The sequence below is a fragment of the Mirounga angustirostris genome, unplaced genomic scaffold (genome assembly GCF_029215605.1).
Source record: "Mirounga angustirostris isolate CCGP_5_RB_7025 unplaced genomic scaffold, mMirAng1.0.hap1 SCAF_22, whole genome shotgun sequence".
Classification (NCBI taxonomy): Eukaryota; Metazoa; Chordata; class Mammalia; order Carnivora; family Phocidae; genus Mirounga; species Mirounga angustirostris.
Window position 1 is genome coordinate 349,691 of NW_026991730.1, and position 144,179 is coordinate 493,869.

The 144,179-nt window shown below is 40.0% G+C and overlaps 3 protein-coding genes, 1 long non-coding RNA gene and 1 pseudogene across 4 annotated transcripts; all 5 read right to left on the minus strand.

Annotated features, from left to right (window-relative positions):
• Positions 1 to 11,493: 11,493 nt before the first annotated feature.
• LOC135363112 (rho GTPase-activating protein 20-like) lies at positions 11,494 to 25,957 on the minus strand. Its single transcript, XM_064583799.1, has 5 exons — positions 25,736 to 25,957; positions 16,860 to 16,971; positions 15,417 to 15,592; positions 13,871 to 14,032; positions 11,494 to 12,371 (listed from the first exon to the last, which is right to left on the minus strand). The coding sequence occupies exons 1-5, from the start codon at positions 25,829 to 25,831 to the stop codon at positions 12,258 to 12,260; spliced, it is 660 nt and encodes a 219-aa protein (XP_064439869.1). The 5' UTR covers positions 25,832 to 25,957; the 3' UTR covers positions 11,494 to 12,257.
• A 1,744-nt stretch (positions 25,958 to 27,701) lies between these two features.
• LOC135363114 (rho GTPase-activating protein 20-like) lies at positions 27,702 to 32,958 on the minus strand. Its single transcript, XM_064583800.1, has 4 exons — positions 32,806 to 32,958; positions 31,047 to 31,158; positions 29,632 to 29,807; positions 27,702 to 28,243 (listed from the first exon to the last, which is right to left on the minus strand). The coding sequence occupies exons 1-4, from the start codon at positions 32,899 to 32,901 to the stop codon at positions 28,046 to 28,048; spliced, it is 582 nt and encodes a 193-aa protein (XP_064439870.1). The 5' UTR covers positions 32,902 to 32,958; the 3' UTR covers positions 27,702 to 28,045.
• Positions 32,959 to 40,591: 7,633 nt separating this feature from the next.
• Positions 40,592 to 45,564, minus strand: LOC135363115 (uncharacterized). The gene is made up of 3 exons (XR_010408812.1): positions 45,408 to 45,564; positions 43,992 to 44,167; positions 40,592 to 40,729 (listed from the first exon to the last, which is right to left on the minus strand). It is a non-coding gene; the product is annotated as an uncharacterized LOC135363115 (long non-coding RNA).
• A 2,250-nt stretch (positions 45,565 to 47,814) lies between these two features.
• On the minus strand, positions 47,815 to 91,142 carry LOC135363127 (rho GTPase-activating protein 20-like). Its single transcript, XM_064583816.1, has 11 exons — positions 90,964 to 91,142; positions 72,964 to 73,131; positions 67,164 to 67,313; positions 64,653 to 64,694; positions 63,931 to 64,015; positions 59,752 to 59,829; positions 57,454 to 57,520; positions 54,739 to 54,927; positions 51,281 to 51,456; positions 49,735 to 49,896; positions 47,815 to 47,994 (listed from the first exon to the last, which is right to left on the minus strand). Exons 1-11 carry the CDS (start codon positions 91,140 to 91,142, stop codon positions 47,881 to 47,883), a joined length of 1,410 nt encoding a protein of 469 aa, XP_064439886.1. The 3' UTR covers positions 47,815 to 47,880.
• LOC135363113 (mitotic spindle assembly checkpoint protein MAD2A-like) lies at positions 87,256 to 102,157 on the minus strand (annotated as a pseudogene).
• Between the last annotated feature and the right edge of the window lie 42,022 nt (positions 102,158 to 144,179).

Below are 144,179 nucleotides of genomic sequence, written 5' to 3' on the forward strand. Positions count from 1 at the left end.
CAGATCCACCTTTACTTACCCACACTTCATCAGTCTTGACATATGTACCAAGGTACTCCTTTAAAGACTTCATGAAAATTTACTTCTAGAAATAATGACACAAGTGATACACCATCCATAAGGTCAATTCAGGGACAAATCTGTGTTAACATTTTGAGCTCAACCTGCCTCACATCATCCACTTCTTTCACTCATTGTCTCTTCCACCAAACCTACCATGCAGGAAAACCTCTGACACACAAAGCTCCTGGAGATTTGGTCTTTGTGGCTGTGTCATCTAGACAGCTCTCTGAAATCTTGATTAGTTCGGGGATTTCAGGTCTTTAGCAAATTGGAGACCCTTACAAGGCTGAAATCATGTTGCATTTTATTTGGTGGATTAAGGTGAAACTAAGTAGAGCTGAGTGAAGAAAAGATGTCAGAAAACAGAGCCTAATAGGTAATGAGACACTGTGATGGTTAATTTTTTATGTTAACTTGGCTATGCTATGGTGCCCAATAGTTTGGCCAAACACTAGTCTAGATGTTGCTGTGAATGTATTTTTTAGGTGTGATTAACATTTAAATTAGTAGGCTTTGAGTAAAGCAGATTACATTCCTTAGTGTGTGGGGGCCCCATCGAATCAGTTGAAGGCTTTAAGAGCAAAGACCAGTTTTCCATAGGAGAAGAAATACAGCCTCAAGACTGCAAAATAGAAACCTTGCCTAAATTTCTCATTTATCTGACCAGCCTGGAATTTGGGCTCAAGATTGTAACATCAACTCTTACCTGAATTTCAAGCCTGCCAGCGTGCCCTACAGATTTCAGACTTGCCAGCCTCCACAATTGTGTGAGCCCATTACTTTTTTAAGATTTTAATTAATTAATTAATTAATTAATTAATAGAACATGCAAGCAGGGGGAAGGGAGAGAATCTCAAGCAGACTCAACACTGAGCATGGAGCCTGATGTGGGGCTCAATCTCATGACCTGCACCGAAATCAAGAGTTGGATGCTAAACTGACTGAGCCATCCAGGCACCCCAAGTGAGCCAGTTTCTTACAATAAAGTGTATGCTTGTTTTCTCTCTCACCCCCCCCAAATAAAAGGGGGAAAGTAGATAATGTAAATTCATTCCCTGTGTAGTCTTTTCAAACTTCACCTACTTCTAGTTTTCCAACATTTGCTTCTTGCATCCAAACTAAGTATATAACTTGAAATTCTGCAGGAACAGAATTCTATGTTCGAGATAACAAGTTCCTAAATAAAAGTTGTGTTTTTTTCCTTCCAAATTCTAATATTATCTTAAGGGTAATACTTTCTGATCTTAAATTATAGCCATTTACAGATTTCCTTAAAACCCATGCATGTGTTTTGGAAAGAAATCTAAAACTTGCTGTGTATAAATACTAGAGCAATAATTCATGTTCATTCTGGGAGGCCTAAGACACCACTTTTTTAAGAAAATTAAGACACAGAAAGAAACTAACATTTAGGAGATTGGCACACAGTTGTTTGAAAAGATTAAGAGGAATGCTCACTGTGGATGTAGTCTGATGTTTGCACACAAACCAATCAAGAACAAGCTGACCCAATTATCTAGCTATAACTGCGCTAGTCCCTTTGGGTGCAGAAGCCTGTGTTCTAATGAGAGAGACAAATCTAAAACATACTACATATTTATACCAATATTTTCAGGTTCACAAAACCTTTTGCCTCAGACCCATAAATAAAATAATAAAGCCAAAAAGTACAAAAAAAAAAAAGAAAGAAAGAAAGAGGTGAGCTGCTTGTTCAAGGTTGTAAGAGTGACCAGAGCAGGGCTCCACTGGTTTACTTAACTTTCCCACTGCGTTAGCCCTGCTCTTGGTGGCTCTGGAAGGTGCCATGGAGGACCACCTGAGAACAATTGCGAAGTCAAGTTTCCTACTTCCTCATTTTCTAGAACCCATGGATTATGCATGTGTTATCCATTTAAAAGCATTTGAGGGCGGACAGAGAATTGCTGAAAAAAAAAAAACCAAAACATATATACACAGACAGGGGGGGTACTTCAGTTTCAGAAAATGTAAAATTAAAAAGAAAAAAAATGTGCCTTAAAGACTACCTGTCACAAACATTACATGAAAATGATTACAAGGCTATAGAAATTCACAAGAGAAAATGCCAACATGACTGAACAAATCAAGACAGACTTTGTTGGGAAGCTGACACTCTATAGGTTGGATTTGGACAGGAAGAGAACAGGAGGAACCATCTAGGGGCAGCAACAGCATGAGCACCTGTGTTAGAGTAGAAATGACAAACTGATTTTGGAAAACTTGAGAATTTTCCACATCTTCAAGTCCTGATTTCCTTTTGCTTAATACCTGCCTCAACTCATTTCTCTCTTCTTGCATTTTACTATGAGCAATCAGGAAGAAACAAACTCCTTTAAAACTTCCCTGAGAAATCTCCTCAGGTAAATACCCAATCTTATAGCTTGCAAGTTCGACCTTCCAGAAAACACTAGAACACTAGGTAAGCCAAGTTCTTTGCTATTTCATAACAAGGATCTCCTTTCTTACAGTTTCCAACAGCATGTTCTTCATTTCCATCTGAGATCTCACCAGAAAGATGTTCAACATCCATATTTCTAACATTCTGTTTCTGATTAGTTACATACTCTCTAAGAAGATAGAGTCTATCCCTGAAGCTCTCGCTTTTATTTCTGAACACTTACCAGAATCACCTTCAACATCTATTATTTCTACCAACACTCCCTTCACAGCAATGTGGACTTTTCCCAGCATGCCCCTCAAAACTCCTCCAACCTCTACCCCTTCCCCAATTCTAAAGCTGCTTTGACATTTTTAGGTATTTGTCACAGCAGCATCCTCCTTCTTGGTACCAAAATCAGAGAGGAAAACGAATGAAATGATGTTTATTTTTTTTAAAAGATTATTTATTTATTTATTTGAGAGAGAGAGCCCACGAGTGAGAGAGAGCAGGGAGGAGCAGAGGGAGAGAGAGAGAATCTCAAGCAGACTACCTGCTGAGCGGGGAGCCTCAGTCGGGGATACATCTCAGGATCCTGAGATCATGACCTGAGCCAAAATCAAGAATCGTATCCTCAGCCCGGTGAGCCACCCAGGCGCCCCTGAAATGATCTTTATTGAAAAAATATAAAATTACATGAATAGGAAAAAGATCTGATTAGTAATCCCAGAAAACATATAGGCGTGAAAAAAAGACATGAAACTAAAAGAATTAACTCTAGAATGTCCAAAGTTAAAGAATTAATAAACTGGAAGAAAGAACTGAGAAGTTTACTCAGGATGCAGTATAAAGAGAAAAATTAAAAGAGTTGTTTATATGGAGTGTCCTTTGAGAATCACCGTTTCATAAAATTTTAGTGGATTCTAGTAAAAGATAATAGAGGGATATTGCAGCAAATTAGTCAAAGATATAATAGCTGAGAAATTTTAATATATATAAATAAAAATTGATAGAGAAAATACTAAACTTTAATTATCAATCCAACAAAAATTAGCCTGCATGAATAAACTAGGCAAGCCTCTAGAAAGTTTGATCAAGGTAGATGTGTACACACATAAAAATTAGGAAAGGAAGAAAAAAGAAACCAGGAGAAATCTCTGATGAAAGAAAAATACAAAATAAGGTGGTCAGTGTAACTCAAAGTACATTGTAACGACAATAAATGTAAATAGATTAAATCACTCTATTAAAAATCAGAAATTATCAGCATGGATATAAAAAAATCAGTTATATGCTGCTTATAAGGCACACTGCTATACACACATGCACACAAACACACTCTGAAACAGAAAATATAAAAAGGAAAAAAAAGAAATATACTAAGCATATATGAACCAAAAAAGAGCTGGTGCAACAATATCTGTCAAAATAGAATATGAAGTCAACACATTAATGTGAATAAAGCAAATAAGCTATACTTCATGAAAAGGCTATAGAAGTTATAAATTTGTATTTGCCTAACAATATAGAGTTAAACTATAAAACACCAAAAGCCAACAACTACAAAAATTCAGAATTACAAAATAAAATTGAAAAGCTCATGTAAGCATAATGGCAAAATTTAACACCTCTTTCAGAAACCACATATTTGGAGAATATACAGAGAATCTGAGGAACGCATAGGACATAATTGTGAATTTACATATGCCTGCACCCAAAAGACAACACAACAGAGGATACACATTCTCCTAAAGCATGCATGCAACACATTAGATATGTATAAAATTAACTGTATACTCTCAGTCACAAAAAGTCATAGTTATTCAAACCATATTATCTAATTACTATGTAATTTATTTAGAAATTAACTACTACCACTAGTAATTAAAATCCTATAGGTTAGAAAATCTGAAAAAAACAAAAGCTTAAACAATGAGTAAGTGAAAAAATACTTCACAAAGAGAATCATAAACTGTAATGGTTTTATCAACAAACTAAAATATGAAAAATTTGTGAGATATAGATAAAGCAGTACTTAGAAGTTATGAATAGTCTTATTAAATATATTTACTAAGTTTAAATGAGCTAGCATTTAATCCAAGAAGCTAGATGAAGAAGTGAAAACAGTAAGAAAGTTGAAGCAACAGAATGGTAAAAGCAAAACACAAATTAATAACCTAGGAAAAAACATTAATGGAGATGATTTTTAAAATCTATTTCTTTGAAAGCTAATAAACTAGGCAAGCCTCTAGAAAGTTTGATCAAGGTAGATGTGTACACACATAAATGCATTATCATATAATGGAATACTAGACGGAGTGAACCAGGTCATCCATACAGAGGAATCACAAAACCTATGGTAAAAAGATAAAATTGCTGAATGATAAGAATTTCTGTAGTTTACTTATTCATTTAACAATGTTTTGTATGTTTATATATACAAATTGTGTGTGTGTGTGTGTATGCATGGGTATGTTGTGGATATTTATGTAATAAAGTCACCTCTAACATTTTCTTAAGAAGTGTGAAGCACGTGGTGAAATGTTAGCATTTTTAAATCTTTCAAGAAATTAAATTAATATATGTGTGCTTGGAGTTTCTTTTTTCCCCCTTTACTCAATCCCATTCTTTCCTTCCACAGAGGTAATCACTATCCTGAAGACGGTGTTGTTTTGTTTTTTCTTTCCCAACTAGTTTTATATTTTTACATTTTGGAAAAACTCCCATTCTTACAAAGCAGTTTCTCTTTTTCCATTTTAGGAAATTATAACTTTCCTTTGACAGTTTGGTTTTCTAGTTGTTTCTTTTATTTGACAAAGGAATGATACCATTTTTTAAAGATTAAGCCAACTAAATTAATACTGACATTTAGGCCCAGGACCATAAGGAAGCCAATTTTTTCTTAGCACCAATTATGTTGTGGGTAAGTAAAACAAAACAAAACTGGAAAATAGAGTCACCATCCACTATAAATCTTCAGAGTATTACTGGCCCATTCGGCTTAAGCATAGAAAGAATTACAGAAAAATATAAAAGGCATCGTTCAGTGCTCTCTGAAAAGAAGTGGCTTCTTGTACTAATATATATTCCATTCACCAAATTCTTACATGTTGCTTTTGTGGAATAAACATTGAGTGATTATATATATATCCCACTTAATTTATCATGGTAATTAATCCCAACCATCCATGATATTAATTTGTTGATATTGGTAGCCTGTGAGTCGCTTTCTTTCTGGAATAAAATAGGAGAGTCATTCTAAGTACCTTTATTTTACTTCTGGAGATGTTTAACCTTAACTACATCACTAAGTGCAAATTGACTGATGACTACACACATCTTACTCCCAGGTACGGTAAAGGCCAATATCAGAATGTCTAATTGCCTTTTATTCATTCTAGATTAGGCAATTAAGTTCTTTTACAGTTTATCAGAGTTCCTAGGATCTTTTCCTCAAATTTAAGAAATAAATTGTTATTCTCAAGGAGACATTATGCTTGAGTCTCCTGAAGGAAATACTAACATTTATTAACCATTTTCCTAGGTCAGGAATCTCTTGAGTTGCCATTGACAAATAAGTTCAATTTCAGCTTTTCTTTACCTTCTGGTATTTCTAGCTCCTCTTCTTTTCAATTTTTTTTTTTTTTAATATCTTCCTTGGCTTAAAAACTCACAGATGCATTGCCCAGCCATGTTTTTTTGCCCCTTTTATTCTGGATTGTTGATATTTAGAAGAAATTTAATACAAAAATGCAATTATTCCCAAATGCATCACACCGATATCAGATTTTTTACATAATGAATAAAAATAATATATCCCAGAACTTGTGAATAAGGCTGTGAAGTCATATCTAAAAAAATTGGTCAAACTGATGATGTCTTATTGCCACCCATTGAAATTCCATATGTGCTGTATTCTACCTCTTCAGTTTTAAAACTTGCAGTTGCTACCAATGTGTATAAAATCTCTACACCCTTCGAAAATTGAACATATTCATTCATATTTTTTTGAGTAGAAATTTAGCCAGGCATTAAAAGTAATATAAAACTAACACAAGATACAGTTGTTTACCACAGGAATTTGGATTTGCTGAATAATGTATGAACACACTGGCATAATTCCTGACGGTGCAAAGCAGCATACGAGCCAATGTCTAGTAGGGGCAAGCGCTCATGTAAAGAACAATTAATTTGAGATCAGGAAGGCTTTGTGAAATTCTGGGAGTGGAGAACCCAGATGGCTACCTAGTTAGTGGGTGGAAACGTAGAGACCAAGGAGAGGTGAGGATTATAGTTAGAAAAGTGAGTGTGACTTATTCAGGGACCAGTAACGTTTCTGACCTAGCTAAAGCAAAGGATCTACAATGGGAAAGAGTGAAGACAAAATTGATTACTAGAGCAGGTTGCATTGTGGAGGATCTAAAAAAGGACATTTTTTTCTGAAAAAAAAAAAAATTCAAAGATCTATTGATGGCTTCTTAGCAGGTGAGTGAAATGGTAAAATCTGTGAGTTAAGAAGAAATAAATTCAGAGCGATGTTTATTAATGTATGTTCCCAGGATCATTAATTAATGGGGTTACTTCAAAAGGGCCAAGCAATGTCAAATAAGTGTGGAAAAAACTGGAGCATTTGACTTCAAAAGGAAAATACAGAATTTCCCTAACCTATTTGACCAGGGAACCCTTTCTAGGAAAACTGTGCTTGGATCATATATTCTATATATATTGATACCAACCTCAATGTATACATTGACATATGTAATAAATGTCCAATTCTGTGTTTTTAAATAGCTCGCTTGGTGTCTAGTTTGATTCTCTGTTCCCAGATTGGTAGAAATTCAGGATCTCTTAATTTCCCCCAGGAGTGTGTCTATGTTCTGGAGTCTTCTAGTGCCAGGGAGTTAGAAGGCTATGAAATGGCGAGGTGGCACTTATCTGCTGCTTTGGGTCATTGATGTATACTAGCATCTGCTGAGATGTCCTAACTGTTCTCTGGTCCTGGGGAATTGGTCAGTACTACTGTTGTTGAGACATGTCTTTCAAACCTGGTGGCTCTCTGTAGTTCTTCCATACTATTCTGGAATTGATGGGAATACTTTTCTTACTGATCTGTTCCATGCTGAGGTATAAGAAACTCTATGTGGACCCACAGGGGCCCCGTCTTTCTTAGACAAGTCAATTAGCTATTCTGTGAGGCCTTCCTGCTTTCTTTTGGCTTCTATCCAGGAAAAGGGGCAGATGTCCCATGTACCTAATGATTTTGGGCTTTTCCCATGAGATTTCCACCTAAATCTTCTACTCTATGCCATGAGTAAGTTTTGTTTCCTAGAAAGCTAAATTTTTAAAACTCATAAGCAACAAAGGGCTCCCTTTTCCTCATATTCTCCTATAGCTTCTATTCCCTGAGGAAGTGATTTAGTTGTCCGTAAGACAGCTTAAGACCGGGACAAGGATAGAGGCAAAGAAGACCTGAGGTAAAAAATCAGTTATTATTTCAAAGATACTTCCTACCACACTTTGAATGCCTTTTAGGAATTGCTGATTATAATCCACTGAGGATTAAAAGCCGATGAATAAAAGGATGTGTGTAGTAGTGGTGCTGCCTTGAGCTTTGATTATCATGTGTGGTCTTAATAAATAATGAATGCCTCCTTGTCTTGTAAATCACTGTCTTTGGCCTGGTGCTTTGCACAGTCCTCTCCCACATTAACTCTTGAAAAGCCTTTCTTGCTTCTGGCAACTCTTCCTCCACCATATGCAGGACAGTCTAGCTCGTTGAAGACATGGGGACCAGCTGAGAGCCAACACCAATAAACAGACTCCTAGGTTAGCTCGAGATGAGCTGCCAGCTGACTGCAGGTGCTCAAGTGACCTCAGCTGAGACCAGAACTGCTCAGATGAGCCTCCACTGAAGTGTTGATATGAATCATAAACAAGTAAAATGGATGTCTAACCCACTGAGTGATGGAATTACTTTTATTGCATCAGTATAAAAATATGCAATACACTACAATGCAACAAAGTACATGATATGAGATGGTAGGTATTGAAGACAGAGGAGATACTTTGTGGGAAGATTTCCTCAATATGGATAATATGAGATGAGGCAAAAGAAAAATTCTAATGGGATGAGCAAGTTCCTTGGAAGGGGCTCATTTTTCATTCATTGGAAAAACAGTTCATTTTATTTTCTATTTTATAGGAACTAAAGAAAACGGAAGAGTCAAGTGTCATTATGTAGATGGTAGTCTTCAGTGACTTAGAAAACTGTAGACAGGTAGCTGGGTGGAACCATGCCAGATGGGGTCTTCGTATCATTCTGCAGTTGTGCCTTTTTGTAAATCACTCTCACTCTCACTGGCTTGGATTCAAGAGGTTGATTTCCTGACACTACTGAAATGAAGAATAAACAGTTGTCTTATATAAGCATATTCTCAGACACTACACTAGATTTATCTTAATTCCTGATGACATGTATTTTCCTAAAGATTTCCTCAAAGCAATGACAAAAACGTCATAAAACCAAGAAATGTCAAAAATATAGAGGGATTGATGAGATGTGTCTCCAAGTTCTGAATCGAAAGTCTATTATAAGGTGGACTGCTACGAGTTAGCTGTGATTAGCTAGGCTCAAATATACTAGCTCTAGTCTGAGGGGCACTTCTCCTAGTCCTATTAATGGCTTTTTTTTGAAATTTATTTTACATCCATCACCTTATTTAATCTTTACAACAATTCTAAGATTTAGACAATATTTTTATCCACAATTTTAGAGAGAAAGAACTGATGCCAGTTCTTTTCAACCCAGTTCAAAGGGCACTGGAATCCTGTGGTACCTCAAGAGCCCCTGAGCCAAAAGAGGAGGGAGGGGAAGAAAGGCCACTTGCTCTGGCTTCAACCAGAGCACATCTAATATACATAAGTATATACATTGTGTTTAAAAATTAGATATTCTAAATTTCTAATTATATATTATATATAACTAAACATATATGTATGATATGACATATATATATGGCACCCATTCAAATTTTGTTAGAGAAATTCCCAAACACTGTAGCATACCATGATGAGTCCTAATGCCCTTATGATCTACACTAGAAACTTCTTGAAGTCAGAGACCTCATCTTATCCTTTCTTTGGTCTCACAACAGTGTGGAACCTCCCTTGACCTGTGCGCCAGCCTTCGGAAGAAGGAGCCCATGGAAATCCTTGCCCTGGCGATGCTCTGGGTTCCAGAACAGCTCTGTCTAAGCATCTCCCATGACCCCTGGCAACCTTGCTGTCTGCTTCTCACTAAAGCCAATTAAATTACTCCCGATACCTGCAGCCTTCTCGCTGTTACCACGACTCATTGAGTTCTCACCCAAGAGGGAAGTGATGTCTTCTCCAAATATCCTGAGGCAATTTTCAATGAGAAATTGTACAAGAGAAATCTGTAACACAAAAGACAAGAATGGGGTGCTCTTTTCCATAGGGCATAGTTATAAATCACATTTTGTATACAGACCTTGGATCTAAGAAAAAATGGGAAGGACTTCCCAGTAAAATTCAGACTTGATAAAAATACGTAGAAACCAGGGGCACCTGGGTGGCTCAGTCGGTAAAGCGTCTGCCTTCAGCTCAGGTCATGAAAGCAGGGTGCTGGGATCAGCCCTACATCACACTCCCTGCTCAGCGGGAACCCTGCTTCTCCCTCTCCCACTCCCCCTGCTTGTGTTCCCTCTCTCGCTGTGTCTCTCTCAGTCAAGTAAATAAATAAAAGCTTAAGAAAAAACCTAAAAACAAAAACACATAGAAACCAGAGTTCTCTCAGAAATAACTTAGAAAGAGTGATACTTTCCCGTGTACTTTGGGTACACATTTTAAAATACTGCTCATCCGTGGGCTAAAGTTATAATGCGTGGCCTAGGTTAAGAGCTAACATTTTGGGATCAGTGGTTACGTCTTTAAGCCTAGGATAAATTTGGGGGCCCCTCAGTTGAGCGTCTGACTCTTGATTTCGGCTCAGATCACAATCTCATGGTGGTGAGATCCAGCTCCACATGGAGCCAACTTTGGGCTCCGTGCTCAGCAGGGAATCGGCTTGGGCTTCTCCCTCTCCCTCTCCCTCTTCTTCTGCCCCTGCCCCTCTCACACTCTCTCTTTCCCTCTCTCAAATAAATACATATCAAAAAAATAAATAAAACTAGGATAATTTTCAAAGTACCCTACCTTATTAAAGTTTACTTATTTTTTTGCTTTTAAATTTTGTTTCCAGTTTTACTGAGCTGTAACTGATGTATACCATCTTATGAAACTTTATAAAGTATGAACGACAACTTAAGAAAACCATTTCTTAAATGAAGAAGTATCATAAAGTTGGGAAGCAGGGATTTTGGTGGGGTTGTGAGGGAAAACCGACACAGCAGGAGAGAAAACGTATCTGTCTGTCTAACTTCAGTCGCTTCTCACGCATTGCTTTGCCTCATGCTGGCTCTCTCTGGGTGAGCTTGGGGAAGACCTGTCATCTTATTAGGATATTCTGGAATCTCTTGCTAGTTTCCATATGACGTAGCAGAGGTGAAATAGTAGCTGAGTACTTTTCTAGATGAGCCACAATTGGCAGAGGAAGGCCAATGTGTTTGGAGGCATGGGGGCTCATATTGCCCAAGCTACCCAGGATGTGCCAGTGATGACCGGAGGAGCTGGCTGTTGTCGCCATTGTGTAGTGAGGAAACCATGGCTTTGCCCAAGGTTACGAGTCCCTCAGGGATTAGGCTGAGAGTTGAACCTTGACTGGTGAAGCTCCAAAGCCCAGGTTCTTTCCTATCGTATCACACGACTCTTCTCTCTCTCGTTAATCAGTCTAGTGTTTAGTCTCCTGGAGGGGGAAGAAGTGACTCGACTGCTCCGAGTTTCCCGTTTAACGACACCCCTTCCCAGACCCCGCCAGAGTAGGATAAAGAACTCTGCCACTCCACAGGGGCCTAATGAAAATGTGCACTTCACAAAGTTCCATCCGTCAGAGTTACTACTGCACTTGTCTGGTTCAAAGTAGGGATTCTACCCCCTGGGGGACAAGAATGAGACCTCTCATTACCTTTCTTATCAAGTTGTCTTCCAATTCCAAGCTGCCGGAATCAGGTGGGTAAAGAACACTTGGGGCTATACAAACGGATAAATTATAAGCTGTCATCTGATTGGATGAGGAATGTTGCTCAATGTTGTATAGCACTCCAAAAAGGTATCGCAAGAGAACAACATTTGCTCTTGGCAGCTGGGCTAAAAGCCTAAAGTCAGAAAAACACACTTTTAAATTAGGCAAGTGATCCCACTTAAGAGGTTGGAAAAACAGAGACAGGGAACAGGATACATCCTTGTATATCTAGCACACAACCCGCTCTAGCAGAGTTCCAGGCATGAAGGTATACAAAATTGTTGCACTGAATTCAGTTCCTGAGCCAGATAACAACTTCTCTGCTTAGTTAAATGTTTCACAGACTTTTAAGGTCATAGCCCTGGAAGTCAATGCTCTAGCATCTGTCTTGGACCAGGGAATTTCGTCTACCACTTTCATGGATCCAGAAGGGGTAAAATGGCCAAGGAGTCCACATTAATAAGATCAGGAGAAGAACAATAATAGCCCTAAAGCATGCCTCTATTCTGAAGCTGGACCCCATGGGTGTGAAGAATTGAAACTCTTTGGCGTTGGTCATGATTTTAGTAGGCAAAGCTGCAAAACGTAAGCCAATGTTTTCCTGATAGTATGTTGGGTGTATTTTGGAGATGTGACCAGAGTAGAGTAATTATGGCATCATTACCTCTGGGCTGCAGTTATCTTCTCCTCTTTGTTGCCTTGATCAATAACACTGAGCCATTTGTCATAGAGATCGGATAAAAATATACTTCCTTCGATATTTCTAAGAAAGTCCTTATGGAGATAAAAAAATATGTATATATATTGTAGAAAATATTTATTGGAAATATTCCAGAGAAAATATGTAGTTAAAAAATTCAGTTCAGCCCCCACTTCCTTCACAGATACCCAAACTGGGACCCACACGGAGCTCGGCTCTGAGTCTCCATTGACTTGCACACGCAGGAGCAGGTGCTTGGATTTTCTCCCGCTAAAACTTAGAGGCATAAAAGCAGAGCTTAGGCTGTGGTGGAAATGAAGATAAAGCTCCCTTCTATCCTCTGGAACTTATTTTTTGTGGGTGCTTTTTTTGCAAAGTACCACAAACTGACAGGGTCTGGCTATAGACCATCCTAAATCCTATTAGCTTCCTGGACAGAAATACACATACCCATGTTGCTTGTTTTAGACAAAGTGCTAGCTCTTAATTCTAGCAAGAAAAGGCCTGAAACAATCAAAACACAAACAGGTGGGCTCTTGCACACATATTAGGAAAGAACTAGGTCTTCTCGCTCGGGGTATGTGTGCTCCCTGGAAGAAAGCTACTCTCACAATTGCTTCATTCTTCCTTTTCTTAACTGTCTAAAAGTCGAGAGTCTAATGGCAGACTCACTGTGGTCCTGAGGATAGATTCATTTCTAGTTTAGGACAATTGTCCGGTTAGTTTGCCATGATATTATCAAGGCCAAGGTTGCAGAGTCTGATTCTCCACCAAGATCCGTCAACTTCAGGAAGAGAAAACTTTAGAAATGTCTAAGCACCATACCCACAAGTGCACACCCTCTTCCTAGTCGGTGCTGATAACACAGAATCAGGAAGGAACCTCCTAACTCTTGCTAAAAAATCGATTCCATGTGTGCACCTTACAGAGGGCAACGCTCATCTTGCTACCTAGTGTATCATCATTCTTCTCCTGTCTCCCAATGCCTACATGTATACTACTGGATATCACTATGGTCCCAGAGTAGGAGTGGTTACCTAAGTCATTTGCTATTTATCACATCTTCGAACATTAACGGGGGACAAGGGAAGACCAAATGTGACTGAGATTCAAAGACTGTACTCATTACTACATTAACATAGGGTTGTTCAGAGCTGTTAATTAGTGCCAAGGTGGATGGATTAAATTTTTTCCCTGCTCTATTTCTTTTGGAAACTTTGCCATCATTAGCAGGGTGGTGAGGATGTCTGCTTCGGTAAACAGTGTGTTTGTGTCAGTGCGTATTTTGAAATTTATTATCATGACTAGTAGTCATTTCAGTATTAGTATTTTGCATGGAGTCTTCAGGAGTGGAGGTGGGGAGGGCGGCGTGTAGTGAAAACAGAAAGTATTTCTAACACATGGGGCTTTTAACTCCTAAAGTAGCTTCCTTAAATTTTGATTTTCTCAAGCATTTTCAGCTTGTCAGGTTCTTAATCTATTATGCCCATTACAGTTCTTGAGCAGTCATGATGAAGGACACCAATCATAGCTTCAGTTACTCACGTGTGGATAATGCTAGAACCTTCCCTACCTTTAAGACGGATGCGACCACATGAACAGATTCGCTGTACGGGTTCACTTTGACCCCAGAATTTAGTTTTTTCTTTAGGACTCTGCAGGATTTTATATTGGCTGATTTGCGGAAGACGCCTTCTGTGAGTGGCCCTTTTTGATTAATAAAGGAAAGCATATCCTGTAGGAAGAAAAGAAAAGTATATGGCATCTCATATCCAAAAACGCAGAGCACAAGCTTGCCTCCGTTTTGAAAGAGGAGGGGAATGTAATGGTACACTGTTTTTGAGCTGGAAGGACTAAAGTCAATTTAGATTGTTTTTTTTTTTCAGTGTCTCTCTATATACTTTCTACCCAAATATCCATTTTACAGTCATACACTGAAACATTTTAAACACTTCTTTTAATCAGATTTTCCTATCCACTGAGTTTCCACTTTTAAATCAAACTTCTCTGCTTCAAAGCCTTTGGGGAATCACCATCTGTTTCCTAATTTAGCATTTTTTTCTAATTATTCCCTACATAGATGCTCTTCCCCAAGTATGGAAGTCTATTTAGGAAATACTCATTTCCCATTTGTTTATTTCTCTTTAAGTGACTCTATACTCCTTTCCTACTTGTTCTATTTCCTTCCCTCTTGTAAAGTCAGGCTCAGAAACTCTCTTGTCCTTCTCTGATTACCCTCCCTTCTCATGAGTCTTAAATTGTCTTTTGCTCTATCTTCATGTCCACTCCCTGCTGTGTAGAAACATAATAAGGGCTGGACTCAGGGAATCCAACGGATCTGAAGTCTATTATGCTACTTATCTATTGTGTGAGCTGGGGCACATACATCCTGTACTGAGGCTTTTCTGATTCGTTTAGGCAGTGCGGAGGATGATAATCCTAGGTAGCCCCTAAATTTGCCGTGATGCATGGACCTGGGGTAGTAGCTAGCAGGTAACATGCTAGCTAAGGTGATATATTTCTTCATAGCTAGCAGAACGTTCCCTACATCCCGTACAGTGCTTGCAGAGATACCGAATACTCAGTGAATGTACACACTGACAATTCACTACAGCAGTTTGAGATAACACGGGCCAAACTCTGTGGCTTTCATTTGCCATACTCTGTTAGGATTAACAGATTCCTATTTGCCAGAGGATGAGTCTATGCTTGTGTCAGATGTTTGCAGTTGTTAGACTGAGTAGACTCTGCTGAAGGAGACTTGAGACTCATGTGAGCAGGAAGGCAATGAAGGGAGAGTGTGAAGATGAGGTAGACTCTCAGAGACTCACATACACAGAGTCCATTTTGACTGATCTGAACAGGCCTCCATGGGTCTTTGTGGAAAGAAGACAGAAGTGGAATGGACAAGAATGTCTTTTCCTTTTGTATTTGCCTCATGAGTCTGCTGGACCTAAATCAGATTCTGTTCTTTGAAATAACAGTAACAGAGCTTCTCTGCCAAAGCCAGGGACTATGTAATGACTTCTCCATTTGGGGATAGATTTGGATGAGGACGCTTGGCCTTTCAGTTTCCGCTCCTCAGGAGGGCTATAGAAGACCAAAAGGAGATGACCTACCAGAATTGGAAAGGGCAGGTTGTCTTTATCACAGATATCCATGAGGGAAACTCCAAAGAGCTGTCCTGGCTTTGCGGAAGGTGGGGCTGTGCACTGGGTGAGCTGGCAAGTGCGGGAGCCCCACCAAAAGGCCCTGTCTCTGAAAAAAGGGCTTTTCACAGTCTTCCGGCCGGAGTCTAAGAAGAAGAGAGAGTACTAGTAGTAGTAGTTGTTGTTTAATATGCTGAACCTTCTTTTTCCTTTTTTTTTTTTTTTTTTACAGATTTTATTCATATTTTGACAGAGGGAGAGAGACAACGAGAGAGGGAACACAAGCAGGGGGAGGGGGAGAGGGAGAAGCAGGCTTCCCTCAGAGCAGGGAGCCCAACGCGGGGGTCGATTCCAGGACCCCCGGATCATGAACTGAGCTGAAGGCAGACACTTAACAACTGAGCCACCCATGTGCTCCAGGCTCATCTTAATTCCTGATGACTTGTATTTTCCTAAAGATTTCCTCAAAGCAATGTGGTAAGCATCATAAAACCAAGAAATGTCAGAAATATGGAGGGATTGATGATACGTGTCTCCAGGTTCTGAATCGAAAGTCTACCTTCTAAGGTGGACTGCTGCCAGGTAGCTGTGATTAGCTAGGCTCAAATCGTACTAGCTGTACTCTCAGGGGCACTTCTCCTAGTCCTATTAATGGCTTTTTGTGGATTCCATCCATCATCTTATTTAGTGTTTACCACAATTCTAAGATTTAGACATTATTTTTATCTACATTTTAGAGATGAATAAACTGATGCTGAGCTGGAATAACTGGCCAAATATAATATAGCTGGTAAATGGGGGCATAGGAATTTACACTCTGGAGAGGTTGTTTGACATCAAGTCAAGTCCTTTTTTCTCAATGATGCCAGTTCTTTTCAACCCGTTTCAAAGGGCACTGGATTCCTGTGGTGCCTCAAGAGCCCCTGAGCCAAAAGAGGAGGGAGGGGAAGAAAGGCCCCTTGCTCTGGCTTCAACCAGAGCACATCTAATATACATAAATATATATATTATGATTATATATTTATATAGAATAAGTATCTAATTATATATTATATATATATAACTACATATATATGATGTTATATATATATGTGTATATATATAGAGAGAGAGAGAGAGAACCCATTTAGAATTTTGTTAGAAAAAATTCCCAAACACTGTAGCATACCATGAAGTGTCCTAATGCCCTTATGATCTACACTAGAAACTTCTTTAAGTCAGACATCTCATCTTGTCCTTTCTTTGGTCTCACAACAGTGTGGAACCTCCCCCGATCAGTGAGCCAGCCTTCGGAAGAAGGAGCACATGGAAATCCTTGCCCTGGCGATGCTCTGGGCTCCAGAACTTCTCCCATGACCCCTGGCAACATTGCTGTCTGCTTCTCACTAAAGCCAATTAAATTACTCCCGGTACCTGCAGCCTTCTCGCTGTTACCACGACTCATTGAGTTCTCGCCCAAGAGGGAAGTGATGTCTTCTCCAAATATCCTGAGGCAATTTTCAATGAGAAATTGTACAAGACAAATCTGTAACACAAAAAGACAAGAATGGGGTGCTCTTTTCCATAGGGCATAGTTATAAATCACATTTTGTATACAGACCTTGGATCTAAGAAAAAATGGGAAGGACTTCTCAGAAAAATTCAGAGTTGATAAAAATACGTAGAAACCAGGGGCGCCTGGGTGGCTCAGTCGGTTAAGCGTCTGCGTTCGGCTCAGGTCATAATCCCAGGGTGCTGGGATCAGCCCTACATCGGGCTCCCTGCTCAGCGGGAAGCCTGCTTCTCCCTCTCCCACTCCCCCTGCTTGTGTTCCCTCTCTCGCTGTGACTCTCTCAGTCAAGTAAATAAATAAAAGTTTAAAAAAAACACAAAGAAACAGAAACACATAGAAACCAGAGTTCTCTCAGAAATAACTTAGAAAGAGTGATACTTTCCTGTGTACTTTGGGTACACATTTTAAAATACTGCCCATCCGTGGGCTAAAGTTATAATGCGTGGCCTAGTTTAAGAGCTAACATTTTGGGATCAGTGGTTATGTCTTTAAGCCTAGGATAAATTTCGGGGCCCCTCAGTTGGGCGTCTGACTCTTGATTGTGGCGCAGATCACGATCTCACGGTGGTGCGATGCAGCCCCACATGGAGCCAACTTTGGGCTCCGTGCTCAGCGGGGAATGGGCTTGGGCTTCTCCCTCTCCCTCTCCCTCTTCTTCTGCCCCTGCCCCGCTCACGCTCTCTCTTTCCCTCTCTCAAATAAATACATATCAAAAAATAAATAAAACAAGGATAATTTTCAAAGTAGCCTACCTTATTAAAGTTTACTTATTTTTTGCTTTTAAATTTTGTTTTCAGTTTTACTGAGCTGTAACTGATGTATACTGTCTTATGAAACTTTATAAAGTATGAATGACAACTTAAGAAAACCATTTCTTAAATGAAGAAGTATCATAAAGTTGGGAAGCAGGGATTTTGGTGGGGTTGTGAGGGAAAACCCACACAGCTGGAGAGAAAACGTATCTGTCTGTCTAACTTCAGTCCCTTCTCACGCATTGCTTTGCCTCATGCTCGCTCTCTCTGGGTGAGCTTGGGGAAGACCTGTCATCTTATTAGGATATTCTGGAATCTCTTGCTAGTTTCCATATGACGTAGCAGAGGTGAAATAGTAGCCGAGTACTTTTCTAGATGAGCCACAATTGGCAGAGGAAGGCCAATGTGTTTGGAGGCATGGGGGCTCATATTGCCCAAGCCACCCAGGATGTGCCAGTGATGACCAGAGGAGCTGGCTGTTGTCGCCATTGTGTAGTGAGGAAACCATGGCTTTGCCCAAGGTTACGAGTCCCTCAGGGATTAGGCTGAGAGTTGAACCTTGACTGGTGAAGCTCCAAAGCCCAGGTTCTTTTCTATCGTATCACATGACTCTTCTCTCTCTCCTTTAGTCAGTCTAGTGTTTAGTCTCCTGGAGGGGGAAGAAGTGACTCGACTGCTCCGAGTTTCCCGTTTAACGACACCCCTTCCCAGACCCCGCCAGAGTAGCATAAAGAACTCTGCCACTCCACAGGGGCCTAATGAAAATGTGCACTTCACAAAGTTCCATCCGTCAGAGTTACTACTGCACATGTCCGGTTCAAAGTAGGGATTCTACCCCCGGGGGACAAAAATGAGAGCTTTCATTACCTTTTTTATCAAGTTGTCTTCCAATTCCAAGGTGCCGAAATCAGGTGGGTAAAGAACGCTTGGGGCTATACAAACGGATAAATTATAAGCTGTCATCTGATTGGATGACGAATGTTGCTCAATGTTGTATAGCACTCCAAAAAGGTATCGCAAGAGAACAACATTTGCTCTTGGCAGCTGGGCTAAAAGCCTAAGGTCAGAAAAACACACTTTTAAATTAGGCAAGTGATTCCACTTAGGAGGTTGGAAAAACAGAGACAGGGAACAGAATACATCCTTGTATTTCTAGCACACAACCCGCTCTAGCAGAGTTCCAGGCATGAATGTAGACAAAATTGTTGCACTGAATTCAGTCCCTGAGCCAGATAAACACTTCTCTGGTTAGTTAAATGTTTGACAGACTTTTAAGGTCATAGCCCTGGCAGTTGATGCTCTTGCATGTGTCTTGACCCAGGGAATTTTGTCTACCAGTTTCAAGGATCCAGAAGGTGTCAAATGGCCAAGGAGTCCAGATTAATAAGATCAGGAGAAGAACAATAATAGCCCTAAAGCGTGCCTCTATTCTGAAGTTGGGCCCCATGGGTGTGAAGAATTGAAACTCTTTGGCGTTGGTCATGATTATAGTGGGCAAAGCTGCAAAACGTAAGCCAATGTTTTCGTAATAGTATGTTGGCTGTATTTTGGAGATGTGACCAGAGTAGAGTAATTATGGCATCATTACCTCTGGGCTGCAGTTATCTTCTCCTCTTTGTTGCCTTGATCAATAACACCGAGCCATTTGTCATAGAGGTCAGATAAAAATATACTTCCGTGGATATTTCTAAGAAAATCCTTAGGGAGATTAAAAAAAAAAAATATATATATATATATATATATATATACATAAATATAAACTATAGAAACTATGTATTGGAAATATTCCAGAGAAAATATGTAGTTAAAAAATTCAGGTCAGCCCCCACTTCCTTCCCAGATACCCAAACTGGGACCCACACGGAGCTCGGCTCTGACTCTCCTTTGACTTGCACACGCAGGAGCAGGTGCTTGGATTTTCTCCCGCTAAAACTTAGAGGCATAAAAGCAGAGCTTAGCCTGTGGTGGAAATGAAGATAAAGCTCCCTTCTATCATCTGGAACTTATTTTGTGTGAGTGCTTTTTTTTTTGTAAAGTACCACAAACTGACAGGGTCTGGCTATAGACCATCCTAAATCCTATTAGCTTCCTGGACAGAAATACACATACCCATGTTGGTTGTTTTAGACAAGGTGCTAGCTCTTAACTCTGGAAAGAAAAGGCCTGAAACAATCAAAACACAAACAGGTGGGCTCTTGCACACATATTAGGAAAGAACTAGGTCTTCTCACTCGGGGTATGTGTGCTCCCTGGAAGAAAGCTACTCGCACAATTGCTTCATTCTTCCTTTTCTTAACTGTCTAAAAGTCGAGAGTCTAATGGCAGACTCACTGTGGTCCTGAGGATAGATTCATTTCTAGTTTAGGCCAATTGCCCAGTTAGTTTGCCATGATATTATCAAGGCCAAGGTTGCAGAGTCTGATTCTCCACCAAGATCCATCAACTTCAGGAAGAGAAAACTTTAGAAATGTCTAAGCACTCTCCCCACAAGTGCTCACCCTCTCCCTAGTCAGTGCTTATAACACGGAATCAGGAAAGAACCTCCTAACTCTTGCTAGAAAATGGATTCCATGTGTGCACCTTACAGAGGGCAACACTCATCTTGCTACCTAGTGTAGCATGATTCTTCTCCTGTCTCCTGATGCCTGTATGTATATTACTACTGGATATCACTATGGCCCCAGTGTAGGAGTGGTTACCTAAGTCATTTCTGGACCTTGCTATTGATCACATCTTCGAACATTAACGGGGGACAAGGGAAGACCATATGCGACTGACATTCTATGACTGTAGTAATTACTATGTTAACATAGGGTTGTTCAGAGCTGTTCATAAGTGCCAAGGTGGATGGATTAAATTCTTTCCCTGTTGTATTTCTTTTGGAAAGTTTGCCTTCATTAGGAAGGGGGATGAGGATGTTTTCATGGGTAAACTGTGTATGTATCGGTGCGTATTTTGAAATTTATTATCATGACTAATAGTCATTTCAGTATAAGTATTTTGCATGGAGTCTTTAGGAGTGAAGGTGGGGAGGGCGGTGTGTAGTGAAAAGAGAAAGTATTTCTAACACATGGGGCTTTTAACTCCTAAAGTCGCTTCCTTAAATTTTGATTTTGTTAAGCGTTTTTCAGCTTGTCAGGTTCTTAATCTATTATGCCCATTATTGTTCTTGAGCAGTCTTGATGAAGGACACCAGTCATAGCTTCAGTTACTCGTGTGTAGATACTGCTAGAACCTTCCCTACCTTTAAGACGGATGCGACCACATGAACAGATTCGCTGTATGGGTTCACTTTGACCCCAGAATTCAGTTTTTCCTTTAGGACATGGCAGGATTTTATATTGGCTGAGTTTCTGAATATGCCTTCTGTGAGGGGCCCTTTTTCATTAATAAAGGAAAGCATACCCTGTAGGAAGAAAAGAAAAGTATATGGCATCTCATATCCACAAACGCAGAGCACAAGCTTGCCTCCGTTTTGAAAGAGGAGGGGAATGTACTGGTACACTGTTTTAGAGCAGGAAGGACCAAAGTCGATTTAGATTGTTTTTTTTTCAGTGTCTCTCTATATACTTTCTACCCAAATATCCATTTGACAGTCATACACTGAAACAATTTAAACAGTTCTTTTAATCAGATTTTCCTTTCCATTGAGTTTCCACTCTTAAATCAAACTTCTATGCTTCAAGGCCTTTGCGGAATCACCATCTGTTTCCTACTTTACCATTCTTTTCTCATTATTCCCTTATGTAGAGGCTCTTCCCCAAATATGGAAGTCTATTTAGCGAATACTCATTTCCCATTTGTTTATTTTTCTTTAAGTGACTCTATACTCCTTTCCTACTTGTTCTATTTCCTTCCCTCTTTTAAAGTCAGGCCCAGAAACTCTCTTCTCTTTCTCTGATTACCCTCCCTTCTCATGAGTCTTAAATTCTCTTTTGCTCTATCTTCATGTCCTCTCTCTGCTGTGTAGAATCTTAATAAGGGCTGGACTCAGGGAATAAAATGGATCTGAAGTCTATTATGCTACTTATCTATTGTGTGAGCTGGGGCACATACATCCTGTACTGAGGCTTTTCTGAATCGGTTAGGAAGTATGGAGGATGATAATCCTAGCTAGCTCCTAAATTTGCTGTGATGCATGGACCTGGGGTAGTAGCTAGCAGGTAACAAAGTAGCTAATATGATACATTTCTTCATAGCTAGGAGAACGTTCCCTACATCCCGTACAGTGCTTGCAGAGACACCGAATACTCAGTGAAGGTCCACACTGACAATTCACTAGAGCAGTTTGAGATAACACAGGCCAAACTCTGTGGCTTTCATTTGACATATTCTGTTAGGATTAACAGATTCCTATTTGCCAGAGGATGAGTCCATGCTCATGTCAGATGTTTGCAGTTGTTAGACTGAGTAGACTCCACTGAAGGAGACTTGAGACTCATGTGAGTGCAGGAAGGCAATGAAGGGAGAGTGTGAAGATGAGGTGGACTCTCAGAGACTCACATACACAGAGTCCTTTTTGACTTATCTGAACAGGCTTCGGTGGGTCTTTGTGGAAACAAGACCCATGTGGAATGGATAATAAAGTCTTTTCCTGTTGTATTAGCCTCACGACTCTGCTGGACCTAAGTCAGATTCTGTTCCTTGAAATAACGGTAACAGAGCTTCTCAGCCAAAGCCAAGGGCTGTCTAATGACTTCTCCATTTGGGGATAGATTTGGATGAGGACACGTGGCCTCTCAGAGTTTCCCCTCCTCAGGAGGGCTGTAGAAGACCAAAAGGAGATACCTACCAGAATTGGGAAGGGCAAGTTGTCTTTATCACACACATCCATGAGGGAAACTCCAAAGAGCTGTCCTGGCTTTGCGGAAGGTGGGGCTGTGCACTGGGTGTGCTGGGAAGTGCCGGAGCCCCACCAAAAGGCCCTGTCTCTGAAAAAATGGCTTTTCACAGTCTTCCGACCGGAGTCTAAGGAAGAAGAGAGAGTACTAGTAGTAGTAGTTGTTGTTTAATACGCTGAACCTTCTTTTTCCTTTTTTTTTTTTTTTACACATTTTATTTATATTTTGACAGAGGGAGAGAGACAGCGAGAGAGGGAACACAAACAGGGGGAGGGGCAGAGGGAGAAGCAGGCTTCCCTCGGAGCAGGGAGCCCGATGCGGGGCTCGATCCCAGGACCCCGGGATCATGACCTGAGCTGAAGGCAGATGCTTAATGACTGAGCCACCCAGGCGCCCCAGACTCATCTTAATTCCTGATGACTTGTATTTTCCTAAAGATTTCCTCAAAGCAATGTGGTAAGCATCATAAAACCAAGAAATGTCAGAAATATGGAGGGATTGATGATACGTGTCTCCAGGTTCTGAATCGAAAGTCTACCTTCTAAGGTGGACTGCTGCCAGGTAGCTGTGATTAGCTAGGCTCAAATCGTACTAGCTCTAGTCTCAGGGGCACTTCTCCTAGTCCTATTAATGGCTTTTTGTGGATTCCATCCATCATCTTATTTAGTCTTTACCACAATTCTAAGATTTAGACATTATTTTATCTACATTTTAGAGATCAATAAACTGATGCTGAGCTAGAAAAACTGATCAAAGGTAATATAGCTGGTAAATGGGGGCACAGGAATTTACACTCTGGAGAGGTTTTTTGACATCAAGTCAAGTCCTTTTTTCTCAATGATGCCAGTTCTTTTCAACCTGTTTCAAAGGGCACTGGAATCCTGTGGTGCCTCAAGAGCCCCTGAGCCAAAAGAGGAGGGAGGGGAAGAAAGGCCCCTTGCTCTGGCTTCAACCAGAGCACATCTAATATACATAAATATATATATTATTGTTATATTTATATAGTATAAGTATCTAATTATATATTATATATATATATATAACTACATATATATGTATGGTGTTGTATATATATATATAGATATATAGCACCCATTTAAAATTTTGTTAGAAAAAATTCCCAAACACTGTAGCATACCATGATGAGTCCTAATGCCCTTATGATCTACACTAGAAACTTCTTGAAGTCAGACACCTCATCTTATCCTTTCTTTGGTCTCACAACAGTGTGGAACCTCCCTTGACCTGTGAGCCAGCCTTAGGAAGAAGGAGCCCATGGAAATCCTTCCCCTGGCGATGCTCTGGGCTCCAGAACAGTTCTGTCTAAGCATCTCCCATGACCCCTGGTAACCTTGCTGTCTGCTTCTCACTAAACCCAATTAAATTACTCCCGGTACCTGCAGCCTTCTCGCTGTTACCACGACTCATTGAGTTCTTGCCCAAGAGGGAAGTGATGTCTTTTCCAAATATCTTGAGGCAATTTTCAATGAGAAATTGTACAAGACATATCTGTAACACAAAAAGACAAGAATGGGGTGCTCTTTTCCATAGGGCATAGTTATAAATCACATTTTCGATACAGACCTTGGATCTAAGAAAAAATGGGAAGGACTTCTCAGAAAAATTCAGAGTTGATAAAAATATGTAGAAACCAGGGGCGCCTGGGTGGCTCAGTTGGTTAAGCGTCTGCATTCGGCTCAGGTCATAATCCCAGGGTGCTGGGATCAGCCCTACATCAGGCTCCCTGCTCAGCGTGAAGCCTGCTTCTCCGTCTCCCACTCCCCCTGCTTGTGTTCCGTCTCTCGCTGTGTCTCTCTCAGTCAAGTAAATAAATAAAAGTTTAAGGAAAAAACAAAAAAACCCAAAAACACATAGAAACCAGAGTTCTCTCTGAAATAACTTAGAAAGAGTGATACTTTCCCGTGTACTTTGGATACACATTTTAAAATACTGCTCATCAGTGGGCTAAAGTTATAATGCGTGGCCTAGTTTAAGAGCTAACATTTTGGGATCAGTGGTTACATCTTTAAGCCTAGGATAAATTTCTGGGCCCCTCAGTTGGGCGTCTGAGTCTTGATTTCGGCGCAGATCACGATGTCATGGTGGTGAGATCCAGCCGCACATGGAGCTAACTTTGGGCTCCGTGTTCAGCGGGGAATCGGCTTAGGCTTCTCCCTCTCCCTCTTCCTCTGCCCCTGCCCCACTCATCCTCTCTCTTTCCATCTCTTAAATAAATACATATCAAAAAATAAATAAAACTAGGATAATTTTCAAAGTAGCCTACCTTATTAAAGTTTACTTATTTTTTGCTTTAAATTTTGTTTCCAGTTTTATTGAGCTGTAACTGATGTATAACATCTTATGAAACTTAATGAAGTATGAACAAAAACTTAAAACCATTTCTTAAATGAAGAAGTATCTTAAAGTTGGGAAGCAGGGATTTTGGTGCGGTTGTGAGGGAAAACCCACACAGCTGGAGAGAAAATGTATCTGTCTGTCTAACTTCAGTCCATTCTCACGCATTGCTTTGCCTCATGCTGGCTCTCTTGGTGAGCTTGGGGAAGACCTGTCATCTTATTAGGATATTCTGGAATCTCTTCCTAGTTTCCATATGATGTAGCAGAGGTGAAATAGTAGCCGAGTACTTTTCTAGATGAGCCACAATTGGCAGAGGAAGGCCAATGTGTTTGGAGGCATGGGGGCTCATATTGCCCAAGCCACCCAGGATGTGCCAGTGATGACCAGAGGAGCTGGCTGTTGTCGCCATTGTGCAGTGAGGAAACCATGGCTTTGCCCAAGGTTACGAGTCCCTCAGGGATTAGGCTGAGAGTTGAACCTTGACTGGTGAAGCTCCAAAGCCCAGGTTTTTTCTATCGTATCACACGACTCTTCTATCTCTTTTTTAGTCAGTCTAGGTTTAGTCTCCTGGAGAGAGAAGAAGTGACTCGACCACTCTGAGTTTCCCGTTTAACGACACCCCTTTCCAGACCCCGCCAGAGTAGCATAAAGAACTCTGCCATTCCACAGGGGCCTAATGAAAATGTGCAGTTCACAAAGTTCCATCCGTCAGAGTTACTACTGCACATGTCCGGTTCAAAGAAGGGATTCTACCCCCTGGGGGACAAGAATGAGACCTCTCATTACCTTTTTTATCATGTTGTCTTCCAATTCCAAGCTTTCGGAATCAGGTGGGTAAAGAACGCATGGGGCTATACAAACGGATAAATTATAAGCTTTCATCTGATTGGATGACGAATGTTGCTCAATGTTGTATAGCACTCCAAAAAGGTATCGCAAGAGAACAACATTTGCTCTTGGCAGCTGGGCTAAAAGCCTAAGGTCAGAAAAACACACTTTTAAATTAGGCAAGTGATTCCACTTAGGAGGTTGGAAAAACAGAGACAGGGAACAGGATACATCCTTGTATATCTAGCACACAACCCGCTCTAGCAGCGTTCCAGGCATGGATGTATACAAAATTGTTGCACTGAATTCAGTTCCTGAGCCAGATACACACTTGCCTGGTTGGTTAAATATCTGACAGACTTTTAAGGTCATAGCCCTGGCAGTTGTTGCTCTTGATCTGTTCTGGACCAGGGAATTTTGTCTACCAGTTTCATGGATCCAGAAGGTGTAAAACGGCCAAGGAGTCCACATTAATAAGATCAGGAGAAGAACAATAATAGCCCTAAAGTGTGCCTCTATTCTGAGCTGGCCCCCATGGGCGTGAAGAATTGAAACTCTTTGGCGTTGGTCATGATTATAGTGGGCAAAGCTGCAAAATGTAAGCCAATGTTTTCCTCATATTATGTTGGGTATTATTTGGAGATGTGACCAGAGTAGAGTAATTATGCATCGTTACCTCCGGGCTCCCATTATCATCTCCTCTTTGTTGCCTTGATCAATAACACCGAGCCATTTGTCATAGAGATCAGATAAAAATATACTTCCTTGGATATTTCTCAGAAAGTCCTTAGGGAGATAAAAAAAAATATGTGTATATATTATAGAAAAATATGCATTGGAAATATTCTAGAGAAAATATGTAGTTAAAAAATTCAGTTCAGCCCCCACTTCCTTCACAGATACCCAAACTGGGACCCACACGGAGCTCGGCTCTGACTCTCCATTGACTTGCACACGCAGGAGCAGGTCCTTGGATTTTCTCCCGCTAAAACTTAGAGGCATAAAAGCAGAGCTTAGCCTGTGGTGGAAATGAAGATAAAGCTCCCTTGTATCATCTGGAACTTATTTTGTATGTGTGCTTTTTTTGCAAAGTACCACAAACTGACAGCGTCTGGCTATAGACCATCCTAAATCCTATTAGCTTCTTGGACAGAAATACACATACCCATGTTGCTTGTTTTAGGCACACTGCTAGCTCTTAATTCTAGCAAGAAAAGGCCTGAAACAATCAAAACACAAACAGGTGGGCTCTGGCACACATATTAGGAAAGAAGTAGGTCTTCTCACTCGGGGTATGCGTGCTCCCTGGAAGAAAGCTACTCTCACAATTGCTTCATTCTTCCTTTTCTTAACTGTCTAAAAGTCGAGAGTCCAATGGCAGACTCACTGTGGTCCTGAGGATAGATTCATTTCTAGTTTAGGACAATATCCAGTTAGTTTGCCATGATAGTATCAAGGCCAAGGTTGCAGAGTCTCATTCTCCACCAAGATCCGTCAACTTCAAGAAGAGAAAAGTTTAGAAATGTCTAAGCACTCTCCCCACAAGTGCTCACCCTCTTCCTAGTCGGTGCTTATAACACGGAATCAGGAAAGAACCTCCTAACTCTTGCTAGAAAATGGATTCCATGTGTACACCTTACAGAGGGCAACACTCATCTTGCTACCTAGTGTATCATCATTCCTCTCCTGTCTCCTGATGCCTATATGTATATTACTACTGGATATCACTATGACCGCAGTGTAGGAGTGGTTACCTAAGTCATTTCTGGACTTTGCTATTGATCACATCTTCGAACATTAACGGGGGACAAGGGAAGACGAAATGTGACTGAGATTCTACGACTGTAGTCATTACTACGTTAACATAGGGTTGTTCAGAGCTGTACATAAGTGCCAAGGTGGATGGATTAAATTCTTTCCCTGTTCTATTTCTTTTGGAAAGTTTGCCTTCATTAGGAGGGTGGTGAGGATGTTTGCATGGGTAAACAGTGTGTATGTATCGGTGCGTATTTTGAAATTTATTATCATGACTAGTAGTCATTTCAGTATTAGTATTTTGCATGGAGTCTTTAGGAGTGAAAGTGGGGAGGGCGGTGTGTAGTGTAAACAAAGTATTTCTAATACATGGGGCTTTTAAATCCTAAAGTAGCTTCCTTAAATTTTGATTTTCTCAAGGGTTTTTTAGCTTGTCAGGTTCTTAATCTATTATGCCCTTTATGGTTCTTGAGGAGTCTTGTTGAAGGACTAAAGTGTGCCTCATAGCTTCAGTTACTCGTGTGTGGATAATGGTAGAACCTTCCCTACCTTTAAGACGGATGCGACCACATGAACAGATTCGCTGTACGGGTTCACTTTGACCCCAGAATTTAGTTTCTCCTTTAGGACCATGCAGGATTTTATATTGGCTGATTTGCTGAATATGCCTTCTGTGAGGGGCCCTTTTTGATTAATAAAGGAAAGCATATCCTGTAGGAAGAAAAGAAAAGTATATGGCATCTCATATCCACAAACGCAGAGCACAAGCTTGCCTGCATTTTGAAAGAGCACGGGAATATAATGGTACACTGTTTTAGAGTGGGAAGGAGTAAAGTCAATTTAGATTGGTTTCTTTTTTTCAGTGTCTTTCTATATAGTTTTGACCCAAATATCCATTTTACAATCATACAGTGAAACAGTTTAAAAACTTCTTTTAATCAGATTTTCCTGTCCACTGAGTTTCCACTTTTAAATCAAACTTCTCCGCTTCAAGGCCTTTGGGGAATCACCGTCTGTTTCCTAATTTAGCATTTCTTTCTCATTATTCCCTACATAGATGCTCTTCCCCAAGTATGGAAGTCTATTTAGGGAATACTCATTTCCCATTTGTTTATTTCTCTTTAAGTGACTGTATACTCCATTCCTACTTGTTCTATTTCCTTCCCTGTTTTAAAGTCAGGCTCAGAAACTCTCTTCTCCTTCTCTGATTACCCTCCCTTCTCATGAGTCTTTCATTGTCTTTTGCTGTAACTTCATATCCTTTCCCTGCTGTGTAGAAACTTAATAAGGGCTGGACTCAGGGAATCCAATGGATCTGAAGTCTATTATGCTAATTATATATTGTGTGAGCTGGGGCACATGCATCCTGTACTGAGGCTTTTCTGATTCCTTTAGGCAGTGCGGAGGATGATAATCCTAGCAAGCCCCTAAATTTCCTGTGATGCAAGGACCTGGGGTAGTAGCTAGCAGGTAACATGCTAGCTAAAATGATACATTTCTTCATAGCTAGCAGAACGTTCCCTACATCTCGCACAGTGCTTGCAGAGACACCGAATACTCAGTGAATGTCCACACTGACAATTCACTACAGCAGTTTGAGATAACACAGGCCAAACTCTGTGGCTTCCATTTGACATACTCTGTTAGGATTAACAGATTCCTATTTGCCAGAGGATGAGTCTATGCTTGTGTCAGATGTTTGCAGTTGTTAGACTGAGTAGACTCCGCTGAAGGAGACTTGAGACTCATGTGAGTGCAGGAAGGCAATGAAGGGAGAGTGTGAAGATGAGGTGGACTCTCAGAGACTCACATACACAGAGTCCATTTTGACTGATCTGAATAAGCCTCGGTGGGTCTTTGTGAAAACAAGACCCAGGTGGAATGGACAAGAATGTCTTTTCCTGTTGTATTTGCCTCATGACTCTGCTGGAACTAAGTCAGATTCTGTTCCTTGAAATAACAGTAACAGAGCTTCTCAGCCAAAACCAGGGGCTGTCTAATGACTACTCCATTTGAGGATAGATTTGGATGAGGACACGTGGCCTCTCAGAGTGTCCCCTCCTCAGGAGGGCTATAGAAGACCAAAGGAGATGACCTACCAGAATTGGGAAGGGAAGGTTGTCTTTATAACACATATCCATGAGCGAAACTCCAAAGAGCTGTACTGGCTTTGCGGAAGGTGGGGCTGTGCACTGGGTGTGCCTGCAAGTGCTGCAACCCCGACAAAAGGCCCTGGCTCTGAAAGAACGGCTTGTCACAGTCATAGGGCCGGAGTCTAAGGAAGAAGAGAGAGTACTAGTAGTAGTTGTTGTTTAATACGCTGAACCTTCTTTTTCCTTTTTTTTTTTTTTTTTACAGATTTTATTTATATTTTGACAGAGGGAGAGAGACAGCGAGAGAGGGAACACAAACAGGGGGAGGGGCAGAGGGAGAAGCAGGCTTCCCTCAGAGCTGGGAGCCCGTTGCGGGGCTCGATCCCAGGACCCCGGGATCATGACCTGAGCTGAAGGCAGACGCTTAATGACTGAGCCACCCAGGCGCCCCAGACTCATCTTAATTCCTGATGACTTGTATTGTCCTAAAGATTTCCTCAAAGCAATGTGGTAAGCATCATAAAACCAAGAAATGTCAGAAATATGGAGGGATTGATGATACGTGTCTCCAGGTTCTGAATCGAAAGTCTACCTTCTAAGGTGGACTGCTGCCAGGTAGCTGTGATTAGCTAGGCTCAAATCGTACTAGCTCTAGTCTCAGGGGCACTTCTCCTAGTCCTATTAATGGCTTTTTGTGGATTCCATCCATCATCTTATTTAGTGTTTACCACAATTCTAAGATTTAGACATTATTTTTATCCACATTTTAGAGATGTATAAACTGATGCTGAGCTGGAATAACTGGCGAAAGATAATATAGCTGGTAAATGGGGCACAGGACTTTACACTCTGGAGAGGTTTTTTGACATCAAGTCAAGTCCTTTTTTCTCAATGATGCCAGTTCTTTTCAACCCGCTTCAAAGGGCACTGGAATCCTGTGGTGCCTCAAGAGCCCCTGAGCCAAAATAGGAGGAAGTGGAAGAAAGGCCCCTTGCTCTGGCTTCAACCAGAGCACATCTTATATACATAAATATATATATATATTGATTACATATTTATATAGTATAAGTATCTAATTATATATATATAACTATATATATATGTATGATGTTATACCCATTTAGAATTTTGTTAGAAAAAATTCCTAAACACTGTAGCATACCATGATGAGTCCTAATGCCCTTATGATCTACACTAGAAACTTCTTGAAGTCAGACACCTCATCTTATCCTTTCTTTGGTCTCACAACAGTGTGGAACCTCCCTTGACCTGTGAGCCAGCCTTCGGAAGAAGGAGCCCATGGAAATCCTTGCCCTGGCGATGCTCTGGGCTCCAGAACAGCTCTGTCTAAGCATCTCCCATGACCCCTGGTAACCTTGCTGTCTGCTTCTCACTAAAGCCAATTAAATTTCTCCCGGTACCTGCAGCCTTCTCGCTGTTACCACGACTCATTGAGTTCTCGCCCAAGAGGGAAGTGATGTCTTCTCCAAATATCCTGAGGCAATTTTCAATGAGAAATTGTACAAAACAAATCTGTAACACAAAAAGACAAGAATGGGGTGCTCTTTTCCATAGGGCATAGTTATAAATCACATTTTGTATACAGACCTTGGATCTAAGAAAAAATGGGAAGGACTTCTCAGAAAAATTCAGAGTTGATAAAAATATGTAGAAACCAGGGGCGCCTGGGTGGCTCAGTCGGTTAAGCGTCTGCGTTCGGCTCAGGTCATAATCCCAGGGTGCTGGGATCAGCCCTACATCGCGCTCCCTGCTAAGCGCGAAGCCTGCATCTCCCTCTCCCACTCCCCCTGCTTGTGTTCCCTCTCTCGCTGTGTCTCTCTCAGTCAAGTAAATAAATAAAAGTTTAAAAAAAACACAAAAAAACAGAAACACATAGAAACCAGAGTTCTCTCAGAAATAACTTAGAAAGAGTGATACTTTCCCGTGTACTTTGGGTACACATTTTAAAATACTGCCCATCCGTGGGCTAAAGTTATAATACGTGGCCTAGTTTAAGAGCTAACATTTTGGGATCAGTGGTTACGTCTTTAAGCCTAGGATAAATTTCGGGGCCCCTCTGTTGGGCGTCTGACTCTTGATTTCGGCGGAGATCACTATCTCATGGTGGTGAGATCCAGCCCTACATGGAGCCAACTTTGGGCTCCGTGATCAGCGGGGAATGGGCTTGGGCTTCTCCCTCTCCCTCTCCCTCTTCTTCTGCCCCTGCCCCGCTCACACTCTCTCTTTCCCTCTCTCAAATAAATACATATCAAAATATAAATAAAACAAGGATAATTTTCAAAGTAGCCTACCTTATTAAAGTTTACTTATTTTTTGCTTTTAAATTTTGTTTCCAGTTTTACTGAGCTGTAACTGATATATACCATCTTATGAAACTTTATAAAGTATGAACGACAACTTAAGAAAACCATTTCTTAAATGAAGAAGTATCATAAAGTTGGGAAGCAGGGATTTTGGTGGGGTTGTGAGGGAAAACCCACACAGCTGGAGAGAAAACGTATCTGTCTGTCTAACTTCAGTCCCTTCTCACGCATTGCTTTCCCACATGCTGGCTCTCTCTGGGTGAGCTTGGGGAAGACCTGTCATCTTATTAGGATATTCTGGAATCTCTTGCTAGTTTCTATATGACGTAGCAGAGGTGAAATAGTAGCCGAGTACTTTTCTAGATGAGCTACAATTGGCAGAGGAAGGCAAATGTGTTTGGAGCCATGGGGGCTCATATTGCCCAAGCCACCCAGGATGTGCCAGTGATGACCGGAGGAGCTGTCTGTTGTCGCCATTGTGTAGTGAGGAAACCATGGCTTTGCCCAAGGTTACGAGTCCCTCAGGGATTAGGCTGAGAGTTGAACCTTGACTGGTGAAGCTCCAAAGCCCAGGTTCTTTTCTATCGTATCACATGACTCTTCTCTCTCTCCTTTAGTCAGTCTAGTGTTTAGTCTCCTGGAGGGGGAAGAAGTGACTCGACTGCTCCGAGTTTCCCGTTTAACGACACCCCTTCCCAGACCCCGCCAGAGTAGCCTAAAGAACTCTGCCACTCCACAGGGGCCTAATGAAAATGTGCACTTCACAAAGTTCCATCCGTCAGAGTTACTACTGCACATGTCCGGTTCAAAGTAGGGATTCTACCCCCTGGGGGACAAAAATGAGAGCTCTCATTACCTTTCTTATCAAGTTGTATTCCAATTCCAAGGTGCCGGAATCAGGTGGGTAAAGAACGTTTGGGGCCATACAAACGGATAAATTATAAGCTGTCATCTGATTGGATGAGGAATGTTGCTCAATGTTGTATAGCACTCCAAAAAGGTATCGCAAGAGAACAACATTTGCTCTTGGCAGCTGGGCTAAAAGCCTAAGGTCAGAAAAACACACTTTTAAATTAGGCAAGTGATTCCACTTAGGAGGTTGGAAAAACAGAGACAGGGAACAGGATACATCCTTGTATATCTAGCACACAACCCGCTCTAGCAGAGTTCCAGGCATGAATGTAGACAAAATTGTTGCACTGAATTCAGTTCCTGAGCCAGATAAACACTTCTCTGGTTAGTTAAATGTTTGACAGACTTTTAAGGTCATACCCCTGGCAGTTGATGCTCTTGCATGTGTCTTGAACCAGGGAATTTCGTCTACAAGTTTCATGGATCCAGAAGGTGTCAAACGGCCAAGGAGTCCAGATTAATAAGATCAGGAGAAGAACAATAATAGCCCTAAAGCGTGCCTCTATTCTGAAGTTGGGCCCCATGGGTGTGAAGAATTGAAACTCTTTGGCGTTGGTCATGATTATAGTGGGCAAAGCTGCAAAACGTAAGCCAATGTTTTCCTAATAGTATGTTGGCTGTATTTTGGAGATGTGACCAGAGTAGAGTAATTATGGCACCATTACCTCTTGGCTGCAGTTATCTTTTCCTCTTTGTTGCCTTGATCAATAACACCGAGCCATTTGTCATAGAGGTCAGATAAAAATATACTTCCTTGGATATTTCTTAGAAAGTCCTTAGGGAGATAAAAAAAATATATATATATCTGTATATACTATAGAAACTATGTATTGGAAATATTCCAGAGAAAATATGTAGTTAAAAAATTTAGTTCAGCCCCCACTTCCTTCACAGATACCCAAACTGGGACCCACACGGAGCTCGGCTCTGACTCTCCATTGACTTGCACACGCAGGAGCAGGTGCTTGGATTTTCTCCCGCTAAAACTTAGAGGCAAAAAGCAGAGCTTAGCCTGTAGTGGAAATGAAGATAAAGCTCCCTTCTATCATCTGGAACTTATTTTGTGCGTGTGCTTTTTTTTTGCAAAGTACCACAAACTGACAGGGTCTGGCTATAGACCATCCTAAATCCTATTAGCTTCCTGGACAGAAATACACATACCCATGTTGCTTGTTTTAGACAAGGTGCTAGCTCTTAACTCTAGCAAGAAAAGGCCTGAAACAATCAAAACACAAACAGGTGGGCTCTTCCACACATATTAGGAAAGAAGTAGGTCTTCTCACTCGGGGTATGCGTGCTCCCTGGAAGAAAGCTACTCTCACAATTGCTTCATTCTTCCTTTTCTTAACTGTCTAAAAGTCGAGAGTCTAATGGCAGACTCACTGTGGTCCTGAGGATAGATTCATTTCTAGTTTAGGACAATTGTCCAGTTAGTTTGCCATGATATTAATAAGGCCAAGGTTGCAGAGTCTGATTCTCCACCAAGATCCGTCAACTTCAGGAAGAGAAAACTTTAAAAATGTCTAAGCACTCTCCCCACAAGTGCTCACCCTCTTCGTAGTCGGTGCTTATAACACGGAATCAGGAAAGAACCTCCTAACTCTTGCTAGAAAATCGATTCCATGTGTGCACCTTACAGAGGGCAACACTCATCTTGCTACCTAGTGTATCATCATTGTTCTCCTGTCTCCTGATGCCTGTATGTATATTACTACTGGATATCACTACGGCCCCAGTGTAGGAGTGGTTACCTAAGTCATTTCTGGACCTTGCTATTGATCCCATCTTCGAACATTAACGGGGGACAAGGGAAGACCAAATGTGACTGAGATTCTATGACTGTAGTCATTTACCACGTTAACATAGGGTTGCTCAGAGCTGTTCATAAGTGCCAAGGTGGATGGATTAAATCCTTTCCCTGTTCTATTTCTTTTGGAAAGTTTGCCTTCATTAGGAGGGTGGTGAGGATGTTTTCATGGGTAAACTGTGTGTATGTATCGGTGCGTATTTTGAAATTTATTATCATGACTAGTAGTCATTTCAGTATTAGTATTTTGCATGGAGTCTTCAGGAGTGAAGGTGGGGAGGGCGGTGTGTAGTGAAAACGGAAAGTATTTCTAACACATGGGGCTTTTAACTCCTAAAGTAGCTTCCTTACATTTTGATTTTGTCAAGCGTTTTTCAGCTTGTCAGGTTCTTAATCTATTATGCCCGTTATGGTTCTTGAGCAGTCATGATGAAGGACACCAATCATAGCTTCAGTTACTCGTGTGTGGATAATGCTAGAACCTTCCCTACCTTTAAGACGGATGCGACCACATGAATAGATTCGCTATACGGGTTCACTTTGACCCCAGAATTTAGTTTCTCCTTTAGGACATGGCAGGATTTTATATTGGCTGAGTTTCTGAATATGCCTTCTGTGAGGGGCCCTTTTTGATTAATAAAGGAAAGCATAGCCTGTAGGAAGAAAAGAAAAGTATATGGCATCTCATATCCACAAACGCAGAGCATAAGCTTGCCTCCGTTTTGAAAGAGGAGGGGAATGTAATGGTACACTGTTTTAGAGCGGGAAGGACCAAAGTCAATTTAGAATGTTGTTTTTTTTTTTTTTTCAGTGTCTCTCTATATACTTTCTACCGAAATATCCATTTTACAGTCATACACTGAAACATTTTAAACACTTCTTTTAATCAGATTTTCCTTTCCATTGAGTTTCCACTCTTAAATCAAACTTCTCTGCTTCAAGGCCTTTGCGGAATCACCGTCTGTTTCCTACTTTACCATTCTTTTCTCATTATTCCCCTACGTAGATGCTCTTCCCCAAGTATGGAAGTCTATTTAGGGAATACTCATTTCCCATTTGTTTATTTCTCTTTAAGTGACTGTATACTCCTTTCCTACTTGTTCTATTTCCTTCCCTCTTTTAAAGTCAGGCTCAGAAACTCTCTTCTCCTTCTCTGATTACCCTCCCTTCTCATGAGTCTTAAAATGTCTTTTGCTCTATCTTCATGTCCTCTCTCTGCTGTGTAGAATCTTTATAAGGGCTGGACTCAGGGAATCCAACGGATCTGAAGTCTATTATGCTACTTATCTATTGTGTGAGCTGGGTCACTTACATCCTGTACTGAGGCTTCTCTGATTCGGTTAGGAAGTGTGGAGGATGATAATCCTAGCTAGCCCCTAAATTTGCTGTGATGCAAGGACCTGGGGTAGTAGCTAGCAGGTAACAAAGTAGCTAATATGATACATTTCTTCATAGCTAGGAGAACGTTCCCTACATCCCGTACAGTGCTTGCAGAGACACCGAATACTCAGTGAAGGTCCACACTGACAATTCACTACAGCAGTTTGAGACAACACAGGCCAAACTCTGTGGCTTTCATTTGACATATTCTGTTAGGATTAACAGATTCCTATTTGCCAGAGGATGAGTCTATGCTCGTGTCAGATGTTTGCAGTTGTTAGACTGAGTAGACTCCGTTGAAGGAGACTTGAGACTCATGTGAGTGCAGGAAGGCAATGAAGGGAGAGTGTGAAGATGAGGTGGACTCTCAGAGACTCACATACACACAGTCATTTTGACTGATCTGAACAGGCCTCGGTGGGTCTTTGCGGAAACAAAACCCAAGTGGAATGGACAAGAATGTCTTTTCCTGTTGTATTTGCCTCATGACTCTGCTGGACCTAAGTCAGATTCTGTTCCTTGAAATAACAGTAACAGAGCTTCTCAGCCAAAGCCAGGGGCCGTCTAATGACTTCTCCATTTGGGGATAGATTTGGATGAGGACACGTGGCCTCTCAGAGTTTCCCCTCCTCAGGAGGGCTGTAGAGGACCAAAAGGAGATGACCTACCAGAATTGGGAAGGGCAAGTTGTCTTTATCACACACATCCATGAGGGGAACTCCAAAGAGCTGTCCTGGCTCTGCGGAAGGTGGGGCTGTGCACTGGTTGTGCTGACAAGTGCTCGACCCCTGACAAAAGGCCCTGTCACTGAGAGAACGGCTTGTCACAGTCTTCCGGCCGGAGTCTAAGGAAGAAGAGAGAGTACTAGTAGTAGTAGTTGTTGTTTAATACGCGGAACCTTCATTTTCCTTTTTTTTTTTTACAGATTTTATTTATATTTTGAAAGAGGGAGAGAGACAGCGAGAGAGGGAACACAAGCAGGGGGAGGGGGAGAGGGAGAAGCAGGCTTCCCTCGGAGCAGGGAGTCCGATGCGGGGCTCGATCCCAGGACCCCGGCATCATGACCTGAGCTGAAGGCAGACGCTTAATGACTGAGCCACCCAGGCGTCCCAGACACATCTTAATTCCTGATGACTTGTATTTTCCTAAAGATTTCCTCAAAGCAATGTGGTAAGCATCATAAAACCAAGAAATGTCAGAAATATGGAGGGATTGATGATACGTGTCTCCAGGTTCTGAATCAAAAGTCTACCTTCTAAGGTGGACTGCTGCCAGGTAGCTGTGATTAGCTAGGCTCAAATCGTACTAGCTCTAGTCTCAGGGGCACTTCTCCTAGTCCTATTAATGGCTTTTTGGGGATTCCATCCATCATCTTATTTAGTGTTTACCACAATTCTAAGATTTAGACATTATTTTTATCCACATTTATAGATGAATAAACTGATGCTGAGCTAGAAAAACTGATCAAAGGTAATATAGCTGGTAAATGGGGGCACAGGACTTTACACTCTGGAGAGGTTTTTTGACATCAAGTCAAGTCCTTTTTTCTCAATGATGCCAGTTCTTTTCAACCTGTTTCAAAGGGCACTGGAATCCTGTGGTGCCTCAAGAGCCCCTGAGCCAAAAGAGGAGGGAGGGGAAGAAAGGCCCCTTGCTCTGGCTTCAACCAGAGCACATCTAATATACATAAATATATATACTATGGTTATATTTATATAGTATAAGTATCTAATTATATATTATATATCTATATAACTACATATATATGTATGATGTTGTATATATATGTAGATATATAGCACCCACTTAGAATTTTGTTAGAAAAAATTCCCAAACACTGTAGCATACCATGATGAGTCCTAATGCCCTTATGATCTACACTAGAAACTTCTTGAAGTCAGACACCTCATCTTATCCTTTCTTTGGTCTCACAACAGTGTGGGACCTCCCTTGACCTGTGAGCCAGCCTTCGGAAGAAGGAGCCCATGGAAATCCTTGCCCTGGCGATGCTCTGGGCTCCAGAACAGCTCTGTCTAAGCATCTCCCATGACCCCTGGCAACCTTGCTGTCTGCTTCTCACTAAAGCCAATTAAATTACTCCCGGTACCTGCAGCCTTCTCGCTGTTACCACGACTCATTGAGTTCTCGCCCAAGAGGGAAGTGATGTCTTCTCCAAATATCCTGAGGCAATTTTCAATGAGAAATTGTACAAGACAAATCTGTAACACAAAAAGACAAGAATGAGGTGCTCTTTTCCATAGGGCATAGTTATAAATCACATTTTGTATACAGACCTTGGATCTAAGAAAAAATGGGAAGGACTTCTCAGAAAAATTCAGAGTTGATAAAAATATGTAGGAACCAGGGGCGCCTGGGTGGCTCAGTCGGTTAAGCGTCTGCGTTCGGCTCAGGTCATAATCCCAGGGTGCTGGGATCAGCCCTACATCGCGCTCCCTGCTCAGCGGGAAGCCTGCTTCTCCCTCTCCCACTCCCCCTGCTTGTGTTCCCTCTCTCGCTGTGTCTCTTTCAGTCAAGTAAATAAATAAAAGTTAAAAAAAAAACACAAAAAAACAGAAACAAATAGAAACCAGAGTTCTCTCAGAAATAACTTAGAAAGAGTGATACTTTCCCGTGTACTTTGGGTACACATTTTAAAATACTGCCCATCGGTGGGCTAAAGTTATAATGCGTGGCCTAGTTTAAGAGCTAACATTTTGGGATCAGTGGTTACGTCTTTAAGCCTAGGATAAATTTCGGGGCCCCTCTGTTGGGCGTCTGACTCTTGATTTCGGTGCAGATCACGATCTCATGGTGGTGAGGTACAGCCCCACATGGAGCCAACTTTGGGCTCCGTGCTCAGGGGGGAATGGGCTTGGGCTTCTCCCTCTCCCTCTTCTTCTGCCCCTGCCCCGCTCACGCTCTCTTTCCCTCTCTCAAAAAAATAAATATCAAAAAATAAATAAAACTAGGATAATTTTCAAAGTAGCCTACCTTATTAAAGTTTACCTGTTTTTTGTTTTTAAATTTTGTTTCCAGTTTTATTGAGCTGTAACTGATGTATAACATCTTATGAAACTTTATAAAGTATGAACGAAAACTTAAGAAAACCATTTCTTAAATGAAGAAGAATCTTAAAGTTGAGAAGCAGAGATTTTGGTGGGGTTGTGAGGGAAAACCCACAGAGCTGGAGAGAAAACGTATCTGTCTGTCTAAATTCAGTACCTTCTCACACATTGGTTTGCCTCATGCTGGCTCTCTCTGTGTGAGCTTGGGGAAGACCTGTCATCTTGCTAGGATGGTCTGGAATCTTTTGCTAGTTTCCATAAGATGTAGCAGAGGTGAAATAGTAGTTGAGTACTTTTCTAGATGAGCCACAATTCGCAGAGGAAGGCCAATGTGGTTGGAGCCATGGGGGCTCATATTGCCCAAGCCACCCAGGATGTGCCAGTGATGACCAGAGGAGCTGGCTGTTGTCGCCATTGTGTAGTGAGGAAACCTTGGCTTTGCCCAAGGTTACGAGTCCCTCAGGGATTAGGCTGAGAGTTGAACCTTGACTGGTGAAGCTCCAAAGCCCAGGTTCTTTCCTATCGTATCACATGACTCTTCTCTCTCTCGTTTAGTCAGTCTAGTGTTTAGTCTCCTGGAGGGGGAAGAAGTGACTCGACTGCTCCGAGTTTCCCGTTTAACGACACCCCTTCCCAGACACCGCCAGAGTAGCCTAAAGAACTCTGCCACTCCACAGGGGCCTAATGAAAATGTGCACTTCACAAAGTTCCATCCGTCAGAGTTACTACTGCACATGTCCGGTTCAAAGTAGGGATTCTACCCCATGGGGGCAAAAATGAGAGCTCTCATTACCTTTTTTATCAAGTTGTCTTCCAATTCCAAGGTGCCGGAATCAGGTGGGTAAAGAACGCTTGGGGCTATACAAACGGATAAATTATAAGCTGTCATCTGATTGGATGAGGAATGTTGCTCAATGTTGTATAGCACTCCAAAAAGGTATCGCAGGAGAACAACATTTCCTCTTGGCAGCTGGGGTAAAAGCCTAAGGTCAGAAAAATACACATTTAAATTAGGCAAGTGATTCCACTTAGGAGGTTGAAAAAAAGACAGGGAACAGGATACATCCTTGTATATCTAGCACACAACCCGCTCTAGCAGAGTTCCAGGCATGAATGTATACAAAATTGTTGCCCTGACTTCAGTTCCTGCGCCAGATAAAATCTTCTCTGATTAGTTAAATGTTTGACAGACCTTTAAGGTCATAGCCCTGGCAATTGATGTTCTTGCATCTGTCTTGGACCAGGGGATTTCCCCTAACAGTTTCATGTATCCAAAAGATGTAAAACGGCCAAGGATTCCACATTAATAAGATAAGGAAAAGAACGATAATGGCCCTAAAGTGTGTCTCCATTATGAACCTGGCCCCCATGGGTGTGAAGAATGGAAACTCTTTGGCATTGGTCATGATTATAGTGAGCAAAGCTGCAAAATGTAAGCCAATGTTTTCCTAATAGTATGTTGGCTGTATTTTGGAGATGTGACCAGAGTAATTCTTGCATCATTACCTCTGGGCTGCAGTTATCTTCTCCTCTTCGTTGCCTTGATCAATAACACCGAGCCATTTGTCATAGTGATCAGATAAAAATATACTTCCGTGTATATTTCTAAGAAAATCCTTAGGGAGATAAAAAAAAAAAACTATGTATATATGTTATAGAAAATATGTAATGGAAATATTCCAGAGAAAATATGTAGTTAAAAAATTCAGTTCAGCCCCCACTTCCTTCACAGATACCCAAACTGTGACCCACACGGTGCTCGGCTCTGACTCTCCATTGACTTGCACACGCAGGAGCAGGTGCTTGGATTTTCTCCCACTAAAACTTAGAGGCATAAAGCAGAGCTTAGTCTGTGGTGGAAATGAAGATAAAGCTCCCTTCTATCATCTGGAACTTATTTTGTGTGTGTGCTTTTTTTGCAAAGTACCACAAACTGACAGGGTCTGGCTATAGACCATCCTAAATCCTATTAGCTTCCTGGACAGAAATACACATACTCATGTTGCTTGTTTTAGACACAGCGCCAGCTCTTAATTCTAGCAAGAAAAGGCCTGAAACAATCAAAACACAAACAGGTGGGCTCTTGCACACACATTAGGCAAGAAATAGGTCTTCTCATTCGGGGTATGTGTGCTCCCTGGAAGAAAGCTACTCTCACAATTGCTTCATTCTTCCTTTTCTTAACTGTCTAAAAGTCGAGAGTCTAAAGGCAGACTCACTGTGGTCCTGAGGATAGATTCATTTCTAGTTTAGGACAATTGTCCAGTTAGTTTGCCATGATATTATCAAGGCCAAGGTTGCAGAGTCTGATTCTCCACCAAGATCCGTCAACTTCAGGAAGAGAAAACTTTAGAAATGTCTAAGCACTATACCCAGAAGTGCTCACGCTCCTCCTTGTCAGTGCTTATAACACAGAATCAGGAAAGAACCTACCAACTCTTGCTAGAAAATCGATTCCATGTGTGCACCTTACAGAGGGCAACACTCATCTTGCTACCTAGTGTATCATCATTCTTCTCCTGTCTCCTGATGCCTATATGTATATTACTACTGGATATCACTATGGCCCCAGTGTAGGAGTGGTTACCTAAGTCATTTCTGGACTTTGCTATGGATCACATCTTCGAACATTAATGGGGGACAAGGGAAGACCAAATGTGACTGAGATTCTAAGACTGTAGTCAGTACTACATTAACATAGGGTTGTTCAGAGCTGTTCATAAGTGCCAAGCTGCATGGATTAAATTCTTTCCCTGTTCTATTTCTTCTTTTTTTTTTTTTTTCTTATTCATTTGAGACACAGAGATAGAGAGGGAGAGAGCATGAGGAGGGAGAGAGGCAGAGGGAGAGGGAGAAGCAGGCTCCCCGCTGAGCAGGAAGCCCGATGCGGGGCTCGATCCCAGGACACTGGGATCATGACCTGAGCCGAAGGCAGACGCTTAACCATCTGAGCCACCCAGGCGCCCCTCCCTGTTCTATTTCTTTTGGAAAGTTTGCCTTCATTAGGAGGGTGGTGAGGATGTCTGCTTCGGTAAACAGTGTGTTTGTGTCAGTGCGTATTTTGAAATTTAGTATCATGACTGTAGTCATTTCAGTATTAGTATTTTGCATGGAGTCTTCAGGAGTGAAGGTGCGGAGGGCCGTGTGTGGTGAAAACAGAAAGTATTTCTAACACATGGGGCTTTTAACTCCTAAAGTAGCTTCCTTAAATTTTGATTTTGTCAAGCGTTTTTTAGCTTGTCAGGTTCTTAATCTACTATGCCCGTTATGGTTCTTGAGCAGTCATGATGAAGGACACCCATCATCGCTTCAGTTACTCACATGTGGATAATGCTAGAACCTTCCCTACCTTTAAGACGGATGCGAACACATGAATAGATTCCCTGTACGGGTTCACTTTGATCCCAGAATTTAGTTTCTCCGTTAGGACTCTGCGGGATTTTATATTGGCTGAGTTTCTGAATATGCCTTCTGCGAGTGGCCGTTTTTGATTAATAAAGGAAAGCATACCGTGTAGGAAGAAAAGAAAAGTATATGGCATCTCATATACCATGCCTGCCTCCGTTTTGAAAGAAAAGGGGAATGTAATGGTACAATGTTTTAGAGCGGGAAGGACTAAAGTCAATTTAGATTGCTGTTTTTTCAGTGTCTCTCTATATACTTTCTACCCATATATCCATTTTACAGTCATACACTGAAACATTTTCAACACTTCTTTTAATCAGATTTTCCACTAAGTTTACACTTTTAAATCAAACTTCTCTGTCTCAAGGCCTTTGCGGAATCACCGTCTGTTTCCTACTTTCCCATTCTTTTCACATTTTTCCCTTACATACATGCTTTTCCGCAAGTATGGAAGTCTATTTAGGAAATACTCATTTCCAATTTGTTTATTTCTCTTTAAGTGACTGTATACTCCATTCCTACTTGTTCTATTTCCTTCCCTCTTTTAAAGTCAGGCTCAGAAACTCTCTTCCCCTTCTCTGATTACCCTCCCTTCTCATGAGTCTTTCATTGTCTTTTGCTGTATCTTCATGTCCTCTCCCTGCTGTGTAGAAATTTAATAAGGGCTGGACTCAGGGAATAAAATGGATCTGAAGTCTATTATGCTACTTATCTATTGTGTGAGCTGGGTCACACACATCCTGTACTGAGGCTTTTCTGATTCGTTTAGGCAGTGCGGAGGATGATAATCCTAGCTAGCCCCTAAATTTCTGTGATGCAAGGAACTGGGGTAGTAGCTAGCAGGTAACATGCTAGCTAAGATGATACATTTCTTCATAGCTAGCGGAACGTTCCCTACATCCCGTACAGTACTTGCAGAGACACCGAATACTCAGTGAATGTCCACACTGACAATTCACTACAGCAGTTTGAGATAACACAGACCAAACTCTGTGGCTTTCATTTGACATATTCTGTTAGGATTAACAGATTCCTATTTGCCAGAGGATGAGTCTATGCTTGTGTCAGATGTTTACAATTGTTAGACTGAGTAGACTCCGCTGAAGGAGACTTGAGACTCATGTGAATTCAGGAAGGCAATGAAGGGAGAGTGTGAAGATGAGGTGGACTCTCAGAGACTCACATACACAGAGTCCATTTTGACTGATCTGAACAAGCCTCCGCATGTCTTTGTGGAAACAAGACCCAAGTGGAATGGAGAAGAATGACTTTTCCTGTTGTATTTGCCTCATGACTCTCCAGGACCGAAATCAGATTCTATTCTTTGAAATAACAGTAACAGAGCTTCTCAACCAAAGCCAGGGGCTGTCTAATGACATCTTCATTTGGGGATAGATTTGGATGAGGACGCTTGGCCTCTCAGAGTTTCCCCTTCTCAGGAGGGCTATTGAAGACCAAAATGAGATGACCTACCAGAATTGGGAAGGAGAAGTTGTCTTTATCACACACATCCATGAGGGGAACTCCAAAGAGCTGTCCTGGCTTTGCGGAAGGTGGGGCTGTGCACTGGTTGTGCTGGGAAGTGCTGGAACCCCGACAAAACGCCCTATCTCTGAAAGAACGGGTTTTCACAGTCTTCAGGCTGGAGTCTAAGGAAGAAGTGAGAGTACTCGTAGTAGTAGTTGTTGTTTAATATGTTGAACCTTCTTTTTCCTTTTTTTTTTTTTTTTTTACAGATTTTATTTATTTTTTGACAGAGAGAGAGAGACAGCAAGAGAGGGAACACAAGTAGGGGGCGGGGGAGAGGGAGAAGCAGGCTTCCCTTGGAGCAGGGAGCCCGACTCGGGGCTCGGTACCAGGACCCCAGGATCATGACCTGAGCTGAAGGCAGATGTTTAACGACTGAGCCACCCAGGTGCCTCAGACTCATCTTAATTCCTGATGACTTGTATTTTCCTAAAACTTTCCTCAAAGTATGTGGTATGTGTCATGAAAACAAGAAATGTCAAAAATATGGAGGGATTGATGATACGTGTCTCCAGGTTCTGAATCGAAAGTCTACCTTCTAAGGTGGACTGCTGCCAGTTAGGTCTGATTAGCTAGGCTCAAATCATACTACCTCTAGTGTCAGGGGCACTTCTCCTAGTGCTATTAATGGCTTTTTTTGAATTTCATCCATCATCTTATTTATTCTACACCACAATTCTAAGATTTAGACATTATTTTTATCCACATTTTAGAGATGAATAAACTGATGCTTAGCTGCTGTAACGGGCCAAAGATAATATAGCTGGTAAATGGGGGTACAGGAATTTACACTCTGGAGAGGTTGTTTGACATCAAGTCAAGTTCTTTTTTCTCAAAGATGCCAATTCTTTTCAACCCATTTCAAAGGGCACTGGAATCCTGTGGTGCCTCAAGAGCCCCTGAGCCAAAAGAGGAGGGAGGGGAAGAAAGGCCCCTTTCTCTGGCTTCAACCAGCGCACATGTAATATACATAAATATATACATTATGTTTATATATTTATATAGTATCAGTATATAATTATGTAATATATATAACTACATAGATATATATATATCACCCATTTAAATTTTGTGAGAAAAAGTTCCCAAACACTGTGGCATACCATGATGAGTCCTAATTCTGTTATGATCTACACTAGAAACTTCTTGAAGTCAGAGACCTCATCTTATCCTTTCTTTGGTCTCACAACAGTGTGGAACCTCCCTTGACCTGTGAGCCAGCCTTCGGACGAAGGAGCCCATGGAAATCCTTGCCCTGGCGATGCTCTGGGCTCCAGAAGAGCTCTGTCTAAGCATCTCCCATGACCCCTGGCAGCCTTGCTGTCTGCTTCTCACTAAAGCCAATAAAATTATTCCCGGTACCTGCAGCCTGCTCGCTGTTACCACGACTCATTGAGTTCTCTCCCAAGAGGGAAGTGATGTCTTCTCCAAATATTTTAAGGCAATTTTCAATGAGAAATTGTACAAGAGAAATCTGTAACACAAAAAGACAAGAATGGGGTGCTCTTTTCCATAGGGCATAGTTATAAATCACATTATGTATATAGACCTTGGATCTAAGAAAGAATGTGAAAGATTTCCCAGAAAAATTCAGAACTGATAAAAATACATAGAGACCAGGAGCGCCTGGGTGGCTCAATCGGTCAAGCGTCTGCCTTCAGCTCAGCTCATGATCCCAGGGTGATGCGATCAGCCCTACATTGGGCTCCCTGCTCAGCGGGAAGCCTGATTCTCCCTCTCCCACTCCCCCTGCTTGTGTTCCCTCTCTCGCTGTGTCTGCCTCTGTCAAGAAAATAAATATAATCTTAAAAAAAATAATAAAATAAAAAAAAGAGACCAGAATTCTCTAAGAAATAACTTAGGAAGAGTGATACTTTTCCGTGTACTTTGGGTACACATTTTAAAATACTGCTAATCAGTAGGCTAAAGTTTTAATATGTGGCCTAGTTTAATAGCCAACATTTTGGTATCAGTGGTTACATCATTAAGCCTAGGATAATTTTTGGGGCCCCTCAGTTGAGAATCTGACTCTTGATTCTGGCTCAGATCACTATCTCATGATGGTGAGATCCTGCCCAACATGGAGCCAACTTTGGGCTCCGTGCTCAGCGGGGAATCGGCTTGGGCTTCTCCCTCTCCCTCTCCCTCTTCTTCTTCCCCTGACCCGCTCACGCTCTCTCTTTCCCTCTCTCAAATAAATACATATCAAAATATAAATAAAACAAGGATAATTTTCAAAGTAGCCTACCTTATTAAAGTTTACTTATTTTATGTTTTTAAATTTTCTTTCCAGTTTTATTGAGCTGTAACTGATGTATAACATCTTATGAAACCTTATATAAAGTATGAACAAAAACTTAAGAAAACCATTTCTTAAATGAAGAAGTATCTTAAAGTTGGGAAGCAGAGATTTTGGTGGGGTTGTGAGGGAAAACCCACAGAGCTGGAGAGAAAATGTATCTGTCTGTCTAACTTCAGTCCCTTCTCACGCATTGCTTTGCCTCATGCTCGCTCTCTCTGTGTGAGCTTGGGGAAGACCTGTCATCTTATTAGGATATTCTGGAATCTCTTGCTAGTTTCCATATGACGTAGCAGAGGTGAAATAGTAGCTGAGTACTTTTCTAGATGAGCCACAATTGGCAGAGGAAGGCCAATGTGTTTGGAGCCATGGGGGCTCATATTGCCCAAGCCACCCAGGATGTGCCAGTGATGACCGGAGGAGCTGGCTGTTGTCGCCATTGTGTAGTGAGGAAACCATGGCTTTGCCCAAGGTTACGAGTCCCTCAGGGATTAGGCTGAGAGTTGAACCTTGACTGGTGAAGCTCCAAAGCCCAGGTTCTTTCCTATCGTATCACACGACTCTTCTCTCTCTCGTTTAGTCAGTCTAGTGTTTAGTCTCCTGGAGGGTGAAGAAGTGACTCGACTGCTCCGAGTTTCCCGTTTAACGACACCCCTTCCCAGACCCCGCCAGAGTAGCCTAAAGAACTCTGCCACTCCACAGGGGCCTAACGAAAATGTGCACTTCACAAGGTTCCATCCGTCAGAGTTACTACTGCACATGTCCGGTTCAAAGTAGGGATTCTACCCCTTGGGGGACAAAAATGAGAGCTCTCCTTACCTTTTTTATCAAGTTGTCTTCCAATTCCAAGGTGCCGGAATCAGGTGGGTAAAGAACGCTTGGGGCTATACAAACGGATAAATTATAAGCTGTCATCTGATTGGATGAGGAATGTTGCTCAATGTTGTATAGCACTCCAAAAAGGTATCGCAAGAGAACAATATTTGCTCTTGGCAGCTGGGCTAAAAGCCTAAGGTCAGAAAAACACACTTTAAATTAGGTAAATGATTCCACTTAAGAGGTTGGAAAAACAGAGACAGGGAAAAGGATACATCCTTGTATATCTAGCACACAACCCCTCTCTAGCAGAGTTCCAGGCATGAATGTAGACAAAATTGTTGCACTGAATTTAGTTCCTGAGCCAGATAAACACTTCTCTGGTTAGTTAAATGTTTGACAGACTTTTAAGGTCATAGCCCTGGCAGTTGATGCTCTTGCATGTGTCTTGAACCAGGGAATTTCGTCTACAAGGTTCATGGATCCAGAAGGTGTCAAACGGCCAAGGAGTCCACATTAATAAGATCAGGAGAAGAACAATAATAGCCCTAAAGCGTGCCTCTATTCTGAAGCTGACCCCCATGGCTTTGAAGAATTGAAACTCTTTGACATTGGTCATGATTATAGTGGGCAAAGCTGCAAAACGTAAGCCAATGTTTTCCTAATAGTATGTTGGGTGTATTTTGGAGATGTGACCAGAGTAGAGTAATTATTGCATCGTTACCTCCGCGCTGCAGTCATCTTCTCCTCTTCGTTCCCTTGATCAATAACACCGAGCCATTTGTCATAGAGATCAGACAAAAATATACATCCTGGGATATTTCTTAGGAAATACTTGTGGAGATAAAAATAAATATGTATATATATTACAGAAAATATGTATTGGAAATATTACAGAGAAAATATGTAGTTAAAAAATTCAGTTCAGCCCCCACTTCCTTCACAGATACCCAAACTGGGACCCACACGGAGCTTGGCTCTGACTCTCCATTGACTTGCACACGCAGCATCAGGTGCTTGGATATTCTCCCCCTAAATGTTAGAGGCATTAAAGCAGAGCTTAGGCTGTGGTAGAAATGAAGATAAAGCTCCCTTCTATCATCTGGAACTTATTTTCTTTGTGTGCTTTTTTTGCAAAGTACCACAAACTGACAGGGTCTGGCTATAGACCATCCTAAATCCTATTAGCTTCTTGGACAGAAATACGCTTACCCATGTTGCTTGTTTTAGACACAGTGCTAGCTCTTAACTCTAGCAAGAAAAGGCCTGAAACAATCGAAACAGAAACAGGTGGGCTCTTGCACACATATTAGGAAAGAACTAGGTGTTCTCACTCGGGGTATGTGTGCTCCCTGGAAGAAAGCTACTCGCACAATTGCTTCATTCTTCCTTTTCTTAACTGTCTAAAAGTCGAGAGTCTAATAGTAGACTCACTGAGGTCCTGAGGATAGATTCATTTCTAGATTAGGTCCATTCCCAGTTTTTTGACATGATATTATAAAGGCCAAAGTTGCAGAGTCTGTTTCTCCACCAAGATCCATCAACTTCAGGAAGAGAAAACTTTAGAAATGTCTAAGCACTATGCCCACATGTGCATACCTTCTTCCTAGTCGGTGCTTATAACACCGAATCAGGAAGGAACCTCCTAACTCTTTTTTTTTTTAATGATTTTTTTTTTAAAGATTTTATTTATTTATTTATTTAAAAGAGAGAGAGAGAGAAACAGCATGAGAGGGGATAGGGTCAGAGGGAGAATCAGGCTCCCTGCTGAGCCGGGAGCCCGATGTGGGACTCGATCCCAGGACTCCGGGATCATGACCTGAGCCGAAGGCAGTCGCTTAACCAACTGAGCTACCCAGGCACCCGGAACCTCCTAACTCTTGCTAGAAAATCGATTCCATGTGCTCACCTTACAGAGGGCAACACTCATCTTGCTACGTAATGTATCAGCATTCTTCTCCTGTCTCCTGATGCCTATATGTATATTACTACTGGATATCACTATGACCGCAGTGTAGGAGTGGTTACCTAAGTCATTTCTGGACTTTGCTATTGATCACATCTTCGAACATTAACGGGGGACAAGGGAAGACCAAATGTGACTGAGATTCTAAGACTGTAGTCATTACTACGTTAACATAGGGTTGTTCAGAGCTGTTCATAAGTGCCAAGGTGGATGGATTAAATTCTTTCCCTGTTCTATTTCTTTTGGAAACTTTGACTTCACTAGGAGGGTGGTGAGAATGTTTGCATGGGTAAACAGTGTGTATGTGTCAGTGCGTATTTTGAAATTTATTATCATGACTAGTAGTCATTTCAGTATTAGTATTTTGCATGGCGACTTCAGGAGTGAAGGCAGGGTAGGCGGTGTGTGGTGAAAACAGAAAGAATTTCTAACATATGGGGCTTTTAACTCCTAAAGTAGCTTCCTTAAATTTTGATTTTGTCAAGCGTTTTTCAGCTTGTCAGGTTCTTAATCTATTATGCCCATTATGGTTCTTGAGCAGTCATGATGAAAGACACCAATCATAGCTTCAGTTACTCGTGTGTGGATAATGCTAGAACCTTCCCTACCTTTAAGACGGATGCGACCACATGAACAGATTCGCTGTACAGGTCCACTTTGACCCCAGAATTTAGTTTCTCCTTTAGGACCCTGGTTGATTTTATATTGGGTGATTTGCTGAAGATGCATTCTGTGAGTGACCCTTTTTGATTAATAAAGGAAAGCATATCCTGTAGGAAGAAAAGAAAATTATATCGCATCTCATACCCCAAACGCAGAGCTCAAGCTTGCCTCCGTTTTGAAAGAGGAGGGGAATGCAATGGTACACTGTTTTTGAGCTGAAAGGACTAAAGTCAATTTAGATTGTTTTTTTTTTCAGTGTCTCTCTATATACTTTCTACCCATATATCCATTTTACAGTCATACACTGAAACATTTTAAACACTTCTTTTAAGCAGATTTTCCTTTCCATTGAGTTTCCACTCTTAAATCAAAATTCTCTGCTTCAAGGCCTTTGCACAATCACCGTCCGTTTCCTACTTTACCATTCTTTTCTCATTATTGCCTTACATAGATGCTCTCCCCCAAGTATGGAAGTCTATTTAGGAAATACACATTTCCCATTTGTTTATTTCTCTTTAAGTGAGTGTATACTCCATTCCTACTTGTTCTATTTCTTTCCCTCTTTTAAAGTCAGGCTCAGAAACTCTCTTCTCTTTCTCTGATTACCCTCCCTTCTCATGAGTCTTTCATTGTCTTTTGCTGTATCTTCATGTCCTCTCCCTGCTGTGTAGAATCTTAATAAGGGCTGGACTCAGGGAATAAAATGGATCTGAAGTCTATTATGCTACTTATCTATTGTGTGAGCTGGGGCACATACATCCTGTACTGAGGCTTTTCTGATTCGTTTAAGAAGTGTGGAGGATGATAATCCTAGCTACCCTCTAAATTTGCTGTGATGCAAGGACCTGGGGTAGTAGCTAGCAGGTAACATGCTAGCTAAGATGATTCATTTCTTCATAGCTAGCAGAACGTTCCCTACATCCCGTACAGTGCTTGCAGAGACACCGAATACTCAGTCAATGTCCACACTGACAATTCACTACAGCAGTTTGAGATAACACAGGCCAAACTCTGTGGCTTTCATTTGACATATTCTGTTAGGATTAACAGATTCCTATTTGCCAGAGGATGAGTCTATGCTCGTGTCAGATGTTTACAGTTGTTAGACTGAGTAGACTCTGCTGAAGGAGACTTGAGACTCATGTGAGTTCAGGAAGGCAATGAGGGGAGAGTGTGAAGATGAGGTGGACTCTCAGAGACTCACATACACAGAGTCCATTTTGACTGATCTGAACAAGCCTCCGCATGTCTTTGTGGAAACAAGACCCAAGTGGAATGGAGAATGTCTTTTCCTGTTGTATTTGCCTCATGACTCTGCAGGACCTAAATCAGATTCTATTCTTTGAAATAACAGTAACAGAGCTTCTCAGCCAAAGCCAGGGGCTGTCTAATGACTTCTCCATTTGGGAATAGATTTGGATGAGGACACGTGGCCTCTCAGAGTGTCCCCTCCTCAGAAGGGCTATAGAAGACCAAAAGGAGATGACCTACCAGGATTGGGAAGGGCAAGTTGTCTTTATTACACACATCCATGAGGGAAACTCCAAAGAGCTGTCCTGGCTTTGAAGAAGGTGGGGTTGTGCACTGGCTGTCCTGGCTAGTGCTGGAGCCGAGACAACAGGCCCAGTCTCTGAAAAAACCGCTTTTAACTGTCTTCTGCCTGTAATCTAAGGAAGAAGTGAGATTAGTAGTAGTAGTTGTTGTTTTATTCGCTTAACCTTCTTTTCTTTTTTTTTCTAAAGATTTTATTTATTTTTTGATAGAGAGCCAGTGAGAGATGGAACACAAGCAGGGGGAGCGGGAGAGGGAAAAGTAGGCTTCCCACCCAGCATGGAGCCTAATGCAGGGCTCAATCCCAGGACACAGGGATCATGACCTGAGCCCAAGGGAGACGCTTAACAACTGAGCCACCCAGCCATCCCGCTTAACCTTATTTTCACCATTCCCATTCTACGGTACATTCACTGCAATGGCTAGAAGAGGGAAACTGAGGCATTTTTTGTGTAGAATTTTCCATGTTTTGAAATTGGCCAATAGCATTCTTATGGTGTTAACAGTTGTTCCCCAGATCCTGCAAACTGATGGTTAAACCTAGAGACTTGATCAGACTTAGTGTCAATGCTTTCAATCCCATCTACTGCCCGTTGTGCTTTATCATGAGGCACTTAACTTGTTGTTTGTTTCCTATTGGTAAGTATGATTAGTGGATTCATCCAGTGTCAGATCTGATTTTAAAAGCTCAAAAGATCTGGTATTCAAATCAAGCTGAGTTTGTTAATCATCTGCTTTCACAGTGAGTCTCCTTCCAGTCTTAAGTTTCCTCTTTGGCTTTCTGAGTGCTCAACTTTTTTTTTTTTTTTAATTTTATTTATTTATTTGGCAGAGAGAGACAACGAGAGAGGGAACACAAGCAGGGGGGGATTGGGAGAGGGAGAAGCAGACTCCCACTGAGCAGGGAGCCCAATGCAGGGCTAGATCCCAGGACCCTGGGATCATGACCTGAGCTGAAGGCAGACGCTTAACGACTGAGCCACCCAGGTGCCCCTGAGTGCTCATCTTTCTATGATCAAAAGGATCTGCCTCTCATGACATGATCCGCCTGACCCCACTTCTCAGGTGGCCTCTGGTGTCTCTGCTCTGGGCCATCCCCAAGGATGACTCCCTGCATTCAGGGTTCTTGGGAAATAGTCATTACATGCTGGCTATGTGGTAAGATTCCAGGTGACTGTGTTTTCTTGTGATACCCCACCAAGCTACCCAGAGATGACTTTTTTTTTTGTAAATTATGTTTGATATTTACGGAAAAGAGTCTAATCCACAATGAATTGCACCCAATTCCTCACACATACTCAAACATACATGTATATACACCATACCAGTACAAGGCTTGAAAGAAAACATACAAAAAGAAAAACAATGAGAGATTATGAATGCCTGATTTATCCCCAATTTCCAGAGATGATTTTGAATTACCCAACATTCCCTATCAAAGGAATGCAGAAGAAGAGCTTTACAAAGAAAAGGTGATCTGCAGTGAAAAGCTGAGTTGAAAGTTTCTACTGCTCAGCTATGAATGTTTTCCTTATAAGATACCTTAACATTTGCTTATAAAATCTGCTTAAATAACTGAATTCTTTAAAAGTCCACAGAGGAGCCAAGCTGTAGAAGGATAAACAAATGAGCAACATTTCACCAAACACCCATAAACACCTGTCCACTGGGCTTCTCTGGGATGTAGTGAGTGCATCACCGTATCCACTCACGTGGGTGGCAACACTCATGGCACTTGACCAGAGAGACCAGGATCTAAGAACCAGAAGCATCCTGGTTCTGCCACCTAGTTAGATTACTCAAAAATTCTTAAGCTTTGGTTTGCTTAACTTTAACATAAATGCTGCTGCCTACAACTCGTTGAACTAAATGTAATGTACTACTCAGCACAAGGCATGGCTCGTGGCAGCCTTGATAAAAGTAATTTCCTTGCTCAGAAGGCCTCAGGCAGTCTAGACATCAGTCTCTTCCCCCTCCAAAGCAGACATCACTCCCATTCTCTATTTGATTTTGCAACCTCTAGAAGGTAGGCAATCATGAAGGATGGCTACCACTTTACTTAACTAAGGCTCTTTCTTCCTGCTCTGAAATTGATACCGCTACCATTTTAAAAGGAGAGAAGAAAGAAAGCAAACACATTCTTAAATCCAGGAGGAGATTCCTGTACATCAAAATGTATGCATTTGCTGAAGATACGTGTTAATATGTAAGTTGAGTTGTTGTATGCAACCTGGGTTCCCTACTCTTCCCCTAGTTTTATTATTTCTAAAACTACCCAAATATATTCCATTCTTCAGCTTTAATAAGAAGAATGCTCTTAAGAAGAATGTTGTATCCCTTGGTACAAAGCTATATATCTAGCTACTCTATGAGTATACAGAAAATAAGTACACATTGAGTCCTATACTTTCTCCAAGGTATTTTCAGGCTTAGCTGGATGTTTCATAATGTACATTATTTGCTGTTAGAGGTCATGTTGCCTCTATTACTAATAAAAATATATGCTATAGCCATGAAAAATATAGGAATGATTAAACAAGCTAACTTTATGGAAACCTATTCTTTCTTAAACAGTCCTGGCAAGATTTGGGTTAATGTTTCCTAATGCTTGAATTAGGGTATGAATATTAAAAAATAAAATTTTTGAAACTTTGTGCTTATAGAATAACAATCATAACAATAAAATACTTTCTATTTTGGCCCAATACTTCTCAGATGAATAACACATTTTCATCAGAGAAAAAAATATCAATGGGAGAATACTGGAATGGTAGGGAAAAAAATAGCAAGAAGGAAGATGAAAAAGCCCTGACCATAAACATTCAGTCTCGCTCCAGCCTTGACCTGTGTCTGAAGCAGACATGGAAAGTGGGGGCAGAATTGAGACTTGAATTCTAACTGTAAGCCCAAGGCCACTTCAGCCTAAGCCCAGAATAAATCCAATTCAGTTCCATAACTCTTTACTCCACTGGAGTTCTTCCATTCCAGGTGCGTCTAAGCCATGCAGTCATTTGATTCCATCCTGTGATGGCCTGAGATACTAGATAAAACCCTGGAATAGGGAAGACCTGTTTCCAGGCCACAAACAGCTTGTGCTCTAAGAAGACACACAGATGTGTACTCACATAATTATATGTAGAAAGTGTTCTGGGGATACAGAGAAAGGAGCTAACAGTCTACCTAGGAGAATTAAAACAAGCACACAACCTTCCTCGAAGTGAGTTGGGTCCTAAGACCTTTGGGTTTCTCTAAGCTCGATTCTGTGCAGTTTTGGGGTTCTTGCCTCTACTGTTCCTCCCCACCCCCCACAGAGAGAGTGAGCTCTGTGTCCTCAATTTGTGGGCAAGAGTGGAGACATGAGCCAAGAGAAGACACCTGAAGAAAGGGAAGGGGCTCACCTCTCCCTTGCTCATTCTGCGCCGGGTGCCTGGGCTTCAGGATGAACCGGCCTTGCATCTCTGCGAACCCCTGCTCCAGAAGGAGGGACTCCTGGAGGGTGGAAGGAGAGATGGAGTCCTCTGGTGTCTGCGGCAGCAGTGTGGTAGATGGAAGATGGCTCATTTTAATTCCATAGGGATGTTTATGTCCTATATGGAAAAAATATAGATTCAGGCTGATGGTGATGGCTCTGATCAAATCCCCCTTCCCATGAGTGTATGCATCACACTGGTATATGCTGCTATTCTCCTGGGGCTTCTGGCACTCACTCTGTGCCTCCTGAGTGAGCATCATATTCGCTCTTGTTGGAGACACCCTGCAGAAAGCAGGTGCCCAAGGAAAAGATTTTAAAAAGAGAAAAAAAAATGTAAAGCATGTTACTTTACTTGGAATACAAAGATTCATCAGTGCATTGCACAATGCTGACTTTTGCTGTGTTTCCATCTGAGAATATTTAAGGCCTTCTAGTTTCTGCCTTGACACTAACGAGATCTGCACATCTTAGGCAAATTACTTGACCCCTCTGAGCCTTACATTCATCCTTTGAAATGCTTGCCCTCACACAAACTTATAAGGATCAGAGTAAATATATTAATATGCATTGGTGGGTAATATTTTTTAAATAATTGAACATATATATTAAGAATTGCTATTCTCTCTCACATAATGTCAGTTGAGCAGATTTTTTTTTCATTTCCTTTTGTCAATTTCTAGAGGCAGAGCTACTCAAGGGCAGTGGGATGGGTTGCCTTTATGCTTTATACTTCCCTCCCACTGCTGCCCTTCCTCCAAGGGGAGTCCTGCCAGGTGATGATCAGAGGGAAGGCTGAACAGTGTTGGGAACCCAGAAGCAAAGTGCAAAACGATGTTTACAGAGTGGAAAACTGCACCCAGAGTCAGTGAGAGTTGCCTGCCAAGTGATTTGTTTTGTTCTTGTATGCTTTAAATTGTTTCCTCTCTATAGAATTCTCAAAGACCCTGTGCTATAGGATATGGATCTCATTTTTTAAGAACAGAATGGAAGTTCTCTTTCTGTCATTTCTGATTTATTATTGAATGTAACTTGGGGAGCTTTTGCTGTTCCTTCTCATCTGTCATAGATGCAGTGTCAGTGATGTGTTCACAAGAATCACAGTGACTTCCCTCTTTTAAGGAAAAAGAAGCTTCTACGACAGCAATACAACCAAATCACAAAGATAACCAGGAGATAATCCGCAATTGAGAATTGAGAGCATTGGTAAAAAATGCATTTTGAATGCTGCCAATGGATCATCATGAATGACAGGCTCTCCGGATTCCTTAGAGCTGCCTTGGTGTGTGAAGCTGCTCAAAGTCTAAAAAGTTATCATCTATATTGTTTTACCTAAATTAATGCACTTTATTAAAATAAATATATTTAAGTATTTGACTTTTTTCCTTTTTGTGGTTGGCCGACTTTTACAGAGATGTCAATATTAATATGAAACATGAAATGGTGGGGGGGATTTTTTTCCTCAGCTATGCCCTTGGTGACTCTCTGTATTCTAAGACTGGGAATATACATTTCGTAGAAAGAAATTGGTTATTTAGATTTCCAGATCACTTGAAAATATTCTTTAGATAACTTGAAAAAGAGTAATAGCCTCACGGGATTATTTTCTTTTTAAGATTTTATTTATTTATTTGTCAGAGAGAGAGAGAGAGCACAAGCAGGGGGAGCAGCAGGCCAAGGGAGAAGCAGCTCCCCACTGAGCAAGGAGCCCAGGACCCTGGGATCATGACCTGAGCCAAAGGCAGACACTTAACTGAGCCACCCAGGCATCCCGCCTCACAGGATTATTAAAAAGATTTTGAAAAACGCATGTAAGAAGGAATGCTCTAAGATTTCTAGCAGAAATCATTGTCACCATTACCATACATTACTATACTTCAAGGTCTGCTACAGATCCTCTCTTTTTTCTCTTGTTTTTTAATCCTTCTATTTTTGGTAAGCACTGAACAATTTTGCTAATCCAAAGATTTTTTTTTAGAGGACTTGTGCTAATAACTATTTTAGGAGAGGTGTAATCTGTTTATCAATAACCTTAAGAACAGTGATGGAAAAAGCCTGAGAAACAACAAAGTGCAGGTAGTTTAGTCAGTGAAGACTTGAGGAGTTTAAATGTGATTATCTCATTCTCTTTATGATGCTGAGAAAACTTCTGGGCACAGAGCAGGTGTTAAATACATACCTATACCTGGATTCAGAGACATGATTGGATTTTAGCGGATTCTCACAAAATAGAGGCTATTTAGTTGTTAGGAACTGGAATTCAAGACTGGAATATGAAAAATAAATGTATGGGAAAAAAAAATTCCAATTCTATGCTTTCATACCTAAGTGAGTAAATAAGTAAGTAAACAATAAACAAAAAAATTTTTAAGACAGCTCCGTTTGTCAGGTAAAATGAAGTAGAAACGAAAAATTTACATTTCTCTCCCTAACTAGACCTTAAGCTGATGAATGAAGAGATGTCCTCAGTGCCTGGGAACAAGTAAGCACCTGGTAATTCTTTAATAAACGTGAGAGTGAATATTGCATGTGATTTTCACTTTTAAGGGTATTTAAGCTGAAGACAGAACAACCATTACTTTGAGATGTAGAGTTACAATTTTGAACCTAATCAATCCCATCTTAGATTTTCCCTGACACTTACCAGTGAGTGGGTGTGGGGACGCTTCCTTGCCAGCACTCACCCACAGCTGGTAGTCTTTCTCAGAGCCCTTGGAAACAAAAAGAACTATGCATCATAACAAATCTTTCACAGTACTTGAAGAACACATTTCCTTTGCATTTCTCTGTTTCCAGAAAGAAAGAATTGGGGCCAGTATAAATGCCATTTGGTCCATGGAGGTAGCTACAGTACTTGTTAACTTGTTCCCTCATAGCCTCCAGTGGACCGTCCCAGGTTCTTGTCATTTTTGATAAAGGCCAGGAAACCACAGTACAATCAGCCCCTCACGGTGTGGGTGGCCCATGGCCTAAGAAATCACAGTTGTGCCCCTTCGCTAAGGAGGAAACTTCTAATCTCAGAGTCCTGCCTTCCGCTGTCTCTAGATTCCTTGGATAATGCTGGCTTTTGCCGCCAAATGTCCCTGCCCTGACATGCATATTGTCCAGAGAGCCATATACCCTGCTATGACTATTCCTGAGCAAAGTAACTTGAAAGGCATCAATAGTTCCGCAGCCCTGGGCAAAAGGAGACAAACGCCCAAGAGGCCTTGAGGAGTTAGTGGACTGAAGTCAGCCACTGGCTTTGGTGCAGGCAAGCCCCACTTCAGGGAGAGAAAGAACAAGGACTCTAACCTAGACAACATATCAGATGCAGAAAACAATTACTCCCAGCAGAATTACCGCCCAGTAAACCTGGAAGTCCTACTTGAAACAAACACATCTAAATTATAAAGATCGCTGAACTATTTTAGAGAGTCTTCCAGGAGACTAAAGCAAAAAATGTTTGACATGGAGTTGTTGGTGATAGGTACTATGCTTGACCTGGACTCCTGATTAAAAATCATGGTCTTGCCCTTATGAAGAAAGGTCATAGGTATGGACACAGACACACACACAGACACACGCAGACACACAGACACACACACATAGCTAAATCTGCTCAAAATTGTATTGCAAATAACTCGTGAGAGCTAGTAAGGTAGGGTAGGGTTTGGAAATGCTATGCTGGAATCCCTTAAATCAGGCATACATAAAGCCAAATAACCCCAATTCTTCATTAAAACAGAAATTCTTTGTGTGGTGAGATTGATCACTTTATGCAAAGGAAAATCACAAACATGAAATAAAATGAGCTTCATCATTAATCAATCTCCTCAACTTCATCCCTAAAACCACTCACTCTCTGTCTAAGACTTAATTCCTATTTAGGGTATATATATCATACAGGTTAGAAATCAATGTAGATATGTGCTTTACTCAGTACATATAAATTCAATTTTATTTCAGATATATTATTAAATTTTGTTTGTACAGAAATCATTGATTTCTTATGCTAAATTCCAGTTGCCCTGAATTTTTAAGGGGCTTTATTATACCATTGGGTCAGACAGAATTTAAGTAAGAATCTTGTAATTATGTCATGTCATAATAGCAAGACATTTTTGCATTTATAGAGGATTTTATATAAGAAGCTGTGCTTTACAAGTGCTCCCTTCAGTTCTGTCCATCTGACTATCACTCTCCCTCTCTTTTCCCTTAGAAAACCTCATCCTCAAATATGTCCATGTCTTTCATCAAAAAAAAAAAAAAAAAAAAAAAAATCCAGCAACTCACACCAGCGCCATCAAAACATAAAGGAACAGGCCGTTAAAACCAAAACAAGATGAAAGTGATATGTACGCAACTGCCCCCAGATCATGGTCTTATTCAGAACTTGTCCTCTTTACCAGTTCATAAGGGGTGTGAGCCGCCTCATCCCAAGGAACTGCATCAAGAGGAGGTAGCTTCTAGCCATGTGGTCTTTATGTCAAAATGTACAACAAAACATATAATTTAGGATTCATCTAACTGGGATTGAGTCCTTGGGTGATGACCAGGGTAAACAGGGATGGGGAGGAATCAGGAATGAAGACACAGACAGAAGAGTCCAATAGAGGAGGAAATATTTAGAAACTTAGAAATATTTTATTGTCTGTGTATAAAATATATACAATAAACTGCATGTTGTTATTAGCACTCTAAAATTATAGCCCAATTTTATGCTATGATTTTGAATTCGCAGAAAATTTAAAATGGGAAGACAAGAAGAGCACCCATGTATAGGCTAATAATATAGCTTTGCTGCCTTCAATTTCTAAATCTGGGGGACAAAATATGACTATGATATGTATAATAATCAGCTGTCTTATAACGGGAGGTACACAACACACACACACACACACACAAATCTCAAAAGTCAAAGATGGTTTTTAAATTAAAAATAGTTTGCAAGGGTACTTACAGTTATTCCTAGCATTGGTAGTGACATGTTGATAATGTCATTCACTGTGTCTGAATTTGTTACTGTTACAGTTACAGACTGTAAAAAAGAAATGAGAAAAATTGCTATAAATTTTTAAAAATTTAAAGCAGGTGACCAAATAATTATTGTCAAATTATTATCCATACTCTAAAGGCAAAGCTTGTTTTCAGTTAATGACAAAGTAAAGCATATGTAGAGCACACACCCTTGATTATATTTTCATTTCTTTACATAACATGAAGCTAGTAGGAAACATTTCAGTGAAACATATATTTCCCTTCAAGGATTTGTGGCTTACAAAATATAGCAGCTTAAGCAAGAAACAGAAAAACAGAATTCCACGAGGGGACATGAACTGACCCTCAGCTCCATAAGGCTATTCCCAAAATAGAGAGGGGAGATAGTTTAAAAAGGAGGAGCTAGATACTTTTCTCTCTTCGCAATTACATACTCAGTTTCAGCAAAATCAGAATAAGAACCGTCTGTGACAGACATTTAAAAAAAAAAAAACTATTTAGTCAATACTTTCTTTGTGTCATCATGGTTACTAAGATTTCCATTGTTGAAATCTGTTGAGACAAATAAAACCAATGAGTCTAGGAAATGAGACTGAAAATGTTAGAAGTTTATATTCCATTCGCAACTCTGACAGTGAATAGTTACTTATAATATCTCTCTATCACACCTTATATTGAGAAACTGCTCCATACAACAAGGAAAACAGTTATTGAAAATTATCTGAAAGGGATGGATAGGAATCTGAGATGATATCGATAAAAGTACCCGAATTCCAAAAGACATTTTAAAATAGGACAATATGTAACCAACCACGCATACACTTTTTATAACATTATTAGGCAATGAGGCCTGTGTTCTTTGAGAAACAGTGCATGAAGAAGACAAGCAACAGAAGTGGACACTCACAGTCCTTAAAAATATTAAAAACAAAGTTAAAAGAAACTTGTTCTTTCATTGTATTTTTCTTCTTATGAATTGAAATGCAATTGCTTGATATGACAGATGGCCCAAAAGTTGCTTGATAATCGAACTTTTATAAACAAAAGTGTTCATTGATTTCAAACTACTTGAGCTTTAAGGATTATAAAAAAAAGTGTTCAGAACCTAGCAGTAGGACTCAGAGCACCCAAACTCAAGGATATCCTATGTTAAATTGTCTAGGAGGGGCTTCCTATGTTAAATTGTCTAGAGGATTCAAGACTGGGTCTTAGCTTGAAATTTAGTTAGAAGTAATGGCTCTGCTATTTTTTTTAAGATGTCTGAAAGCCTTTCAGTACAACTTAAAAAGTTTCCCACAAATTTTTTTTTTTTTTTAAGATTTTTGTTTATTTATTTGTCAGAGAGAGAGCACAAGCAGGGGGAGCCACAGGCAGAGAAGACAGAGGGAGAAGCAGGCTCCCCTTTGAGCAGGGAGCCTGATGCAAGACTCCATCCCAGGACCCTGGGATCATAACCTGAGTCGAAGGCAGATGCATAACTGACTGAGCCACCCAGGCATCCCTCCCATGAAATCTTTTTAAAGAAAAAAAAATCTCTTTTGAAATACTAATAATCACTTTTTAATTTATCTGGTCTGCAAGATAATGGTTTTCATGGTATAAGGAACATACTATGTTCAAAATAGTAATTCCAGAGATGTATGTATATTTTCCTGCATGTTGTAGGTTCTCCAAAACAGATAAATTCCAGTAGATAGAGCTCTCTGTAAACAAATGACTTCAGAAAAATAAGCTGCTTTTTGAAATAATTTAAAAGAAAAAGAAATGTTACTTTTTTTTTTATATGAGTCAAAGTGTTACTTAATATATGAAGAACAAGGAATATGTGATCAATTCTCAAGAGCTGAAGCCAACCCTGAGATGATCTAGATGTTCAGACTGTTAGCCAAAAACAGCTATTACAATAATGCTCAATGATACAAATGAAAATATGCTCACAATAAACGAAAGAGGCATCTTAGCATAGAAACGAAAAATATTTAAAAACAGAAATTTTTTATCTGAAAAATATCTTAAAGAAAAAATTTACTGACTAGGCTACATTGCATAATGGAGATGACAAAAAGAAGTCAGTGATTTGAAAATAGATAATAGAAATTATCCTGTCTGAAGAAGAAAAGGGGAAAAAAAGATTGAAAAAATTAAGAGTCTGAGGGATCTATGAACAATATGAAAGGGTCTAATATACATATAACTGGACTCTCAGGAGGAGAGGAGAGAGAAAATGGGGAAGAAAATATTTGAGGTAATCATGATCAAAATTTCCCAAATTTGGTGAAATTAAATTTATAAATTCAAGAAGTTCAGAATATGCCAAATAGGACAGATTCAAAGAAAACCATGCTTTGATACTTCATAGCCACACTGCTAAAAACCAAAAATAAAGAGAAACTCTTGAAAGCAGCTAGAGAAAAATGACAAATCACCTACAGGGGATTAATGTTTGATTGATCACAGACTACTCATCAGAAAGCACAAAGACAAAAAGACAGTGGAACATCTTTAAAGAGCTGAAAGGAAAAAGTTTGCGAACAAAATTCTACATCCCTCAAAATATCCTTCAAGAGTGAGTGTGAAATAAAGCCATATTCAGATAAGAGAAATTAAGAAAATCTGTTTGCACCAGGTCTGCACAAGAAATGCTAAGGATCATCTCTCTAGGATGAAATGAAAACAGTGTTAGAGGGAAACTTGGATGTTCAGGAACAAGTGAAGAACATTAGAAATGCTTATTTTGTGTAAATTATACATAAATAAAGTTGATTTTTAAAGATTTCAAGGTAATTTTCCATGGAAAATTCTGAGTGCAACCCACTGCCACAGCTGAAATCAAAGCAGGCAGAGACAAGAGTGTGCTCTGCTGCTAGAGAACCCTCTGGCCTTATCTCCTTCATGCAATGCATCTACCTGGTGCTTAGAAACCAATCAAAATATTTGCATGGCTTTTGCTTTGGCCAGGAATAACTACCCCTTTTTCCACCTTCAAATACTATTTTGTGTGACCTAGAGCTACTGTAAAGTATAACAGGAAAAAAAAAATGTCACTTAAAGATACCCAAAGTATCTTGTTCATCATTGCAAATGTCTTGGCTACTGCACTACAATTTCAGAAATCAAATTTTATACCAAGAATGGGCAACTGGTTTGATTTTTTTTCCCCCAACAGCCAAAAGAAAATGAGATAGAAATATGCTGATCCGTTAAAAGTGTCATCCCTCTGAGCTCAATTCAACCCTGATATTCCTTGGATCAAAAGACCTTTCAAAACCCCTCTGCAGTTGATATAACTACTAAGTGAAATACCTGACCCTTGAGTAGATCCTGTACTGGAAAGGAGACATTATTGAGGTCAACTGACAAAATGGGAACATGGAAGGCAGAGTAAAGTATTACACCGATGTTAAATTTACTAAAGGTGATAACTGTGTGATGGTGATATAAGAGGATATCTTTATTCTTGGGAAATACCTAGGTTTAAGGATAAAGGGCCATGGCATTTGTATGACCCTCAAAAATAAGTATAACATACACATAATAGGGACAGAGAAAGAAAATAAATGATAAAGCAAGTGGAGTAAAATGTTACTAATAGCTGAATCTAGGTAAAGGGTGCATGGGGTGTTTTTTGTTTTATTTTTATACCTACAACTTTTCTGTGAGTTTACAGTTATACCAAATAAAGCGTCAATGGGGGGAGGGTGGAGAACTGTGGAAACAATCCAAACCATTCTGTACATAAGTAGTAACCATTGGGAAAAAATGTTTACTTCTAGTAGGAAATACCTGCATGTGAAAATCACCTTATTACAAGCCAGTGTTGTTGCTATTAGAAAGAACCAGGGAAATATTATGGATATTTAACATGCAATATTCTTTTCATGCTTAAGTACTGTGGCATGGATTCCTCTCACTTCATATTACCTAGGATTCACTCTTTATGTATACAAAGACACGTGTAGACAGGAAAATACATTTTCCCACATGGTACTTTTCTAAATACTCTCTCTCTTCTTATCTCTTGCTCTCTCCTTCCTACCTCCCCATCTCTCCCTCCCTCCCTCTCTCTATCTCCATCTCCATCTCTTTCATTCTATCTGAATCAGGAACATGGAATTTAATTTTTGGTCTTAAAAACACTTACACAGGCACAGTTCTTGATGTCCTCAGTGAAGATTCTGAGAGGAATGCTTTTGGGCTGGTCCTTCTCTTTGGCCAGATTGATGTACCTAATCAAATTCAATAATAACCCCAAATAGAGTAGGATGAATTAGCTATTAGCTTACTTTCAAATTGATCTATGTGGCTAAAATTTTCAACATACTCTGTTATTTTTAAATGCATGTAAATAAACTCAGCAACATCAAATTATGGGTTGGAAGAAAACATGCAAAACTATTTCAGGAAAGTAAGACATGACTCAGAAAACAACAGGTTGCTCTTGTCATGTAAGATGTGAGTAGCGGATCCAGTCATCAAAGCTTTCCTGCCTAGACTGGAGGGCCCAGCACCTTCAAGGGTAGGAATGAGAAGGTGCTTTGAGCATCACTCAGGAGAGTAAATTGCACTTAAGAAAATTTAATATGTATCTTTTGAGAATAATGTTAGCTCCAATCATTAGGTCTGAGAGAAGGGGAAGATGAGAGTGATAACCAGAATTTCATCAAAAATAAGCAATATGTGCATGTAAATAAGAGCAGATTATTTGCAGTAGCAGCCAGGGTACATCTAAATAAGAAATTATTTGAGGATAGTCTAACAATTTCTACTAAGTAGGGGAAGCATAGTGTGTGGGGGCACTGCTTTGAAGAGATTTATTCTTTTCTCATGGGTTAAAGATGTATAATATGTATAGTGACAAGATACCTTTGAAGGAAAGAATGCCATTTTTCCTTTTGTTCCGAAGAACTGCAATTTAAAAAAAATGGGAAGAAAAAATTAAGATACATACAATACTTATACTAGCAAAATAAGATCACCATTCCAGAAAAAAAATAGCAGCAGCCAGTTGTTAAGGATGTGGATGCATGTGTTAATATCATACTGTCCTCATAGTTGCGCTTTGGAGGGACCCCACTCTTTTATGAGCGTATTAAAGCAATGGGAAGTAGATCCTAAAGTGGGAGAAAAGTTGGTTTTGAATCTGAACACTTAATTGTAACTATGTGATGCAAGCTATGTGATCATGGGCACTTTGCTTAACTGCGCTGATCTTCAGTTTCCAGAACTGGAAAAGGGTTAATTATACCCCGAGTGTTCCTGCAGCTGCAAGTGCTATTCAGATATAAAGAACATTATTATTCAAATTAAATCATACTTAAGGAATTTGGCATTTGGATGGAACTATCTTGGCCCAGAAACAAGAATAGCTTTTTAGGAAGAAACACCTGTAATATTTTTATTTCTTTATACACATAGCAGATTGGAATGTGTTAAATTAGTTTCTAGAAAACATTCTTCGTTACTGTGATCCTCTGAGCAAGATCGATCCAGCTAGTGCTAAACTACTAAAGGTTAGTCTTTTCTCAACTAAAGTTTTCACAGCATTTAGTACCCAAAGTTGCGAATGTTTTAAGCCTCATGCATACATGGCCTTACCACTTACTAGCGTTTTTTTACCGTGGTAAACTACACAAAATAAAATTGACCATTAGTGACCTTTAGTACATTCACAGTTTTGTGCAACTACCGTGACTGTTTAGTTCTGGAACATTTTTTCACCCAAAAGCAAACCTGTGTCCACGAAGCAGTCACTCTTCCTTCCTTCCTGTTTCTAGCTCCTGTACCATATTTTGTGTATTTGTTGATAAACACTTGGGTTGTTTCTACTTTTGTTTGTTTGTTTGTTTTTTGGCTATTGTCGACAATGCTGCTATGAACGTTTGTGTATCAATTTTTGTGTGGACCTACGTTTCTCTTGGGTATCTATCTGGGGGTGGCATTGCTGGGTCGTATAGTAATTCTGTTTGACTTACTGAGGAACCATCAAACTGTCCACAGTGGCTGCCACATTTTATACTCCTCCCAGCAACACTGCTCCCCAACCCCTCCATCGCTGTTTCAGGATTTGTCCCATCTGGAAAATGGAACGCCCACTTAGCGTCCCAGCCTGCCTATGCGCATGGACACAGCTTCTAGTTAGCCATGCTGATCTGCAGAACAGTAATAACCACAAATAGCAAAAGCACTAGGTGCCAGGAATTGTTATAAATGCCTTCTATATGTTTACACAGCTTTTTAACTAATATAACATGTATAAGCCTGGCTTCCACATTTTCCTGCTTGTTAGGGAAAAAAAGTCTCTTGGAAACTCCCCTGTCAAAGACTTTATACATTCCCAATTGAAACTGTTTCCTTCCATTTGCAACATGGAGAAGACAGGAAGCAAGAGGAACTGAGAATCTTTACAGAAATGCGTCGTGGAAAAGAAGACATGCGGAGAGCATATAAATACATATTTCTTCCCAATAAGCTTTGAAAATTTCTCCTTAAGTCAACGCTGCATTATAGGGCTTAATAAATTAACAACTTGTAAACATTTTCGTTGTCTTCCCTTTGTGATGACGTGGGACATTTTGGTGGAGTGGGGTGAGGAGAAGAAAGAAGGGTGTTAAGTGCATGTGATGAACACTCATTGTGCAACACAAGAATGAGACTTGGGGTGTGGTTGTTTCAAACAGCAGATGTAAGTGTTGCACCACCCCTGTAAACTCAGGAGTGTCTGCTCAGGATGTCCGGGGTAGAGAGTCACATTCCCCATCCTCGTGTCAGCCTAAGAATGTGTCTTGCACAACTAACCTCTACTCAATGCAATCATACTTTTGTTTTAGATGGTCACCTCTCTAGAGACACCAACTAAGATAATCAGTACACAGCAATTCAGGCAACCTCATATTCAATGACATGATTAATTTATTTGTATAATTCCATACTATTTTTAAAGGAATGACCTTGGGAGTATAAGAGCAATTTTTCAAATTTAATTGGACTCTTTAATAGTACTTGCTCAAGAAAAATATGCCAGTGATTTAGAAACACACATACCCCCTGGGAATTAGGGGGCAGGATATTGGAGAGGGGTTCTAGAACCTCACTCTCTTGATTCTCCTTCCATATGCCTAAAACACCCAATTCCTCAAGTGGCTCCTAGAGCCCATGGGAAAAACCACTGATCAAAACCAAAAGAAATTACTCCAATAGTTCCCACTCTATGTTATCTACTTGCTCCCATTTGTACATACCTTTTGGGGGGAAGTACAAGGCAAATGAGTGTCATTATGGGAAGTCAAAAAGGGAGTCACTGGCTTGACATATAATCAGATTAAAATGTTTTTCTTTTTATCCCATGTAAATACAAGACCAAACGGTCGGTCTTACCTGAAGGTGGCCACAAAGGTCACCGTGGGCCAGCCCAGGATAAAGGACCTCCCAGCACAGATGTTGGCATCCTCCACTCTGTCCATACAGTTGGCAGTCCACATGGTGTTCAGTGGTATTTTCTTTTTTATCTTAAGTTTTTTCTTATACCTAGAAAGATACCCAAACAAGACCTCTGTTAGTTTGTTTCATAAATGTTATGGGAACAGCTGTGCTCATCAGAGACCAGTTCTCACTGCTCCAGGGCACAGCATGCCTCCCTTGTCTCTATTACCCTCTGTGCCCAGCACAGCAAATGGTGACATGACCTTTACAAAGTGTGTGTTGAGCGAAGTCTGGCCCTAGGAAGGCCCTGAAAACACTTCCTCAAATGGCAGCAAGTGGCCATTTTTCTGAATGTTGAGTGTTGAGTAAAGACTATATATTCCAGAGCTTTTTAAGAAAACCATTAATTCATTTATTATTGTTAGAATTTGTTTCTTATTATATATAGTTTTATGGTTATTATTATAGTTAATTATTCATTTATGACTTGCTTACTTCAAAAAGTATTTGAGGGGCTGAACAAAGCTACCTGATACACGATTTATAAAAATAGTCATACAATTTTTTTGCTTAAGAGACACAAACCAGGGGGCGTGCCTGAGTGGCTCAGTCGGTTAAGCATCCAACTCTTGGTTTCGGCTCAGGTGGTGATCTCAGGGTCTTGAGATCGAGTCCCCATGTAAGGCTCCCCTCTCAGTGGGGAGTCTGCTTCCCCTCTCCCTTTGCCCCTCCCCCCGCTCACGCTCATTCTCTCTAAAATAAATAAATACATAAATAAATCTTCAAAAAAAAGAGAGAGAGAGAGACAAACCAAGAACAAAAAATAAACTTGGATCAGAAAGATTTTTTTTGGGGGGGGGGATCAGAAAGATTTAAAAGTTATTTTCAACCTTAATTTTAAAAAAAAATACTTTCTAGCCTTTAAAGCATAGGTTATTTTCAATTTCCCTTCTTAAAATTTTATCCATATCATTTTCCCTTAGATTATGGCTAAAACTGAAAAACTGTTAGCCTACAGATTGAGCCCAATTTAAAAATCATCAATCCATCCATCAATCAATCCCAGATCAGCGGTCAGGAGGTCTTATATGTGAGTGATGGATACTTCCCATTTCTCTGAGGAGTCAGAAGGTGATCAACTTTGTCAGTGGTGAAATTGCTTTTTGACAATTTCTGCCTAATCTTCTTTGATCTCTAACATGAAAACCACCATATTGATTGATTTGGTTAATTCACAACTTTAACTCTCAGGTGGGCTTGGGATTTAAATAGTTATAAGCCCTCTGAGGGATGCTTAGGGAACTTGGACACACCACTCTGGAACTCCTTACTATTCAGAAACACATGTGGAAACACTAAACTAAAATGAGATCAAAGACACCTCATGTGCAAAAATCCCTGTGACTCCAGTGATTCATGGAACAATTAAAGCTAAGACTCTCCAATGGGTTTTATGAAATAAAAATAATTTTGCTGGACGCACACTTGAAGGATAATCTAGATTCAAAGTTTATGACACAATGAATAAAGTCATCGGATAAAATCATTATCAGATATCAGATGTCTGATTATCAGATAAAATCATTTTTCTAGATAGTAACTCCAAAGGCATTGTCAGGGTAAAAATATATGGCTAATGGGAAAGATAGACATATATCTGTTGGTTTTTAAGATTTTTTTTTTTTTCTAATGTAGGTATCTGTGTGTATACAGACACCCAAGGTACTGTGTGGGAACTTCCAAATACATTGACCTGGAAAAAGACATTTCAGTAATTCTCTCCTTAGTTCAAGAAAGCACCAAGATTATCTACTCCAAACCAAGGAGTTATCCCAAAGCCCAGAGCATGGTTTCGACTGTCCTATCACATTTGGAGCACTTATCATATGCCAAGCACTGTTCTAAATATTTTATAAATACAAATATAAAAAATGTAATCCTCAAACAACTACACTAGGTGGTCTTTATTAGCTCCATTTTACAAATAAGGAAACTCACAGAAAGGTCAACTAAATTGCCAAAGGCAAGAGAGTTTGAACCCAGACAGCCTAACTCATGAGCCCATGTTTGTAACCACTTGGCCTCTGTGGCTGCTGACCTATCGTTCCATGAACTACCCTTCTCATGTTTCCTACCCTCACTCAGCCTCACTTCGGTCCCCAGAGCCATCAGGCTTTCTCATTGGATTATCTGGGGAGTGAGAGGATAAATCTCAAGACATTATATTAACAAAGCTGGTTACTAGCTTGGAAATATTTAAAGTTTATTACAACAAAGCTTCATACTTCAGTGGATTCTTCTAGGGTCTTACTGCATTTCTTCACTCTCAATCACTGACCCAACTGGATTATCTCAGTAGAAATTAGAAAGTATTAATCTAATGTAAACTGACTTGAGGAGGAGAAAGAACTGTGGTTTTTATTTCTAAAAATAGTCCTTTATTATATTTGTATTAACATGATGGATATCACTCTTGCTTTCTGCTACCTCAACCTTTATACCAGAAGGGAAGCCCCAGTGCACTGTGGAAATTTACAGGATTCTAGGGGGATTTCCCCTGTTCTAAGATAGGGGTATCCTTTTACAGATGTTGGGAGTGGGGGTCCTGTTATATTCTGTAAGTAATTCTTTGTAATTTCACGGATAATGAGTTAATAGTCATCTTCATCTTTTGACCTAATTTAAATTCATTTTTTGTTTCATTTTATATTCTTTAATAACTACATATGAGGGATGTGATGTCTAAAGAACTAAGTTCAGTCCCTTCCTTTTTGTAAATTCTTCATGGGCCTCTACTAGTATTAATATCTTAATATTTATCAAGCAGATACTGTTCTTAAAAATAAAGTAATAATTTTCTTTGAAAAATAACTTATTTAGTATTCTAATGAATATCAAAAGTAATAAGGAAGGTTCCATCTGACCTCAATTCTTGAGAAATTTCTGAAGGCGTATGAAAAGAATCCCCAAACAATTTTCACTATTATTAACATCTTGTACGACTAGAGAAATATAATTTCTTTGTGAAGAAACAAACATTTAAATTCCTTTTATTATTACACACAAACTAAAATTCACTAATTTTGACAGAATACAGAGGTAGCAATTAGTCAACTACTTACCCAATTTGTGTTAATTTCTATAGCGTCAACCTAAAGATGAGAGTTTCCAGCTGAAGCCTGCAGGTGAGCTGAGGTAAAACAGAACCTGGGTCACCCCAACCCCTTCTTATGGCTAATTGGAAAACGTAGGCCCTAAATTCAGATGATTAATTTGAACAGATTGATTCAGGGCATAACACAATCCTCCAAGAACAAGGATGACAGGGATGAAACAAGGTTGTTAATGCAGGAGCTATTTCTTTTTAGTTGTTTCCTTCTAGAAAAAAAAAATGTAAACTTGTCCAATATTCACAGTGATCATAAATATACCCAAATGTTTACTATGGGAATGTTCTCATGGTCGTTTTCTAAAAACTGTGGCAAAAACTTGTACGCGGCCACAGCATGAAGTGCTGCTCGTGACTGCTAGGGACAGAATTGTGTCCCCTCCCCCACTGCTCCCCACAGTCTTACCGTGAAGCCCTCTCTGCCAATATGACCATGTTTGAAGAGAGAGCTTTTAAGCGGTAACTAAGTGTAAATGGGGCCATCAGGGTAAGGGCTTAATCCAGTAGGATTGGTGCCCTTGTAAGAAGAGGGAGAGAGAGCTCTGTGTGTGTGTGTGTACATGCAGGCGCTGAGGAAACCCCACAGGGCATAGGCGAGAGGGCAGCCATCTGCACGCAGAAAGACAGCTCTCGCGGGAACCTGACCCTGATGGTGTCCCGAACTTGGACTTCCAAAAATCTGTGTTCTCTCTCTGTCAAGGGCCTTGGTTTTAGAAGCCAAATTCAAGTGCCTGAGATCACTTACATTTTCTAATATTCCAAATGGATGTAAAAAGTATATAAGATAATCTTTCAGGAGCTGAGTCTCTTAAAGAGAACATTATTAAATACATTGATGTAGATTTTGTCACATCATAAAAACCCTTGCGTAGACACAAAGACCTATCTCAAAAGCAATATGTGAAGAGGAAAAATGTTGCACTTCTTTTGTAATAGTGAACCAATCAAAATAAAAAATTCAGCTCTTAAAAGGATGCAGTTCTCTCATGGGGAAAGAACACTGCCTTTATATAAAATCTTTTCAGCAGAACACCGTAGGTTCTGTAAAACCCGCTGAGAGGTAAGCAGTATCCAGGACAATAAATGGCTCTAGTAAGAAAAGAAAGGTCTTCTCCTCTCCCTAAGTGCTATAATAATTACAAAGATGAAAACAAAGTGAAGGACAACCTGTTCCCCTTATAAATCGAATGTGAGTGGTCTGCAAGGTCCCAAGGAGCAGGAAAGGAGTTTGCTGTTTGTTAGCGTGTCTCGGGCTGAGCATGCAAGAGTAGGTGTGGCATGGTGTGGCAGGAAGAGTGTGGCCTTGGGATGAAGGCAGGCCTGGCTTGGAGTCTCTCCCACCATTTCCCTGTGGATGACAGGTCCATTCCTGAGACTTCCTCCATCCCCACTTTCATTTCTGCAGTCGGTGGATGGTAACAATACTGGCCTTGGAGGGCTGTGGGGAAATTACACGAGGAATCTGTAATGCTCCTCGTGTGGTCCCCAGCATGCATCCCACACATTTTAGTCTCCTGTACTCACCTTGGTTAAATAAAGGGAATGGTAACTAGTCTGCTTTTTTAAAAATAATGATGTGGCCCTCTATCAGGAGGAGCAGAGTGCGTCATACGGACCTCATGCCAGGACCTGGACAGTCTTTTTCTCTCTGTCCTCCTCATGACATCACCACCTCCAAGGCTACATCTGTAGGCAATATCACTCATCTCAAATATATTTTACTATTTCTGTCTTTGCCTCTGATTTTTTTTTTTTTTTTTTGGACAGCTACACTACCTTCATTTCTCAGTTCACTAAGCATTCTGACCTATTTCTTACCAGATACCAAGCAGATTGGAGTTGTTTACTCAACATAAAGGAAAGGTTGATTTCAATAATGAGAGAGAATCTAGGTGTTCATGGAATGTTGTATGAAATTCAGAAAAATAGAAATAATAGAAACAGCAGCACCACACGTAGAATAAAAGCCTGTACTTTGAAAGAAACGGACCTAATTTCAAATGTAGACTCTACTCATCACTAATATGGTGACCTGGGCAAAACCTTCAGACCAGCATGCCCCATGCTTTCGGCTCCCATCAAATCAGCCTTCCTGAGCCCCTCCCCCCAGGGGTCAGGTTGCACCCACGTAGCCTGCCGGTCCCTCAGCCTAGAAGGTTCAGGCACCTTGTCTAGGACTGTGGCTGCTTCTCATCCCATAGATCGAGTTTCAGTGCTGCCACCTAGGAGAGACCCTCCTGGACTACCCCTCTCTCATACGTTCCCATCATCTCCACACGGCCCCCTGTCTACTTTCTATCAGAAGCACTAATCACAATCTATAATTACCCCTCTTATTTTTGTCATTTGTAAGTTCCAGGCAAGAGACACACTGCTTGTCACATTCTCTATTGTATTCTCTGCAGGGGGGGGGGGGGGAGGGGGGCATGGCACAAAACAAGACCTCCATAAGTACTTGTTGAATGAATGAAGGATCCAAACATGGGCAAAAACAAAAGAAAAAAAATGTCATGTCTTCTTATGGTAAGGGTTAATGGAAATGTAACTTCGTGATCATCACAAGGGCACGTTGCTTAGTATACATACTTGGTATCGGACACCAGCAAGAAATCGCTGAATAAGAAGAGGTGCCGCTTCTGCCTCCTCCAGCCTCTCTTGAGCTCGACGGGGCCGTGGATAAGCAGGGTATGGGCGGCACCCTCAGATGATGTAGTGCTTTTGCTGCAGGCATCCACCTCAACAGAAGAGCTCTTCCTGCAACCCACCAAACACCACGGAGCAGCTAGTTACTAGTCAAATACACAATAGAGTTTTATGCTAAATGTCAAGGTTCGCATAACACCAAAATTTAGTCTCAACCCCGAAAGCAGAGCTCCAGAGCTCACATTCAGGGATCGCTGAGTTATAGAAAGCTATTGAAAGAGATGAGGTCGGACGTCTGGGTGGCTCAGTCGGTTAAGCGTCTGCCTTCAGCTCAGGTCATGATCCCAGGGTCCTGGGATCGAGTCCCACGTCGGGCTCCCTGCTCAGCGGGGAGCCTGCTTCTCCCTCTGCCTCTACCCCTCCACCCTGTTTGAGCTCTCTCTCTCTCTCTCTCTCTCACATGCTCTCTTTCTCAAATAAATAAACAAAATATTTTAAAAAAGGAGAGAGAGATGAGGTCACTTGGTGAATTGATGCAGATGGAGAACAGTTTCAAGGACAAAGCCCTTGGGCATGCCAACACTTAGACGTGGGGTGGAGAAAGCAGCAAAGCTAATCATGAGCTTTTAGGAAGGGGAGGATCAAGAGGTAGAGTGTATTACAAGAAGGCAAACAAACAACAACAAACAGGACAATTGGTGGCCTAATATAAAACAAAATGATACGGTGTGTGTGTGAAGAATTAATTACAATTTGCTTTCATGTTAAGATAAAAATGAAGACAACTGAAGATTCTGGAAATTTACTTATCTAAATCTATCTAAATCTTATCTAAATCAATATTCAAACTTGGGGGAAAAATTCTCAAAGATCGGCAAAAATACTGGAAACATCAAAAAGTTTCTAAACACAAGAGTTTAGCTATTACTTGGCTGAGCTCTGACTGAGCTCTGATAGGACTTTCGGTCATCATAGGTAAAACAGCTAAATTGAACAGAATGCAAAAGTTCTTTCATAAATAGGACAAATATTTTCATAGACCTGGGAAAATTCTCTCTCGTGGAGCCAAGAAAGTGTCTCCTCCGAGAATGTAAACCCTGCTCTCTTCAGCTCAGCGGCACTGAATCTTACGAACCTGAGTAGCCTTTCACGAAGCTGGTGCTGAAGTTACTCATTAGTGTACACGTATTAGAAGAAACAAAAGAGAACAACACTTCCTGTTATTGTCAGTCTGTTTTGAGGCTCAAAAATAGTATATCAAAAGACTACCTTCTGCAGTGAAGCCTTGAATGACCACCTATAAGTTCTGCATACTTTCTGAATGATGTGAACATCCTTTTGTCTTCAGTTCTCAGGACTGAAAATCAAGTGAGTCTACAGCACTAGGCAGAGTACTGTAAAATGCTTGAAGCCTGAGGATTCCATAGTAACCTGAGATCACTACCATTATGATGTCACGGATCTAAGGCTCATGTCGTAACTGCCAAACTGACATACTTGTTTCCCTGATTTGGCCTGCACGTTTTGATTTTTTAAAAGTAATCTTTTTTATTTTGAGATAACTATAGATTCATATGTATCTGTAAGAAATAATACAGAGAGATTACATCAATTTTCTACAGATAGAGACTTCCAGACACTTCCATCACCACAAGGATCCTTCCTATTACCCTTTTACAACCACACAAACTTCCTTCCACCTCCCCCACCTCTTTAATCCCTGGCAATCACGAATCTGTTCTCCATGTGTATAATTTTGACATTTCAAGAATGGTATACAGAGGGGATCATATAGTATGTAACATTTTTGTGATTTGCTTTTTTCCACTCAACATAACGGGAGAGTCATCCGGATTGCCACAGGTGCTCACAGTTCATTTCTCTGTGTCTCTTAGTAGTATGCCAGGATATGGCTGTATCACAGTTTGCTTCAGCACCTGCTGAAGGAATTCTGGATTGTCTGCAGGCTTGGGCGTTCACTAATAAAGCTGCTGTAAACATCTGTGTACAGGTTTTTGTGTCAGCGTCGGTCTTCTCTCCTCTGGGCTAAATGCCCAGGAGTCCAATTGCCAGGTCCTAGGGTAGCTGCTCTGTTTTGTTTTTTAAGACACTAACTGTTTTCCAGAATGGCTCTGCCATTTCACATTCTCACCAGTACTGTGGGAGTGATTCAGTTTCCCCACATCCACACTAGCATCCACACTGGCAACTAGTGTTGTCATTTTTTATTTTAGCTGTTCTGATAGCTGTGTCATGATATCTCACTGTGGATTTAACGTGCATTTCCCCAATGGTTAGTGATGCTAAACATCTATTTGCCGTGCGGACATCTTCTTCAGTGTGACGGAACCTACAGTAGTCTGTTAAAAACATTTTCCGTGGAGACGGTGTTCCCTGTCCACTAGAAAACTGACCATTTTACAGATGAGGAGGTGCTTCACGGACAGGTTAGACGCTTTCAATTCAAGCAGCTGCGACATAACATGAAGGATTCAAATCCAGCTGACTCAGGAGGTCACTCAGCTTCCTGTGAGGGCCCCCCACTCTTCTCACACGGACAGTGTCTTTCCTTTGACAACAGTGGAGGACTGAAATTTGATCCTACTAACAAAGTTCATGGTTTCCCTTATAGGCACCTCGAACAGGTATGTGAATCCCTCTCTTTTATTCCCCACTCGACTCTATGGGCCTCAAGGAAAGAGTCTATGTCTGATTTATCATTTTAATTCTCACAAACATTGGCACATTGGAGGAATTCAAAAATTCTCTTGAATGGGTGAATGAAATAGTTTTCTGGCATGGATGGATGGGGAAAAGGCATGACCTAAACCAGTCTCTCTCTCATTTACTTCATTCATTCAACAGATAGTGTTTGAACCTGTACTAGGAGAAAGACACTTGCTAGGTCTGGGCAACAGAGAGCCAGGCCCAACTCTCACAAAACCAGGATTTAAATGGGGGGGGGGGGCAGAAATTAAACAAAGAGTGTCATCAATAACTGTGTAACACCAGACTCTGGAAAGTACTGCAGAGAAAAATTAAAGAGTGAGATGAGAAATTAAAAGAGGGACCTGACACCTGATTTCAGTTGTGAAGAAGTCTCCTTTGAAGAGCTCCTTTAAAATGAGCTTTAAAGAATAATTAGGGATTGATTAGAGAGAGGAGAGAAAAGAGGAAGGCAGAGGGAAGGGACAAGAAGAGAAGTGTATTGGAAGGGAAGATACATTTTTCAGCTGAAGGGACAGAATGCGAATATGTGACGTTTCAGAGACATGGAAGAGTTTGCTAGTTTGGAGATACAGGCAGAAGGTACAGGAGCATGAAATATGCCTGAAAAAGTAGGTAGAGGCAAGAGCACAAGTCCTGGTAGACCTTTTAGACTTTACTGAGGCCTCTCATTTTAAAACCAAACTAGCACAGAAGTGACATGTAGATAGTGGCCTTCAGACTTTTCACCACTTTTATTTTTTTTAAGATTTTATTTATTTATTTGGGTGGGGGGTAGCAGAGGGAGAGGGACAAGCACAAACAGTGCTGAGAGTGGAGCCTGACCTGGGGCTCGATCTCACAGCCCTGAGATCATGACCTGAACCAAGATCACGACCTGAGCCGAGATCAAGAGTCAGAAGCTTAACCGACTGAGCCACCCAGATGCCCCTTCTCACCACTTTTAAAGGGACAAGTGCTAGTCTGGACATGTTTGATTGTATTAGAACCATGGAGGCTCATGGGGCAACACTTTCTGGCCTCCCCTCAAGCATCTGTCAACAGTTATTTAATGTAAAAATGTAGGCAAACTTATCTCTGCACCTTCCCCAATTCCCAGATTATGTCCCATTTCTCTGCCTCTCCCTTCAGAGAGGTTAGAGATTTAGAGACCAGGAAAACTCTCCTTCTAGAATCTAGTATCTGCTTATCAATACTGATATGCATCAGTCTCACTTGGGGGAGTTTTCAGGCACTCCCTCTCTAACCCCCAGAGGTTCTGATTCATCAGATCCAGAAAACCTGTATTTTGAAAAAATTTTTGAGTGATTCTTGTATGTAACCAGGATTGTGAGTTACTAATCTTCAGGAATTAATTGAGAAAGATGTAGTGTTCTGATTCTATCTTCCCCTTGTAGTAAAGCCAAGGAGAGAAAAGTTTTCTTAGAAAGATAAAGGGAGCTTTCCTTAGTCATGTAATAGTTACATTTACAGTAATAGCTAAAGCTTAATTTCTTCTAAAATACCATTGCTACTTATTTTAATTTGATGAATGAGCTCTAAATAGAATCACAGTGATAGGGTTTGTTTTCATCTATTTCATTGAACACTTAACTTTTCACCCTAAATATCAAATAGAAGAGATAGTATAAGGTAATCCTATGCCCATAATACCAATATTTTTAAGCATGTTGCAAAGACAAGACTATTTAAAAAATTTTTTTGAAGATTTTATTTATTTGAGAGAGAAGTGAGAGAGAGAGAGAGCATGAGCAGGGAGGGGGGTCGGGGGGAGGGGGAGAAGCAGACTCCCCTATGAGCAGGGAGCCCGATGTGGGGCTTGATCCCAGGACCCTGAGATCACGACCTGAGCCGAAGGCAGATGCTTAACTGAATGAGCCATGCAGGTGCCCCTAGACTATTTTCTTAATTCAATTTCTTTCTTTTAATTTTTTTATATTTATTTTATTTCAATTCCAGTATAATTAAGTGTTATTATTAGTTTCAGGTGTACAATATAGTGATTCGATAATTCTATACATTACTCAGTGCTCATCATGATAAGTGTACTCTTAATCCCCATCACCTACCATCCATCCCCCCACCCACCTTCCTTCTGATAACTATCAGTTTGTTTTCTATAGCTAAGAGTCTGTCTTTTGGTTTATCTCTTTTTTATTTGTTTTGTTTCTTAAATTCCACATATAAGTGAAATCATATGGTATTTGTCTTTCTCTGACTTATTTCACTTAGCATTATACCCTCTAAATCCATCCATGTTGTTGCAAATGGCAAGATTTCATCTTTTTTATTGCTGAATAATATTCCATTGTGTGTGTGTGTGTGTGTGTGTGTGTGTGTGTATCACATCTTCTTCATCCATTCATCTATCAGTGGACACTTGGGCTTGCTCCATAATTTGGCTACTGTAAATAATGTTGCAACAAACATAGGGGTGCATATATCTTTTTAAATTAGTGTTTTTCTCTTTTTAAAGATTTTATTTATTTATTTATTTATTTATTTATTTATTTATTTATTTGAGAATGAGAGAGGGTGAGCAGACAGGTGGGGGCAGGGGCAGAGGAAGAGGGAGAGGGAATCTCAAGCAGACTCTGTGCTGAGTGCAGAACCCAATGTGGGGTTCGATCCCATGATCCCGAGATTATGACCTGAGCTGAAACCATGTGCTAGATGCTTAACCGACTGAGCCACCCAGACACCCCACAAATTAGTGTTTTTCTATTTGGGGGGTAAATACTCAGTTATGGATCATATAGCAATTCTATCTTTAATTTTTTGAGGAACCTCCATATTGTTTTCCACAGGGGGCTGCACCAGTTGGCGTTCCCACCAACAGTGCACAAGAGTTCCTTTTTCTCCACAATCTTGCCAAAACCTGTTGTTTCTTGTGTTGTTGATTTTAGCCATTTGGACAGGTATGAGGTGATAGCTCATTGTGGTTTTCATTTGCATTTCCCTGATGATGAGTGATTTGAGCATCTTTTCGTGTCTGTTGGCCATCTGTGTCTTCTTTGGAGAAATGTCTGTTGATGTCTTCCGCCTATTTTTAAATTGGATCATTTGGTTTTTTGGTGTTGAGTTGTATAAGCTCTTTATATATTTTGGATACTAACCTTTTATATCATTTGCAAATATCTTCTCCCATTCAGTAACTTGTCCTCTCGTTTTATTGGTGGTTTTCTTTGCTGTGCAGAAGCCTTTTATTTTGATGTAGTCCCAATAATTTATTTTTGCTTTTGTCTCCCTTGCCTCAGGGGACATATCTAGGAAGATGTTGTTACAACCAGTGTCTGAGAAATTACTATCTGTGCTCTCTGCTAGGACTTTTTTGGTTTCAAGTCTTACATTTAGGTCTTTAATCCATTTTGAATTTTATTTTTGTGTATAGTGTAAGAGAGTGGTCCAGTCTCATTCTTTTGGATGTACCTGTCCAGTTTTCCCAACACCAGTTTTTGAAGAGACTATCTTTTCCCCATTGTATATTCTTGCCTCCCTGCTTGTACATAAAATCATGGGTTTATTTCTGGATTCTCTATTCTGTTCCGTTGATCTATTGTCTACTTTTCCGTCAGTACCATACTGTTTGGATTATTACAGCTTTGTGATATACCCTGAAATCTGGGATTGTGATACCTCCAATTTTGTTCTTTCTCAAGATTGCTTTGGCTATTTGGGGCCTTTTGTGGTACCATACATATTTTAGAATTATTTGTTCTAGTTCTGTGAAAAATGCTATTGGTGTTTTGATAGGGATTGCATTAAATCTGTAGATCATTTTGGGTATGGGACATTTTAAAATATTTGTTCTTCCATCAATAAGCATAGAATATTTTTCCATTCATGTTGTCTTCAATTTTTTTTCATCAGTGTTTTATAGTTTTCAGAATATAGGTCTTTCACTTCCTTGTTTAAGTTTATTCCTAGGTAGTTTATTATTTTTGGTATAATTGTGAATGGGACTGTTTCTTAATTTCTCTTTCTGCTTCTTCATTATTAGTGTATAAAAATGCAGATTTCTGTATATTGATTTTGTATCCTGTGATTTTCCTGAACGCATTTACCAGTTCTAGTCTATTTTTGGTGGAGTCTGGAGGGTTTTCTGTATATATAGTATCATGTCACTTGCAAATAGTCAAAGTTTTACTTCTTCCTTACCCATTTGGATGCCACTTATTTCTTTTTCTTGTCTTATTCCCGGGGCTAGGACTTCCAGTACTATGCTGAATACAAGTAGTGAGAATGAACACCCCTGTCTTGCTCTTGATCTTGGGGAAAAGCTTTTAGTTTTTCACCATTGAGTATGATTTTAGCTGTAGGTTTTTATATGGTCTTTATTATATTGAAATATGTTCCCTCTAAATCTACTTCGTTGAGAGTTTTTATCATGAATGGATATTGTACTTTGTCAAATGCTTTTCTGCATCTATTAAAATAATCATGTGCTTTTTATCCTTTCTCTTGTTGACGTGATGTATGATGTTAATTGATTTGTGAATATTGAATCACGTTTGCATCCTAGGAATAAATCCCACTTGATCACGGTGAATGATTTTTTAATGTATTGTTGGATTGGGTTGGCTATTATTTTGTTGAGGATTTTTGCATCTGTGTTCATCAGAGATATTGGCCTGTAGTTCTCTCTTTTTTAAAAAAGATTTTATTTATTTGCGATAGAGCAAGAGTGAGAGAGCGAGAGCGCACAAGCAGGGGGAGTGGGAGAGGGAGAAGCAGGCTCCCCGCTGAGCCAGGAGCCCGATGGGGGACTCGATCCCAGGACTCTGGGATCATGACCAGAGCTGAAGGCAGACGCTTAACTGACTGAGCCACCCAGCCGTCCTCTTTTTTTTTTTTTTTTTTTTAAGTGTCTTTACCTGGTTTTGGTATCAGGGTAATGCTGGCCTCACAGAATGAATTTGTGATTTTGGAAGCTTTCCTTCTAACTCTTCTTTAAATGTTCGGTAAAATCCACCTGTGAAGCCATCTGCTCCTGGACTTTTGTTTGTTGGGAGTTTTCTGATTACTGATTCAATTTCATTCCTGGTAATCAGTCTGTTCAAGTTTTCTATTTCTTCCTGATTCAGTTTTGGGAGGTTATATGTTTCTAGGGATTTATCATTTCTTCTAGGTTGTTCAATTTGTTTGCATACAATTTTTCATAATATTCTTATAATCCTTCATATTTCTGTGGTGTTGGTTGTCCTTTCTCCTCTTTCCCTTCTGATTTTGTTTATTTGAGTCCTCTCCCTCTCTCTCTCTCTCCTTTATGAGTCTGGCTAAAGGTTTATCAATTTGGTTGATCTTTTCAAAGAACCAGCTCCTGGTTTCATTGATCTGCTCTATTGGGTTTTTTTTAGTTTCTATTTCATTTATTTCTGCTCTAATCTTTATTATTTTCTTCCTTCTTTAGGTTTTGGGTTTTGTTTGTTCTTTTTCTAGCTTCTGTAGGTGTAAGTTTAGGTTGTTTCTTCAATGTTTTTCTTGCTTCTTGAGGTAGGCCTTGATTGCTATAAACTTGCCTCATAGAACAGCTTTTGCTGGATTCCAAAGTTTTTGGACCATGGTGTTTTCATTTTCATTTGTCTCCATGTATTTTTTAATTTCTTCTCTGATTTATTCCCTTACAATTTTAAATCTTTGATTAAATGTGTATATTGGAAAACATTATGTAGTGTCGAGAGCATGAGCTCTGGAATCCAATTACCTAGTTTTAATCCTTCCTTATGATTTACTACCTACATGACACTGGGTAAACCAGTTATACTTCTAAAGCCTCAATGTCCTTATCTGCAAAATCAAAATGATGATAAAAGCATCTGCTTCATAGGGTTGTTGTGAGAATTAAATGAGATCATACTGCAGAAATGTTAGTATGGTACCTAAAAGATTAATCCTTCAAATAATTTAGTTATGCTTACAGGAGACAATGAGACTTTTTATTCAAAAATAGCAACAATATAATGGGTATTCCCCCCATGAATAAAGACAGGGAGAGAGAACAGGTAGTAATGCCAATTGAGTAACTACAAATTGCCAAGTTCTTTGCCAGGCAGTTTATGGACATCATCTCATTTGCTTGCAGCAGATTTGTGAGGTAAGAATCATTATTTCCATTTTATAGATGGAGAAACTGAAGCTCAATAAAGTGAAGTAACTGAGAACCACATACCAAATAATCTGCAGAGTCAAGTTTCTCTAATTTCAAAGTCATATAGTTTTTCCTCACCTAAACAATGTTTTCCTTCTGGAGGAGGAAAGAAAATATATTTTAAGCCACATCCCATTTAGGTTGGCTCCCAAATTATTTAACTGACACATATGTGAGTGTTTTCATCAGCTGTCAGTGTTTGCCTATGGTGCCCCTATCCCACTCAGTCTCTCCTCCCTGAAATGGCTGGTTGAGGAACACTTAGCCACTGCTGGTACCATGTCCTAACTCTCAGTCAGGAAGTTTGCATCAGCTCCCAAGATGGACAGGAGACTCCTGTTATTTTACGGAGCCAGATCTGAGGTTTTAGACAGGCAGGGAGTAGGAGGAGTCAGGACTGGGAAAGTCGAATGATTCCCCTCCTGATGTCTAGTGGTTCACATCGCTAAGATAGATACCAGGCTGTGAATTGTGCCTCCTCAGCTGATCCCCATTCTGGATCAGTATCCCTATGAGTAATTTCTCTCCTGATTCTGGCACTCTGGACTTTCTACTACCACTGATGGGTTTTTATCTCTATAGAGGGGAAAAAAGGGATGCCCAGGCCTTGGCTGCGAGTGCTCACTCCACTACCCTTTGCTGCCCTCTACTGACCATACCTGGAAAGTACATTTAACCTTTCAGGCCCTTGGCCCAAATAGATACTACAGTGAGTGAAACCAGGCACACAAAATTTGAGGTGCACCAAAAAACTAAGTAAATAAGATATGATATTTTAATTTTAATATAGTATTTTAAAAAGTCAATTTGCAAAAAATACATGGTGAACAAAATATCTAAATGTACCCTAAAACAGTACTACTAGCTTATATGTACACAGAACCTGCCATCCATCTTTTCATTCAAGAAAGAGGTCTAATACTGCAGTGGCAAATCATGCTATCAATACTGGTCAACCTTTTTCATCACTCACATATATGGGGGAAAAAAACCCAGAAAATTTAGAGTAAGTGAAAAACAAAAATGAGAAGGTCTAAGTGGAACAGATACTGTTAACAGTCGAATCCTAAAGAAAACAAGTAAGAGAACAGGGGGAAAAAAAAAAAAAACTGATTAAGAAAACAAAACCAACTAACATCTTCAGAGTCAAGAAGCCAAAGAATGGGTGGCTATAAAATAAGAACAAAGAAAAAGATTTTTTGGAAATTAAAGATATCATCGACCAAATTAAATGTACTAGAAAGTCTTGAAGATTGAGTTTAAGGAATCCCACTTGACTTTGACACTTGGAACATTCATCTTTCAGTTTTAATGACATAAGATTACCCTTTCTTTCTCAGTAAGTAGAGCTATTTGGTCCTTCGGTAAGGAGTAATTTAATCATTGGAATAATGGAAATGCTATTTTAATTTGTAGAATCAACGTATAAACAAAACTTGGAAGACAACAACTGTAAAAGAATCTGACTAATACTAACATTGATAATATAAAAAAAATGGAAGTCTGAATATTAAGGCAGCAGAGACGTGGAAGAGATAATGTCACAGATCTTTTTCACCTATTTATTTATATAGCAAAAAATCAAGATACACTGTCTAAAATTGATGTAACAAAATACAGACGTAAGCATACTCTTTAAAATGGTAATAACCAGAAAAACCAAAACAATGTAACTGGAAAACGTAGAAGCAGATGGATAAAAGAAATAAGTTTCTCATCTTTCAATAGATGCTATTTCAAGTTCATAAAACAAGAAATGAAAGTATTAACATAGGTTTCAGAGGTATTGTGATAACCACCAGCAGAACAGAAAATATTTAAAAATAGGGAGCTGGAAATGAGGAGTTGGGGAACAGGTTCAGGCAGGGAATTTACTTTTCATTTGGTACCACTCTGTACTGCTTGTTTTTTAAAATGTGTGTATGTATTAATTTTACACTATAAAAGTTAAAAAAAAACAAACAAACCCTCTTTGCAGCTGCAGCTCTTGGCATCATTTCCTTCCCAGCTGCAGTCTCTTTCCTTACACCAGTGGTCAGATCCTACTGAGACAGGAAGGAGTAAGAGAGAAAAGAAAAGTTTCTGCCCTTAATTTAAGTGTCTTGGAATCTTTTTTATTTGTTTGTGCTTGTGTTCTGTCTTTTCAAATGGCGCCACTCTTTGGAATACTAACTTTTGACTACTTTCATCTGTGATGTCTAGAATCTTCTTAAAGTCTTGCTAAACTTTGGTATCCTTCTGTTCCTTCTTGACAAAGAGTAATCCTGACTCATTGGCTCTTACTGCGACCGTGGTATTTTATTTTCTTAGAATCTTGGTTCTGGTCAACTACTTCCTAGCCAGGTCCAACTCAGCCTGCCTAGGTAGGAATGAAAAGTCTATGGAAGAGTGATGACAATTACTACTATCAGAACAAGTAAGACGTGGCATATTAGTAAGTTAAACATAGTGCTAAGGGAGCAGGGTGACGTTCATTACCCCATTCCTCATGCACTGACAGAGGAGAATGTGTTTCACTCCACTGTTCTGGAGAGAACACACTCGGAGGAATTTGGGAGTAGACGTTTTCTCTAGACCACAATCTTGCACCAAAGTGCCAAAAGCATGGGACACGAGACACAAGGAAATGAAACCAGAATATCTAAATTTTCGAAGAAGGCAATAATGTCTCAGGGTCACTCTCTAAATTTGAGAAACAAGGCAGAGAATCATAGGGGAAGGGAGAGAAAAATGAAACAAGATGAAACCAGAGGGAGACAAACCATAAGAGACTCTCAATCTCAGGAAATAAACTGAGGGTTGCTGGAGTGGTGGGGGGGTGGGAGGGATGACGTGGCTGGGTGATAGACATTGGGGCGGGTATGTGCTACGGTGAGCGCTGTGAATTGTGGAAGACTGATGAATCACAGACCTGTACCCCTGAAACAAACAATACGTTATATGTTAATAGAAAGAAAAAAAAAAAAAGAAAAGGTCACTCCCTGAAAGTAGGCAATATATATGGGAGATAACTACACACGAGTCACCAAAACAAAACAGTAACAACAGCAAACACAAAGAAATACACACACATATTAAACATAAACCGTTGTGGAAGCACAACAGTTGCTGGGCGCTGTGTGCTCAGTGAATACGGACTCACAGGCTGTGGACTCAAGGCGGGTGCCTCTGGCTGGCTTGCCGTGGGACTGAAACCCAACAGTTCCCAGGTCCTCGCTGTCTCCAATAGAGGGAGCACTAAGTTACCTGCCACGCCATTACCTATTCACTTAATTGGGGGACCACAGTTTTGTTTGTGACAACTTCTATAGGGGAGATGCAGTTTCTTTGGTGACTGCTGACCCCTTGGAGACTAGAACTAATTCGAGGTTCGAACCAACTTTGAAGAGGCTGAAGAAGCTACGCCCATTCCTGTGAAATCCCCGGACACCGCTACAGCTACCGGAACCCAGGCTCTGCGTAAAAGCCTCTGGCTGACACTGAGCCAACTGTATACGATTGAGAATGAAGGCACTTGGACTTTAATTTCTATGGGCTTTTGTGAGGGGATTTAGTTTGGGGGGAAGTGGAGTCATAAACAAAGAGTGTCCTAGTGTTCAAATCTGGGACATTTTCATGTGGATACAGTCTCTGTGCTCATTTCATCAAAGGCTGGTGAGCCCCTTTGGACAACATGACTGGACGTAATTAGTGATACGAAATGGAACGGCGAGTTAACTTTCAGCCTAGGGCGCTGCATGGCGTTCTACCGGACTCATGGGGCCGGAGTCTTTTGTGGGCAGAAAGCAAGATGCCCTTCAGCAGTTCCCGAAGGACTCTGTGGGGAGGAGGCGAGTTCAGGCGTGTGTGAGCGCAGCAGTAGCGGGAGCAGGCGCGGCTCCGCTAAGGGGACTGCTGCCCTGGCTCCCTTCGGAGGCTGGAGCACCATGGGCTACGACACTGCTTCGCAGCCTTCCATCATGAGTGCGCGGCCTTCTTCCCTTGTCTACATTTGCATCATCCATACAAAATACTGATCGGCTTTTCTTTAAATATTCAGAGTGGACTGTAGAATCTTCGCTCATGGTAACGTGTTAGAACATGTTATACGTTTTTCTGAATACAGATTAAAATACATAGCTACTAAAATTAAAAAAAAAATGCCCGTGAGCATGCTACCTAAAGCAACTCACAGGACGCCTGTGGAACGCACAGTGTAATACACTAAAAAGCTTAAAAAGCTGGCAAATATTCAACGAGAGGGATGCATGCTACTCCACTCTCCGGGTCTCCACTCCAATCCTGATGACAGAAGGTGGTGTTGGGCAGAGATTTGGGGCCCCTCTCTCCACGTTCTCTCTCACACCATCCCAAGCAACAGAGAAAAGACCTTTCTAAGACTTATAGGAGTTCGAGTCAAGTGCTTTCTTATTGTGCCCTTGGCGTTCAGGACGCAGGGCTTCTTGCTCCCACGTTGGAGTGGGCTTGCGCGAGGATGCCTGCAGTTGCCTGGCCATTCCCGGCTCATTTCTGGAGGTGTAGTAGCAAACCCTGTTTCTGCTTGAGATCTAAGCCTCACTCTACCCAGCTTTGCTAGGGAACCCCATGATTTGGATGATAACATACATCTCAATCGCCTTCTGTCTCCTCTTTCTCACTCGTTCAAATTCCAACACAGCATGTAGTTACAAAAACAAGTGAAAGAATGAGAGAAGAAACTGTTGATGGAAGAAGATGCATGCAGCTATCGTACAGCAAAATACTGTGTGTATATAAACATCTAATGATCGCTTGTTATGAAAAAGTGTTTTTTAAAAAATTAATGAAACTTGATACTCAAATACTGTTGAGTTCTCCTTCCCCAACTTGGGGTTAGAGTCATGTAGCAGTCTAGTCTTTTTGGCTGAGTCTGTGCACACTGGAGCAGGGGCACCCTCCTTTGTTCCCTAGTCTCTGAGAAGCAATGAGATATACTAGAAAGAATATTGGCCTTGGGGTCGGGCCTGGGGACAGATTCTGGATGTTTGAAGTTGGGCAAATTACCTAGGCTCCCTGAATCTCAGGCTTTACGTGTGTAAAATGGCAACAATAACCCTCCTAGGGTTGTTGTGAGGATTAAAGGAAATGAGTGTGAGTCAGTGAGACTGCCATTCAGAAAGAAATTCACATCCATGTCTAGGTATCCACTGGGCATGTCCATATCTAGATAGCTTTTAAAGAGGTTTGACATCTTTCCCCTGCATGGAAGTGGAGCCTGAGCGGTCGTGCTTATATTCAGAGGCCTTTTTCAGCACAGATAAAATGCCAAAACAATTAAGATTTTGATAGGATGTGTACCTTTGTGCAAACAAGCTTACATAACAAAATGGTGCAGATAAACGCAGATGACAATGGACTTTATACAAATAAATGAAATTATGTTTCTCTAGTATAAAAATAGATCAAATGGTAAGAGCACAAAAATAGGTGAAATGGTAACATAAACTGACTTGTGTAATCAGAGGGTCAACTCTTGACATTTTTCTCCCTAGGCCTTTTCTAATAGTTTTGTTGCTAAGGCTACAGTGTTTTTGCCAGATTGGAACAGCATTGTCCACTCTAATGAAGCTTAAGTAGCTTTCCCAACTAGATTTTTTTTAATAAGCATCAGTTAATACTGCTGGCTTTCAAAGCCATGTTCGTGATGAATGGAAAGATCTTTAAAGATCTGTTCTTAGAAAATGTAGCTCATAAAATTTGGAATTTAGCAGCATTTCTATTCCATAGTTATTCCAACACAAATTTTTATCACGGTTACACTGAACAAAATAACTTAAAATCTAATTTCACATATTTAATTAAAAAAAGAATAAGAAATTATTATTTACAACTTTAGCCAAAAATTAATTCCCTAAAGAGTAACTGAGGTTACTTAACGAACAATTCTTTTGACTAGTGGGTCAAGTGTCTCACAACTGCTCACAAATGCACACTTGATTTATTCTTTGCACAATATGGATAAGTTACAGGAAGTCATCTGAGGAAAGTGTAAATACAAATGCACCCAAAGAAACGTAGAGTTTTGTAAAGCGGAGTAAATGAAAACCAGTTTGCTCTGGACACTCAATTGCTAAGAGGATGTCAAAGGTAAGAGCCATTAGGAAACGGGTGAAGAAACACTCCTTTTGATGTGCTTGCTGAGGAGCCAGATGAGCTTCCTTGGTCATGGACAGAAGAGACCATCTAAACTCTAAAAAATGTAGTGCAGTTTGCATGCCCGCTGATTCCGCAATTCTACTTGTGCACTAAAGCATGAGAATTAAATTAAATAATTCATGTGAAGTGCTTAGCCAATTACAGATGCTGTATTTCCTTCCTTGGATGTCTATATTTTTGTAGCCAGAAATCCCACTGTTAATTTCCAATAAGAAAAGCTGAATATTACAGCCTTTAAAGTCAAAAGTTCACCTTAATTTGAATATTGCAGCATTAGTGACATCTGGTGGAAAATGAGTTACAATGCGGCATTATAGCTATTCTGATCTTTCCTGTCTAATAATAATATTATCACTTTCATCACATTTTCACATACCCCTTTCCCCAACTCCATGGGAGGAGTATACTTCCCTGCCCCACTGAAGTTTGGCTCAGCCACAAGACTTGGCCAAAATCAGTGGAATGTGGGCAAAAATGTCAGTGTCAAAGTTGGAAACTAAGCTTTAAAAGTCCTGGCTAGCTATTGCCCCTTCAATGGTAGAATGAAACATGTGACCTGCAGATTTGCATGAGAATAAAACAAGCACCCCAGATAATCCACAGACTTACAGGAAAAAAAAAAAAAATGCTTACGGTTATTCTATGGTTGTTTGCTATGAAGCAAAAGCCAACTAAAACATGAGATCGTTATACCTCTGTGTAAAATTCCCATCAAGGCTTGACTTCTCTGTCCAATTGATGACACTGGGAGAAGAGTCCTGAAGACCGGGTGTGGTTCAGTCCCATCTGGGGCTCTGTTTCAGACCTCGACAGGCCCAATCGGAACATGTTGTTTTCATTCCTGTACCTACGGTAAGCAAAACCGAGTCAGAGTCCAGGCCAGGCCTATCAGAGGCCTATCAGACTCTCTTGGAATCTTGGCTTCTCTGTTTAACATGGTATGGAAGTCACGCACGTTTTGTTTTTGTTTTTTTTTTTCCTTCCAAATCTTTATTTAAATTCTACTTCATTAACATGTACTGTAATATTAGTTTCAGGAGAATTTAGTGATTCATCACTTACACGTAACACCCAGTACTCATCGGTCATTCACAATTCTTGAACCTGTTGGTTTAAATAGCTCCCTCCTAAGGTGAGCTTCGGGTATAGGAAAGAAGGCAGGACAAGTTTAGTTGGAGCCATAGGCCAAAGCTTTTCCAATTGAGCTTTACCAACAAAGCTCATAGCTTTGTATTTGTATTTCTTAAATGATACATAATCTATAAGGGGGGGAAATTAGCAATGTTAGAAATCACAAATTAAAAGTGATAATATTAGGGTCATTTAATTTGGTAAATAAAAACACAAATGACAGAAATTTAAGTATTACCAATGATATATTAAGAAAGTTGCTACCAGTGAGCTTTTGTGGGGGAAGAACCACATTATTTCCGGCCACTTAGCAGAGGCATTGTGTTTCCTAAAGCAGTTACTGCTTTCTGAAAAGAATTTCAAACTTTTGTCCCAAAAGTAGTTCCAGAATTTTCAACTCTCTCCATATTTTTACTGAGCTTCCATTTCTGCTTTCTTTCTCAACCTAATGTGTCATGTTATGAAGGTTATGTACAGCCAAGAATTCAAATGTTTTAATCTTACTAGTGACCACTTTGTACTATATCTCATGTTGGAAAACCAGACTCTTGACCATACCTAATTCAAAATCATTTCCATTTCTGCATAACTACTTTTCTTATTCAGGCAAGAGTTGTGGGTGGACCTCTAAAATTAGATAGCTTCAACTCTCAAGGGAATGGGCTTTCGCAACAGCATTCACTACACCCATCATCAAATACGGGGACCTACACTTGTCTTGTAGTGAGAGAATTGCCCTTTATTCTTAACAAGCAGGCAACAGGATCAAACAGATCATTCAGGTGAAATAACAAAGACAAATACATATGTGATAAATCCGTGTAGTTACTTCTTGGAAGCTTGCCATGTATTTTCCTCTCCTTCATATCTCAAACTTCAGAAAGGCCAGGACCCTGTTTCATTCATCCCAATACTTGGCACGTTAACAGGTGTTCACTTTGTAATTTTTGAAGGAATGGATACAGGCTATGTGTTTTTACTTTATAGTGAAGATTAACGAGTTAATACATATAAAGAGCTTAGAACAGTGTCTGATACTAAGCATTTAATTATTACAAAATGAGATAAGATTTAGAACAGAGATTAGAAGAGACTTTTTAGAAGTCTGCCTTCAACTGACCTTGGCAAAATAAGGAAGACTAGGCTAGCAATAAGGCTAGGAGTATAGAAAAGTTCTACAGCCCAACATATGCTAAAATGAATTAATTCCAAATGACATGTATTATTTTATACAAAGAATGATGCTTATTTTAAGTCCACAGTTATAAGATTAAAGGGGTATAATCAAAGCTTGTCCATTAAATTGAAAGCACCTCCAGACTGACTCAAGTTTGTATTCTTAGGCCCTGGTAGGTACAAGATATTATTTGCTATACTGAATCCATCCTGCTATTTAACTGTGTTAATACCACACCAATATAAAAATATGTTAAGACAAATTAAAATATACATACTTAACTTTATTACATCATTTAAAGCTTGATTTTATAAAACATAAAAAAAATGTTTAAGTGTTCTGTATCACAGGAATTTAAACAGTGGCAATATACATAGCTTTGTAAGTTCAAGTTATATAAATTAAAATCAAATAATTGGAAATGCTTTTAATACGGAAAATATACAAATAAAATAAATGGCAAAAGGACCTAACAGGAGCAGTATTTCATTACTTACAGATTATCATTAGATAATTTCAGGATCTAAACAAAGACTCTGAATTTTCGGACTTTTTTGCTGTATTTTATATTTAAATATCTCCCTACCTATATTCCGAATCAAGGTACTTGACCAGAAGGTTTAAGAAGGCATTTAGCTTTATGGCAAAAGCTTTCCATCTACAGTTACCACCTTTAAAGGAATTGACATTAACAATGCTGATGTAATCTGCTAGTTCCCTTCTGAACAATGTGCAATAATTTATACCAACCCTGTATAAAGTCATACGGGTACCAAAAAATGGAACAATTATGCACAGTTCAATAGAAGTATAATGTTAAGTTTTCCCCATCTAAAAATTAACCAGTGAAACAAAATGTATCAACTATAGTTGACTTGGTTTCAGGAAAACCACATCTGAGAGTTATAAGTACATCACTGTCCTTATCTTATCCTCAGTCATTGACAGGAATTTTGTAGGCCACCATGCTATTGACTTTGTGGATTGTAGTAGTAAATGAACGAAGGGACGGACTTCCTTAGAACTGGTAATAAACTGTGGTCCCGACTCTTCCCATTTTTCAGGTACAACCAAATCTTTGTCTGTATGTATCAGTAGATCAAATGAACCTAAATTGGGGATAAGATCATTAAAGTACAATTATTTTTTTCTAAAGTACAACCACCCTTCCTGTGTCTTTTACATTTGAACCATCTATAGTGTCAGAAAAGCTAGTTTACCTTGATCTCTAATCAATTATATTAACTAATTGCTTTTCCTCAATGGAAATTTTAGTACAGAAAATACTGTACTCCTTTTACTTTATGAAAAACTCAAGTTTTTTTTTTTAAAGAGAAAACCACTAAAAATATTTGCAGAAAGTATACAATTAATCATGAGACAGCATGAATCTAAGCCATAGAAGAGATAATACCTTGGTTCTGTGACAGCTGTATCCCAGTGCCCAGAACAGCATCTGGCATGTAGTAGGTATTTAGGATATATCTGATGAATGAAGGAGTAACTAAGAAAACAAAGACACAATTATAGCTATAAATCTTAATTATATACATAGAAATGTGTAGAAAATAAAAATAATGACAGAAATTACATCAAAATATTCAAGAGTGAGTACTGTAGAATACTTTCATTCCTTTCCTTTTCAGCACTTGTAAATAAAATGCAAATAGCATTACTTTAGCTTTATCACAGTTTTCTCATTCATATAACATGACATTTATAATTAAGAAAAAACTTAATGAGCGCATTAATTCTTAAAGTAGTAGCTTAGTCTTTTCCACAACAAATTTAAGCCAGTGTGAAGTTGTATAATACTTACAAGAAACTTCCAATAGTGGCAGAAATGTCACCGTAGCTGTGATCTGTCTGATCACTGAACGGATTTCATCTTGGATAGCTTTCTGAGACTTTTCTCTGGGTGCACTATCAAAGAAACCAATTAATTCATTTTAAGTTTTAACAAGTTATTTGAAACACGGGTAAGATTATTTATCTGATTAAATGCTTCCAAAATCAAATAAGTAATGCATTCAAAAGGAGGTTTTTTTTAAATGAAAATAAATATATGTCCTTAAGAAACTTAGTAGGCACAATATGTATCTCTATTATTTCATTTATCCTTCCAATCATTTTTTAGGGTTGTTCTTAGTATCAGGTCATTAAATAACAGATGACTAGAAAACCTGCCAAGTACTTCAAGTCAGGAAAGCTTCAGCATGTCTTAAAATAAAGATAACAAGCAGTATCTAAAATATTGAATCGGTATAATCATTTTGGCATTTTTAGTAATGCCTAAATGTCTAATTTCCTATTGCCTCAAATAAGATGTTACTCGTGTATGGCGTTAATAATTAAACATTTTCTAAAACAGACCAAAGGCTTCAGGAGCAAACTCCATCATTTCATTATGAGAGATAGTTCAGAGTTTACAGGTAAGCATGCCTAGGACAATGCTAGAAATTAGCATATAATGATGGGCATCTCCCATCCGGATAATCTAAAAACTTCAGTTTAATGTCTAAGGAGGGGCGCCTGGGTGGCTCAGTTAGTTAAGCGACTGCCTTTGGCTCAGGTCATGATTCCCGGGTCCTGGGATTGAGCCCCACATCGGGCTCCCTGCTTGGCGGGAAGCCTGCTTCTCCCTCTCCCACTCCCCGTTTATGTTCCCTCTCTCGCATGCTCTATTAAATAAATAAATAAAATCCTAAAAAAAAAAAAAAGGGAATGTCTAAGAAGTTTGTAGCATTAAATGAAATACAGTAGAGCTGCACAGTAAGCTGGGAGAAAGTCTAGGATAATACTTCATGGTTAAAAGTACCTTTCTACAATTCATGAAATGGCCCACCTAGGACGGACACCATGGTAGCTTTACATATAGCATCATAAACACTAAAGTTTGAAATTTATGGATTTAGCCTAAGCGCAATTATGTTAAAAGTCCGTGATAGGCAAAATTCTTTCGTGAGCACAATTTGTGAGCCCAATCCTTCTCCACAGGAGATTAAAGATCACATCTAACATACTTAGAAACAAACTACTTTATGTGAAACTAGTTCAATATAAGTAGAACTCATCTAGTAAAAGAAAACAGTTTTGGAAAAAGATCTGTAAAAATGGAAGCAATTTACTTCATACTTACCTGTCATCTTTTGCAGTCTTGTCACACTCAATACCAAATTGCCACCTTTCAAGGACCTCACCACTTTCAATATTTGAGATGACAACCACCAGTTTCTGAACTGAACACGTGTATAACCAATCTGCAATACATAACAAGGAATCTTTTTTGTTTCACTGCATTACAAAACAACTCTCTTCCCAGGTCTCACTTTCTATCCTCAGCAAATTCCTACCGCTAGTATTTCGGAACTCTGCCAACCTGTACAGAAAACCTGCCCCACAATAACCTAGCTCCTGTTTTCAAATTCTCAGTATTTGTACCAGATATAGTACTGAGTGCTGAAGACAGAGTAGAAAACATGAAGTACACCCTAATCCAAGTAAGATGCAGGAGATGGCCATTAATCTAATCAGTGCACCGATAAATATAAGATTATAATTGTGATAAACGCTATGAAGGTGCAGTATGTGACGCAATGAGAGCATAAGAGAGGAAAACTGGACTCACTCAGGGAGTTCTCACTTGACTTCAGTTCTACAAATAAATTATCATTAAATATGCAAAATGATACAGAAAAGGGTACAGGTCTTAAATATTGAAAAGGGAAGAGCATCTGACCAGAGGATTGAAAGAAGGGTAATACAACTGCAGTAAAGAAAGGGGAGAATGAACAAGGTCAGTTTGTGTACGATACACAGGGGTCAGACCATGCAAGGCCATATGGGCCAAATTAAAGAAGTTACACTTCAAGAACCAGGGAAGTCATTACTGTATTTGAAGTATGGTATGATGTAATTAAATTTGTATTTCAGAACTATCCTTCTGGCTGTGATGTGGAAAGTAGAGTAGAGGTAAAGAGGGGATCTAGAGACACCAATTAATTAGCAATTCAAGCAAGAGGTAATGAAGGCTTAGAGAAGGATAAGCTGGTAGAGATGGATCAGTAGATAGATTCAAGAGATTTCATGGTTCAAACTGTTAGGATTTATTGACTACTTATGAGTAAGCAAGAAGAAAGACTGAGATAGCTCCCAACTTCCTAGTTTATATCACTAGTTGGATGGCTGATCCATTCACTGAGAAAAAGAATGCAAATGGGAGATGATGCTTAAGTTTTAAGATTTTATTTTTAAGTAATCTCCACACCCAACATGGGGCTGCAACTTCATATCTCGAGATCAAGAGTTGCATGCTCCATTGACTGAGCCAGCCAGGAGCGCCTTAAGTTTAGTTTTCAGGTATCACTGCGATAGCCAGATGAAGATATCAACGGAGCCACGAAATATATGAGCACAATTAGGAGAATTGGGTTGGATGTACAGTTGTGAGTCAACTACACCAAGGTTGTTAGTGAAGCTATGTACATGTCAGAGATCATCCTAGAGAGAGATTATAGTGAGAAGAGGGCCTCAGGACAAGCCCTGAATTAATCTTGGAAATTGGGATAGTATACTCAGGAATCTGTAGTGGTTTTTTTTCTTTTTTTAAGAGACAAAACAATTTTGTAATATTTAGGGCTTGTGGGCCACCTAGGTCTCTGTTGCATACTCTTTAAAAAACAGCCCTTTAAAAATCTGAAAACAGGGCACCTGGGTGGCTCAGTTGGTTAAGCGACTGCCTTCGGCTCAGGTCATGATCCTGGAGTCCCGGGATCGAGTCCCGCATCGGGCTCCCTGCTCAGCAGGGAGTCTGCTTCTCCCTCTGACCCTCCCCCCTCTCATGCTCTATCTCATTCTCTCTCTCAAATAAATAAAATCTTAAAAAAAAAAAAAATCTGAAAACATTCTTAGTTTGCAGGCAGTACAAAAATAGCCACTTGCTAGACACGGGCTGTCGTATGTATCAACTTTTTCTTGACATATATCGATTTTTCTCAATTTAGCTCTGAAAAGGAAGAAATTGGGTAGTAACTTAAGGATTTGGGGTGGGTGGAAATTTTTTTCTTTTAAAACTGAAGAGAGATCAAAACAAAGAAATCAAAAATACCAGAGAAGAACTAGGATAAAATCCTTAAGGCTAGAGGAATGGGGATTCAGATTGAACAATTTGCCTCTAAGAAGAGCAATTCCTCCATTTTAACTAAAATAAAAGGGAGAAATTAAATAGGAAGGTCTGCATACATCCGAGGTGAAGAAATATCCTCAGTGTAGTCTTAAAGGAGACAACCCAAAAACCAGTAGCTTAGGTGGGGCTTGCTTCTCCATCAAATTAAGATGACATAGATTATTAGTTGCTTACTAATAATCTTACTTTTTAGCCCTGAATAAAAAAAAAAAAAAACAACAATTAATCTAATTTTAAAAATAAAGCTACTTGATACAAAGAAATATATATGACTCATGAATTAAGAAAAAAAGATGACTAGTGTTTTTTGGAACTAGTTTTGGAAGATCAAATGGGGAGCTAGGGAGAAACATCCTACAACAGAAAAATTAGAAGTGGGAATCCTAAGTAGAGAAAAATATGAGGGGAAAAAGGAATAGATGGAGAACAAGTATTGATTCAATATAGTAATTTCTTGAGCTAAAGAAAAACAGTGAGTGCTCAGATAGAAAAGGCTTACTGATTAAAGGCAGGATTTTAAAAAAGACAAATGGAAATATATAAAAAATAAAACTCTACTGGGTGCTCTATTACTTAGTAGTTCTTTTCTTTAAGTTTAGTTTCCAGGTTGGATCCAATTTTATTTTCCTTTAAGTAATGATGGCTTTAAACTCTAGGCAGTTACAGAAAATATATGTTAAAAATATACAGTGGATTTTTCTCCAATAGTGAACACCATCATAAGGACAGAAAATTCCAACTTGTTCCATCTGGCTACATGAACTGCAAAAATCATTTCTAAGGAAGTTGATGGAGACAGTTTTGTGAAGCCATATCAGATTCCTAATATCAAAATATTCAACCCACTCAAACTGCAGTATGGGAAGGGTGGACTTTCTTTCAATTTATATATTATTTGCTTCCTTCCAATTAAGAATCACTATATTTGAGGTTGTAGTGTTTTATACCTTTTTGTACAGAGCTGAAAAATGACCACCAAGATGCCAGAAAATATGGGTTCTACAAGGCCTGCAAAACTCAAAATGGTTTGCAACAATTAAATACCTTTCAGCTGTTCCACCACATCATTTAGGTATTTTATGAGCTCAGGATCAGTTGTTACAAGCAAGGTGAGTCCATATTTCTGCACTCTAGTAAAGGTTTCAGATGGATATATGCCGCGCTGATATAAAATGCTGTTGATGCCAAATGCTGGAAACAAAAGGAATGTTAAAGAAAAGTCATTATCACTTTGTAACTCTGGAAAATAAAACATATTTAGATGTGGCTACGTTTCATTAATGGCATAAAACCATAAATGCCTTAACGTGTTTGTGGGTGTTTTGCTGAAAGCAGAGTAGGTAAAAAGTGGCATTAAACATTCTTAAAACCTTGCTTCTAATTAAGAGAGAACACGATACCTGCATTTCTGTGGCAAAAAAAGAGAAAAACGCCAAACTGCATTAATCTACTGTCAAAGTAGTACTACAACTCACTGTAATCCAAGTCCCAATTCAGATTATGTGGTTAGAGGCTGTCAAAATAGGCTTTTGCATCTCAGTTAGCAACTGATTAACTGTTCTCTGCAATGCTCTCAGCAAACCTTTCCCTCTTTTTCCTCCTTTTCTCCTCACAAGTCCTGCCAGATCCTATCAGAAGGCACAACTGTCCTGGTCCGGAATGGCGTTTCCTAACTCTAGTCCATCACCGCCAATACCAGAATCAAAGAGGGGCCGAGGGGTTGTTAAAAATATACGTGGCCCCCACCCCGGTCCTACTCCGTCTGAAGTCGCGGAGGCTGGGGGCGGGCGGAAAGTGCCTGGCTCTGTAGTTGAAAGCAACGCTGCAGGTGGAGGGGCTACATCGCGCCGCAGGCCTCAGCAGCACCTAGGCCTCAAGCCCCACCATTAGCAAGGAGCCCGGAGGCGGCGTCTGCATCCGCTTCTTCCTAGATTCTCCCGCCGGGCAGGAGGCTGGGGCAGAGAGAGCTTAATTCGCGGCCTCGCGGCCTCGCGGCCTCCCCTCCACCCCCTCCCGCTTCCCCCGCCTCCGCGGCTGAGCCCCGGGCCTACCGGGCGGCCTGGCCTCAGTTCACCCCGCCCTCCGGCCTGCGCGAGGACGACTTACAGAAGAACTCGGCCACGATTTCGGCGCTCCCGCGCAGGGTGATGCCTTGCTCCCGGGAGAGCTGCAGCGCCATGGCCAGTCCTACAGACGAAGGAGTGCGCTTCCCCCCGGCAGAGAGCGACAGCAGAGACGCCCACAGCAGTTCCCCGCCACTCGTTTCAAAAGTAACGGCGCAGCACGCCCTCGGGCCTCCGCGCAGGCGCGATGAGCCTCTAGGCCCCGCCCCGTGGGGCGGGGCCTGCAGGTCCTCTGGGCGCTTTTCGGAGCTGGCCTGTCCGCAGGCGCAGGGGGTAGGCGTGATCGCCCAGTTCTGGGTGGTCAAGCTCCGCAGGGTCCCGGCTGGGCGTGTGTAGTTGTGGTCTACTAGACCGGCCTGAGGGAAGAAGACGCCAAAACCTGGTGTGTTTTTTTGTTTTTTTAAAGATTTTATTTATTGGGGCGCCTGGGTGGCTCAGTCGTTGGGCGTCTGCCTTCGGCTCAGGTCGTGGTCCCAGGGTCTTGGGATCGAGCCCCGCATCGGGCTCCCTGCTCCGCGGGGGGCCTGCTTCTCCCTGTCCCACTCCCCCTGCTTGTGTTTCCTCTCTCATTGTCTCTCTCTGTCAAATAAATGGATAAAAATCTTAAAAAAAAAAAAAAAAGAATTTATTTATTTGAGAGAGAGAGAATGAGAGAGAGCACATGAGAGGGGGGAGGGTCAGTTTCAGATATTTTAAATATTTAAATATTTAGGTGGAATTACTTTAAAAGAAAATTTTGTTACACACCATATTCAAAATGCTAAAAATTGTACACCTTGAGGTGTTGAAAACATGATCTTATGAAAATATCAGCCATTTTCACAGATCTGAAAAAAAGCTACTGAATTGTACTATATGCCTACTTAAGTTTTTGTTAGCTAAGCAAATAGATTTATTTTGAGATCTGCAACTATGAATAATTGCCACTGCATTAATTCTACCACATTGTTAGGAATCATGACCTTGCATTGCAGACTCTAAAATGGATCTGAATTTGAAACCCTGAGAACACTAGCGATAGAAGGGCAATGGGAAACATCATTATAAGGGCTCCTACAGCTTCTTTTAGGAGGAAAGAATCTGATACACATGAGTACTTTCAGGGCACTAAAAAAGCAGCTTAAAGCTGACCATATGAACCCTGTTTATAAACAATACAAAAAGAAAAGGTCATTACTGCATCAGAATTACCATCATAAAAAATATTATAAATAATATTAAAGTCACACTGAGTCAATAACCACAGGGTTTTATTATCTTCAACACTACTGACAGCTTAATAAAATATGCTTAACAAATCATTTGTTTGAAAATGGAAAACTATATTCCTATGTAATTACAGAAACAGTGTTTTTAAAAAGTGGATGGCAATATTTATTTTATATCCATCATCTGATTTTAATATATCTTGCCAATAAAAATGTTACAGCTTTTAGAGATAAGAAAAAAATATGAAAGAAAGAAAAGAGAAAAGAAAAAAGTCTCAAACACAGGACCCAGAATGTCAACTAATTCAGCACAGTTTTGCAGTGTCAAGTAAAAAGTCTCTCATAGAAAGTTACATGGAAGTGTAAAACTTCGGTTTCTGGACTTTGATCCAAGCGGTCATAAAAACTGGTCCTCGTTAGTAACTCCTATTTCCATTATATGTCAAATATTCTCAAGCTTTTGCCTAGTACAAAACAAAGCAATAAGAAGTCAATCACGTTACCCCTACAATACTAAATGATCTAAAACATAACCCACAATGGCAGAAATGATTAGTAACTAATGAAAGGTAACATTATTTTAATATGCTGTCAAGAATAACAACAGCTGTTAAAGTGGCATTAGCACCCGGAAGCCTTCATTTGCAAAAGCATGAAGATTGGAGCCCTTAATTAACACAGTAGTATCTCAGGCGGGTAGAACTGCAAAGTTGTCTAGAATGGTGAGGGTGGGAGTTTCCGTATGTTGTAGTTTACTAGTCTCCAGTTAATTTTTATGCCAATAGATTATGTTATGAATTGTTCAACTGACACTCAAATTCACATCAACAGGCTGTGATTACTAAAAAGCATCTATGCTCCAAGCTTGTAGCTTTGAACTAGGTGCTTAGCTCTGTATTTGAAGATAGTTATAGGAAACAATGTAATATAGCAGCCGAACTGCTTTCAAGGTCAACCAAAATTCACGGGTATTTAAATGAGAATTTAGGGATGCCAGAAACCTTCATTCTGTTCAGTGACTACTACTGAGTACAGATCATTCAGTTTGGGAATAGGATAAAAAAGCATGCATGAATGTCATGCATGGAAGTAGTTCCATCAACATGCCTGTTTACCGGCACAGATGGCCAATCTAAGTGAATCCAAATTTATTTTAAATTTAAAAACATGTTAAATGTTTCTACAGAACTGTCTCATGGGGTCCTGAATCACACACAGTACTCATTTTACACTTACAGAGTGTAACAAAAAGGATAAAAGCAGAGTAACAGCTTCTAGTTAAAAGAAAAAAAAAAATCCTAGCTATAAAGTTAAAATGTCTGCAATAAGTTTTTACCACAACCATATGAATCACACTGGGTTTAGAAGTTTGGAATTTTTATAATCAACTACTGTCTAATCTCTCAATCTTAAATCTCTAGTTAATGCCACCAAATATAAGCCCAAACAGGAACCTCTGACTACACACAAGCTCTTAGGTCGTATTCTTTAAACGGACAACTTTCAGCACTTTATACTTAAGGAGGGCCTGTACTACTCTTAAATATTTTACACTTTCGTTTTCCACGTTTTACTCAACATAAACTCTTAGAAATATATAAGAATATATATACACATACATGTCATAGAAAGTGGTCAGCCTATTGTCAACATCAACTATAATATAAAAACCGTAACTAAAAAAGTCTTTATACAGAGTTTCAGATGATCTGAATTTTACACAGAAAAGTGTAACTTTGAGAAATGAGGACTGTAATCCTGTGCTACTTGGGAGAAAAAGTAATGTGAAAAGAAAATTAAATGTAACCCCTTCCATTTAACTTCCAATAAAATGTTACTTTCAAAGATTTGGCAGGCTCTGAGTGAAGTGTTCTTATGTATGACTACTTAAAAAGATCACCAAACTATCCTAAGTTTCTGTCTTTAAAGGGAGAGAAGGAAAAAAAGAAGAGGACACTGATGTTGACTTGTAAGACAAATCACTTTTTTCTTTCAACTACTAATAATCTGCCTACAGAACATCTCCAAAGAACAGCCTGACACACTGAAAAAAATCAGCCCAGCTCTCCTGCCCGCTCCCCATTCAATGGGGGCAGAAAAGTGCAAGTGTGCAAGGGTGAAAGGAAACTAGGGACAGATGGCCTCGGAGTAGCAGGTGACCTTTGAAAACTGGGGGCCCACAACAATCAATAGTTCCAGATCTAGATGGCCTTCGTGCCTCACCCCGAACTCGCAGGAAACTGTCCTTTGAAAAGAAACCACTTTTCTTTTCAGGGTTTATCCTCTGGTTGCTCCAGATTCAGATTTTGAAGGAAGACAGCCAAAGCGGGGAAAGAGGACTTTAAAAGGAGGGCGGAGTAATTAAACAGAAGAGATAAGATTTGCCCTAAGCTATCGCCTCGGTCCAAAACCCCCGAAAGGGATGAAATCGACACAAACTCGTTTAGGAGAAACTGCCTTAAAAAGAGCCCCTTCTAAAATCCCAAAGGAATACACCGTAAGAGAATAAAGGAAGACAAAAATATCAGACAGTCCATTTTCAATGAAGCATCCCTCTGCCCCCCCGCCCCCCGCTGGGCGCCCCCAAGGTAAAGTGGCAAGTGGGGGGAGGCTGAAGGGACTACCTTGTTTTGTCTCCAAAGGGCAACACAGCAAACATAGGAAGGTCCACGTGCAGACCACGCGGCCTCCGCAGACTCTGGACTCCGGGAGGCGCCGGGGGGCGACGACGTGCCCAGGGGAGGCGGTGACTCGACGCCTGCTCCCTTACCGACCCCGCCACCGGGCCGCCGCCCGCCGCAGCCCGCTCGCTCCGCGCTGCGCCGCCCCCTGGCGGGGAGCGCCCGGCAGAGCGGAGGCCGACCGCCGGCGGGGGGGAGCCCAGCGCCGGGCCTCGGCCGGCCGCTCCACCATCACCGCCTTGAGAGCGCTTTCCTGGCGGCCAAGGCAGCCCGCGCCAGCTGCCCGACGGCCGCTGCCTGGAGGCGGCGGCGGCGGCGGCGGCGGGTTCGGGACTCTTCTCCAAAGAGGCGCGTCCTGGAGGCAGTCGGAGTCCGCGTGCAGAAGCCTTTGCCCGCGCCAGCGGCTTCCCACCAACTCCTCAGGCTTCAGGGCATCCGCCCGCCTCCACTCTCCGCTCCGGCCCCTCCTTCCTCGGCTTCCACCTCAATTCCTCCCCAACTCTCCGGGAGCGTTTCCCACGCGCGCCCCAACTGCCCCCCGGGCAGCCACCTCCCAAAGGACAGGCACCCTCCGCCCCGCCCTCGGCAGCGGCCGCCCCGGCGCTTGGCTCTGGACCGGGAAGAGCTGGCCTCTGGGGTCGGCTGGGGCTGCGCGGGACCCGTCAGCGCCCCGCTGTCGGCTCCCGCCGCGCCTCCCCAGCGCCCTTTGTGTGCGCGCCGCGAACCCCTCTGCGGAGCCCTTCCAGCGGCGCCGCCTTGGGAGCAAGAGAGAGTGAAAGGAAGCGCCGGGCCAAGCAAGGGACTGGAAAGGGGCAAAAGGCGACAGCGCTTACTCCGGGAAGATTCCGGCATGTTGCTGCCTTTGGGCTCCTCGTGGTCTCGCCCCTACCCCGACTTCCCCGCCCCGCCAAGGGCCAGGGCGAGGGGGGACGGGGGAGGAGCGGAGCTGCTGGGACCGAGTTGGAAATGGTGCTTCCGGAGCCGCAGGGAAGGGGCTCAAAACTGTTTTGGTTTCGCTGAGGAGATTTAGGGGGACTAGGAGGCTAAAGAAGGGCTGGGGGAAGGCCCGTGAGCGCGGATGTATGTAAATAATCTTGCTCTCAGGGAATACCGGGGCAGCCGGGCTGTGTGTGTGTGTGGGGGGGGGGGGTCCGCATGTACATTTTTGCATTGAACTTTTTGAGCAAGTTGGATCGAATCCCACGCTTGGGCTTTTCGACTGTACTAGCCATAAAGTCGAGGTGTCTACACCCTAGCAGGACCAAAGACCTACTTCAAAAGCAAAGGGCCTGGGAACCGAGGTCGTTTAATGGTAAAGGAAGAGGAAAATTCAGTAAGGGAGAGAGATGAGCCCCCAGGTCACTCTCAGCGCCCCGGGTGGGTCTTCCAGGGGCCCTCTTCTTACCTGGTGGCTTTCCTAACAAAGTAAGAGAAGGTAAAGTCCCAGTGATCATCCAGCCACGCTTCCACGGAATCCTGGTCCCGCTGCAGCTTCGACTCCCCGGAGCCGGGGCTGGCCCGCTCCATGATCCGCGCCCAGCGTCTGTGCAGCTGCTTTGTGCCCTTTTCCACCCCAGCTGGGGTCTCTCCCTCGGAGGAGCCGGCCTCTGCCCCGAGACCCTCCCCCTCCGCCTTGCGCCGGTCCGGCTGGCTTTTGGCGAAGCTGCTCCGGCGCCCGGCCAGCCTCTTGCCACGCCCCACCTCTCCTGGTGATCACCGCTCCCAGGTGCGGCGGCTGGGGCAGGCGCAGCAGCCGCGCGGCCTCCCCGGGGTCGGGCGGAGGCGGGGTCTCGCCGGCCGTCGGGGCCCCAGATTCCAAGGCGGCGGCGGAGGCAACTGGCGAGCTCGCCGGCAGCTACGTGGCCGCCGCTGGAAGGAGGCCGCTCGGCCGCTGGGGTGCGCTGTGGGCTGAGCGGGTTCCGGGGAGCGCGCAGAGGTGACTGGGGGTGTGTTCGCAGAGTGCCCCGCAGTAGGAAAGGGAGAGTCGCGATGTGTGCGCCCATCCCAAGTCCTGAAAGCTGGAGTTAGGGGAACCTTCCACCAAAAGTAAGAGGTGCGGCTACCCTGGCGACTTTTCTCAGGTCTGAGTGAACAGTGACCGACCGGCCTCGCTTTCCTCCCCAGGGCTGGGGTCTGGAAGGTGCAGGGATCGACCTTCCTCCGAGCCCAGGCAGCCCGGGGGTGTGTGCCACGGATTTGCGGCTCCTGGTGGGTAACTTCCAACAAAGGCATTTCCGTAATTACTATGTTGTTAATAACCACAAATAATTATAAATTAGGCGTCTTTGCATCAAACATTCCCTTTTTATGACTGCAACAAGATTTTCTGGGAAAAGGAAAAGGTAAAACTGAAATAATCATCATGGTTTGTGTATGAAGTCAGAAGACAAGGGAACCTCTGTACAATTAGGTTAGAGAGCATAGACGCTACCCGGGGATAGTACAGAGCAGACTGGTTAGCCCAAGTTTTATTAGTCATTTATATTTAAATGGAATTAACACACACCCCACAAAAAAGTATCCGTTTCAAAGGGCTCAGCTTTCCTACTCTATTTTGTCCTATCCCAATCATGCTTTCCAAAAAGGAATGGGTGTCTTCCTTTTGCTTTGTTCTCATCTCCATCTCCTTGTCCCGCAATTTGCAGTTTTAATAACGGTATTTTGCAATGACCTAATTTGGGGGCAGAATGAAATATGGAGTTGTATGTTTCACAACGTGTGAACGACACCATTAGCAGTGATATAGCCATAGTGATTTAGCTGACATACTTTTAACAAAGTCCTTTCAAACTATTCTTGGCAAGAATGTTAGACATTACTCATAGAATGAGTATTACTACATAGAAATGCATAATTAAATTGATAATATAAGAACTTTAAAAAATGTCTTCCAATCCGCCAATGCAATGGTTTATCCTTCCTGCATTAAATAATTGTCCTTCTATAATTATAGTTTTTCTGAAACTTTACTGATGTATGCAAGTAACCACAAACCAACAAAAAGTAAGCAAAGCAGTAGAATGTGAAATAATGTGCAATAAATTATATCAGATTTTAAAATGCGAGTTCTGTGATCCTGATGTGTGATTACAGTGCTCGTGAACTCGAGACTTTGTCCTCAGTGCTCAGTTTTTCCCTGTGGAAATCCATGCCTTTCTCCTAACAGAGGGTCAGTTATAATTTAAAACTATACTTTCCTACAAAAAATGAAGTGAATTTTTGGCTTGAATTGTTTGCTTCAGCTGGCTGCCTTGATTAAATAAACAAGCACTATCTAACTGTCCATTTTTCTCTTAACCTGAAAGGGTTAAATTATCAGAAACCAGAGAGTTTTCTGAAAAGTTACTGCAAGAAAAACAATCCGTGGATTCTGCCATTAGCGAGTCTGAATTCTGTGTGGTATACATGGCAGATTGGGGGTTCTTGTGAAGGCTGGTTACTTGAAGTGAGCATATCACAGTGGTTTGGGGGATGAGTTATTTCAAACTGTTCTAGTCTCCAGAGATCTCGGATAAAATTTGTAACAAATCTCTGTAACTTTAAAGTTCTTAAAGGTGACCTCACCCTGACCTCTTGTTTCCCAGCTCCATTTTATTTTTTATCCCTATCTGATAGATTTTTTAATGTTTTAACTTACTGGTATGGATTGCCCTAAGCATCCCCAATCTTGTTTTAGAATGAGTTGAAGATTGAGTAAATAATAAACATTATCAGGAAATAACTTTAAAAATGCTGTTAATGCTATTTACAACAAACAAATGCACAATGGAGGCCTAACAGAAAGGCCTCCAATTCCCATCGTAGTAGAATAAAACCCAAACTCTCTAATGTGGCTTACAAAGTTCTGCATGATTTGACTTCTACCTACCTCTACTGTTGAGGTTTTGATCATACAACTAGAAAAAAATAAATCAATGATGATCAAATTCTCAAAAAAAGGAATGTGAGTTACAGGAGTCATGAAATCTTTCCTGACCTGCTTTTTTTTTTTTAATTTTTTTATTCTTATGTTAATCCCCATACATTACATCATTAGTTTTAGATGTAGTGTTCCATGATTCATCGTTTGTGCATAACACCCAGTGCTCCATGCAGAATGTGCCCTCCTCAATACCCATCACCAGGCTAACCCATCCTCCCACCCCTCTCCCCTCTAGAACCCTCAGTTTGTTTTTCAGAGTCCATCGTCTCTCATGGTTCGTCTACCCCTCCGATTTCCCCCCCTTCATTCTTCCCCTCCTGCTACCTTCTTCTTCTTCCTTTTTTTTTTTTTCTTAACATATATTGCATTATTTGTTTCAGAGGTACAGATCTGAGATTCAACAGTCTTGCACAATTCACAGCGCTTACCAGAGCACATACCCTCCCCAGTGTCTATTACCCAGTCACCCCATCCCTCCCACCCCACCCCCCACTCCAGCAACCCTCAGTTTGTGTCCTGCGATTAAGAATTCCTCATATCAGTGACTGGCCTGCTTTTTTTTTCATTCAAATCCCATACAGTATATTCTGTCCCCTTTGCAACCTTCCAGTGTATTCCAGGCTTGAGAAAATTAATATATTTGCACTTATAATGGGATCCAGTTTCCTCACTATTGAAGGGGGAAGACTAGAAGGTACATTGTGGTGTTGAAATGGAATTGGAGGTTAAAAATTAAATATGTGGGTTTGTGTGTGGGTGTGAGTTGTATCACGGGGAGAAATCCCACATGATGAAGAAATGCAGGCAGTTTCTAAGTGCTGTGGGTACCCTCCAGCTGACAGCCTACAAGGAGTTCCTGTCAGCAAGAGAATGGATCCCTCAGTCTTACAAATACAAGGAACCAAATTCTGCTAACAACCTGTGTGAGTGCAGAAGTCGATATTTCCCCATTCGAGCCCCAGATGTGACCACAATCCCAGCCAATATATAGACTTGCAGCTTTGTAAGATGCTAAGACATTTTCATAATTGACAACTTAATAATGATGAGTCTTATAATCCATGAACATAGTGGATTTATCCATCTATTCTAGTCTTTTAAAATTTCTCCCAGTAATGTAGTTTTTAGTATATTTGTCTTACACATATTTTGTTGGATATATCTCTGTATCTACTTCAGCCCTGTCACTGAGAAGTACTAGAAGCTATGACATTCCAGTAGCAATGAGTACAGTTAGTACCCAGATTTTGGTGTCTAAAAACCATTCTTCACTTTAAAAGGAATCAGAAGTCTGTGGAGAAAAAATTCCAGGTCTAGGACACAGAAAGTATTAGATAAGCCTGGAAAATCTTGTTTTGCTAGAAAATTAGAAAGGCTTGAAAAGATGGCAATATGTCAGAAGGACAGAGGATATATCTGCAGGGAGCTTCCAATGGACAAATCTAGAGCAACTTAAATATCAAAATTGGGATACAGTAATAGTAACAAATTTTAACAGCTGACTAAAATAAGAAACTGTAATTTCACTCTGGTATAAATCAATCACTAGATAAGTAAGTAAATAGGAAAGAAGAGAATGTTCCTTACAGTAGAATGCTAACTAATGAATACAAAAGGAATTATGTAGTAAGAGGATCATGAATGGTTACTAAAACTAATCAGTGAGAGTTTGATGATGAATGGAGTATCTCCTCATAAGTTTTTTATTAGTCATCATGGGGAAATAGTATCTTTACAATGGAGAGAACTTATGGATACCTTTCTAACCAAGTGATCAATTTAATATCACTTATAGTGGGACAAACCAAGCATATAAACCTCTAAATAGGATATTCTGAGAAGGACACAACATCACTTCTATGTTATTCCTGAATCTAAATCTAATCCTGAGGATCGGATTGCGGGATTTCCAAACAAACACACCCAGTTTGAGGCACTTTGTACAAAATAGCTGGCCTGTATGCTTCCAAGACTTCAAGGTCAAGAAAGACAAAGAAAGAGTGAGGACCTAGTTATTTACTACTTTGTAACAATATTACCACAATGTTAGTGGCTTGAAGCAACACACATTTGTCATCTCCCAGTTTTTGTGAATAAGGGGTCTAGGCTCCGCTAAACAGTGTCTTCTGCTCAGGGGAGGTCTCACAAGGCAACCGGGCGGGAAGCCAGAGCTGCCTCATCTGAGGGTCAGTGGGAGAAGGACCTGCTTCCAAGTGCACTCAGGCTGTTGGCAGAATCCAATTCTTTGTGGTGGTAGAACCGAGGGATTCTTTTTCTTGCTGAGTTCTGGCTGGAGACCCTAACAGGCTGTTGGCTGGGAGCCCCCCTTTGCCTCAAGAAGCCGCCTTCATTATCCCACCATGACTGCCTGCTTCCTTGGAGCTAGCAAGGGAGAGAGACCCCAGCGAGACGGGACTATAATCTTATGTACATAACCATGCAATCACATACACATAATTACATACATCCCATCACCTTTGCCATATTCTGTTTGTTGGGAACAAGTCAAGCTTCTGCCTTCACACAAGGGGAGGGGAATCACAACAGGGTGTGAACACCAGGAGAAGGATCCGTGGAGGCCACCTCAGGAATCCTTCTAGAATAACACTGTCATAAAGCATAGTGAGTGCGATGTAGCATGTGTCCAGTAGATATTTGTGGGGGCAATTTGAAAAAAAAAGTTTTCTTAAATTACTTCGGCAGTTCTTTTGTGTATTGTATGTAAATATGTTAGCAATTGATCTTTGAGGAAGGGTTATTTCTTTTCATGGTCTTTGGAAGTCTTATCACACTTAATAAAATCACCTTTTACTCTTAGCAGCCCTGGCCTCACGTGAAATAGTTTTCTGAGGACAGTGTTGGAATACACGCTTCAAGCTGTTGCACAGCAGGGATCCGCTTAATATCTTAAATGTGTGAATTTAAATTAGATCATAATTTTCCCTTTCAAAGACTAAGCCAGCTTATGAATAATAAAGCTGTATAATGGTGCAATTATTCCCATCAGTACAGAGAATTTTCTTTCCCAAATCAAACGTAGGGTTTTCTACCCAAGTCTCTTGTGGCACCCCGGAATTCAGTTTGACATACAAAGTCTGATCCATGTAAAAAGACATTACATAGAAAATGGTGAACAGCTGTTTTTTGTATCAGCGAAGGTCACACACAGAGGAAACGGACGTCCACGAAAACAGGAGGGATTTTGGACAGATACTAGACACGCCTTCCTGACAGAGGGATGCGATACAGATGGATTTATGATATAGAGAATGTAAAGTATCCTAATATTCTACAAAATTAAAATCACATGGATATAAAATACAAACATTCTTAAATGCAGGTATAAATTAACCTTATGTAAGTATTTATATGTGGGAGAGAGATGATGTGACTGGGATGGTGCTGACAGAAATGTATATGCCTGCCTTATATTTAAGCTCTTAAAGAAGAGAAACCATACAGTGCATATTTATAATGACAGGGCAACGAAACTGAAAAGACTCTAAAGGTTTTAGATGTACAATTACTTCTTAATGCATATGCTGAAAAAGGAATTTAGGTTCTGCCTTCAGTTTGGTACTCTGCCCTCACAGCTAAGTACCAATGAGATGTTTGTTTAAAAAGGTATTTGTCATTGTACCATCCACAGGATCACCCCATTTGAGTGTTTAAGTGGCTCATACCTCAGTGTACCAGAAGAGAAATAAAATCATTTCAATACATTGAATAAAGTATGCCTAATCTTTCTAAACTTCTTGTGCCTGCTCCCTCAAAAACAAATGAAATAAAAAATTTTTTTCTTTATTTAAATTCAATTAGCCAACATATAATACATCATTAGTTTTTGATGTCATGTTCAATGATTCATTAGTTGCGTATAACACCCAGTTCTAAAAATTTTCTTTAAAAGTTCTTTCAAAAAGCAGCACACTTTTAAAAAGATCAAATCATTCTATTTTTACACTGACCTGCAGAAACCGTTGACAGAAAAATACGCAAATTGTATATATGAAACTTTCTGCCTATCAAAAAGAAAAAGAGAGCATTGAAAAGTGTGCAGAAGTCTTCTTTACAAATGGGAACAGATAGCATAGCCCAGCATTTTGCACAATATTAACTCTGATGAGTGTAGATAAGAGAAAATGGAACATAATACTTTGTTCAGTCCATTTACCATTTCACAGTACAGGCTAACCCATTTGTTTGTATGTGCTGTTAATATTTTAAGTTTCTGTGGTTACTTTTTATACTTTTTATGTGTTACTTTTTCCCATAACTCATAAATATTTCTCCAAGAATAAAACTTTTAATATTTAATATTGTTTGTATCACTGTTACATTAGTAAAGAGCCTGCTTTTGATTAGCTAGCTTCTCTACATTCCATGTTGTAGGAGGAAAATTACACCCTTTTTAAAATGCTCTGTAGATTTAGTAAAAACTGTTTCTCAGCAACTCTTGAGAAATAGCAGCTGAGAGGTCCTAAATGTAAATTGAGTGAAATTAAAGCACCTTGTTGGTTTCATAATGCTTTATAATTCTAAATGGAATACTGTTTGGTCTTCTGAAATCTAAACTTCCAAGATTTAAGACAGTGATGAAAGGCAAATGGTAACTTGGCTGACTCCTTAGCTTTTTAGTGTAGAGTATGGTGTTTTTTGATGAGAACACACTAATAAAGAACTTTTATCAAGATTGGCTTTAACTGTTGGTGCAGCTGGAGGATGTGAGATGGAGAGGTGAGAACCCAAGGCACACATTTAGTGACACTCAGGTTCCTTTAGTGTATGTAGGATTAGGAAGTTCTGGAAGATGGAAGTACTAATCTTACTTTCAGAATTTTTGCAAGTGAGTCCACTTGCTTTGGCCTCCAGTTTTATGAGAAGTCATAAAAAATGTCAATAATTGCTATTAAATATGATAAAACGAAACTTGAAGCAAGGAATCAATAAAACAACGGTGAGCACCTGAAGTAGCTGAAGGGTGATTCACTTGGTAAGAAAATATGGAATTTAATAATAATTTTTACTCTTTGAAATTTAGAGAATTTTATTCTGCTTTTCTGAATCAAGAAATTCTCATTGTGGTTGTTACTACTAAGCCAGGAACTATGAAGAGTCAGTCTTTTGTGCACGCTGAATATCCTTTTACATGGCCTATCATTACAGATTAGGAGTGCAGTAATTATAAAGGATAGTATTATGCAATCCTAAAAGCCTACACTCCAAAAGCCAGCATTCATTTTGGGCGCTACCTAGCCCATTTCCCAGATTCCTGGCCAGAGACTGGTCCCATTGGTCTAAAGGAAATAAATAAATATTCATTTGACCAATACAGAAGCAGAGCGTGACCAAGAGTACATATTATCCTATAAAAGTTCACGCAAGACCACTTCTACAGAATCTTTCGAAAACATTTAGATGAGAAGCTGCAACTCTTTGCCTCGAATTCATGCTAAGATCACAACTATTTGCATGGGTGTCATCTTTCTCATGTCCTACAGAAACAGCAGATAACCACTGCTCAGTCTTTATCCACACAGCTCTTCAGGCAGCCAACTCCAATAAAACATGTAAAGTCAAGTCTGACTCTTTCTGATCCAGTCCAATGAATTTTATGCTGAAATTGTATGGCCCTAGGATCAACTTAATGTAAACTTACTGAGTGTACTTTGTAGGTTTACATGAGATCACAGTGAGGCATAAAATATGGTATATACCCTCAAGGAACTTTAAATCTAGAAGGAGAGACAAGACACAGATGATCATCCTGAGCTGTTAAGTGGCATTTGGGCAAGATGGCCAAGAGAGTTCAATAGGAAGTCTGGCTGAGAGGAGAGACCTGTATGTAAAAGATTTAAGGAGACAAAGAATAACCTTCAGGGAACTTGGCTGAGGTTAGGGATGAGTAAAAAAGGCCAGCTGTAGAGTAGAAGGGATAGGGGAATTGCTAGGAAGGACTCCAGGGCTGGTAGTGAGTGCTGATCCTGAAGAACAGGTGTTTATTCTCTGCTCCATTCTATGTTATCTAGAGGATATAGGTACCCACTAGCCCATGGTGACTGTCTATAGTTAGAAAGCAGGACTGTTGGGGCCACAGATGCTTCAGTGACTCTGTAATGCCTAATAATAGAAGGAACAATTTGGATTATTTGCAACTATCTCTTTCCTGGTTTTATGAAGAACAAACAGTGAAATCAGACCCATTCTTGAATATTAAGTTTTATAAGATTGAGGGACACTAAGGCATTTTGATAATATTGAATTATATGCTACACATAAAATGTACCTTTGTAAAATATGCCTTATATTTAATTAAGTATCTAATGAATAGCCTTCATGAGTGGATAGCCTTTCACAACTTAAACTAAATATTCTTACTGTATATTTATGAGAGGAAACTAATAGTTCTTTCTATAATTTGTAGAAATGACTTTTGCCATGGAACTCTTCGTGAAGTCATCTTCTAATTTTGTTCTCTAGTACATTCGGCTTGTGCTAGCTATATATTTGATAGTATGGCATAGACAGCCTTATTTCAGCTCTGGGATTAAATTTCCTGAAAGTAACTGTGTTAATTTATGTTAATTTTAAAGAACTAAAATTATCTAATATTATATCCAAAATTATATTATTTCTGTGAATATATCAAAATCTTCTATATTTGTTAAAATGACTTTTCATAATCCCTATTTATTAATTGATACCTTCAACTAATCTCGTATTTTTGCAGAAATGCACAATGTCAAATTGTATGCATCCAGATATCATCTTCAGAAGTGTTTACTTAGATCATTCTGCTTGAAAAGGAAACTTCTCCCAATATAACCAAGGTTTCCCTTTTATTTACTTTTTTTTTTTTTTAAGATTTTATTTATTTATTTGAGACAGAGAGAATGAGAGACAGAGAGCATGAGAGGGAGGAGGGTCAGAGGGAGAAGCAGACTCCCTGCCGAGCAGGGAGCCCGATGCGGGACTCGATCCCGGGACTCCAGGATCATGACCTGAGCCGAAGGCAGTCGCTTAACCAACTGAGCCACCCAGGCGCCCCCCTTTTATTTACTTTTAAAATAGTTGAAAACATGAAGCATTGGATGACCTGAGAAAGCACATTTAAACAGATTTCCTACTGGGATCTCATAGCTTAAATACTGTTACCAGGATTGCAGATGGTCAGTCTATATGACAAAGCCTATCAAATGACTGATTTCTTCTACAGACAGATGGCGAAAGGGCCTAACGGAAGCTCGGTTTTCAAGTTGTAGGTGTGTGTGTGTGTATGAGTGTGTATCTGCTAAAGAACAAAGGTCTTTTACTCTGAAAGGCAAAAATAATTGTGTATGTTACCTAGGCTGTATTTGTCAGTACAATACTGACGACTAACTCTTGAGTTTTGAGTAAAGAATACTTTACCTAACCAAAGCAAAACAAAACAAAAAATTGTAAGGCTGTTGTTTGACCTAAACTATGATCTAAATTTTCCTATGAAGACCAAAAATAAAAAATAGTGAGCACCTGAAATAGCTGAAGGGTAATTCAATTGGTAAGTAAATTTGGAATTTAATATCAGTTTTTACTCTTTGAAAATTGGAGAATTATGTTCTTCATTAGTAAAAGGATAGTTTAGAATGAAAAAATGATAATTTATATCTTTCCATTTATAAGAATCTAAAATACTCCTTTTTATAATCTTTCATTCTCTATCTTTTAAAAAATACAATTCTTTATTCAATTTGAGCTCAACTTTTCTGAGAAATAAATGAAAGACTTCCACGGAATTGTTAGCTGCAGAGCAGCACTTGAATTAGTAGTGCTCCTTTGCTGTATCTGTGTAGGACACTCATTTCATTAACTTCTGGAGCTAGTGAATCTTCTGGAAAGACTCCATGTCAAAAATAACTGTTTAACTTAAAGTTCTTTTGCCATCTGACATAGCTCAATCACTTATCAAGTTGAGATACTGTTTCCTATGTTTCTTCTGACCTAAGATGTGGTGAGTAAGCAACAAATGTCCAGCTTAATTTCTGATGGAACCTGTCCCAGGGAGCAAGATCTTTTGAGAAGAAAATGAGTTGGCACTTGCCTGGAGGCTAGATGTGGATAAACCATCTATCTCCTCTGGAGATGGAAGATAGTTACACATTTGGCAGGGAATACTCAGTCAACTGATAGATCAGGCAATTGACAAAGCAGGAAAAGCACATCTGGTGCATTATTAAGTATCAAGATGACGAACAGAGGTCATAATTAAGCTTGTACTTACCAGCTCATTGACTTGAGTAATAATAACAATAACTTTATAAAAGCACCCTTCCTATCTTTTCTCTCATTGTCCTCACAAAGAAATTTAACAAGGTCTGTGTTGTCATCACCAGGAAAATCTGTCAGCCTTCTCCTTAATTAAAACCTTCCCTGTAGTCTTCACATTAAAATTTTTATGTTTTCCATTTTTAAAAATTAATTCAACTGATCTTTGGAGACAAATCAGTGTATAAACCCCCACATACAAATAAATAAGTCAACTCAAGTTCATGTTATAAGGCAGTTACTTCATTTATATATGTCTGTTCATAAGGGGCAAAAAATTTATTCGAGAAACTCTATATGAATGCTATATTTTGATGGATGGAAACACTAAAATGAATTATTCAATAGAAATAACATACACAGTATTCTGTAAAATCTATATTATTTCATCAAATATCTTTACATAAAGATTGAGTTATTGTATGTCTCACTTGTCAAATGAGAGAAGAGAGAGGAATGTACTAGCAGATAATTACAAATAATATTTTATAAGACCAGTGTGTCCTAATTTATCAAAAAAAAGGGTAAGATTTGAGTTAAGGTTAAATAATAAGGAATTAGAATTCCATATTCAGTGGAAATAAAATGTGTAAGTTTGACTAAATAAGAAACCAATACACATTAGAAAAAAATAGCTGACAGAGGGTGATTTTAATAAGGCAGTGAGTCCCGGACAAAATGGACAATAAAAAATTGGGTTCTGTGAATCTCACTGGATGTAAATTTCACACGAATTTTCAGGGAAAAGTTTTTGTTGTATACCACAGACCAAGCATTGGACAACAGACACATCAGAGTTGTGGATCTCACATTTCTGAACAATTAATAAGTGCACAAATCCATAGTTGTTAATATTGTTATTTTTTGCTCTTATTGTAGTTGTTTAGTTGAAATTCCAATATAACTGCTCCTTCTGTAGTCAAGTAATTTATTTGTCTGGAACAATGCCAGTCTAGTGAAGCATGTGATGCAGATTGAGTAGGTTCTTCTTCCCTGATTATCCTTAGTCCTCGTTGTGTGAGAGCAGGTGTTGGGAAGAATACTGGTTTTACTCGCTCAGGGTCTCTATCTTCACCAAGATTAAAGAGAGCTCTTAAGTGAAATGAATTTACCTAGATGTAGAGGGGAAACTATTCTCTACCATTTCCATTTTTAACTTCTAACTTTTGTTCTCTTCCTTTTTATTAAAAAAAATCTCCACCATTGTAGGAAAATTTTCCTGGTAGGTAAAAGAATCCCTAGAAGACCCCCAAAGATCTGAAATGGGGAATTTTTTGTTTAAGTATAATGGACTTGGATGAACATGTGAATGAGAAGGGAAAGCTAGAATAATCTTCCGTCTCACAATATTTATATCGGTTTCCTCTTGCTATCCACAGCCTATTTTTGTGTATGCATATGATACAGGTTAAGAGTAACGACTTTGGAAAAAGTTCTGGGTTTGAACATTGGCTCTTACTCTTATGGGCCATGTGGTTCTGGGCAGGTCAGTTATATTTTCTGGGCTTCAGTTACCTCATGTGCAAAAAAAAATAGGGTCATAACAATACCTACTTCATAGGCATATTGAGATGAATAAATGAGATAAAATATGTAAGAAATTTGGTGTGGTCTGACTTATATAAACACTTAATAAATGATGGTTATTATGCTTGGATAACATGAAGACTTTTCCATTACCAAGGAAAGGAAAATTATTTTTTTACAAAATCATTTACTCCACCAATTAACAAGGTATATGAAAAAGATGAAGTATTAATAATGGATCCTCATGAGCAAATGAGAGGAAAAAGAACTGCTTATTTTGGCACTCACAGAGAACAGTATTGTCAGTCACTCAGTCAAATATGCAGCTATGGGAACTCTTGTCCCAGCTTTGAGGACACACTATGGCCAGCCCAGATATTTTAGAAATTCAGCTCCCATTAAGCTATGGCAAGGTCCTTAACCTATCATGAAAACTTAAGGTTGTCCTGTGAGCCAGCAGGAGAGAACTCAATTCTCTGAGTTTGAGCTTCTTCTTCATTAGGATTGGGCTCTAAAATGGACCATTCTAACTCTATATTCAAAGTATATTTTGAATATAATTATTTCTCACCGCCTATTCAGCCGCCACTCTGGCTCAGTTCATAATCATTTTTCATCTGGACTACCTAACTTATCTCCCTGTTTCTACTCTTGGTTTTTCTGCAGTCTGTCCTCCACATATCAACCAGGGTGATCTTATTAAAAATTATATTGCCTCATGTTACTACTCTGCTTAAATCTTGGTTGGAATTGTATTCTAATTTCTTACCATGGTAAACAAGGCCCTATATGATCTTGTCCTTACCTCCTTAATGAACTTACCTGCTACTTCCTCCTTTTTTGTTACTCTGCTTCAGCCATACCAGATTTCTTGCTCTTCCCTTAACTTGTTGCTGCTTCAGAGATTCAGATTTGCTATTCCTTCTGCTTGGAATATACTTTGCCCAGGTCTTCACATAGATTGTCATCTCTCATTCTTTAAGTCTGTATTCAAAGGTTGCCACCTCAAAAAGTCTTTCTTAATGAAACCAGAAGCTGTTTTTGGTTTTTTTTAAAGATCAACAAAGTTATCAATTTTGTCGATAAACTTTTAACCAAATTCATCAAAAGAGAGAGAGGACTCAAATAAACAAGATCAGAATGAAAGTGGAGAAATAACAACCAACACCACAGAAATGCAAAGGATTATAAGAATATTATGAGAAATGACATACCAATATATTAGACAACCTAGAAGAAATGGATAAATTTCTAGAAACATATAATCTCCCAAACTGAATCAGGAAGAAATGGAAAATTTGAATAGACTGATTACCAGCAATGAAATTGAATCAGTAACCAAAAAAAACTCCCAACAAACAAACGTTCAGGGCCAGATGGCTTCACAGGCAAATCCTACCAAACATTTAAAGAGTTAATACCTATGCTTCTCAAACTGTTCCAAAAAATAGAGGAAGAAAAGCTTCCAAATTCACTCGATGAAGCCAGTATTACCCTGATACCAAAACCAGATAAAGACACTACCAAAAATGCAAAGAGAGCTACAAGCCAGTATCTCTGATGAACATAGATGCAAAGATCCTCAACAAAATATTAGCAAACAGAATCTAACAATACATTAAAAAAATCATTCACCACGATCAAATAGGATTTATTCCTGGGATGCAAGGGTAAATACTAAAGTATTCACAAATCAATCAACATCATACATCACAACCACAAAGGAAGGATAAAACCCATGCAATAATTTCAACTGATGCAGACAAAGTTGTGACAGAGTACAACATCCGTTCATGATAAAAACCCTCAACAAAGTAGGTCTAGAGGGAACATACCCCTCTTCTCTCACAGTTTGAGGATTTCTTTAGTGGATTACTTGGATTTCTTTCTCTTTATTTTTTGCATATATATTACCAGATTTTGATTTGTGGTTACCATTAGGTTTACATGTAACATCTATACACATATTGCAGTCTTTATTAAGTTGATGGTTCCCCTTAAGTTTGAACTCATTCTAAAAGCACTAAATTTTTACTCCTCTCTCCCCACATTTTAGGTGTATGGTGACATACTTTACATCTTTTTATTTTGTGACTCCTTTGACTAGTTTTTGTAGATATACTTGATTTTACTGCTTTTGTGCTTCTTATTCCTGCTTATGGTCTTTTCTTTTCACTCAAAGAATCTCCTTTAACATTCCTTGTAAGGCTGGTTTGGCTGTACTGAATTTCTTTAACTTTTTTTGTCTGGGAAACTATTTATCTTTCCATTTATTCTCAGTGAGAGCCTTGCTGAATAGAGTATTTAGTTGCAGGTTTTTTTCTTTCAGCACTTTGAATATATCATGTCACTCCCTTCCGGCCTGCAAAGTTTTTGCTGAAAATCACCTGATAGCCTTATGGGGTTTCCCTCGTACGCAACTAGTTTCTCTTCTCTTGCTGCTTCAAGAATTCTCTTTCCCACTACTTTGTGCCATTTAAATTGCTGTGTGTCTTGGTGTGGACCTCCTTGGGTTGGTTTTGTTGGGGGCCCTCTGGTGCTCGCTTCGGCAGCACATATACTAAAATTGTTGGGGGCCCTCTGTTCCTCTTAAATCTGGATCTCTGTTTCCTTCCCCAGATTTGGGAAGTTTTCAGCTATTATATCTTTAACTACATTTTCTGCCCCCTCTTCTCTTTCTTCTGGGATCCTTATTATGCAATGTTATTATGCTTGATGGTGGTGTTGAGTTCCCTAAGTCTAGTTTCATTTTTTGTTATTCTTCTTTCTCCCTCTTTGTTCAGCTTGATCGCTTTCTGTTACTCTCCCCTCCAGGTCACTGACCCATTCTTCTGCTTCCTCCAGCGTGCTGCCTCTTTTCCATCCAGTGTATTTTTAATTTCAGTTATTGAGTTTTTCATCTCTGATTGGTTCTTTTTTATGTTCTCTATCTCTTTGTTGAGAGTCTCATTGAGGTTCTCCACTCTTTTCTCAAATTTAGTGAGTATCTCTATGACTACTACTTTAAATTCTCTATCAGGCATTTTACTTACCTCCATTTCATTTAGCTCTCTTGCTGTGATTTTGTGCTGTTCTTTTATTTGGGACATACTCCTCTATCTCTTTATTTTGTCTAATTCTCTGTTTCTTTGAGTTAGGAAAGTCAGCTACATATCCTGCTCTTGAAGGTAGTGGCCTTATGAAGAAGAGTTCCTGTTGTGCCCTGCAGTGCAATGTCCCCTGTTGCCCAGAACCTGATGCTTCAGAGGCGTCTCCTATGTGTGTTGTATGTGCCTTACTGTTGTGGCTGACCTGTGTTTGTCTTTAGTCCAGTCATCTGCAATGGCTCTCTTTGTCTGTTGTGGGCAGGGTTTGGTCTCTGTGCTGTTAATAGGCCAGCCTGAGGCCCTCCTGGGCTTGAGTTTACTCAGATCAGCAGTTTGCCAGAGCTTCAGTCTCACTGAACTGTAGGGTACTTTCCCTGTGTTGTCCCCCGAGGAGCTTTTGTTGGGGGGTGGGGCCTGCAGTCAGACCATATGTCTGCCCCCAGCCCACTGCTGGGGCTGCAGACAAACTGGTGTATGTGGTTTTCTTGCCCTCTCCCCAGGGCAGGAGTCACTGTGGAGTGGTGCTGGCCCCTGTTAGGGCTGCTTGCACACTGCCAGGCTTGTGATGCGGCTTTGGATGGACTCTGGCTGAGGGTGTGTTGAAGTGGGCAGGTCCGCAGGAGAATGCAGGGGTGAGGCATACGGTGTTAGCAAGCTAAGTGAAGAGTATTCATGCTGGATCCTGCAGTTGTCTAGATATTTAGACTGGGGGGCAGGGCGCGGGGGAGGGAAATTGCACCCACCAGCTCTTTTGTTCTTGGAGAAATCTCCTAAAGATCCCTATACCCCCAGCACAAGTTGCAAGATCAGGAAATCAGTCTCCTTCCAGGTGTCTTTCAAACTGCTGCTTCTGGGCTGTATTTTGAGTCCATTCCTTGAAGCGTCATTAGAGTGCCTGGTACAATCCTTTTCACGAGGCTCTGAAACTGTCCTTCCTTACAGAAGACAGTGTTTGGCCTCTCTGCCTAATGTCAGAGCTTTGGGGCAAGCAGGAAAGGAAATTTTTACCTGTGGAGGATAAGGATGAATGACTGTGGTTGATTATATCAGTAACCAACAACATCAGAATGGAGGAAAGTAAAATCCTCTTTTTGGGTAGAATATGCAAAGGTTACATAAGGATTACATCAGTTTCCCTTTAGGATAGTAACATATTATGTATGATATATGAGTGCTTTTCTATAAAGTATATAATCTCTGACATACATTAAATTAATAACACTTTTACCAGAATGTAACAACCAATGAGGGTGAAACTTGTCTGATTTCACAGTTCTTCCCTTGTAGCTTTTATGATACTATTGAGCTAATTGTGAAAGATGGAATATTAAATAAAGTTTATTTCTAGTAGTGTTTCCTTTGTAGGGTAAGAAAAAAAGAAAACAAAATAGTTTAAAAAGGCATCTTGAATTTGCTTATTCATTCACCTTTGATTTTCCTGAATTCTGTGGCTGGCTTTGAGAAGAGTCAAAAGCATTAGCAGAGGAGGTTGGTCACTTGATTTCTAACATGGATGCATAAGTACCTGAGAACAATGAATGGTTGTAGCTTGGTTTCTTGGTAATTGAAATGACGGCACAATATTTATAAATGAACATAAGCAGAAATTAGGGTAACTGTAAGCAATCCTAGCTGTCTCAGAAGTAAGGAACTTCTGGGTTTTATTTGTTTTAAGTAATTGGGAGAAAACACAGTAGCATAAGCACAGAAAGCTAATCTGGTGAGAAAGAATCCCACCTATCTTGGCAGATTGCACAAAAGGTATAAATTATATAATATATAATGTATAGGCATATAATATATATCAATCACACATTATATGTGTACATTATATATTAAGTGACATATAAGTATGAAATTATAGTCTAATATATAATTGAATATATCTTTCACATACATAAATCTAATATATATGTATGTATATATTAGATATATATCATTAGATCTTAAACTTCTTATATATTATTTACTTATATAGTCTAATGTATAATTTATATATTATATGTAATATATATAAAATATATAATATACATTTAAAATACAATATAAATATACAATATACATACAAATACAAATATAAAATATGTAATATATATTTAATATATGCATATTAATTATGTATAAATAAAGATATATGATAAACTTATGTCATTAATATATATCTTATTATATATTAGATTATATATTATATGTATCGTATATTACATATATATTGCATATATTAAATATTTATCATTAGAACTTAAACTTCTTCAGAAAATAGTTCTACCTTAAGATATATTTTTCCTGATATTACTATAGCTAATATTAATATACTAATAATATTACATATTAATTAATACAGTAAAAAAGTAGATATTAATAAGAATATGTAAGACATAAGATTGATATTATATACTATAAATACTATTAATATATTAAGATATATATCTAATGATATCTAATATATAAATATATGTATACATACATGCATATGTGTATACACACATACATATACAAATCCAGAAAGACTATTGAATCTGTGTGAACCTAAGTTTTCACTCTAAGAAACTAGAAAAAAGGAAGCATGTACCCAAAGTGGAATGAAGGAAATGATTAAATTAGGAAAAGTTTAGTTAATGTAGTCCAACTCCACTTATAAACATTAGAAACAAAACTGCTGAATAAGACGTCAAACCAAATCGAGTAATATGTGTGTATGTATATAAGTATATAAATATAATGTGAAAATGCTAAGCGTTGGTAAGGTAGGGAACAACTGGAACTCTCACACACTGTTGCTTGGAATAGAAATTGATAAAACTACTTTGAAAAACTTTTGGCAAGCTTTAATAAAATCATAAATCGAAAAAATAGGTCTAAACCAGAAAAGGCCCTAGTACTATATTTAATAACATTTTAGTAATTCTCAAAACCATCACTAGAGGACCACCTGACACTTTCCTCACATTTTTCTGAACTGAAATTCCTTGTTGACAACAACAAACATGTACTAAATGTCAGTCATCAATGAGAAATTGTCTAATGTGCTAGAAAGACACGATTATGAACGTGACCTAGTTTTTGCCATAAAGGGATTTACAGATAACTTGGGGTGACAGGCCTGAAATTACTAATAGAGCAGATATAAAAATGCTAGATGTTTTTACAAAGTGATATGACGAAAAATAAAAGGGAAGTAAAAAATTGCTTCTGCTCAGAGAGCTATAGACAGAAAGTGCAGAGAATACTTGCCCCGACGGTGATGTTTAAATCCCGCCCTGCAGGATGATTAGAAGTTTTCCTTGCAAACTTAGTTAAGGGGGAGATGCAGAGACAAGAAAGTGCGTAGTATGTTGGAAGGGTATGTGTAAATAGTCAAAGAAGAGCCTGAGGAAGGATGGTGGGACTAAATTTCCTAACATATACGTTACAAAAAGAAGTAAAGCAGCTACTGTGACTTCCCAGTCCCACAAATTGCTTAAAATCTGTTGCTACAATAAATGATACGCATTTGCAAAAGTATATCATATCACTACTTAAAATTCTAGAGTTGGCACATATTACTAATATCACAAGAATATTGAATATTGAGTATCATAAGAAACTCCTCTTGTTTTAATTCAAAAGATTTAGGTCATTTTAGCAAGAAGATAATTTTGGCGAGGGTAAAATGAAATCTGAAATGCTATGTACGTGTGTGTTTTATATTCCTCATTACTTTGAGAAATTCACTGAATAAGAGTGTTTTTCTTTCCTGATATTTTTAGAGGCAGTTAACCCTACCTGTTGGCTGTTGAAACAAGTCGATGAGCTTTTACAGTGAAAGAAAAATAAAAGCCCAATAGATTGCTGAGAAGCTTAATGTCCTTAAAATTTTTTTAATTTCAGTTTTAAATTTGAATTCTTATTATACATGGCAGATATCCACTTGTGCTCGCCTAAGCCCAAAGAGGTAATTTATAATAAGGGTACTCCGGTACGTTGAGAATCCGAGGAGATGTGAACACTCAAGCCTCAGGATGAGTAAAAGCAAGGACTGAGTAAGAGTTCTGTGGTGTCTTCGTTCCAGTTGGCTCTCAGAAAGCCAAACGGCTAAGCCAGCCTGGCAGGGCTTGAGAACCCAGCAGCGGGGGCCCACTGCCCACTCGGCAAACACTCCTGGAAATAGACCATTCGGGAATGATTCTTCCTCCAGATAGATATTCTGAAGAAGCAAACATTTTGTTCTAGACACAGGCGAAGGAGTCTAAGGGTCTTACACACTCTATCTCACTAAATGTACACGACGTCTTTATCGGAGCACTTGGCTATAAAGTGAAAGGCATGCAAAGATAGCACAGGCGGAGTTCAGGCACTTTCTTTGTGTTTTGTTTGGGCAAATGTCTGACATACTGTTTGTCAGAAGCAAAAGGTAGAAGTTTCCAGGGAGCTGCCGTCCAGTGGCTATAAAAAGATTAGCACAAGCACTGTATTCGATGTGAACTCTTAGCCAACTAAAGCGAGTGGCAAATGAGAAGAATGTTCCAGACTAGATTCTGCGGAGGTTATGGTGAAAGTCACCTCTCTGGAGAAACCAAAGTCCCTGTTTGAATTTTAATGCAGGCTTTCTCTTTGGTGGTGTAGCAGAAGGAGAGGGATTTGAGTCACTGAGGGAGGTAGGGCCTCCAGAGTCGCTCTTCTGGCTGGGGAGGTACAGGGGGAGAGGGCGGGGGGGAGAACTCGGAGGGGCTGAGGAAACAGCCAAAAGTTGCATGGGGGAAGCGGGCCTGAAGCGCTACCCTAAGGACCGACACAAGAGCGTCCGATGAAAAGGCTCGTGTTTCCCAAGGGCTCTGGAATGCCCAGAGGAGAGAACACTGTACTTCTAACACAGGCTAATAGTAGCTAATGATAACTGACGTTTCACTTATCATGTGCCCGGCCTCACCGAATACCCTCTTGCTTTATTTCACTTAATTTTCAAAGTCTCCTAATAAGATCCGTTCACTCAATTTGCAGTTGAAGACATTGAGGCCTCGAGAAATTAAGCAACTCGCTCAAATAAGCGGGAGAATCAGAATTTGGACGTGGAGTCTGTGCTGTCGGGTCCCTGCCCGCCCTGTCACCAGATAGCCTCTCCGGAGCTAGAGAGTGGCAGATGTCCTGGATTAGCTTATAGCTTCTGCCTTGGAAGCTGCTGGCAGAACAAGGAGCAAGCCACGGACAGGTGGCCTCACAGAAAGCCCCAGCTTTGGGACCATTTGAATGGACTCCGATACTCCCTACAAACAGATGTCAGCATAAAGACTAGAAGAGCAAATCCAGTCCCTTCATCGGGAGAGGTTTACGCAGAAGTGTACTAAGTGATGACAGTTTCTCGGGCAGCACCATACCTTGGTGGAGCCCTGATTTGGTACCGTGTGAAAGACGTGGCAGCTTTACCGGGGTTATGAATTCCGATTTCTTCTAAATGGTTGGCAGTTTCGCAGGTCCTGTTTGCCAAAGCCATCGAGGCTTTTCTTGCAGTTAGTTATAAGAAAGAGTGCCCAGCCCTTTTGCAAGTGGGAATATTCTGCATTTGTGTGCCATCTACAATGAGATTAAAGCTATTTGTTCTTATTTCTCCTTTTATACGATAGGCTTAGCAAGGATACTCATTATTCTGAGCATGCATGACAAAATTATTAATTGAAATTAAGTAAGTTAATTTATAATATTTATAGGATTTATGTATTATGACTTTAAACAAATATGTCATTACTGTAAATAATTATTAATTATAATTAACAAACTTAATGATAACAGAAGGTAATTAAAGGTAACTAACACCGTAGAGCTGTGATTTCTCACATCCACATGTATTTTTTTCTTCTTTTGGGCATTTTTTATTTCCCTACTTGTATTCTGGTTACTTATATATGTCCCCCACTGTATTTTTGGCACCATTAGTCAGGAACTATAACTTCACTGTACATCCAGAATTTGTATCTCAGTGGTATTTTCCCCAGTTATGTCGAGTTCGTTTTTTGTTCCTCAAGCACACCACTTCTAAAGAATTTTGGAGATACTTATTTTATGTGTCTGAGTTTCCCGATCATAGCAATGCCTTCTGTTGCTTGTTTCTATTTCAGGGCCTTGTAAATTTGCTTTAGAGCAGGGTTTCCTAAACCAGACACTGTGCCACCTCCACAATTTTTGCCAAATAGATCCCCTGTACCATTAATATTTTCCTTAAGTAAATTCAGGACTTTATTTTGTTAATATTTTATTTATTTATTTGACACAGAGAGACACAGCGAGAGAGGGAACACAAGCAGGGGGAGCGGGAGAGGGAGGAGCAGGGAGCCCGATGCAGGGCTCGATCCCGGGACCCTGGGATCATGACCAGAGCCGAAGGCGGACGCTTAACGACTGAGCCACCCAGGCGCCCCTAAATTCAGGACTTTTATCTAAAATTTCATTTCTGAAGGAACTATGTAACTATTGCAAATGGGAAACCAGAACCACTTGCTTTAAGTTGTAGAAAATTTATACACTGCCAACAAACTCTGGCTTTATAGACTTACCTGCCGCCCTTAAGTGAAATAAGGAGAGAGAGAGGGAGAGAGTAGCAATTACTGGGGAAGCATTAATCTGAGCACCAGATTAATGGCACTGGCACCAATCGGAGACTTTATCCTTGATGTAATAAAATTAATTACAAAGAAGTTTTAGAGGGAATACTTTTCTTATGGTCTAATGCTGTCATTACTTAATGCCACTTTGTTTACTACCCATAATCCTCTCACTTACAGCCATGGACCACTTTGGGAACATTCCTTATAACATGGACCCCAAACAGAACACACCATCAGACCTAAATTCCTAATTGTTTGATTTTTGACAAGTTAGTTAATTCCTTTAAGCTTGATTCCTCCGTGTGAAAAAGGGATAATACATTTATATTCAAGATCACTTTGAGAATTATATGAGGTAATGTTCACAATGTGTCTAATCCTGTGCCTGGAGTTTATTAAAAAACATTAATACCTTAGGGTGCCTGGGTGGCTCAATCAGTTAAGCGTCCAACTCTTGATTTTGGCTCAGGTCATGATCTCAGGGTCATGAGATCAAGCCCTGTGTCGGGCTCCATGCTGAACGTGGAGCCTACTTAAGATTTTCTCTCTCCCTCTCTCTGCCCCTTCCCCCCACGCACATGTGCTTTCTCTCTCTAAACAAAAACAAAAACAAAAACAAACACAAACCAAAGCATAAATACCTACTGTGTGCCAAGCACACCTCTGGGGGCTCAGGATCTAGAAGAGCACATGACAGAGAAGGACTCTGCTTTCATGGAACTTACATTCTGGTGAGGGACAAATTAACCATGAACAACTGAACAAAAGAGCAAGGTCATTCGAGGCAATATTGAGGAAAGCTCTGAAGTAAATAAAATGAAGCACTATGAAGGACAGTGACTGGTGTTTAGGGAATACTAATTTCCTTCCTAATTCTCAACTCTATATGGTTGGAATTCCATATATGTGGAAAAAGAGGAAGGCTATTGAGAATATGCTTGTCAACTGAGATAAGCAAAGGGCAAAAGACGGAGAATGAATAACAATTGCAGTTTAAAACCTAATTAAATACATGGCCCAAATTTTGAATGTCTGTACTGCTCTAAAACTTGCCTTCTTAAATTATGTGCTATAGAACGTATGATCCTCTTAGAAACAGAGAACATTTCATTGTTCCATGACATTTCATTGTCATGGAAATGAAATGCAGTTGGGGCTTTATCACTTACTTTTGTCATGGTTGTGCTTTTAAAAAAAACACAACTTCAGGGGCGCCTGAGTGGCTCAGATGGTTGGGTGTCTGCCTTCGGCTCAGGTCGTGATCCCGGGGTCCTGGGATCGGGTCCTGGGATCGGGTCCCGCATCGGGCTCCCTGCTAGGCGGGGAGCCTGCTTCTCCCTCTGCCTCTGCCTCTCTCTCTCTCTCTCTGACTCTCATGAATAAATAAATAAAGCATTGAAAAAAAAAAACAACACAACTTCAGAACTTAATATATTGTGTGTGATGAGTTTGATTTTAGGGAAGTTAAGAACATTCTGCCACAAAGTTCAGGCCCCTAAATATACTTTCAGCCAGCAAATTCTGATTTGGGCACGGCTCGGAAGTCCGCGAGCTGATGATGACAGAATGGGAATAATTAGGTTTTGAACCTAAAACAAAGGATGGATTTATATGGAGAGAATCCGTTCTGAGATTTCTGAGACCTATTATCTAGCTTGTGAATGATAAATGAACTCATTTGAGGCATTGCAGATTGACTTTGGAGGGCCAGGAAAAAAGTTTTCCTCTTTTCCAATTCCTTCATCTCTTTGCTCCTCTAGTCATTTGCAATGACTTTGAATCCTGTTGCTCTTACTGGACTCTGTTAACATCCTTCCGATGTCTACATGACTTAATTACTGAAATTAAGAATTTGAAGAATCAGTTAAGAGTATCTAGTTGGAGACAGGATACCCAATTAGGAAGTACAGAAGGCAGCTACTCTGCTCCTAGCGTCCTTCATTTCAGTCCTAACTGAATTCTGCTTTTCCTTCTCAAGTAACAATAAATCTTTTGATCTCTGTGAAAGAAGCAAAGATCAAGCTGATCCTCAGAATGAATCTCCTCCTTCCTCCACTTCTTCAAAGATCTACTTAAATTTGAGTGGCACGTATTTTTTTTTAATGTTTTCCAATGCAATTACCAGTCACAAAAGAAAATTACTTCCTTTATTATCATAACTGAAAAACACCATTTCTTTTTTCTTCCAGCATTTTCATGTTACATTTTAAATCAATGAAATTCATGTAAACTTAACTTTTTTCTCTGATAATTCATAGTAAGGGGCTTTCACAGTAATGCCACAAGTAGTTGCTTTTTATTTTCCTGTGTAAGAACCCCTACCACTAAAACAAGTCGTTCAGTGCTGTTCATAATCTCCTTTAGAAACATAATGACTTTTATCTCCCAGAACAGCAATTAAGAATGTTTAACAGAGTAGATGATGTAGTGGAAAAAGCTGTGGTCTATCTACTTCTGACCCCAGTATTTACTATTTGTCCTTCAGCAAGTGAAATCGGAATTCTGAATCCCAAATTCCATATCTGTAGAACAATATTTTATCCATCATTCTATTTGTTTTTTTTTTTTTAAGATTTTATTTATTTATTTGACACAGAGAGAGAGAGAGAGAGAGCACAAGCAGGGGGAGCAGCAGAGGGAGAGGGAGAAGCAGCCTCCCCGCCGAGCAGGGAGCCCAATGCAGGACTCGATCCCAGGACCCCGAGATTATGACCTGAGCCGAAGGCAGATGCTTAACGACTGAGCCATCCAGGCGTTCCCCCCTCCCACCATCATGCTATTTGGAGGGAGACTCAAATGTGGAAATACAAATGTGCTGCTTTTAAACTGCCAAGACCTCTACAAGTAAGTTTTATTATTACCACGGTGCTAGAAGAAAAACATGCTAGGGCTCATAAAGCCTAGCAGTGGTTAATCTCATTTTTTAGTGCTTACTTTATACAGCTACTTGCATTCATTTGAATGCATTCAAATGTCATTTTGAGAGCTCGAAATGTGCTGTATCAGTTCTGCTCTAAACAAATCCAGGAGATGACCACTGAGATTCCAAATGCAGCAGGAAAGAGCAGTTCAGATCCACCTTTACTTACCCACACTTCATCAGTCTTGACATATGTACCAAGGTACTCCTTTAAAGACTTCATGAAAATTTACTTCTAGAAATAATGACACAAGTGATACACCATCCATAAGGTCAATTCAGGGACAAATCTGTGTTAACATTTTGAGCTCAACCTGCCTCACATAATCCACTTCTTTCACTCATTGTCTCTTCCACCAAACCTACCATGCGGGAAAACCTCTGACACACAAAGCTCCTGGAGATTTGGTCTTTGTGGCTGTGTCATCTAGACAGCTCTCTGAAATCTTGATTAGTTTGGGGATTTCAGGTCTTTAGCAAATTGGAGACCCTTACAAGGCTGAAATCATGTTGCATTTTATTTGGTGGATTAAGGTGAAACTAAGTAGAGCTGAGTGAAGAAAAGATGTCAGAAAACAGAGCCTAATAGGTAATGAGACACTGTGATGGTTAATTTTTTATGTTAACTTGGCTATGCTATGGTGCCCAATAGTTTGGCCAAACACTAGTCTAGATGTTGCTGTGAATGTATTTTTTAGGTGTGATTAACATTTAAATTAGTAGGCTTTGAGTAAAGCAGATTACATTCCTTAGTGTGTGGGGGCCCCATCTAATCAGTTGAAGGCTTTAAGAGCAAAGACCAGTTTTCCATAGGAGAAGAAATACAGCCTCAAGACTGCAAAATAGAAACCTTGCCTAAATTTCTCATTTATCTGACCAGCCTGGAATTTGGGCTCAAGATTGTAACATCAACTCTTACCTGAATTTCAAGCCTGCCAGCGTGCCCTACAGATTTCAGACTTGCCAGCCTCCACAATTGTGTGAGCCCATTATTTTTTTAAGATTTTAATTAATTAATTAATTAATTAATTAATTAATTAATTAATTAATAGAACATGCAAGCAGGGGGAAGGGAGAGAATCTCAAGCAGACTCAACACTGAGCATGGAGCCTGATGTGGGGCTCAATCTCATGACCTGCACCGAAATCAAGAGTTGGATGCTAAACTGACTGAGCCATCCAGGCACCCCAAGTGAGCCAGTTTCTTACAATAAAGTGTATGCTTGTTTTCTCTCTCACCCCCCCCAAATAAAAGGAGGAAAGTAGATAATGTAAATTCATTCCCTGTGTAGTCTTTTCAAACTTCACCTACTTCTAGTTTTCCAACATTTGCTTCTTGCATCCAAACTAAGTATATAACTTGAAATTCTGCAGGAACAGAATTCTATGTTCGAGATAACAAGTTCCTAAATAAAAGTTGTGTTTTTTTCCTTCCAAATTCTAATATTATCTTAAGGGTAATACTTTCTGATCTTAATTATAGCCATTTACAGATTTCCTTAAAACCCATGCATGTGTTTTGGAAAGAAATCTAAAACTTGCTGTGTATAAATACTAGAGCAATAATTCATGTTCATTCTGGGAGGCCTAAGACACCACTTTTTTAAGAAAATTAAGACACAGAAAGAAACTAACATTTAGGAGATTGGCACACAGTTGTTTGAAAAGATTAAGAGGAATGCTCACTGTGGATGTAGTCTGATGTTTGCACACAAACCGATCAAGAACAAGCTGACCCAATTATCTAGCTATAACTGCGCTAGTCCCTTTGGGTGCAGAAGCCTGTGTTCTAATGAGAGAGACAAATCTAAAACATACTACATATTTATACCAATATTTTCAGGTTCACAAAACCTTTTGCCTCAGACCCATAAATAAAATAATAAAGCCAAAAAGTACAAAAAAAAGAAAGAAAGAAAGAAAGAGGTGAGCTGCTTGTTCAAGGTTGTAAGAGTGACCAGAGCAGGGCTCCACTGGTTTACTTAACTTTCCCACTGCGTTAGCCCTGCTCTTGGTGGCTCTGGAAGGTGCCATGGAGGACCACCTGAGAACAATTGCGAAGTCAAGTTTCCTACTTCCTCATTTTCTAGAACCCATGGATTATGCATGTGTTATCCATTTAAAAGCATTTGAGGGCGGACAGAGAATTGCTGAAAAAAAAAACCCAAAACATATATACACAGACAGGGGGGGTACTTCAGTTTCAGAAAATGTAAAATTAAAAAAAAAAAAAAAAGATGTGCCTTAAAGACTACCTGTCACAAACATTACACGAAAATGATTACAAGGCTATAGAAATTCACAAGAGAAAATGCCAACATGACTGAACAAATCAAGACAGACTTTGTTGGGAAGCTGACACTCTATAGGTTGGATTTGGACAGGAAGAGAACAGGAGGAACCATCTAGGGGCAGCAACAGCATGAGCACCTGTGTTAGAGTAGAAATGACAAACTGATTTTGGAAAACTTGAGAATTTTCCACATCTTCAAGTCCTGATTTCCTTTTGCTTAATACCTGCCTCAACTCATTTCTCTCTTCTTGCATTTTACTATGAGCAATCAGGAAGAAACAAACTCCTTTAAAACTTCCCTGAGAAATCTCCTCAGGTAAATACCCAATCTTATAGCTTGCAAGTTCGACCTTCCAGAAAACACTAGAACACTAGGTAAGCCAAGTTCTTTGCTATTTCATAACAAGGATCTCCTTTCTTTCAGTTTCCAACAGCATGTTCTTCATTTCCATCTGAGATCTCACCAGAAAGATGTTCAACATCCATATTTCTAACATTCTGTTTCTGATTAGTTACATACTCTCTAAGAAGATAGAGTCTATCCCTGAAGCTCTCGCTTTTATTTCTGAACACTTACCAGAATCACCTTCAACATCTATTATTTCTACCAACACTCCCTTCACAGCAATGTGGACTTTTCCCAGCATGCCCCTCAAAACTCCTCCAACCTCTACCCCTTCCCCAATTCTAAAGCTGCTTTGACATTTTTAGGTATTTGTCACAGCAGCATCCTCCTTCTTGGTACCAAAATCAGAGAGGAAAACGAATGAAATGATGTTTATTTTTTTTAAAGATTATTTATTTATTTATTTGAGAGAGAGAGAGCAGGGAGGAGCAGAGGGAGAGAGAGAGAATCTCAAGCAGACTACCTGCTGAGCGGGGAGCCTCAGTCGGGGATACATCTCAGGATCCTGAGATCATGACCTGAGCCAAAATCAAGAATCGTATCCTCAGCCCGGTGAGCCACCCAGGCGCCCCTGAAATGATCTTTATTGAAAAAATTTAAATTACATGAATAGGAAAAAGATCTGATTAGTAATCCCAGAAAACATATAGGCGTGAAAAAAAGACATGAAACTAAAAGAATTAACTCTAGAATGTCCAAAGTTAAAGAATTAATAAACTGGAAGAAAGAACTGAGAAGTTTACTCAGGATGCAGTATAAAGAGAAAAATTAAAAGAGTTGTTTATATGGAGTGTCCTTTGAGAATCACCGTTTCATAAAATTTTAGTGGATTCTAGTAAAAGATAATAGAGGGATATTGCAGCAAATTAGTCAAAGATATAATAGCTGAGAAATTTTAATATATATAAATAAAAATTGATAGAGAAAATACTAAACTTTAATTATCAATCCAACAAAAATTAGCCTGCATGAATAAACTAGGCAAGCCTCTAGAAAGTTTGATCAAGGTAGATGTGTACACACATAAAAATTAGGAAAGGAAGAAAAAAGAAACCAGGAGAAATCTCTGATGAAAGAAAAATACAAAATAAGGTGGTCAGTGTAACTCAAAGTACATTGTAACGACAATAAATGTAAATAGATTAAATCACTCTATTAAAAATCAGAAATTATCAGCATGGATATAAAAAAATCAGTTATATGCTGCTTATAAGGCACACTGCTATACACACATGCACACAAACACACTCTGAAACAGAAAATATAAAAAGGAAAAAAAAGAAATATACTAAGCATATATGAACCAAAAAAGAGCTGGTGCAACAATATCTGTCAAAATAGAATATGAAGTCAACACATTAATGTGAATAAAGCAAATAAGCTATACTTCATGAAAAGGCTATAGAAGTTATAAATTTGTATTTGCCTAACAATATAGAGTTAAACTATAAAACACCAAAAGCCAACAACTACAAAAATTCAGAATTACAAAATAAAATTGAAAAGCTCATGTAAGCATAATGGCAAAATTTAACACCTCTTTCAGAAACCACATATTTGGAGAACATACAGAGAATCTGAGGAACGCATAGGACATAATTGTGAATTTACATATGCCTGCACCCAAAAGACAACACAACAGAGGATACACATTCTCCTAAAGCATGCATGCAACACATTAGATATGTATAAAATTAACTGTATACTCTCAGTCACAAAAAGTCATAGTTATTCAAACCATATTATCTAATTACTATGTAATTTATTTAGAAATTAACTACTACCACTAGTAATTAAAATCCTATAGGTTAGAAAATCTGAAAAAAACAAAAGCTTAAACAATGAGTAAGTGAAAAAATACTTCACAAAGAGAATCATAAACTGTAATGGTTTTATCAACAAACTAAAATATGAAAAATTTGTGAGATATAGATAAAGCAGTACTTAGAAGTTATGAATAGTCTTATTAAATATATTTACTAAATTTAAATGAGCTAGCATTTAATCCAAGAAGCTAGATGAAGAAGTGAAAACAGTAAGAAAGTTGAAGCAACAGAATGGTAAAAGCAAAACACAAATTAATAACCTAGGAAAAAACATTAATGGAGATGATTTTTAAAATCTATTTCTTTGAAAGCTAATAAACTAGGCAAGCCTCTAGAAAGTTTGATCAAGGTAGATGTGTACACACATAAATGCATTATCATATAATGGAATACTAGACGGAGTGAACCAGGTCATCCATACAGAGGAATCACAAAACCTATGGTAAAAAGATAAAATTGCTGAATGATAAGAATTTCTGTAGTTTACTTATTCATTTAACAATGTTTTGTATGTTTATATATACAAATTGTGTGTGTGTGTGTGTATGCATGGGTATGTTGTGGATATTTATGTAATAAAGTCACCTCTAACATTTTCTTAAGAAGTGTGAAGCACGTGGTGAAATGTTAGCATTTTTAAATCTTTCAAGAAATTAAATTAATATATGTGTGCTTGGAGTTTCTTTTTTCCCCCTTTACTCAATCCCATTCTTTCCTTCCACAGAGGTAATCACTATCCTGAAGACGGTGTTGTTTTGTTTTTTCTTTCCCAACTAGTTTTATATTTTTACATTTTGGAAAAACTCCCATTCTTACAAAGCAGTTTCTCTTTTTCCATTTTAGGAAATTATAACTTTCCTTTGACAGTTTGGTTTTCTAGTTGTTTCTTTTATTTGACAAAGGAATGATACCATTTTTTAAAGATTAAGCCAACTAAATTAATACTGACATTTAGGCCCAGGACCATAAGGAAGCCAATTTTTTCTTAGCACCAATTATGTTGTGGGTAAGTAAAACAAAACAAAACTGGAAAATAGAGTCACCATCCACTATAAATCTTCAGAGTATTACTGGCCCATTCGGCTTAAGCATAGAAAGAATTACAGAAAAATATAAAAGGCATCGTTCAGTGCTCTCTGAAAAGAAGTGGCTTCTTGTACTAATATATATTCCACTCACCAAATTCTTACATGTTGCTTTTGTGGAATAAACATTGAGTGATTATATATATATCCCACTTAATTTATCATGGTAATTAATCCCAACCATCCATGATATTAATTTGCTGATATTGGTAGCCTGTGAGTCGCTTTCTTTCTGGAATAAAATAGGAGAGTCATTCTAAGTACCTTTATTTTACTTCTGGAGATGTTTAACCTTAACTACATCACTAAGTGCAGATTGACTGATGACTACACACATCTTACTCCCAGGTACGGTAAAGGCCAATATCAGAATGTCTAATTGCCTTTTATTCATTCTAGATTAGGCAATTAAGTTCTTTTACAGTTTATCAGAGTTCCTAGGATCTTTTCCTCAAATTTAAGAAATAAATTGTTATTCTCAAGGAGACATTATGCTTGAGTCTCCTGAAGGAAATACTAACATTTATTAACCATTTTCCTAGGTCAGGAATCTCTTGAGTTGCCATTGACAAATAAGTTCAATTTCAGCTTTTCTTTACCTTCTGGTATTTCTAGCTCCTCTTCTTTTCAATTTTTTTTTTTTTTTAATATCTTCCTTGGCTTAAAAACTCACAGATGCATTGCCCAGCCATGTTTTTTTGCCCCTTTTATTCTGGATTGTTGATATTTAGAAGAAATTTAATACAAAAATGCAATTATTCCCAAATGCATCACACCGATATCAGATTTTTTACATAATGAATAAAAATAATATATCCCAGAACTTGTGAATAAGGCTGTGAAGTCATATCTAAAAAAATTGGTCAAACTGATGATGTCTTATTGCCACCCATTGAAATTCCATATGTGCTGTATTCTACCTCTTCAGTTTTAAAACTTGCAGTTGCTACCAATGTGTATAAAATCTCTACACCCTTCGAAAATTGAACATATTCATTCATATTTTTTTGAGTAGAAATTTAGCCAGGCATTAAAAGTAATATAAAACTAACACAAGATACAGTTGTTTACCACAGGAATTTGGATTTGCTGAATAATGTATGAACACACTGGCATAATTCCTGACGGTGCAAAGCAGCATACGAGCCAATGTCTAGTAGGGGCAAGCGCTCATGTAAAGAACAATTAATTTGAGATCAGGAAGGCTTTGTGAAATTCTGGGAGTGGAGAACCCAGATGGCTACCTAGTTAGTGGGTGGAAACGTAGAGACCAAGGAGAGGTGAGGATTATAGTTAGAAAAGTGAGTGTGACTTATTCAGGGACCAGTAACGTTTCTGACCTAGCTAAAGCAAAGGATCTACAATGGGAAAGAGTGAAGACAAAATTGATTACTAGAGCAGGTTGCATTGTGGAGGATCTAAAAAAGGACATTTTTTTCTGAAAAAAAAAAAATTCAAAGATCTATTGATGGCTTCTTAGCAGGTGAGTGAAATGGTAAAATCTGTGAGTTAAGAAGAAATAAATTCAGAGCGATGTTTATTAATGTATGTTCCCAGGATCATTAATTAATGGGGTTACTCCAAAAGGGCCAAGTAATGTCAAATAAGTATGGAAAAAACTGGAGCATTTGACTTCAAAAGGAAAATACAGAATTTCCCTAACCTATTTGACCAGGGAACCCTTTCTAGGAAAACTGTGCTTGGATCATATATTCTATATATATTGATACCAACCTCAATGTATACATTGACATATGTAATAAATGTCCAATTCTGTGTTTTTAAATAGCTCGCTTGGTGTCTAGTTTGATTCTCTGTTCCCAGATTGGTAGAAATTCAGGATCTCTTAATTTCCCCCAGGAGTGTGTCTATGTTCTGGAGTCTTCTAGTGCCAGGGAGTTAGAAGGCTATGAAATGGCGAGGTGGCACTTATCTGCTGCTTTGGGTCATTGATGTATACTAGCATCTGCTGAGATGTCCTAACTGTTCTCTGGTCCTGGGGAATTGGTCAGTACTACTGTTGTTGAGACATGTCTTTCAAACCTGGTGGCTCTCTGTAATTCTTCCATACTATTCTGGAATTGATGGGAATACTTTTCTTACTGATCTGTTCCACACTGAGGTATAAGAAACTCTATGTGGACCCACAGGGGCCCCGTCTTTCTTAGACAAGTCAATTAGCTATTCTGTGAGGTCTTCCTGCTTTCTTTTGGCTTCTATCCAGGAAAAGGGGCAGATGTCCCATGTACCTAATGATTTTGGGCTTTTCCCATGAGATTTCCACCTAAATCTTCTACTCTATGCCATGAGTAAGTTTTGTTTCCTAGAAAGCTAAATTTTTAAAACTCATAAGCAACAAAGGGCTCCCTTTTCCTCATATTCTCCTATAGCTTCTATTCCCTGAGGAAGTGATTTAGTTGTCCGTAAGACAGCTTAAGACCGGGACAAGGATAGAGGCAAAGAATACCTGAGGTAAAAAATCAGTTATTATTTCAAAGATACTTCCTACCACACTTTGAATGCCTTTTAGGAAATGCTGATTATAATCCACTGAGGATTAAAAGCCGATGAATAAAAGGATGTGTGTAGTAGTGGTGCTGCCTTGAGCTTTGATTATCATGTGTGGTCTTAATAAATAATGAATACCTCCTTGTCTTGTAAATCACTGTCTTTGGCATGGTGCTTTGCACAGTCCTCTCCCACATTAACTCTTGAAAAGCCTTTCTTGCTTCTGGCAACTCTTCCTCCACCATATGCAGAAGGACAGGCTAGCTCGTTGAAGACATGGGGACCAGCTGAGAGCCAACACCAATAAACAGACTCCTAGGTTAGCTCGAGATGAGCTGCCAGCTGACTGCAGGTGCTCAAGTGACCTCAGCTGAGACCAGAACTGCTCAGATGAGCCTCCACTGAAGTGTTGATATGAATCATAAACAAGTAAAATGGATGTCTAACCCACTGAGTGATGGAATTACTTTTATTGCATCAGTATAAAAATATGCAATACACTACAATGCAACAAAGTACATAATATGAGATGGTAGGTATTGAAGACAGAGGAGATACTTTGTGGGAAGATTTCCTCAATATGGGTAATATGAGATGAGGCAAAAGAAAAATTCTAATGGGATGAGCAAGTTCCTTGGAAGGGGCTCATTTTTCATTCATTGGAAAAACAGTTCATTTTATTTTCTATTTTATAGGAACTAAAGAAAACGGAAGAGTCAAGTGTCATTATGTAGATGGTAGTCTTCAGTGACTTAGAAAACTGTAGACAGGTAGCTGGGTGGAACCATGCCAGATGGGGTCTTCGTATCATTCTGCAGTTGTGCCTTTTTGTAAATCACTCTCACTCTCACTGGCTTGGATTCAAGAGGTTGATTTCCTGACACTACTGAAATGAAAAATAAACAGTTGTCTTATATAAGCATATTCTCAGACACTACACTAGATTTATCTTAATTCCTGATGACATGTATTTTCCTAAAGATTTCCTCAAAGCAATGACAAAAACGTCATAAAAGCAAGAAATGTCAAAAATATAGAGGGATTGATGAGATGTGTCTCCAAGTTCTGAATCGAAAGTCTATTATAAGGTGGACTGCTACGAGTTAGCTGTGATTAGCTAGGCTCAAATATACTAGCTCTAGTCTCAGGGGCACTTCTCCTAGTCCTATTAATGGCTTTTTTTTGAAATTTATTTTACATCCATCACCTTATTTAATCTTTACAACAATTCTAAGATTTAGACAATATTTTTATCCACAATTTTAGAGAGAAAGAACTGATGCCAGTTCTTTTCAACCCAGTTCAAAGGGCACTGGAATCCTGTGGTGCCTCAAGAGCCCCTGAGCCAAAAGAGGAGGGAGGGGAAGAAAGGCCACTTGCTCTGGCTTCAACCAGAGCACATCTAATATACATAAGTATATATATTCTGTTTAAAAATTAGATATTCTAAATTTCTAATTATATATTATACATATAACTAAACATATATGTATGATATGACATATATATATGTCACCCATTCAAATTTTGTTATAGAAATTCCCAAACACTGTAGCATACCATGATGAGTCCTAATGCCCTTATGATCTACACTAGAAACTTCTTGAAGTCAGAGACCTCATCTTATCCTTTCTTTGGTCTCACAACAGTGTGGAACCTCCCTTGACCTGTGAGCCAGCCTTCGGAAGAAGGAGCCCATGGAACTCCTTGCCCTGGCGATGCTCTGGGCTCCAGAACAGCTCTGTCTAAGCATCTCCCATGACCCCTGGCAACCTTGCTGTCTGCTTCTCACTAAAGCCAATTAAATTACTCCCAGTACCTGCAGCCTTCTCGCTGTTACCACGACTCATTGAATTCTCGTCCAAGAGGGAAGTGATGTCTTCTCCAAATATCCTGAGGCAATTTTCAATGAGAAATTGTACAAGACAAATCTGTAACACAAAAAGACAAGAATGGGGTGCTCTTTTCCATACGGCATAGTTATAAATCACATTTTGTATATAGACCTTGGATCTAAGAAAAAATGGGAAGGACTTCCCAGTAAAATTCAGAGTTGATAAAAATATGTAGAAACCAGGGGCACATGGGTGGCTCAGTCGGTAAAGCGTCTGCCTTCGGCTCAGGTCATGAAAGCAGGGTGCTGGGATCAGCCCTACATCGCGTTCCCTGCTCAGCGGGAACCCTGCTTCTCCCTCTCCCACTCCCCCTGCTTGTGTTCCCTCTCTCGCTGTGTCTCTCTCAGTCAAGTAAATAAATAAAAGCTTAAGAAAAAACCAAAAAAACAAAAACACATAGAAACCAGAGTTCTCTCAGAAATAACTTAGAAAGAGTGATACTTGCCCGTGTACTTTGGGTACACATTTTAAAATACTGCCCATACGTGGGCTAAAGTTACAATGCGTGGCCTAGTTTAAGAGCTAACATTTTGGGATCAGTGGTTACGTCTTTATGCCTAGGATAAATTTCGGGGCCCCTCAGTTGAGCGTCTGACTCTTGATTTCGGCTCAGATCACGATCTCATGGTGGTGAGATCCAGCTCCACATGGAGCCAACTATGGGCTCCGTGCTCAGCGGGGAATCGGCTTGGGCTTCTCCCTCTCCCTCTTCTTCTACCCCTGCCCCGCTCACGCTCTCTCTTTCCCTCTCTCAAATAAATACATATCAAAAAAGTAAATAAAACTAGGATAATTTTCAAAGTAGCCTACCTTATTAAAGTTTACTTATTTTTTGCTTTTAAATTTTGTTTCCAGTTTTACTGAGCTGTAACTGATGTATACCATCTTATGAAACTTTATAAAGTATGAACAAAAAGTTAAGAAAACCATTTCTTAAATGAAGAAGTATCATAAAGTTGGGAAGCAGGGATTTTGGTGGGGTTGTGAGGGAAAACCCACACAGCTGGAGAGAAAACGTATCTGTCTGTCTAACTTCAGTCCCTTCTCACGCATTGCTTTGCCTCATGCTGGCTCTCTCTGGGTGAGCTTGGGGAAGACCTGTCATCTTATTAGGATATTCTGGAATCTCTTGCTAGTTTCCATATGACGTAGCAGAGGTGAAATAGTAGCTGAGTACTTTCCTAGATGAGCCACAATTGGCAGAGGAAGGCCAATGTGTTTGGAGGCATGGGGGCTCATATTGCCCAGGCCACCCAGGATGTGCCAGTGATGACCGGAGGAGCTGGCTGTTGTCGCCATTGTGTAGTGAGGAAACCATGGCTTTGCCCAAGGTTACGAGTCCCTCAGGGATTAGGCTGAGAGTTGAACCTTGACTGGTGAAGCTCCAAAGCCCAGGTTCTTTTCTATCGTATCACACGACTCTTCTCTCCCTCATTTAGTCAGTCTAGTGTTTAGTCTCCTGGAGGGGGAAGAAGTGACTCGACTGCTCCGAGTTTCCCATTTAACGACACCCCTTCCCAGACCCCGCCAGAGTAGGATAAAGAACTCTGCCACTCCACAGGGGCCTAATGAAAATGTGCACTTCACAAAGTTCCATCCGTCAGAGTTACTACTGCACATGTCCGGTTCAAAGTAGGGATTCTACCCCCTGGGGGACAAAAATGAGAGCTCTCATTACCTTTCTTATCAAGTTGTCTTCCAATTCCAAGGTGCTGGAATCAGGTGGGTAAAGAACGCTTGGGGCTATACAAACGGATAAATTATAAGCTGTCATCTGATTGGATGAGGAATGTTGCTCAATGTTGTATAGCACTCCAAAAAGGTATCGCAAGAGAACAACATTTGCTCTTGGCAGCTGGGCTAAAAGCCTAAGGTCAGAAAAACACACTTTTAAATTAGGCAAGTGATTCCACTTAGGAGATTGGAAAAACAGAGACAGGGAACAGGATACATCCTTGTATATCTAGCACACAACCCGCTCTAGCAGAGTTCCAGGCATGAATGTAGACAAAATTGTTGCACTGAATTCAGTCCCTGAGCCACATAAACACTTCTCTGGTTAGTTAAATGTTTGACAGACTTTTAAGGCCATAGCCCTGGCAGTTGATGCTCTTGCATGTGTCTTGAACCAGGGAATTTCGTCTACAAGTTTCATGGATCCAGAAGGTGTCAAACGGCCAAGGAGTCCACATTAATAAGATCAGGAGAAGAACAATAATAGCCCTAAAGCGTGCCTCTATTCTGAAGCTGGGCCCCATGGGTGTGAAGACTTGAAACTCTTTGGCGTTGGTCATGATTATAGTGGGCAAAGCTGCAAAACGTAAGCCAATGTTTTCCTAATAGTATGTTGGCTGTATTTTGGAGATGTGACCAGAGTAGAGTAATTATGGCATCATTACCTCTGGGCTGCAGTTATCTTCTCCTCTTTGTTGCCTTGATCAATAACACCGAGCCATTTGTCATAGAGATCAGATAAAAATACACTTCCCGGGATATTTCTTAGAAAGTCCTTAGGGAGATAAAAAAATATGTGTATATATTATAGAAAATATGTATTGGAAATATTCCAGAGAAAATATGTAGTTAAAAAATTCAGTTCAGCCCCCACTTCCTTTACAGAGACCCAAACTGGGACCCACACGGAGCTCGGCTCTGACTCTCCATTGACTTGCACACGCAGGAGCAGGTGCTTGGATTTTCTCCCGCTAAAACTTAGAGGCATAAAAGCAGAGCTTAGCCTGTGGTGGCAATGAAGATAAAGCTCCCTTCTATCATCTGGAACTTATTTTGTGTGTGTGCTTTTTTTTTTCAAAGTACCACAAACTGACAGGGTCTGGCTATAGACCATCCTAAATCCTATTAGCTTCCTGGACAGAAATACACATACCCATGTTGCTTGTTTTAGACAAGGTGCTAGCTCTTAACTCTAGCAAGAAAAGGCCTGAAACCATCAAAACACAAACAGGTGGGCTCTTGCACACATATTAGGAAAGAACTAGGTCTTCTCACTCGGGGTATGTGTGCTCCCTGGAAGAAAGCTACTCGCACAATTGCTTCATTCTTCCTTTTCTTAACTGTCTAAAAGTCGAGAGTCTAAAGGCAGACTCACTGTGGTCCTGAGGATAGATTCATTTCTAGTTTAGGCCAATTGTCCAGTTAGTTTGCCATGATATTATCAAGGCCAAGGTCGCAGAGTCTGATTCTCCACCAAGATCCGTCAACTTCAGGAAGAGAAAACTTTAGAAATGTCTAAGCACTCTCCCCACAAGTGCTCACCCTCTTCCTAGTCGGTGCTTATAACACGGAATCAGGAAAGAACCTCCTAACTCTTGCTAGAAAATCGATTCCATGTGTGCACCTTACAGAGGGCAACACTCATCTTGCTACCTAGTGTATCATCATTCTTCTCCTGTCTCCTGATGCCTGTATGTATATTACTACTGGATATCACTATGACCCCAGTGTAGGAGTGGTTACCTAAGACATTTCTGGACCTTGCTATTGATCCCATCTTCGAACATTAACGGGGGACAAGGGAAGACCAAATGTGACTGAGATTCTACGACTGTAGTCATTACTACGTTAACATAGGGTTGTTCAGAGCTGTTCATAAGTGCCAAGGTGGATGGATTAAATTCTTTCCCTGTTCTATTTCTTTGGGAAAGTTTGCCTTCATTAGGAGGGGGGTGAGGATGTTTTCATGGGTAAACTGTGTGTATGTATCGGTGCGTATTTCGAAATTTATTATCATGACTAGTAGTCATTTCAGTATTAGTATTTTGCATGGAGTCTTCAGGAGTGAAGGTGGGGAGGGCGGTGTGTAGTGAAAACAGAAAGTATTTCTAACACATGGGGCTTTTAACTCCTAAAGTAGCTTCCTTACATTTTGATTTTGTCAAGCGTTTTTCAGCTTGTCAGGTTCTTAATCTATTATGCCCGTTATGGTTCTTGAGCAGTCATGATGAAGGACACCAATCATAGCTTCAGTTACTCGTGTGTGGATAATGCTAGAACCTTCCCTACCTTTAAGACGGATGCGACCACATGAACAGATTCGCTGTACGGGTTCACTTTGACGCCAGAATTTAGTTTCTCCTTTAGCACATGGCAGGATTTTATATTGGCTGATTTTCTGAAGATGCCTTTTGTGAGTGGCCCTTTTTGATGAATAAAGGAAAGCATACCCTGTAGGAAGAAAAGAAAAGTATATGGTATCTCATATCCACAAACGCAGAGCACAAGCTTGCCTCCGTTTTGAAAGAGGAGGGGAATGTACTGGTACACTGTTTTAGAGCGGGAAGGACCAAAGGCAATTTAGATTGTTTTGGTTTTTTTTTTTTTTCCAGTGTCTCTCTCTATACTTTCTACCCAAATATCCATTTTACAGTCATACACTGAAACATTTCAAACACTTCTTTTAATCAGATTTTCCTTTCCATTGAGTTTCCACTCTTAAAGCAAACTTCTCTGCTCCAAGGCCTTTGCGGAATCACCGTCCTTTTCCTACTTTACCATTCTTTTCTCATTATTCCCCTACGTAGATGCTCTTCCCCAAGTATGGAAGTCTATTTAGGGAATACTCATTTCCCATTTGTTTATTTCTCTTTAAGTGACTGTATACTCCTTTCCTACTTGTTCTATTTCCTTCCCTCTTTTAAAGCCAGGCTCAGAAACTCTCTTGTCCTTCTCTGATTACCCTCCCTTCTCATGAGTCTTAAATTGTCTTTTGCTCTATCTTCATGTCCTCTCTCTGCTGTGTAGAATCTTAATAAGGGCTGGACTCAGGGAATCCAACGGATCTGAAGTCTATTATGCTACTTATCTATTGTGTGAGCTGGGGCACATACATCCTGTACTGAGGCTTCTCTGATTCGGTTAGGAAGTGTGGAGGATATTAATCCTAGCTAGCCCCTAAATTTGCTGTGATGCAAGGACCTGCGGTTGTGGCTAGCAGGTAACAAAGTAGCTAATATGATACATTTCTTCATAGCTAGCAGAACGTTCCCTACATCCCGGACAGTGCTTGCAGAGACACCGAATACTCAGTGAATGTCCACACTGACAATTCACTACAGCAGCTTGAGATAACACAGGCCAAACTCTGTGGCTTTCATTTGACATATTCTGTTAGGATTAACAGATTCCTATTTGCCAGAGGATGAGTCTATGCTCGTGTCAGATGTTTGCAGTTGTTAGACTGAGTAGACTCCGTTGAAGGAGACTTGAGACTCATGTGAGTGCAGGAAGGCAATGAAGGGAGAGTGTGAAGATGAGGTGGACTCTCAGAGACTCACATACACAGAGTCATTTTGACTGATCTGAACAGGCCTCGGTGGGTCTTTGCGGAAACAAGACCCAAGTGGAATGGACAAGAATGTCTTTCCCTGTTGTATTTGCCTCATGACTCTGCTGGACCTAAGTCAGATTCTGTTCCTTGAAATAACAGTAACAGAGCTTCTCAGCCAAAGCCAGGGGCTGTCTAATGACTTCTCCATTTGGGGATAGATTTGGATGAGGACACGTGGCCTCTCAGAGTGTCCCCTCCTCAGGAGGGCTCTAGAAGACCAAAAGGAGATGACCTACCAGAATTGGGAAGGGCAGGTTGTCTTTATCACACACATCAATGAGGGGAACTCCAAAGAGCTGTCCTGGCTTTGCGGAAGGTGGGGCTGTGCACTGGTTGTGCTGACAAGTGCTGGAACCCTGACAAATGGCCCTGTCACTGAGAAAACGGCTTGTCACAGTCTTCCGGCCGGAATCTAAGGAAGAAGAGAGAGTACTAGTAGTAGTAGTTGTTGTTTAATACGCTGAACCTTCCTTTTCCTTTTTTTTTTTTTTTTTTTTTTACAGATTTTATTTATATTTTGACAGAGGGAGAGAGACAGCGAGAGAGGGAACACAAGCAGGGGGAGGGGGAGAGGGAGAAGCAGGCTTCCCTCGGAGCAGGGAGCCCGATGCGGGGCTCGATCCCAGGACCCCGGGATCATGACCTGAGCTGAAGGCAGACGCTTAATGACTGAGCCACCCAGGCGCCCCAGACACAAATTAATTCCTGATGACTTGTATTTTCCTAAAGATTTCCTCAAAGCAATGTGGTAAGCATCATAAAACCAAGAAATGTCAGAAATATGGAGGGATTGATGATACGTGTCTCCAGGTTCTGAATCGAAAGTCTACCTTCTAAGGTGGACTGCTGCCAGGTAGCTGTGATTAGCTGGCTCAAATCGTACTAGGTCTAGTCTCAGGGGCACTTCT

Bases quoted from the DNA above. Each gene is read 5' to 3' on its own strand.
- LOC135363127 (XM_064583816.1), bottom strand. From the start codon at position 91,142: ATGACTTTATACAGGGTTGGTATAAATTATTGCACATTGTTCAGAAGG. The intron at 64,016-64,652 runs GTATCTTGTCAC...GAATTTGATTAG, and splicing joins TGGCATTCTTTCCTTCAAAG to GTACATCAATCTGGCCAAAG. The intron at 57,521-59,751 runs GTAAGTACCCTT...TTTGTTTCCAAG, and splicing joins TACCAATGCTAGGAATAACT to GGCTCTGAGAAAGACTACCA.
- LOC135363112 (XM_064583799.1), bottom strand. From the start codon at position 25,831: ATGAAAGCTTATAATTTATCCGTTTGTATAGCCCCATGCGTTCTTTAC. The intron at 15,593-16,859 runs GTACCGGGAGTA...TCTTCTTCTTAG, and splicing joins TAACAGCGAGAAGGCTGCAG to ACTCCGGCCGGAAGACTGTG. The intron at 12,372-13,870 runs GTAGGGAAGGTT...TATCTCCATAAG, and splicing joins TGGTCGCATCCGTCTTAAAG to GACTTTCTTAGAAATATCGA.
- LOC135363114 (XM_064583800.1), bottom strand. From the start codon at position 32,901: ATGACAGCTTATAATTTATCCGTTTGTATGGCCCCAAACGTTCTTTAC. The intron at 31,159-32,805 runs GTAATGAGAGCT...TTTGTGTTACAG, and splicing joins AATACAACTTGATAAGAAAG to ATTTGTTTTGTACAATTTCT. The intron at 29,808-31,046 runs GTACCGGGAGAA...CTTCTTCCTTAG, and splicing joins TAACAGCGAGAAGGCTGCAG to ACTCCGGCCCTATGACTGTG.